Source organism: Pempheris klunzingeri, chromosome 16, assembly GCF_042242105.1.
Source record: "Pempheris klunzingeri isolate RE-2024b chromosome 16, fPemKlu1.hap1, whole genome shotgun sequence".
NCBI lineage: Eukaryota > Metazoa > Chordata > Actinopteri > Acropomatiformes > Pempheridae > Pempheris > Pempheris klunzingeri.
Window position 1 is genome coordinate 9,583,721 of NC_092027.1, and position 115,648 is coordinate 9,699,368.

The 115,648-nt window shown below is 40.6% G+C and overlaps 5 protein-coding genes across 6 annotated transcripts; 2 read left to right on the top strand and 3 right to left on the bottom strand.

Moving 5' to 3' along the window:
* Nucleotides 1-24,561: 24,561 nt before the first annotated feature.
* Nucleotides 24,562-37,485, bottom strand: LOC139215368 (TBC1 domain family member 20). Its single transcript, XM_070846316.1, has 10 exons — nucleotides 37,374-37,485; nucleotides 36,067-36,121; nucleotides 34,919-35,049; nucleotides 34,742-34,822; nucleotides 33,874-34,060; nucleotides 33,649-33,750; nucleotides 31,474-31,615; nucleotides 30,332-30,516; nucleotides 28,945-29,054; nucleotides 24,562-26,230 (listed from the first exon to the last, which is right to left on the bottom strand). Exons 1-10 carry the CDS (start codon nucleotides 37,423-37,425, stop codon nucleotides 26,049-26,051), a joined length of 1,227 nt encoding a protein of 408 aa, XP_070702417.1. The 5' UTR covers nucleotides 37,426-37,485; the 3' UTR covers nucleotides 24,562-26,048.
* Nucleotides 37,486-38,657: 1,172 nt separating this feature from the next.
* dgat1a (diacylglycerol O-acyltransferase 1a) lies at nucleotides 38,658-52,641 on the top strand. Its single transcript, XM_070846168.1, has 17 exons — nucleotides 38,658-38,971; nucleotides 41,126-41,213; nucleotides 45,997-46,037; nucleotides 47,067-47,152; nucleotides 47,765-47,817; nucleotides 48,382-48,487; nucleotides 48,652-48,780; nucleotides 49,236-49,310; nucleotides 49,408-49,511; nucleotides 49,634-49,672; nucleotides 49,827-49,868; nucleotides 50,510-50,554; nucleotides 50,762-50,874; nucleotides 51,052-51,117; nucleotides 51,343-51,430; nucleotides 51,813-51,875; nucleotides 51,963-52,641. The coding sequence occupies exons 1-17, from the start codon at nucleotides 38,688-38,690 to the stop codon at nucleotides 52,107-52,109; spliced, it is 1,569 nt and encodes a 522-aa protein (XP_070702269.1). The 5' UTR covers nucleotides 38,658-38,687; the 3' UTR covers nucleotides 52,110-52,641.
* A 2,583-nt stretch (nucleotides 52,642-55,224) lies between these two features.
* On the bottom strand, nucleotides 55,225-57,493 carry cfap20 (cilia and flagella associated protein 20). Of its 2 annotated transcripts, none has more exons than XM_070846724.1 (6): nucleotides 57,199-57,493; nucleotides 56,356-56,435; nucleotides 56,135-56,246; nucleotides 55,813-56,001; nucleotides 55,592-55,705; nucleotides 55,225-55,387 (listed from the first exon to the last, which is right to left on the bottom strand). In XM_070846724.1, the coding sequence occupies exons 1-6, from the start codon at nucleotides 57,280-57,282 to the stop codon at nucleotides 55,385-55,387; spliced, it is 582 nt and encodes a 193-aa protein (XP_070702825.1). In that variant the 5' UTR covers nucleotides 57,283-57,493; the 3' UTR covers nucleotides 55,225-55,384. The 2 variants fall into 2 exon arrangements, with proteins under 2 accessions (XP_070702825.1, XP_070702824.1); XM_070846723.1 differs by having other exon boundaries at nucleotides 55,225-55,390; nucleotides 57,199-57,489.
* Nucleotides 57,494-62,860: 5,367 nt separating this feature from the next.
* Nucleotides 62,861-65,317, top strand: LOC139215830 (G-protein coupled receptor 20). The gene is made up of 4 exons (XM_070846863.1): nucleotides 62,861-63,040; nucleotides 63,154-63,410; nucleotides 63,519-63,651; nucleotides 64,724-65,317. Exons 1-4 carry the CDS (start codon nucleotides 62,861-62,863, stop codon nucleotides 65,315-65,317), a joined length of 1,164 nt encoding a protein of 387 aa, XP_070702964.1.
* Nucleotides 65,318-72,227: 6,910 nt separating this feature from the next.
* On the bottom strand, nucleotides 72,228-101,210 carry LOC139215357 (solute carrier family 45 member 4). The gene is made up of 14 exons (XM_070846299.1): nucleotides 100,697-101,210; nucleotides 83,076-83,264; nucleotides 79,224-79,403; nucleotides 78,895-79,085; nucleotides 78,588-78,774; nucleotides 77,242-77,688; nucleotides 76,734-77,005; nucleotides 76,436-76,597; nucleotides 75,908-76,007; nucleotides 75,673-75,753; nucleotides 75,234-75,364; nucleotides 74,595-74,663; nucleotides 74,344-74,498; nucleotides 72,228-74,131 (listed from the first exon to the last, which is right to left on the bottom strand). The coding sequence occupies exons 1-14, from the start codon at nucleotides 101,016-101,018 to the stop codon at nucleotides 73,948-73,950; spliced, it is 2,670 nt and encodes an 889-aa protein (XP_070702400.1). The 5' UTR covers nucleotides 101,019-101,210; the 3' UTR covers nucleotides 72,228-73,947.
* Nucleotides 101,211-115,648: the final 14,438 nt, after the last annotated feature.

A 115,648-nucleotide genomic window follows, 5' to 3' on the forward strand; every position in this document is an offset into this window, starting at 1 on the left:
GCATGAGTTAGGTCTGAAGAGTAAAACCCCGCTAAAACCGATGATAATGAAATATTGTGATTCCCTATTTAGACGGAGAGAAAGTTTCCATTGAAAACAGCCCTGATGAAACTCTTTGAAACTCTTTGATGTTTTGTAACACAGACATTTAGTCAGTGTTATAAAACATCTATCCAGTGAATCCAGTACTAATGAAACTCCTCAGGCTTAGGCATTGGGGCCTGGTTATGGTTAAAAGTGAGGGTGCATGATCAGTGATGGACAAGGGGAGGTATAGCAGGAAAATTCTCATTTAATTAACACCTGAAAATGTAATCTACCATAGATTACCACAGATAACGTACATATATTACCATAGAATAATGTACCATAACATAGAATACCGTACCATGCCATAGTATACCACAGTTTACTATAGCATACCATAGAAATGGTAAATGGTCTGTATTTGTGTAGCGCCTTTCTAGTCATTTCAACTACTCACCTTTTACATCACATCCTCATTCACCCAAGGACACTTCGACATTCTGACTCATATCGAACCACCGACCTTCCGATTGAGGGACGACCCACTCTGCCTCTGAGCCACAGCCACCCCATAGGTTACCGTACCATACCATGGATTACCATAAAATAGTGTATCATACCTAAGAATAACGTACATTACCATAAAACAAAGTACATTACCATACGTGACTTTAGAATACCGCACATTACCATAGAATACCATTCCATAAAATAATGTACAATACCATACATTACTATAGTATACAGTACATTACCATATATTGCCATAGAATACCATAGATTACAGACACAGACAGTCTCCTGTTGTGTGCACAGTCCAGACGTCCGGTGCCTGAGTTTATATGAGAAAACAGAAGTAAGGACAGGAAATTTCAATTTCAATTCGAATTAAATTTAATTGAAATCCAAATTTGCAAAAAGTCGTATGATCACAAAGTGGGGGTGCAAAAACACACGTTTGCTCCCCCAAACCTTAAAGTTGGGATGCAGCTGCTCTGCCTGCTCCATTGTTTGGTGCCTATGGGCTAGAGGAAAACTGCTGCACACAGACACCACTGTATAGTGCATTTATTTATTATGGATGCTGTGTCAGAATTTTTAAAATGCAGGTTAATGCATGTTCACTTAAATAATGGACGGAGGGCTTTTTTGGTCACGCAGAAAAGGTTCCATCAAATAAAAAAGTTAACTAATGTAAAAAAAAATCACTTTTAAAACAAAATCCCACCTTTTTGTCTACTTCTAAAAAGGCTGATTTTTAAAATCGTTCTGCACTGAGGTGATATATTAAGAAACAATAAATATACTATGATTAACCTAACTACACTCAGATGTCAAATACAGTCTGTTAATGCAAAAATGCACTTCAGTCAGATACGCTTACATCAGGGAACTGACCATTTATAGCAAACAAGGAAAGCTGTGCACTTTGATTCAGGTCCCAAAGAGGATTCTGTAGGGAAAACTAAACCAAGCACACTGTCCTGTTCTTTAGTTTGTTGAATGAGTGACCACACAAACATTCAGCGGGGGGAAGAGTACTGCTAACATCAGTTTGCAGGATAGCTAATTGGGTGGCAACAGCAAATGAAGACGCCTATAAATGTCACCACTGTCTGGTCAGATACTGATGTGATTCATACTTTTCAGGACCACTAACAACAGACTGTCTGTCCATGACTTGTAAGATATGACACAAGACAGAAACGGAGAAAAAGTATTAAGTGTTATCAGTAAATCTAAAAAATGCTTTTTTTTCACTGCAAAAACAGATAACTTATGTTATTTTGAGTTGAACTTGACAAGGAATCAGACTAAGTTTAGAACTTTCAATCATACAAGCTCTCTGAATGGAGATGCAACAATCAACCTGTGTCAACTTAAAATCAGCTTGTATGTCACCTCCTTGCTGAGACCTGCTAGAAATGCTGCTGTTGGAAATAGAAATGAAAATGGAGTCTGGAGTCTGGAATCTGGAACATCTGGATCATGGTTTCTCACCCCTTAGAAGCTATTTGTTTTTATTCTGTGGTGGTGAGCAAAACCTAAATCTTGTGTTTTCCCAAAATCAGTCTAAATAAGTGTCCAGTAGGCGCTCCAGTTAAAAAGCACCAAGATACAAGCAGCTTGTTTGAGTCTGAGAGGGAAGGTTAACTTGACCAGTCTGCTGTTATAAATGACATTTCCACCTCTCTGGGCTCTTCCCTCCTTTCTCTTTCTCTTCATGTCTGCAGAAAAGCTGGCGTTGGCGCTGTGACGTGCTGTCCTGAGTCTGAGTACAGACAGACTGACATTCCCAATTAAAAACCTCCAGTCCACTTCTCTGTCTTCCTTTATTTTATTTTATCGCTTCCTCAGTCTCAATTTCTTTCTTCGTTCTTTCTCTTCTTCACATATTCTCCATGCCTCTTTGCTTCCATTCTTTTTATTTTCACGCTTTCTCAGATTTCTTAGTCTCTGTCGCGGCTCTTGGTTTACATTTTCCTGTGTTACGGGCCTGCCTGTCTGTCTCTTTCACCCCCATCACTACCAGTCTGTCATCTGATCAGTAGAATTAATGGCTTTATTTCCATCGTATCGCCATGGTGATGAATCATGTCGTTAATCATCATATCACCGAGGTGATGGATCATGTCATTAATCAGGGTTTTTTTTTTTTCTTTGCTAAAGCAGCATGTTAAAGAAAGCAAAGCACACGTTGGTGATTAGCAATTAACACAACTTCACACACACACACACAAACACGCGCACACACACACACACACACACACACACACACACATACACACACACACACTGGAGGCACCCCACAGAGTTGGAACATAGCCAGACATCAGACTGACTTCATCGCTGTTGGTTTAATCAAACTGTCACTGGTAAGATCGGAGCATACACCTTACACACATGCCCGGAAGTCCATGTCCACACACACTCATGCCAGAGAGAGAGAGACTATCACCGAAAAGTCCAAGCAGTGACTAAGAAATTAGTCTTTCTGGTTATTACTCTGATAACATCTGAACATGCAGTGACACTGACGGATAAATGTTTACAATAAAAAGTCCATTAAGGTGAAATGTAACTGCGTGTCACAAGAAGACTTTGCCTCATGTTGAAGAGTCAAAAGCAAAAAAGCACTATTGCACATTCTGAATGACATAAATAGATTTAAAAATGAACTGTAAATAAAACTGGGCCAACATTTTTACCTTTTGCATTTATTTCACTTCCTGTGTTTTATAAAACTGAGGTGGACCAACCAAAATCCAAGTTTTAGCTACCTGAGGTTAAACAGGAAGTATCTGACACACACTCTTCAATGGGGCCTGAAAACTGTTCCTCTCCGCTGGCCAACAAACATTTCATACGCCTATACGTCATATCAAACACGTCACACACAACTATCACGTAAATTATTCATCTCTAACTCATGAATTAACAATCAAAGGTAAGCAAACAATGTCATTGTATCTCAAGCTGATATATTTCATAAGTCAAAATGATTTACCTTAAAATATCGCTCATGGGTTTTCTTTCTAAATCACAAATGTATCATACAAAGGCTCCAACATACCAGTCTCTAATTGTTAACGTCACTGCAAACAATTAGAACAATGGAGCCACATGTACAAATACAAACATATGAACTGTACAAAACATACCAAATCACATGTCACTTAATCACACCACATTCTCACAGGAGCCCACTAAACAAAGGGATGCCTTATTTCTTCGACCCAGTCCAGTTTTATAAATTCACGTGTCAGCAGAGTCATTATGAAGAGTTTTTGCCCTCCTGCTGAGAGAAGGTCGACGCAATCCTCTGTAATTGCCCCTGACCTCATCTGGGGCCCAGTTGTTATAAGACATGTTTGATATTTTCATCTGTGGCCTTCTAACGTGAGCAGGCAAACGAGCTGAATTGTCACTCTGAACAACATCAACAAGGAAATTAGGCCGGACAATGAGAGACAAAATGATGTCTCTTGGGTGCTTGGTTTCACGAGGTTTTCTTCAGGTGAACTCACAATAGAGAAACGACCTGGGCTTTCTGTAAACATTCAAGGTGATGGGTGTTTTCTCCTCTAAAAAAAATTGATATGCCAGGTCGACTGTCTCCCCTTTTTTAATTCGTCTTTGTTTTCTGTTTCTCTCAACTTCGTCTTGATCTGTCATCCTTTGCTCGTGTCTCACTTTCTCTGAACCAGTCTGACTGTCTGTCTCTCATGCACGGCAAACAAAGTGCCATCACGTCTAAATGCTGGCTAGAATCAAAACAGCAATCTGTCTCACACACACGCATGTTTGACAAACACGCACACACACACACTCTCACATACACAGCCTTTCTTTCCATCAATGATCTCAGATGAATTTCATCTGAGATCATTGCTTCATTAGTGAAGCTCTAGTTGTTCAGATTGATTTAATTATCAAATCATCTGTGTGTGTGTGTGTGTGTGTGTAAATGTATGTGTGAGAGAGATTATGCAGTGATCTTGGCTGACATTGATCAGCCTAGTCTAATTGGGAGCATCTAGCCGTGTAATTGATTCTGCTACACTTCACAACTAGATGAGTTTAGCAACATCAACAACACTGATTCATGCTGATGAACAAAACCACACTGAACCAAACTGAACCGAGCCAAACCCAACTGAACCGAACTGAACCGAGCCAAACCAAGCTGAACTTCGCTGAAGCTGAGTGACAGAAATCAACAACTGTAAACAATCAATTAATGGCACTTTTTGTGCTTGTTTACGTCTGCGATGATGGCATGTTAATAAATGTTAGAAATGTGCACAGACTGGCTCATGTGATCTTACATAAGTGCTGATATATTAACAGCCACGTGTTCAAATGTCACAGTCAAGCATTTTGGATACACCTGGAGCTCCTGTCCCTCTTTTCAATGCACATGCACTATCAATATTAATGTCCATGTGGCCTTAGTGAACGCAGACTCTGATTGGCCAGTGAATTTTCATTACTTTTAGATAACAGTGTAGTTATCTCCTCTCCTCTCCTCTCTTAACTTTTTGGACAGCTCTCTTGACTTACTCATATTTCCACCATGCACCCAAACGTCAGTGTGAACAAACCCCCGGCCAGTCTGGTCTGGGTATCTGATGAGTTCTAATGAGGCTCTTGATTGGTTGCATCAGGTGTGCTTCAGACAACACCTGATTTGGAAATAAGTGCTCTCGTGAGGGGTTCTGTAATATGAGTAATAAGTATTTTGAGACTGAAGTTGTCATATTGTGTTGAATTTGGAGAAACCACTCGTTATATTAGTTACGTTGAGCTGTTTCAATTGTTCTTGTTTGAGTTGTTAACTGAACAGAAAATGTTGCCTCATTCACAATGGTGGTTGAATAATTGTGAATAATTTCCATCAGTTAGAACAACTCATCTCTGCTAACATTACCTTAGATGTCACAAGACTGAGCGAGCCTATTTGTGATAGCATTAGCTCAGCCTTGTTGGCAGATGATGCAGTTTAAACTGTAAACTGGACAGTTGGTTGTCCTGTTGGCCTCTGTAGATACTCTACCTCCACTGACAGGGTTAAACAATGTGTTTTCAGCATTTTAAAGGTTGACAGACACAGTGCCAACAAAGAAACTTTGATTTAAAAACCATATAGCTCCCACAGTAAAAAAAACAAACAATGCCAATCTCTATTTAGAGGCAGCATACTGTATAAGCAGGACCATCCACTGCCACCCCTGCAGGTATGGAACATTTACACAGACTGAGCAGATGCAAATACTGACTGTGAATGTTTTTTATTGTGGATTATTTAAGGATGTGGGGGAGTTTAAGTGCTCATACTCATTGTGTCTAAAGCCTTGTACTGTAGGTTGGAAGGTAGGTTGTGTGTATCTACATACGCATGGCTATACTGACTGCACCCACACTCCAGTATGGCTGAGATGATCACAGTTTTACTCACCCTACAGCTCAGAGGTTATTTCTGATACAGTATCTATTACGGTCTGTACATATGACCGATAATTCCCTTGAGATTTCATGTCACCTCGGCTAACCCAGAGAGACAGAATGAGTCAGCAAAGAAAATGACAGACTGCTAGTTAGGGAATTGCTAACTGCATTGATCTTTAGGATTTCATAAAAACTCTTCTAAAAACTGGAATTCGTCAAAGTGCCAGTGTTCACATCTGCTTCGCACATTTGGAAGAAAACGCTGGAACTGCATCGAGGGGATGGGCAGGTACGACTGAAACTGCCTTTTCAAGAGGCTGCCATCTTTATGCACCTGGTCAATTTGAATGAAAAATTACCTGGGCAGGAGGTAAGTACACTGGCAGGTCAGCACAACACTGGGAAAATGGTGTTTATGCAAGTGCCAACCTCAGTGTGTGTTTGTGTGTGTGTTAATCTGTGTGTGTGATTGTGTGTGTTAGTCTGTGTGTGTGTGTGTGTGTGTGTATGTGAGTGTGTCCTGAGGATTAGTCATGCTCCTCTGCCTCTGCAGCACTGCCTTCTTCCTGCCGCACACGCACACACACACACACACACACACACACACACAGACACAGACACACACACACACACACACACACACACACACACACACACACTAACACACACTAACACACACACCTGCATCCATCTGGCCAGTCCCCTCTGATAGCGGAGGTGTGAAACAGAGAAAATCCGTCGACTGAGGGAAACAGAGAGGGAAAGAAAGAGGAGCAGAGGGATGGAAGGGGAGAAGGAAGTGGGAAGAAAGAGGGGATATTAAAGAGAGATGGAGAGGAGGATAAATGGACGGGGAGGAGGAAGCAAGAGTGAGTGAGACAGCAAAGGTGGGGGAGAGAAAGAGTGGGAGAGTGATATTAAACACAAGGGAGCTAACTGAGCAAATTCACCTGCCCACTCTTTCTTTTTCTGTCTATCTCTTTCTGTTTTCCCCCATTTTACCCCCCTCATATGCCTTTCTTTCCTTTTCTCTTTCTCTCTCTCTCATCTGTTTCTTCTCTCGCCTCCTACTCTCCTAATTAGCTCCAAATCCTCTTACATCTCTCGCACCGCTCATCTCCCTCCTCTTCCTCACCGGCTCTCCCCGCTCACACCAAAAAATCAGGTTGACCTTAATGAACAGATGAAGAGAGGAGGGGAGCGATTGCATCGAGGGAGCCCAGGAAAGGCTGGATCAGCGCTTTCTGGATCAGCGTTTGTTTACTCAGGACTCCCCCATGTGAAGCTGTCAGAGTGTCTTTTTGCCATTTTTTTTTTCCTTCAGAGGCAAAATTATTAGGCATTAGGATCATTTGGATGTTTTCAATCTTTCTCTGCTTTTTTTTAGAGGAGTGGGAGGAAAGTTGTTATTGTTTGTGGTATTTCCTCAGTGTCTGACAGCGCACAGTGACAGGAGAGATGAGACTGGGCGGGGTGGAGAGAAGAAAGACTTACATGCACAACATATAAATAATGTGCATTAAATAGAACCAGCCTCATGTGCCACTGAGCCACCTAAATATAAAACATATTACTGCAGCAAAACACTTGAAAACTTGCATGTTTTTACCTTAACAGAAAATATTCACACACCTGTGCCCTAAATTGGAAGTACAAGAGAAGATTTACAAATGTGCAAATCAGTGGGAGAGAAAAATGTAAATTATATATTTTTCAAATTACAATATATATTTACTGAGGAGCTCATCAGGTATGGACACAGAGGAAATTCCACCACAGAGCACTTTACCACAGACAAAAGAACAGCTTCTAGTGAGCAAATGCATGTTGCATTTGTTAGTTTCCTAGAGCTGTTGTTCTTCTGCTTTCTGTGGACAGCAGCCTAAAAGTGATGATGTGACATCACATGGAGACATCTTCAGCACAGTAACAATAATTTTAATGGTCACAAGAGTTTTTACTTTTCTACTGAATCATCAGTAAACACCAGGTTTGTGTCAGTCCTTCTGAATAAAAAGAACAAAGACTTCTTTTCCTGGATTTTTACCAACGTTCACCAATTACAGGGAGAAATCTGTTGCAGGACCAGCACATACAACAATATTTTTCCACCAACATTTTGCCTAAATAGACAAGAATTCAGTGCAGCAACAGCTTGCAATGTTTGTGGATCTGACATCTCTGTAATATGTGAAAAACAACACTACGTGATGGCATTTTTGCACATGGCATCACTATCTCATAACTCTCACTTGTTCATTATTCTCTCCACTAGCACACACACACAGCTCTGTGGCTTTTGTTCAAAGTCTTTGGGGAAACACAGGAAATCATTGACTGAAGTAATTGAGGCTGGCTGACAGAGAGAGTGTGTGCATCAGAAGAGGAAATTACAAAATAACTACTTCGAATAACAAAAAAAGAAAAAGTTATTTCACAAAGATCCTCTTGGCTAAACCAGAAGTGGAAGTATAGAGGGGTGAAATCCCTCCTCTTCTGGCACACCACCATGGGACCTTGTTTCAGAAAACTATGTATAGCAGGTCTCTGAGAGAGACAAATAATAATTTGATTCCTTTTTAATTTTCGCCAAGAATTACACATATGATGCTTGTCAATTTAAAAGATAATTTTGCAAAACAAAAAAAAATCTCTAAATCTCTAAAAAAAATAAAAAAAAAGACACACCCAAAAGTTGCATAAGTGGCGTCATAACTTTCTCCCTCCAAAAGTTACCCAGAGTCGTTAAAACCTACGAGATGTGTGTCTTTTGTTCCAGGATGCAAATGTTTTTGCCTCTTTTAATACCTTTATGTGCAAAGGTGACAATAATCTTGCTGTTGGGGACGTATAATGTGTGAGATGGCAAACTTAGCTCATTGTGCAGTTTCACACAAAACTAAATGGCACTTTACATGCCTATTTTAACAACTAACCGCGACTTTCTTGACATGTAAAATTACTCTTTGATTTGACAAACATCATTTGTGTAATTTATGGCACAATTCAAACAGGATCCAAACATTATTTGTCTCTCACCATTAACTACTGCACCTATTTTTTAAGAAAAAAAAGGTCCTGTGGGGCACACCTGACTTTGGCTGGAGTTCTTTTTAAACATGATGTAAACATAAACATAAAGGGCCTAAACACTGAAGTAAATACCTCATCTTTACAAACCCCTCTACAAAAGTAAATTATTACAGGTTGGATGTCTGTATTCGTCAGTAACTGCTGCCTGGATTATGTTCTGTGTGGTTTTGTTTTCCAGTGAATCACCGTAAGTGCAGCATTGTTTGACTGCATGAAGGTCATATGATGGTGGTCGGGCTGGATGGTGGCCGTACAAAGAGCAGGATTCTGACACTAGAGAACAAGGTTTACATCCTGATCCTTTGTTTAGGTTTGCATGACACATTTTCCAGTTTTTCCGTATGATGCATCAGTGACTTGTTGTCTCATGTTGTTTCGAAAATGCGGTAACCAAAGCTTTAAATTAGCATTCAACCGTACATGTCAAACTTTTGTCGCAGAGTTTGCAATTCAGCCCTTTTTCATGGGATGTGAAAATTTTGTCCGACCCCCAAAGATACAAGTATTTGGATTTTTGGCATTTTTTTTTTTTAAACTCTTCACTCACTCCTTCCTCTGAGTCATTCTGTAGAGTGATTACACCTCCTTCCTCTGTACATCCTCCTCCCTCAGTCAGTCTGCAGAGTGACCTCGCTGAAGCCTGGCCAGTGAGATAAGCTTGCACCTTTCTCTCCTGTCCAGCTCTCCTGCTCTCCTCCTCCTTCCCTCCTCCTCCTCTTTCCTTCAGCGCACAAGATTTCTTGCTCTGTCCCTCTCTCTCCTCAGCATTTTGTGTTTCATTTTTCACTCTCTCTTCCCATCCGTGTCTTGCTTCCCTTTTCAGATATTTCACCTTCCCAGCTCCCTCATTGTCTATTTGTCTTTTTACGAGCCTCTCTAACAAAGTTAACATATAGCGGATCACGAAAGCGAAATACACCGCCAGGAGCTGTTTGTCTTGCCAGGTGTGTGTGTGTGCATGCATGTGTGTCTGTCAGGGAGAGGATTTGTGCTGACTGGTAAGGGTAAAAGATTCATGACCCAACAAAGCTTGTCAGGGCCACACACACGCATACACACACAAACACACAAACACATAAACACACACACACACACACAATTTTGAGACCAGGTGAGTCTGCAGATTTTTGCTCTTGGGGGGAGACAAATGGAGGTTTAAAGAAAATGTAAGAAGGGGAAAATGTAAGAGAGTTGTGAGGAAAAAGAGGGAGACAGAAAAAAAGAGACCTGGGTGAAGGAAAAGGTAAAGAGAAGAGACAGAGAGGAAAAGAAGACAGCTCATGAGGCAGAAAGTTCTTTCAACCGTTTAATACATGAGGGATTTCTTGGCTGTGATGACACATCAGAGGAAATATACAGAGAAGAAGAGGGACGGGAGCACAGCAGCAAAGAAAAGACCGACTCACCTTTCAAATCACGACTCTGTGGTGTGCTTTCAACTGGTCGAATGTGGGAAATCCCAGGTTAATTTGCCAGCAATTCCTGGTAGACTGATATATGCGCTGAACAGTCAGTCAAGGTCAGAGCTGGATTCTTTCAACAACCAACAGAAAGCATCAATAAGGAATTTTTTTTTCTACTGTTTGTTTTAGTTTATTTATTCACCAAAGACAAGGCCATATATTGACAAAAGTAAAAAGAATAAAATATGCAACATATATTATGCTGTTTTCAAAATCATGTCTGAAAACTCCTGTGACACATTGGTGGGGCTAACTCAGGATGTGCACCAGAATCCTGTCCAGCATTTTAAGTGAGAATATTCTCCAAAAAGTGCTTCAGCAGAAAGAGGGAATGTCAAAATGCAAATCCATTATCTACTAAATTAGTAAAATGAGGATGGCATCAACTTGCTTATACTGTGGCCACTTGTCAAAGAAAACTCGTCAAGAAAACTTTTACCTTGGAGTCACACTGAAAGCAAAGTAAAAATTATGCACTGCAAACCCAAACTAGTTCTTTACACAGATGCAGACAAATACAAGAGACACAGATTCACTCTTGGTGGCGCAAACTGAAGCAAAAACATGTCTACTTTAAGCGTTTCAACTTAATTTAATATTTTCACGCTGTATGAATTTTCTTCATGAATATATAAACAAAAAAAAGAAAAAAGGAACGAAGAGTTGGGCAGAATAAAATGGAACTCAGTGGGTGCGTCCATCACTTATCTACATAGTAACTATATTAAAGAGGATGAGACATCAGTAATTCCATCCATTTAATTTGTCCTCTCATATACAATTTTCCACTTCAGTCGCATGTAAAATAGTTTTTTTTCCCTTTTTATTCTAATTTCTGGCATTTGCACATTGTTTTTGGTGAATAAAAACAGGTGGAGGGAGTGTACCTTATGTCTGAAGTGTCAGTTTCACTTTCAACAGCAAGGTGCAGGCCAATCAGAAATGAAAACACAATAAAATAGTATCTTAATAGTGTTTTAAAGGGGTTTCATAGTATTTTGTGACTATGGCAGAACACATTTATACCTGCACATACCAGCACACCAGTTGCATTTTGTGTGTATCTTTGTTCCAAGGCAGATGTATGTCATTCTGTATTCTTACTAGCATGTATATGTAACGTGTGTGTGTATTTGAGATCCACATACAGCCCTCTGCCGGTTCACCCGACAGCAGCAGGGAATCTCAGCGTGGCGTGAGAGAGCAAAGCATTATTTTATCTAAATACATTCAACTCCCTCTCTGTCTCTCTGCTCCTACAGAATCAATAGTCATTACGCTCAGAGTGAATTGATCTCTCAGCGCTGTTTGCTGATTCCTTGGACTAAACTAACACCAAACGAATCATGGGCCCTCTGTACAGGTCGATGGTATCAGGTGAATGAATGTCGAATGTAAGGCGGCTGGCAGGGGAAGTCGGAGAGGAGCGGAGGTCACATGTAACAGGATCTGCTTCCTTTCGGGACACCGCATCAGTTTACTATGATCCTCATGTGCCTACCTGGTAAACCAGCGTGTTGGAATCAGCCAACAGTCAGGACTGCTGATTTACTCGGTGTTATGTGGTGGTGATAGAGGGATGAGTGGTGGGTCAGAGAGGAAAAGCTGAGATACAGATGAAAGGAAATGACGGAGAGGAGGTGTGAGTGAGTGGGAGAGTGAAGCTGTATAATTGAGAAAAGACATCAAAAGAAATCCTGCCGTGGCATTTGAAAATGATCATAATATTTTCAGACGTGAAAAAAGATAAAGTAGATTCTTGAAAATGCACAGAAACTTTGCTTGAATGTGTCTGTTTGCTTTGTTTATTCTGAATCAGGAAACTGGTCAGTCTCATGTGTGTGTGTGCTATGATCGAAGCTGTAGTCAAGGTGTGGTTAGCTTAGCTTTGCATAAAGACTGGAAATAGGAGAAAACAGCTAGCCTGGCTCTGTAAGATGTGAAAACGGAAAGAACACGTAACTTTTAAAGCTCCTTAACTGAAACCTATCTATATCTAACTATCAATCTATAGAAATCTGTATCTATATATGAGTAGTCAGATAGATCCATCCCTATCTGGAGTTGGAGGGCTGGGATGGATACTTACTCTGTGTGTGTGTGTGTTCTTGAGTTTCTGTCCTCCAACACGAGGATATTTTGTCAGTTTTATGTCGACCAAACCTCCATAAACAGAAACATTTAAATATATGGTGGAAGCCAACTTAAGCTGATAGTCAATTCCAACTCCGAGTGGATCTGCGGTGGAACGAGATTGAAACAGGATTTCAAGTAATGTCACGTCCAACGTTGTGACAGCGCAATCAAACATGGACTTGCACACGCTCAGACACACTTATTTATAATATAATCTGCAGTCATGGATATGGGCTTATGGCTTTGGATCGCACGCACACACACAATCCTGTTAGTACAATGATAACGGTGACTTCTTTGGTGACTTGATTTGCATTTTTCCTCTTGGTGTCCAGCCTGCTGCTAGCAAAAAGTCAAATTTTTATTGATCTTATCCTGGCCTCCTCCTGTCTCGAGGTAGTTTAATGTCATCTTATCCTCTGCCATCTCTTGTCTGTTTTGTTGACAGAGCTGACACCAGATCTGGAGCTTTAAATCAGTCCTTGCAGCAGTGTTTCTGCTCTGCCCTGGTAAAGAATAAAGAACGAGGCTCGAAGCATCACGGTGTCATGCTGCTACACAGCCGGTGTAGCTTAACGACTGAACCAAGAGATTGGATTTAGAGCCGGACATCCCTTCTCTCTCAAAAAACACATTACGTGTTTTGCAGTTCAGCTGAATGTGTTTAATAAAGTAGACTTTTCTGGACCATGTATAAAGGACTACAACCCTTTGCTTGTTCACCAGCAGCCTTGAATAACTTTGAGCTTCTAGCCTTGACACGTCTCCTCCTTACGCCTCTTTTGATAGATGAATTTGTAGCGATTATGAGTGCTATATCCTAAAGTGCTCCCTTGTGGTCAGCCATTTGATGTCTAATGGAGTGTGGACCTCATTTTTAAAAGTTTAGGAATTAAATCATAGCTCTCGTCTTCATGCTGGCAGTGAAGGTGTAATTTTTTTTCACCTTTTCTAGGACTATTTCCAGGCTAAGTGAGCAGGGCTGTCCTTAAAATGAGGCTACGATAGTCGCTGACAGCCGAGGGTGCTTCGGTCAACAGCCACCAAAGCAGAGCTGCCCCCAAGCAAATTTTAGTCTGCAGCACGAGCGTCACTGCACACCTGCTGCTTTTGTCTTTCCTTCATGGTTTCACCTCCAAAAATCTCACAATGAAGTTGAAAGCACACATTCTCCAGGCTGAGCTGTGATTTTAGTGTAAGGACAACACAGATTCTTTGGGACCACATTTATAGGGTCAGTCCACACTAATTATTTTCTCACTTACCCCTCGTCGTGTCTACCCATGCAGATAGATTGGGTTTTACTTGCAAAGCTTTTGAGATAGCCACCACAGAGATTTCTCACAGTACACAAAAGTAACTCTTTAAAAATCCAGCTCCTCAAGAAACAGGGTTTGTTGGATAATCCACAAAACAGATTGTCAGATTTCTATGCAGTGTTTCTTCTGTAGAGAGGAGCTCCACTGAAAATTGTTGTCTTGCAGAACCTTGGCTGAGAGGATATGGCTGTTCGCTGCTATTTAAGTAATTCAAGTTTACTTAAGCTTCTCTTCACCACTCACTAAGCTCTGATCTTCCTTTTTTTTAACACTACATGTAACATGTACCTCATACTAGCCACAGCATTCATACACTTTCATACACCACCGTAACTTTCATGCCCCATTGCGTTTATTGTTGCACCCTGGTTTAATAAATGTCAGTTATCACTAAAGCATGCACCTTTATTTTTGTTGCTGCTGTCCACTAGCCGGTCATAACAAATCGGTAGCTAGATTTTGGGTAAATTAATGTGCATTAAACAAGATAAATCTTGTTTAGTTGAGTTCTTTATTTGCACATGAGGTGTGAGTGATTCCATCTTATCAATGTTACACACTAAGTTTTATACACTAAGTTTGAGGCAAAATCACTAGATCGGTTTGGTCTGCACCAATATGAAGTGCATACAGGGCATGTTTGTTTAATATTGCAGTTATTTCCAAGGTCACTTTGTCTCTAAGTACACAAATTAATTCATGTAACCATTTTTGGAACCAAGGTGGGAAATGATCCATGTGATCCTCAGGCTGAACAGAAGTTAGAGTGAAGAGCTGAAAGAAGAAAGTAACAAAAAACATGCAACAAGCAAGTCCATTCTGGACGTAATTAAACTGCAACTACACTACTGCACTGCTTCACTCTGTACTCCATTTCAAACAAGTTTCAAACACACACACACACACACACACACACACTCCTACATTATGACAGTTGCATTAGAATGAATGAGATTCTCCAAACCAATCACTTCATAGCTTTATGGATCATCTGTCAGCTCCGCCATTAGACTGCCAACTTCTTGACATTTACCAACAAATTCATATTTCTCACACACACCCACACTTGAACACACACACTTGCAAGCACATAGAGAAAAAGACGCACACTCAGTCACCCTGTTGGTCCTCACTGTGGTAGAAGTACACTCACAAACACCCACACAGACACACACTGAACGCTTGTTGACATTTGCCAGCTCTACACATTTTTCTGCCAGGCATTTTCAAATGAAGGACATGAGATAGATCCCTGTGACTTAAGACAGATTGATCCGTTCCCGCCATAAAACTTGCTTCACAGCCTCCGAAGATGTGCTTCTCAGCAGCGTGCGCGCACTTGACACAGACAGATCCAATTCAAGCGTAAAATTTACTCGCCGTCTCTTGTTATCCTCTTCTCTGCAGTGTGTGTGTGTAAATTAGATTATGTGAGGTTGATATAATGGATGGAGGCTGTGCGGGCCCAAACCACTGAGAGCTAGTTTGAAAGATTACCAAGACATCACGCCTTAGTTATGACACATCTTAAATTAGTCAGTGGAGAAAAGGGAAGAAACTTTTAGCCAAATGCCAAACTGTGAATTCAGTCAGCAAAGATCAGCTGAAACAGCGTGAAACCAGTTGGGAAAATTACCTTTTCATAAAAAAAACACTCGAGTTGGGAAATACCCTGATAAGCGATGTGAACCTTGTGTTTCTTCAAAAAATTACGATCATGTGAATATTTTACAGAGGAATAAAACGCACCATACCATAAACCTTTGTTAGGATGCTCATAAATAAAAGCAGAGATGGATTTTCAGCTGTGGTCCACATTATAGTTCTCAGCCATTTCAGGAAACTACTTAGATTGAGCCTTGTTTTATAAGCGTACTGTTGAGGTAGGATCTAGTGGGCTTGGAGCTGAGTTCTACATACAGCGTAAGAAAGTGCTGAAAGACCCCTTATTTCATTGGATTTGTAAACCATATTTGTAGAATAAAAATATATGACACCGCCAATTTTCTCCTTTAATGTGTCCTTTAATAAGATCATGACAGTGTACACGATGTCAGTGCTGCTGCCATGTTAAGCTTATTTAATTGCACTGTAGCAAATATACGGCATTTAATCCTCAAACGAATCAAAATGAATCTTTTCAGCCAAAAGATACACTCTGTCAGAACAAGATTGGACAACACGTCGTTGACCTTGTAGTTGCTGTACTACTAAAACCATGTCTGTCCATAATGTTGGCTTGCCATTAAGGAACAGAAACAGAGACGGCGCTGTTTTCTAGGCTTCCTTTCAGGATGTTGTTTTCTGTTTTTTTTTTTTAGAGAATTTAATTGGTTCATTTATCTTAAGAAGTAGGAGAATTTTTCATCCTTCAAAATTAAAATTCATCAAGTTTTGACAAACACGGGAAGTGCTTATATTGAACAGCTTTTTAGACAAGCAGTTTTGAAATGTATCCAGTTAAAGGTTTCCAGTGGAGTTTATGACCTCTAGTAGTGCCATGGAGCCATTTTGTTGTCAGTAGCAGACATTCTGGTGAGTTAACTCAAAACTCCACAGGGCCGCTTCAATTGATCAATAGTATTTTTTTCCAACGACATCCTGTTTAAAATACATCTCCACACAGCCACGAAAAAAAAAAGTATTCGATAAATTATTAGATTAAAATGTTGAATCCTTTATCATTTGTAGTGTGATTGCTAGTATTTGCTGGACTAAGAGTAGTCAAATTTTAATGTATTGAGTCTGAAATTAAATTTTAAATACCCTCCATGCAACATAGCATCATCAATAGTAACTACGGCCCTGACTACTTTTAAAAGTGGGGCGAGAAGCTGGTGGCCATAGTGAGGGGTGGAATTATAAAGTGGAAGCATTCATTGGTGGAGGAGATCCATAAACAGGCTAGAAAAACAACAGCAGTGGAATAACAAATGTGAAGAATGTGGACTAAATTTAATAAGAATAGGAAATTAGACTTTCTCAAAGGACCTTTTCACCTTTTCCAACTGTTTGAACAACATGTCTAAAGGAGCATGTCAAGGCCCTCAAACCCAGAGAGCAAAACTATCTCAACCTGCTCAGAGAGACACAAGACTCAATTGGGCTCTTCCTAATTCCTCCGTGTCCATGGAAACAGAGGTGAGGTCAGCAGAGGTTTGGACCAATGGGGGCCAGGGACAGAGAGGAGGAGAGGTCATGTGTGAAAGGCACAGGAGGTCAGTCCCAAGCGTCCACACAGATGAACAGACAGACGCACACCAAACGCACATACAGAGTATTAGGTATTAATAGAGCTGTATGGCCCAGACCTGGCTTAGGCTAATGAGGCCCCAGGGTTATCAGAGATTCACAGTAATATGACACTTTCTGTGCTGTGTTTCAGGGTGAAAGCAATATGACACATTCAAGTATTAAAGTTTCACTTTGCAGAGTCACACCTGCTGCATCTCTTCACAAGTCAGCATCTAAATTAATAGGCACTGAGTCATTTATCTCATTTCAACCCAACCCCTTCTCATGACCAGGTTGTCAAACACTCACGTTTTGTCACAGCAACACAAAAGGCACCCTTTAACATCTGTATGAGATGCACAGGCCCCTGACTCTAGGGGCCCCTAATATTAGGAACTTAAGGCCATGATGTTAGAGGGACAGCTATGGCGCTGCGAGATAACGGGTTGCCATACTGAACCTTCGTCGTGGTGGTTTTGGAAAATATGATGGTTTGGGTTGAAATAAGTGCATTAGTGAACAGCTGTCTCCTGATCAAAAGGTCCTGTTTGGCCCATCCAACCACCCTGTGATCCTGCCTGTGCAGATTATGTCACTCTTCATATTTAATTACCTTTTAGCCTCTTATACAGATGGTAAAGGGTTATGGAAATCTTAGCAGTTCAAATACATGTGATTTTCAACACGCTGACAACACGTTAACCAGACGTAAACAATGTGTTGTTAACGTCTTGAACATGTTAAAACATGCTGATTTTTCACACATTGTCAACATGAAAAAAATCAGCTTGTTTGCATGTGGTCAGTGTGTTGAAACTAACTTGCATAGATTTGATCTGTTAAGCTTTCCATACAGGTGCCTTGTGTGTCGGTATCAGATGCCAAAGGGTTGATGACAAAGCATTGGTATTTGACAACCAGGGAATGAGTGTGTCCCACCAGCGTTCAAGGTAAAGTGAGAGGTTGCCCCATTTGAAATATTCGCACACAGTGTCAGAGCATGCACAGCCACACATCTACCGGTGGACCTTCACACTGTCTGTGTAGTCACTGTTGGAAGTTCACACACACACACACACACACACACACACACACACACACACACACACACACACACACACACACACACACACTTCTACTGTACAAGGTTGGAGCTGTAAAGTCACATCAGCATGCAGGGACAGGCTGCACGTGTGTTGCCTGTAAAGCACTTTGGGACATGTTCCCTGATCCATGACAGAGTGAAGAGCTGAGAGGGAGGGAGGGAGGGAGGGATAGAAAAAAGGCTGCAGACAAAGAGTTTGTGTGTGGTTTGTGTGTGTGTGTGTGTGTGTGACTGTGCCTCCACACGGGCAAATCCAGCCTCATAAGCTGTTGTGATTGATGCAGCTTCACTGTAAATTAAATGTGATGTGGTCAAAATGTTCAAGCGTATCAGTGTATTTTCACCCTTTGATTTGGTGATCTGACATATGAAGGCACAACACTCTCTCAAGTGGAGCGTTTAGGCAAAATAAAAAGCAGCCTTCATGAGATCTTTTATTTGTTAAAATATTTAAAGGTACCATAATCAAGCCCACTTGTAATGTAAAATAGGCAGCTCAGAGTAAAGCACCAATCTGCAGGTACTCCCAGTTCTACGCTGTGTTTTAGCATCTTTCAGCACATTATTTTGGTTTCACATCCTGAAATTTTGCTTCGCTTTTTCTGTTCTCATCAGCCTCATTTCAGGCTACAGCAGGTAGCTGTTTCCAACAATAAAAGCTGATGAACATAAAGAGACAGTTAGCAGCTAAAGAGAGATTTTTTTCGTACGAGTTGGTGGAGACCAAAAACAGAGCTACAGGGAGAGTGAATATTGGCCCTAAATTTATCAGTTGGCTAGAAACATGACTTAAAATAATCAGTTTATAATTAGATTAATGTATCTGCTGAACGTATAAATAAGAAATTGTTTGGTAACAAATTCATTATACTAACTTAAAAGGTGACAATATGTCAAATATGTCAGTGACATAAAATGGATAAAATATTCTGAAGTCAATGTTGATTTTATTCAAGCAAAAACCAACAGTCTTCATCAGCAACTACCTTGGAGAAGGCGAGACCTGGGCTGGTGTTGTTGTCGTAGCTTTAATGCTGGTTTACTGAAGAAGTCCATGGGACACATTCAGAAGCTCTGGAAAAAAAAATGCAAGTGAAACTTGTATGTATGTTGTGTTCATAAAGAGATGTCATCGAGACAAACTCAAGAGAGTTGGATGATTCTGATGTGTGACGTGTGAGGGTTATAAATACTATGAAATGTAGCTCTATATCTGAATATCCACATTAAATTTGTGTTTAATTATCTTGAGTGATGGAGCTTCACTGACATGATGCATTCATGTGTTTTCAGGCACTTCCACACTGTCGAGCAACAAGTCGGAGATATCAGCACTTTAAGAAAAATCTGAACATCCCAGTCAGTTATAATTTGGCTGCTAATATGAACGGTATTTTAAGTTGGAAACTGATAATTATAATAACACTGCTGAATGAAGGTAGTATTAGAACAGATATGAGTCCCTAAGGTCAAGACTGAATCCTCACACTAAAGCTCCCTTTCCGGTCCGTTTCTTTAGCAGCAAAATGTGATAAATTTCAGCTAATCAGAGTCTGACATTAATACATACTGTGATCATCGTAAATGTCACTTTTCACAAGATAATTACCATTGATTTTCATGCATTTTTGAAACATTAACGTGCAACCTATTAATTAAAGGTTTGGCACAGTTCCAGGGTTACAAACCACAGGTATAAAATCAACTCAATCAATTCAGAAAAAACACACGTGAACAGGCAACACGGAGCTTATTTAGCTTGCACAACTAAGTCCAATGAATGAATTTAAATAAAAGTAATTTCGTTGCGGCTCAGTGGTGAAAGTCGAGGTGCTGTTGCTCCTGTGCTTTGGTGGCACTGAGGCTGTGTGAGTGCACATGTGTGTGTGTCACCAGGGGAAAAAAAGAAAAGACATCAGACAGACCCCTGGAGCAGCTGTTGTCCCCAGTGTGCCCAATGTTTCACACACACACACACACAGATATGCAGTATTTTACACTGCTTGCACACACTCACACATACATACAGTAGCTACTTTCTTCACAAACCTCCACTCTTACTTTGTTTTTCTTTTGGCTCAAATTGTGTGCTCTAGGCTAAAGTACACACAAACGCACACAGTTCACGAATAGGCACACAGACTCACATACACAGATTGTTGTTGGGCTTATGCAACCACACAGAAAGCCAGAATCAAAGGGTTCATTTACCGAGAGGGGATCAGATGTAAAAATGCTGTTTAGGGTGAGCATGTACAAGCAGGTTTAGTGTGTTTCAGTATGTGTGTGCTGAAGGGCTGCGGTTATCATTTAGTGTTGAAATTAGGACCGAAACACCTCCAGACAGCGCTGTGCATAAACTCAAACCATCCCTCTCCGCATCTGCTCTCAACTCTGATCAGACCCACTCTCACCTCCACTACAGCTCATTAGAAATCCTCAAGGGACCGAGCTTAAACACGTGTTACTCGAGGACCTTGGCTACCTCTCAGTTGCCGCCAACACGTCCACCAGATGTCTTTTTCTACAGTATAAATCTTTCCCTCTCCGTATCCCTCGCTCCTCTTTAACCCTAGCCTTTCTGCCTCACCTCATGTCTCTGATTTGCTCTCGTTCTCTAGTTGTCTCCCTGGGGGTCGGACGGACAGATGCGCAGCCTTGTCCTCCCCCTACACACACACACACACAAAAAAAAACCACATTTCTGACCTCATTTCTCCAAGGAGGCCAGTTTAACCGGGCCTATGAAAAGACAACAGCCGTACAGTACAATCTGACACAAAGCAAGATGGGGAGATCCTCCTTTCTTTCCTTAAGAGCTGCATAGTGATAGTGATTCTTCAAATTACTATTCATGCATTAAGGTTGCAATGATTGAATCATTGTCGGTTATTCTACCAATTTATCCCTTTTTCCATAAAATGCCACAAAATTGCACAAAAATGGCCATTATAGTTATCTTGGTTGTCTGACCAACAGTCCAAAACCTAAAGATATTCAGTCTATTATGAAAATTAAGAAAAGAAAAAGAGAAATCACAGGTAATATCTGCCATTACTGCATACAAAAACGACTGGAATGATTATTATTACCATTATAGTAATTGATTTATCAAAATAATTTGCTCTAAAATGCATAACCTCCATGTCCTCACATGAAAAGCAAGAGTTTGGAAATTTCCTTCAACAAATGTGACCAGTAGCTCCTTGGAAAGCTATCAAGTGGACAGGCAGTTAGAAGAATAAACTTTCACACTGTAACGGGAAGTGTTTTCTTCATCATTTATTCAGTACAACCACAGTATAACAACAAGGTGCAAAGAACCTGATATGTTCAAGGATACAGTTTGTACCAAATGTTTAGTAACCATAATATGAGAAGCATGCACTGCAATGCCCACAGAAATGAGACACACACACACACACACACACACACACACACACACTAAGGGCTTACATTATTATCTGTACAAGCATTTGGTGTGATCAAATCTTTTGGGAAATTTTCAGACCTGAGAGGAGGACATGGGAGAAACTGGGCGTTCGAGTTCACGCTCTTCATCATACCACAGTGAATCCATAATGTGGCGTGGAATACATTTTATTTTGTTTTTTTGATTTGAGCTATTAAAAAATAGGTTATTTCATTTTTCTGCAGTTTTCATTCAACAGCAGAAAAATGTCTGTGTTTCAAAAGATGCATCATTCGTTTCATAATCAACATAATAATGGATTAGATCTAAAACTTTTTGGAATGAATCATCTATGGGATTCTGTTTGTTTATTTGGCAAATAGATTTAACAGAATGGATAGTAGGAGGAGTGCAAAATAGCCTAAAAATCTTTGCAGATGTGAGCAAATATGAAGTGAGACAAAAAGATAATAAAATGAAAGTAAAAGCATTGATTAAATGCAAAATATTTAATCTACTTAAATCATTTAAACCATCAACAGAGCTAATCAATAAAGGTAAATCATTGCACTACACTCGAATTAAATGATGTGTTTTCTATTGTCTATGTTTACTTCCTATAGAAGAGTTTACACTGTTTTCAGTTACTTTAATGGCCCTTAACCTGAAAAAAAAAGTTTTCTGGGTCAACTTTAGACATATGATCAACATCATCCATCTTCTTTCTACATCTTGGTCGGTTTATTTCAAACCAAGTACGACACTTCAATCATTTTTCATCTAAGGCCTCTGCAGGTGTCGGTGTAGGAGTTGAGTGTGAATGTGAGAAAAAAAAAAAGACAAGGAGAAAGTGTCTTAAGCATGCCAAGAGCCAGAGGCAGGAATTAAATCCTCATTATAATCTGGCACCACCACCACTCTCTTCCTGTGTGTGCGAGTGTGTGTGTACGTGGCACTAATAATACAACCGCACAGTAGCATCTTGACTCATGTTTGAAGATCACAGACCCTGGTCAAAGCATTTTTCCCTGCATATTTATGTCTTAGGCAGCCAGTGAAGTGTATGCAACAAAGATTACATGCAAAAACTTTTTAAATAATAAAACAATTTTACATCAACTAAGCATCACAGATGCAGAACTACGTACAATAGTTTTAAAGTACAGCCAGTAACAGAATTAACTTCAGTGCAGAGTAGCGCAGCGCTTTATGCAATAAGAGCAGGACGCACATCAATGCCCATCATGCACCCTACAGCACCAAATCTTCCCTTTCGCAATGTCATGTGTTCATCACTTTACAAAGTTAATTTAGTTTTTAGTGAGCTGGTACATGAGCTAAATATTTAAAGGAACAGTTTGACATTTTGGGAAATACACTTTTGCTTTCTTGCTGCCGAGAGTTTGATGGAAAGATTCATACCAAGCACACCAACTTCCTTAAGTCTCTCATGGTTGCCTGGCAGCCCCACAGTGACTACGCCCAGACAAGAACTAGTCCCCCTGTATATAACTTTCCTTTTTCACATTTCAGTTTTAATATGGATTGATTAAACAATATAATAGTAATTAAAATTAAAGATGTTGATTAGTTAACTTAAGAGGTGGTGGTAAGTGAATTTTGTCATATTTGGACAGAACTAAGCAAACTGCTTCCCCATGTGTCTAGTCTTTGTGCTCAGCTTAACTAACCAGCTGTTGGTGGTGGTGGTTTCTTTTTTACTGAACAGACATGAGAGTGGTATCAATCTTCTCACCTAACTCTTGTAGTGGAAAATAAAAATGTAAAGTACATTTCCTAAAAATCAAGCTATTCATTTACCTTTTAGTCTGATTAATAATAACTGAACAGATACAGTATTTAAATGTGAAATAACTGAATCACTTTTAAATATGTAAAGCTTCAGACTGGTGATATTTTCAAATCATAATAATCATTTTTACTGTCCCACATATTGATCTTAAATGCACAATCCTGAAACTGTCTAACCATTAAACAAAAGGCCAATCAGATTGTTGCTCTTAAAATGAATAATGAGACTGTTGACTGTTTATATTGAGGCACTACAGCGCCAAAACAAAAAATAAACAAAATACAGATGCCCAGAAAAGAAAAATGAAAAACTGACCTGTGAGTAAAGCTACGATTGTCCACCTCTCGCTCTCTCTCGTTCACACACACACAAAAGAACACACACATACAATGTTTTATATGAACATGCAGGAACGTGCAGATGCTTTTCAAACAACCACTACAGGTTACTAACTGAGTAGATGTCAGAATCCTACCTGGCTTGCAGGCCATTCATTGATTTATTACCTTTCTAATAAAATGAATAAAAATCACAGCAATTGGCATTTCCTGAAGAATGCCTAACTACTTAAAGAAGTGATAGATTGATTGATCGGTTCGTTAACGACTTAGCTCTGCAATCCTGTGATTTCATGCATAGCAAAGCATATACCAGTTGAATTCGTATGCTGCAAAGCATAGAAAATCAACAGGGTAAACTTCAAATCCAGCTGTGCAACAATGTGACAAATTCACTGTAAATCTGATGATGGAGGAAGAGGAGGAAGGAGAGTGTTGCTACGCCAGTGAAGCCGTGTTAACATATACAGCTTGGCTGCATGCTACTGTAGTAAAAGGTCATAAATGTTTCAGAGTATAAGTCAACAACCAGAGCATGCATTGCTGTTTGAAGAAACCTCTGTGTTCTGTACATGTGTATGTACCTCAGGAGGAAACAGTCTGTATTATTAATATTAACTTTTCAGGTTATGAAACTCTGATTACATTTATGGTCAAACAGTGTGTGTGGTACCTAAGAGGATGTATGTAGTTTACTTCTTACACCAATGAAAAGAATGATATATGATACAATTATCAGTCTAAGTGTTCCCAAATTTGAGCTCTAAAATCCTTTTTTACATGAATCTACTGTATAAAATGCTGACGAGAGATATGATGTTGAAGACGAACTGAGTACGTCTGCTATTCTGTTGACGGCTCTTCAGGGTGGATGTTGGCGCAAACCTACTAAATATTTTAAGAACGTAAAAGTACAAGTGTCCTCCCCATATTCATTCAGCACTGGTTGGCCAGATCTGCCAGAAAACTGCTCCAGAAAATATAAAAATAACATATTAAAGAAATATGGATTTCAATACCTCCTGCAAAATGCATCCTCAAAAGGCCCACTGCTTGCATTGAGTGCTGCATGCTAACCGAGTTAGCAACAGCTCATTTTGTGTGCCAAACTCTACTGTAAATGTAACTCACTGACAACAGGAGCAAAGCAATTAATACCAGTGGCTCACAGGCAAAATCTCTCCCTCCATCTTTCCCATTTTTCTTCCGCTCTCCTTCTTTGCTCATAACTGGAAGCTTTCAGCAGAAAACACAGCTCTTTAATAATTTGTATTCATGTGTCATCGTGCTGGCTACGGGCACTTTTGGCTCTTAGATATGGCTGCTGATCCAACAAGCGCATTAAAACACCATCAACAGAAATGCAACGAAACAAGCATGACAGGCTAAAAACCAGTAATCAGCAAAATAATCAGCTACCAGCAAATGCACAGAGACACATGTTAAATGTTACAGCAATTGTAACGTGTGAGCAATAGCATCAAAAAGCAAAATGTGTTAGTGTCTCACATGCATGGATGGATTATAAGACAATGGGCCCCTGGGCGATAGCACGTAAAAGCCCCCCACCCCTCACACAGTGGAGCAAAAGCCCTTTGTAGTCTGGTTGTAGTCATTTTGCTTCCCTTTGAGGTAATTTTGTGTTTGTCTTTAGTTGTTTTGAATCTCTTTGGAGTAGTTTTGGTACCTTTTGTCGTTGGCTGCATGTCTTTGAGTCATGACTGTTGATGTGTCTTTCTGAAAAGATGACGCAAAATGACCACAGAGGCTTTAGCTCAGGGGTTCAAGTAGCATTCAATCAAACGATGTTCAGGCATCCATCCATGCTCACATATAGTATGAGGTCGGGCATACTCACTCAGAAACAGACAAAACACATACACTCGCTAAAACACACATGCACACTCATCCTGAGGCTGGATTGTGTTTAACATATGTTCATTGTGGTTGAGTAGCAACAACCTGTTTGGCACCAAGATAACTGACTTCCTCGCTTTTCTCCCACATTTTGTCTCAGCAGGGGAGACGAGCTTCACATCTTCAACATCTTTGATTGTGTCTGTGTGTTTGTTCATTGTTAATCCATGTGAAGAGCAGATGTGTGTCTGATGTCACCACTTGTCAGTGTGTGTCTAACAGTCTAAATCCCCACCGCCACATCAGAACAGTTGTAGTAACACCTCGGGTCCCCAGTCCATAGCAGTCTGAGCAACAGCGAACACGGCCGCCCCGAGCGTAGCGGACAGCCCCCACACTGCCATCTTCACCATCCTGTTCCCCTTCCCCCACAGCTGGCCTCGGTCCTGAGGCAAAGCCGCTTCCAGGCCTAAGTGTCGGGAGGCTACGAGCACAGAACAAGGAGGAGGGGTCAGAGTGTGACGAGTGGAGACATGAGGGGTAAAGAGGATTCAAAATGCTGGCAGCTGAACCAAAGGAGGATCAAGGCAAGCTGCATTTTGTCACAGAGTTTGACAACAAAAAGTGAGTCGAGGAATGTCAGAACACCAGGAGTAGAGGTGAAAAGGGGAAAAAACAATATTACAGAACAGTAAATTAAGTATTAAACAACCAATCCTGCTGCATGATCTTTAACTAAGTAGATGCCCAAATAGTTATGAACTCCACTTACCACTTGGGGCAGCAAACACGTTGGGCTACTCAGTCAAAACAGTACCAGAAGAAGAGCTTGTGCATTTGTTTACAACCCAGCCCAAGACCCCAGGTGGTGCGCCAGGCTTTGAAGGCAATTTGACATACCGTGTAATTGCAACAATAACATCTGTCACGTGAAGCCATTAGACCCTGAAAAGTCAGCATATACATTTCTTTGAGCATCAAAACCTCTGCGAAATGACTCGTTTCTCTATCGAAATTTGATCCATCCGGCCAACTAACAAGCCTAGAAGAGCCAAAGCATTAAATAATTTTATCCCCATTCAAGTTAGCAGAGGGCTAACTGGATGTTAGCGGCCCAGAGACGTGTGCGTGCTCTATGGTGGAAGATCCGGGTAATTTCATACCTGAGAAGTCAAACTTCTTTTTCCTTTCTGCGCCACTGAGCAACTTTGATGGGAATGAATGGCGCCCTGCCTCCAACACTGTATCCAGTTCTCTTTATACATCCATGACTCAGCCAAACAAACAGTGGACTGTGAGGATTCATGATGTCATGTTGCTTTCAAAAGTAGTTTTACACCAGTCAGAAAAGCAGTTTTTCAGCCACTGCCCTCTGTGGTTGAGTACAGCATCAGTGATGGGTGTTATGTTGAGAATTTGTTGGATGAGTGACCACACCCAGCAGTGTGTCACTGTGTACTGACACACCGTGGAGAACATCCCTACATCACTGCAGCAGGGAGAGAGGTTGAGCTACTGGAGTTCAAAAACAAGTTTTTATGCTACTGTCAAGTTGCTCCTTAGGAAAGTTGAATAAAGAAGACGATAATGTGGCATCAGTGATGTCCGACACAATAACACTGGTGGAGAAAAGTATGCATGTATACATTGCTAGCGTTTTACAGAAATTTAAACTAAAACTTACATCCTTCCTCCTTGTTTGCTAAAATTGGGTTTATTCAGATTTTATACTCTCACACTCAATTAACTCTATTATGAATAGAGAGGAAGTCACAGAATGCAAATACAGTGAATGGAAATCGCTGAAAAATACTGCTCATAAATAATATTAAACTCATAATAGTAATAAGTAAGGGAATATGTACAGCCAGCCCCGACATGGTGATTCAAGACCCTGACGTGAAGTGGAGGGGCCTTGAATCATCATCATGATCATTGTTTTGCAATAATGTTCGCTAAACGCTGTTATTACACGACTTCCTACTTAAGTAATCAACAATTTGACACAAAATACGGACTTAAAAACTATATTGTCTAAATTGATTACGGATGCGTCCATAACAACAGTCTGTTATATAGAAATAACAGACTGTAGAATGCTGTAATGGACCAATCAGAATCAAGTGTTCAACAAAGCCGTGTGATGATTATAATGAATATAATAAAATTCTTCAGGATTATAACTTTTAGCCAATATTAATATAATATTGGCCAATATATAATATTGAGGCTCCTGAGGCTCAGGAGGTGGAGTGGGTCGTCCACTAATCAGAACTTTTAAGTCTGCAGTTAAATCCCTGGCAGCACTAGTTTGCATGTCCGAGTGTCCTTGGGCAAGAAGGCTGTGTGTGTGTGTGTGTGTGTGTGTGCGCGTGTGTGTGCGGATGTGGATGATTACCTTCTCCTGATGAGCAGGTTGGCACCTTACATGGTAGCTCCTGCCATCAGTGTATGAATGTGTGTGTGAATAGATGAATGAGTGTAATGTAAAAGCGCTTTGAGTGGTCGGAAGACCAGAAAGGCATACAAGTGCAGTCCATTTACCATTTGACATTTAGGCATTCAGGTTTACTGACTCCCATTCACTGTCTGCCACCATGAAATCAGGAGGTGCTATAGATCTTTCTTTCTGTCTTTTATGCACTTCATCTTGAATGCTGCTAATTGAATTTTGCTGAAACTACAGGGAATGATGTGCATCAGTTTTAATATTACACTGCTTGGCCTGAGGGGAATGTTACAGCATATTTTTGATTGCCTGTACATCTCGCGCAATATGTCAGACGCCACTGATCAGATTTTCACAAAACCAATGGGAATGAAGGATCTCTTTGTTCTGTTCTGGCATATTTAAATTTGCTTCTTGATTAGTCTGATGGGGGTACTACATTATTTGTTTACTTGTTATTGATTGGCCCACAGGGGGGCAGCGTTTGAGGGGGGTGACATATTTACAATTGCTTCGTTTTAAAGGCTTGTGTTCACGTATAAGGAACCAAAAAATGCAAGGATCCATCAAACGACTGCGATGGTCAGGTGGAAATGTTTGTTCTTACAATCTCACGGTCGATATTCATTTTTCCCCCCAACTTCAAAGACTATCCAACAAGAATTCACTTTTATTTCACTGATCTGCATTTGTGTCTGTACTGTCTGTGTGTGTGAAGTCGGCAATATGATTATAGTTACTATTTTTACCGTGTCTGGAGACGGTGGACCCCTGGGCCTTGGTGAGACGTTGGAGAACAGAGTCGGGCCTCTGGTGGAGGGTGGAGAGCTGAAACGCCTGGAAGGTGCTGATGGACAGACTGGAGCGAGAAAACAGAGGAGAAGAGGGATGGAAAGGAGGAGGGAGAGTTATTTGATGATGAAGAACAGAGTCTGGTCTGAGGTGAAGCATGGACGGCTGGAACGATGGATAAAGACAGGTGAGGGGGAAAAAAATGAGACACAATTTGAGAGATCTGCTAACTCGGTAGCTCCTGTATGTGGGAGGCTATGGGAGAAATGCATTATGGGATCAGTATCTTTCAGTGTCAGTCAGTCAAGGCCTTGTGTCAGTGATGTCACTTCCTCTCCTGAACAATGACTGTAAGTAACTCTGAATGACACTGACAAAGAGAGGGAGACTGATGGGGGGACCATGGATACAGAGAGACAAACTGTAGCTGTGTGTCTAATGTTTCCTACTCAATAATAAAAAAAAATGTGGAAAAATGGTCACACACACACACACACACACAATAAATGGCCTGTGTGTATAAGCAGCACTACTGAGTCTGAATATGTCTTCAGAGCACCACCTCTCCGTTACTGAGGGAATTACATCAGAATACCTACAGTCAATATACTTGCACCTCAAAATACACTCACCTGCCAGTTTATTAGGTACACCTATCTAAACTAATGCAGTCTAATACATAGTCTGCAATAAATCCTCCTTCATGAAGGTCATAGTGCTCAGTTTTTGTTTAAACTGTTCTTAAGAAAGTGTAGTTTCAATTGTATGACCATTTTGGAGGATTTAGTTGTAGAAAAAAAAAAAAGACAATCAGGATATCCAGCTTCTTTAACATTTTCTCCGATCATGTCATATTAGGATAATATGTGAGAAGTCATGATGGGCATTGTGTTTTCACAATTTTGTGCAAGTGCTTCCAGACTAATTGGCTGATAAAAATATTTACTGATTAATTTGCTAACTTAATTAGTCAATATTTACTGTTTGAGTAAATATCAAGACAAAAATGACACGCTAGACACTACTGATACTGTGTTTTATGTTTCGCCCACCTGTTTGGGCAGTGTTTATAAGGCACAGTGGGTTTTTAATTATAAACCACCTATTATGGTTATTATAGTTTAGTGTTTATAATCATGATCATGACTGAAGTATGACCCTGCATGGCAACTGATTCAGTTAATGTGGATACAGATCGCACTTAAATTCTTGATGATTCATTTAACATCACTAAACATACTTTCCTCATGTCTTCTCACGTGTCCAATGAGCACCAATCTTCTCTGTGTTTATTTGATATTACAAATTTAACAGTAGTTATTGTCCCAACGGTCGTCCCCTCACCTTTTGCGAGACTGCAGTGCTGCCCGTTTGGCCAGTAGAGGTGGAGGGTACTGGTCGAACAGGTCCTGGGCCTGGCCAATGAGAAGTTCGTATGGGAGGTCCTGGGGGATGCGGGAGAGAAGGTGGTGGACCATGGCCATGTCACACTCTGTCTGCTTCACCTCCTCCTCTCTGTGCAAGACAATCTGATGAGAAGAGGAGAGGTTAATACTTTTGACCCTGAGGCTGTGCACTCATAAGCATGAATTACACACTGTACATGGGACAGTTTCACTGATACTAGTGAGGTAGAACCAGTGCTCAGCAGAGAAACAGGCAGATGAAGAGTTAACCCCCCATGCTGTGAGCTGTACCCAGCCTTGGAGGAAACATGAACTACATTCTGCTTTGTTGTTTCACACACTTCAAACAGAACTCTCCCTCTGCCCAGCCCCTACAAACACACACACACACACACACACACACAAACAAACATCCTCAACTGCAAACAAGCAAAATATGCATTGCAATTGTACACACTAATCAGCATGCACAAAACCCTTCATTTAAAGGCTTTTCCACACTCAAATAAACACCTCAAAAACAAGTGCATGTAAATTGTGCATGTGTGTCCCAAGACTCACGTGCAAACACACATGTTCCAGCAGTATATTTCTGCCAAAACAGGTGGTGTGAGCACCGAAAGAAAAAAGTTTCAGGGAGAAAAAAGTGGAGAAAAGTCAAAAATACAAAAATGCTTCTCCTTTGCAATCTGTTTCTCTTTCCCTCTCAGTCAAACATCAGTCGGCTCTCCTTGTCATTCTGCTTCCTCATGCAGTCCTCATCCTTTTCCCTCTTTTATCTCTCCTTCTGTCCCTCCTTTCCTCTGTATCCCTCTTTTACACACTCCCTCTCTCATCTGTTCATTAGGAGGTATGTAATTAACTAGTCCAGTGACTTCACAGTACTCTGCCTCACTGTGTGGCTGAGAGTGTGGCTGAGAGTGTGTGTGTGTGTGTGTGTGTGTGTGTGTGTGTGTGTGTGTGTGTGTGTGTGTGTGTGTGTGTGTGTGTGTGGCAGCATGTATTCATGTGTAAGTGTCCTGAATTACTGATAAAACAAAGTCACTTGTTCATTTGCTGTTGGCGCCTATGCCCTCTTACCGTAGCGGCGAGGTAGATGGGCATCAGTGGGTGTGAGGCCAGGAAGAAGTCGTAGAGTCTCAGGGTGTGTTTGAACTCTGACAGCACATGGCCGAACCATGTGATGAGCCAGGACAGTGCAAAGATGGTTCCCACCTCCGCTCTAAAAGGCAAAAATATAAAGAGATATAAACGTTAAAAAAAACAAAAACAAAGAACAAACAGGCCACTGACAAGGACTCTCTGACGTGGTTGAAGCATTGAAGTGATTATGTCTTTCTCAAGAGTGTCCTGGCCAAGATAAGCAGCAGTAAGTTACAGACTAACAACAAAACAGATGACACAAAATATTATACAAGAGCAACCCTAAACTTCCTAGCAGGAATAATATGTGGGCAGATTGCACTGTTTTCCTATCTCTCAGGAGGATGGTGGTTTCTCTTCATTTCAGTTTGGTATGAAAATCATCTTGGAAAGGCCGTCACATCACAATCCATCACAAACAACAAGTCTGTCTAAGCTGATTTTCATACTGTATCGAAATGAATGAAACAAATGGCTGCATGGAAGGTGGGAAATCATTGGTTCACCAAGTGATGGTTCAAAAAAAAAATGTAAAAAAAAAAAACAACCACTCGTATGATCCAGTTAAGCATGGACAAAAAAAACACTTACATAAATGTGGGTGCTCACAAGAGACAGAATAAAAAATACCAGTCAAATCAGAGGCTGAGATGACCTCATTTTTAATTCCTAGATTGGTTTAGGCTTCCAATATGTTCAGATCCAGTGATTCCAAAAATGTATCTCAATAGTGTGTTTTGGTGAGACTCTTTCTGAGAAACAACATATTTAAACTTGTCTTTGAAGGCAGGAGCCATAAAAGACGTCATACAACTGTTTTTACAAGCCGAGTCCTACTTTCCCTGATTCGTAAGATGATCTTCAGTAGCTTGGCTTAATTCAAGGCTTATGAAACACTGGTTTGTGAAAGTTTCTCATGACCCCATCAATTTCTAAAGAACTAGTTTTATGAATAAAAATACATGTTCTTAACCTTCAAATGCTTTTTGTATTTGCTCCTCTGTCATTATTTGTTGTTGTGCCACCAAAAAATGCTGGGATTTTTTGACAGAGTCTGAAATAAATTGGATACTCTTAGAGGTAGTTGATAAATATTGGATAGGAACATTCATGAAGGAAGAAGGATGAGTACAAGGGGGAGCAGTCAGTGGGAGTGATGGACGGGGGGAGGGTAAAGAGAGGGAGCAAAGGGCAGAGAACACAAGTGTGATAAGAGGGACATAAAAGATATAAAATAAAAGGAACAAAAAAGGAGATAAAGGAAATAAGAAGCAAAGATAAGAAGGAAGGTTGGAGGAAGTGGAAGTGCTCACAAACAAGAGTGTTCCTAACTTTGAAGCGGTTTGTTGTTTGTCTTGACGTTTTTCTGCGAGTACAATGTCTGTTTTTTTACTTTTGGTGTTTGCGTGAGCTTGTATGCGAGTAGACAGGTAATTTACAAAAATGGAGGTTGCCACTATAGTACTATAAACTGTGCACACATTGGCATCAATTCATTGACTTGCACATATTATGAATCCCAGTCCTCACTACACACCCCTACAACTCCACCCCACACTACAACTTACCCTTGTCCGTTGTGTCTAAAAATGTGTTTTTGTTGTTGTTTCAATAAACTGCAAAAAATCATGAATCATTTTTGGCTAATTACACAAATAAAGGTAAATGTGGTGCAGGCCTTGGTGGGACAGAAAAGCCTCTGAAACAGCTGTTGGGCCATCTGACATGAGAAGTCCCCAATGAGAGCACAACTGATGCTTTTTCAACAGAAAAAAACAAAACACTGACTCTTTGTCTGCCTAAGAAGCTCACAGGTGAATATCAACACTTTGATGCCCTCTAGTGGCTCTTACTGACATTACATTGTGTCCAAAGCGACCCGCTTAAAGAACATTCAAATTCCATAAGAAGTTGAGTGTTTGGGGATTTTCTTTGTCTTATGTCTTCATGAGACATAAGTAATAATAAATAATAATAATAATTATTATTATTATTAATCATTATTATAAATAAGTGCAAAAATCCATCAGGCAGCAACAAAACTGTGTGTGTGTGTGTGTGTGTGTGTGTGTGTGTGTGTGTGTGTGTGTGTGTGTGTGTGTGTGTGTGTACCTGATCATGAAGTCGTGTAGTTCTGTATCAACCTGTTCCAATATAGGCATCAGGTAGTTTAAAATGTGTTTAGTGCTATCCATGGTAGGGTCCATGAAATCCCTACAGACAGAAGACAGACATAAGTTATTCAAATATGATAAATAATTTGGAATATGATTAGTTCATTGTATCCATTTAAAAAGATGCCCAGATAAATTGATTCATTAGAAAAAAAATAACAACCTGAGGTGGTAACTGGACAGTCTGTCCAGCATGGCGATGGCCATCCGCTCCCCAACAACCAGCAGCAGAGAGACGGCCACATCGTGGTAGCCTTGGTAGTAATGGAGCTGAGGGTTGCTTTTCAAAACCTCTAGTATGATGTCAATCAGCTGCTCCTGAAGCGCGGCTCTCTCTGTGGCTGGCATTCCTGAGGGACAGCCGGAGATCTGCTCACTCAAACACGTATGATGTTGTTAAACATGGAGAGAAGAATGCGTTCTCTTATAGAGACTTTGATTAAGGCCTAAGCAGCCATTGGGACATGACATGGTCAGGAACGTCACGGAAACTCCATTAAGGTGTCAGTAATGAGCTCCATAACAATATTATCCCATTCATGTTCTTTATTTATCCAAACTGTTTTGCACCTCTTAACACCAAAACAGCGTATCAAATTCTGTGTTTGTGGAGCAGCTTAGTATACCAACAGAGATCAACAAAACTAAGGATCTAATGTTGTAAGTACAGTGTCCCGTCAGTCCAAACTGTTTTTGTGTTACAGTTAGTAAAAGTAGTGTAGTTTAGGATACTTTTTTCTAAAAATGCCTCATTTGTTGCTCACAAAAAGTTTATATAGTCAGTGCCATAATTGAAAGGGATTGAATCACAGGCTCACAGTTACATAAGACACTTTTCTGTGTTGCTTTCCAAACTTTGAGATTTTGGTTGACAACTCAGGCATCTTGTGAGGTAGGAATCTTCCCTTGCAGCTTTTACGGAGTTCATTAATTATTAAGCCCTGTCAGATATCTGCATGCTGCTGTTGGTACATGGGTTAAGTTTGATGAATAGCTTTGCTGCTATCTTTAGAGATAACACACACACAGACCTTTAGGGAACCTCTTCATGGACCTCCTGACATCCAGGACTACTTGGTTGTAGTCCTTATGGTTCTCCCTCACATCTCGACCTACAGCAGAGGATATTTACTGTTCTTAGTATTAGTAATAGTGTTACGTAGTATACACCAAACCATATGTAATATTACTATAAATTAACCACTTACCAGGTTTATAAGGTAGATCGTACACATTGACGTTCAGTAGTTTGGGCCAGACTTTCCTCCGCAGTTCATCAGTGAGCAGTCCTCCCTTACTGGCTGCTGCTCTCCTCAGGGTCTCAATGTCCACTGGATCACTGCACATTCAAAAGTCAGAAATGGAGACTGTTCAATGTGATGCACTATGTTAAAGGCTGCCCGCTCAACACGAAAATCTTTAAGTTAACCAATCCTCAAAAACTATTTTCTCAAAACAAATTAAAAATGAATGGCTTTACATAATATCAAATCATCCATTACAAATTGAATTGTTATAGGAATAAAGTACAATTTTCTGGATTCTCTTGCAGTAATTTTACATATAGTAGTAAGTAATAAATTCAGATCCTGTTAAAATTGATGTTAATGCAGTGCCATCTTAAAACTTGCAGAATTTCAGTGTATTTATATTCACGATTTAAGAGTAAGTAAATGCAAAAAGACACACATAATAATCTGTCCTCTAAATCCTTTGCATGTCGCACCCCTTCAAGACACAGCTTTATGGTTTTATTAACCATCTCATGCTTTAGACAATCAAATTCCATTCATTTGTTTTATTCGCTCCGTGTCAGCCTGACACTGTGGCAGCGTGGCGTGCGTCCACATGTCTACGCTGAATGGACAAAGAAAACTGTTGTTTTGTTCTCGTGCAATTAAATGAGTATAAACAAAATCAGCCTGCTAATTTCTCCGTGAGCTTTCCTGTGCCATTTCCCATCACGTCCCACATGCCTCCTGACTCTAAAATCTTCATCAACCTCATCACACTATTCCTCTGGGCTTATGTGAGTAATCTTCATGTGTGAAATTAGCTTAGTGGGGAGTGATGAAGGTCACTGACTGTGGATAAATGCATACCATCTAATTGTGGAACAGCGAGCGGCAGGGGGGAGGGACATCCCTACTTGGGAAAACACATCCACTGCTAATGTAGGCATTTTTAAAACTTTTTAGATTTCTAGAGCTACAAGCGCATCATGATGCATCATTTATAGGAAAAGCTGTTGAAGGGGCAGAACCTTGTTGTTTTTCTTCACTACAGCGCAATAATTACACTTTATGTAAGAATCATCTTAAACAAGAAAAGTGCAGCCAGGAATTATCATTTTAACCTGATCAACGCCTGATGGATCACAGCCAACTTCTGTTTCTTCCCACAGTCTGGTTCTGTAAAAGATAACGGTGGGAAAAAAAGAGGAGGTATCAATCAATCAATCAATCAAAGTTTATTCATATAGCCCTTTACAACAGCCCAAAGGGTGACCAAAGTGCTTCACAGTGAAAAACATGACATAACTTAAAATAGAGACAGCAATAAAACAACACTAAAATATACATCTAAAAGAGTTTACATAAAAACCAAAATAAAGTGTCACCACGCAGCTAGGTGGAGGTATGACAAGGGAAAAGGAGTAATGGAAGTAAGACAGAGCCACAACAAAATGAAAGGTAAACACAAAAAGGTGGAGCAACGAGAGACATCGGGAAGGAGACACACAGAGAAGGAAAGAAAGGGCAAGAGGAGAGGATAAGGGTGGAGGATAAGGGTGGAGGAGAAAGGCAGAGAAAGTTAAAGGCAAGAGGACATGGAGGGAGGAGAGAGATCGGCATGAAACACACACACACAGACACACACATACAGAAGTACAGTTTTGCAATTCATTAACTGTGTCCCTGTTTATTAAACATTTTAAGTATGACTTTTACAAGAGACTTCACAATCTTGTAGAACTTTGTGAAAGTTTTGCTTGCATGAACGGAACAAAATAATCTGTCGAAAGAAGCACTCAATGGGGATCTAATGAGGTAAAAACAACAGTGAGTCACAAATATGACCACATTTATGTAAGTGTAGGGAGTGAAATTTAAAGTGTATGTTTTTGAATGGCGTGAAGGGTAAAATATAGCAAAATCCAAAATCTAGTGCGGAGTTAGGGCATGACTGAAGGCAGTTTGTGTGCTGTTTTCATTTATGTTGTCCACTGAATAAAATCATGTCCATCCTCCTCTGTCTAGTTGCCAGCTGCCACATTCCCACACTGTCTGAGCTGAGAGGCTGCCACGCAAGCACCACTGGCAGACAAGTGGCTAAAATGTACTTTCACTAAAGAAAAGAAAAGAAAAGAAAAGAAAACAGCCGGTGTCAGGTGCAGGTTGGGAAAAGTAATAGTTGGTGTCCTGTAGCTGTAGTTTCTGTCAGCTGACTGCAGTGATAGTATTAGCTTCACTGGCAGTTCGCCACACGGACTGTTCAGGTTTCTGTCCGCTCGTACAACAGGTCTATTTAAGTGAATGTACAGGCTGGTTTTAAAGGAAAAGGTGTGTGTGGGTGTGTGTGTGTGACTAGTCTGTCTAATAAAATAAATATGTTTATCAAATACTAACGTCACCTAGCTAAGTTATATGTCGGTTGACTTACCTCTTGATCCATTCACTCCAGCGTTTTGTTTCTTCCTCTTGAGCCTTTTCATCCCGTTTAAAAGCTGACCACCGAATGACAAAGTTTGCGCTGTGCCATAGACAAATTAACAGATAAAAAATATGTCCCTAAACAGGTAAAAACACTGGTAATATTTGGCTATACGTCAACGTTTCTCTCAACAGCTGTGCCTGAAAGAATCAACCTAACGAGATCATCGAGCTACGCTGCAATTGGACAAAACAGACATGTGACCCAGTGCACGAATGCCATTGGCTGTCCACCGCAAGCACACTTGACTGTAGTATTGTAGTTCTGATATTGGAGCGATAATGGTCAGTGTTTGTTTAGTCTTGTGTTAGAAAAGCATTCGTTGGATTGAAATGTGGTCACTGACACAATTACTTATTCTGAATATTGTCACCTTTCCCACAAGGTGACAGTAGACAGCTAGTTAGCAATATAATGTATTACCTTAAACATCATGATTCTGATTTAAATAATAATATATCCATATGATCAAAATAGTGTCTGTGGCTTCTATGTGCATATTTTGTCTCTCTCCTCTGAGTGTAAAAAGACTAAATCGTATATTCATTATAATGAGATAAGAAAACATCACTGATATGACAGAAAGCAAAACGAAACTATCTTATTGATATGAGTGCAACTGATTTGCTGTGGTAAAATAGTTTTCCTGAATGTCGCGCACAGGGTCATTTCAGGACTTAAGCACAAACACGCCCTCAGTTTTGCCTCTCAGGTCGAGCTTGGCTGCATACAAAAACATGCTCACTTTGGCAAATCCAAACAACCTTACCTCTAACAAACAAAGTTCACATTTACATGAAGGAATTCTTGTCCACGACTGGATTGGGTATGACCCTGGAGGGAAACACATATTGCAAGTCATATATAGCGTTAGGACTGATGGGTTTATCATGCAGCATGAGTTGTCTCCTTCATCACATTGTCCCCCCCAGTGTCTGTACGTGTATTCATATATTCAACAACAATATAATCAGATGCTCATTAATGCACATTAATAGAAACCTGGGGCAGTTTACCATGTTAAAGACTTCCCCTATCGGCTCATTAGGGGGATATCAGTTGAAAACACAGATCTGGCAACCCCGCTGACTATTGCACCTTGAGCAGCAGTCGTGATGAAACGCCTCATCTTGAGCGGCACCGACACGACTCCGCTCTTCATTTAGCTGTCGGTGTGGAGCTGAGCGGGTGGCGGCAGTATGACCAACAATGTCTGACAGGTAAACAAACAAACAAAAAAGCCGTGTGTTTGTACCCGCTGAAATGAGCGACAGAGCCGAGATGAGAGGGCCTGTAACCCGCCGGAGGAGGACGACCATCTCCGGCAGCGGAGCGGTCGGCATCAAACAAGCCAACGGGAGCAAGTGTCACGACGCCGCGGAGAGACCGCCACAGTATCCCGCTAAAGGCAAACCAGAGGAGGCGGCCAGGCAAGCGACTGATAACGGGAAGGCGGGCAGACAGACGGCGGTGTCGGCACAGCAGCAGCTTACAAACAGCCCGAGGAAACAGAGGAGTGCGGTGGAGGACATCAGCGACAAACTCAGGTGACGTTTACCTTTTGATTTTTATTTTTAAATCTTTAATTTTACGTTTTAACGTCACCAAAATGTACTAAAACAAGCTAGCAGCTGCAGTCATACTGACATCAAAGACTTTCTGCTGTACAGGCAGTATGTTGTTTATCCAGAGGTTGCTTATTTGTGTAAAATCTTGGTTTCCTTTTTGTTTTTTAAGCTAATTTTCTTCTTTTGTTTTACTGTGATCGCCTGTCATAGATATTGTTACATGAAATGAGGCTCAAAAGGACCAATACAAAGTCCTGTAGCACTCTACAGGTCCAACCATATACAGACACCAAACATGATATGACCTGTAGTTGTATACTTCAGTGGGATGTAACTTGGCCTGGAGGATTTGGAAATTCATATTTGAATGAAAGACATATCTGTGCTAGATGTTAGTGGTGAGTTATTATTATATATACACAGACTAAACTGGTGGTAAAGCAGCAGCCGCACATGGAAGCCCATACATGATATACTGGTAAAACCTGAAGAAGACATGCACATGCTTCACTTGGAAATAATAAAAAAAAGTAAAAGTGTCAAAGAAATATTAAACGTGTAAAATAGTAGAAGTAAAAAAAAAAAAAGATTAAATCAAGCATATACATATAAAGAAGGGCTTTCAGCAGGTTTTCTTTTACATGAAGCTTTGACTTTGTGAAGCAGAGAGAGGGATAGTTGTATGTTTTTGCACAAGGCGTGTGAGGTCTGAGACAGATCCATCGTCACGAGAGAGGACACAATAGCCTGACCCTTATACTCTAAACACAACCATTCACTTTATGGTTTCCCTCCCGCTTCTCTAGATACGTCTTCACCTTTGAAAACATGTTTTTTTTTTTAACAGGGGTAAAGCCATCTCTACTTTCACATCTTTTAGGTCCAAAGATCTAAAGATTGGTATCCTAAAGGGCTTGTGTCACTGCTGATTCAATACTGGAATACGCTGATTGCAGTACGCTTATCACCAGCCAGATCAGGAGTCTGGAGTATGTGTGTGATGTGTAGAGTCTTGTTCCTGTATTACAGCAACTGTTGCATGTGCTTTTGCAATGCTGTGCTCACTGACTACCACCCTGTCTGCACGTCTGTCCTGCTCGTCTGTCTGCAGGCTGATCTTGCCATGTGTGTGTCCTGACACTCACTGAGGACCCTCTCCACTGTTTCCTCTCCTTAAATACTCCTTAACTTCTCCCCAGTCAACCTTTCTCTCTTTAATACTTTAATAATATCGCCTTACTTTTCCATCCTGTTTCTCTTTGCTCCTCTGCTTCTTGCCCTTCCTTTTTTACTTAATTACTTAATACTCAATTTTTTAAAATTCTCCATCCTTCTTACTTTATGTCCTTTGCTCACTGCTGCTTGCTCTTTCAACTCCACCCTGTTGTCTCTCATTTACGCATGATTGTGTAAAGACTCTTGCCTGATAAATAGCCTCAGTTTTCTCAATGCTGCTTGGACAATGGGGTCAACACCTTTAACCTAAATTTTCACAACAGTTGTATGACCAAACATTAGACTACGAGATATGATTATTTTATTTAAAAGCCAGCTGGACTAGAAAATAATCTGCATCTCAGCTTGGGTCTTTTTAAATATTGTTAAGTGCTATACAGCTAAGAAAGTCTAGGAAAGTAAATGTGCGTGTAAACAAACCACATATTAATACAGTTAATAAATAAAAATGCTTAAATTTTTCACAGAAATCATGAATTTCTGCTGCATAGTGGTTCCCCAACACTGTCATGTCAAATTAGTAAAATGTGTAGCTTATTTTGTGGGTTGTTTTTTTGCCACGTTTCCCTGCACACCCCCACTCAAAATCATTTCTTCGCTAGCAGTGAGTCACTGTGAGCTGTCAGTTTGACTCATGCAGCCTCCTTCAAACTAAATACAAACATCATACAGTCATTGAAATGCAAAATCAATCCTCTTGATGACAGCGCCTCTAGTTGTGTTTAATTTCAAGACGACTAAATGTTGTCTTTCTTAACAGTGGTTTGAGAGCGTTAACAGGATTTAACCAGTGACTTCGTCCCTGAGCTTATGGAGATAAACAGGCAGGAAAGAATGTAAAGAGCTTGATATACCATAAAAATCATCGATCAAACTGTTGACTGTGTTTCCCTGCAGCTGTCACGTCCTCCAGGAGTCTCTCTTGAGCTCGGCGAGTGGCTACAGTAACTACAGAGGAATCCTCAATTGGTGTGTTGTCATGCTGGTGAGTAAAACTGAAAATGTACGGTGCTGTACAACTGTATACAAACTGTATTCCATCAGAAATGTAGACCCTGATATTGTTGGCTTGTGGAGCAAAAAAACAGCTCTAGATACTGAATAACATCACAACAGGAATGTAATCAATTAATACTTTTCTCTTTCATCTCTTGGTGTTGCCTCAAATTACTGTCTGTGGCCTTTTTGTACATCAGCTCATGTGTTGTTCCAAACAGTCAGAAAGTCTTAACAAGTCATTATTATTATTATCACTGTCTGTGTGAGTTGCCTGTGGGAAGTCTGATAAGTTGCTGTTTATGTTATCTCTAATCACACTTGTAGATTCGCTGCATATTTATGCACAGTTAGTCACTCATAGCCCAGTTTGCCATTTCCTATATTATATACTATGTACTGTAGTTTTGGACTTTTTGTGAGCTGTACTTGTATTCAGGGTGTTCTGGTATACCTGCAGTGAGAATCCGAAGCACTGAAGTATACATATAAAGAAGTGTTGCATTTTTACTGCGTTTTAATGATTCAACCCATAAAAGTAATTCTTTAATTCTTTCTTTTAATAGTCTCATGCTTCAATGAATTCTAACTTCACTCACATGTTTGATGGACGTTTTCTTACAGTGCCTTTTCAGCAGTCAGCATACTTTGCCAAATAAGTTGTTTCTCATTCCTAAATTCTGAAATAAAACATGAGACTAAAAGATTAGTTTTCTAGCGGGAACATTTTTATAAAAACTAATTAACAATTTGATTAAAAACCTTGTGAATACATAGTGAGCTCTACGAGGGATCACTTGAGAGCTGCATCAGAGGCCGAAACAGCTGAAAATGTTGCACTGCACACTTTATACACATGCAGCCACTGCTCTAGACAATGTTGCAGATGCAGTGGAGAATTTGCCAGTTTCAGGATGAACTATGGTTTGCAGTGATGAGTGCATGATGAGTGGGGTTTTCTAAGCCCTTGTAGCCTAGCCAAATACCTGCATGCGGGTTATGGTTAAATATTCAGTAAACATTTTAAAAAAGCAAATTACTGATTGTGTTAGATGCAGAATCTCACTGTGTCTGACCAGAGATATGCCCCCCAGGGCTGAGGGCTCTTCAGGACAAATGAACTCTGTGTGTGTGTGTGTGCGTGTGTGTGTGTGTGCGTGTGTGTGTGTGTGTGTGTGTGTGTGTGTGTGTGTGTGTGTGTGTGTGTGTGTGTGTGTGTGTGTGTGTGTGTGTGTGTGTGTGTGTGTGTGTGTGTGTGTGTGTGTGTGTCTGCTCTCACTCTGCAGTGCCTCTGAACATCCAGTCACTGTATTTTGATAGGCAAGGGGGATACAAATATCCAGTTATCCTAATGAAAGTGAAATGGACAGACTATTAATAGAGCTCTATGCATGTGAGCAAGTGTGTATGTGCATGTTTGTGTCTATGTGCACACACGTTTGTTTCAAAAAGTCGATACACTTAAACTGTACTTGCTTGGTTGCAATCAAGGATTATTATTTCTCTGCATTTGTGTACAGTATTTCAGTTTTTGTGTCATTGTGTGTTTTTGTGGGTTTTTCCAAATCGAGCCTAATTTTGCAGCACTGTGACAGGATTAATCCCATTTTTGAAAGTTTATATCGCCGTGACGACCACGTCCTCTACTTTGTGGTCACCAGGGACAGTTGACAGTTCTCGGTTCACACTGTTTTTAGGAAGCCTTCAGGATTAGGTTGTAAGAGTGTAAAGTGGAACCACAGAGTCTTGAGTGTGTGTGTGTGTCTGTGTGTGTGTCTGTGTGTACATTTAGAGGGTTAGTTGTGTAATTTGTCCTCGCTAACCAGGACCGTCGGCTAAATTCCTAAAATGTCAGCTGCAGGAGCACGTGTCTAGAGACGATTAGATGTGTTGTTATACTTACCTCCATTTTCACACTTTGAATGGTTAAGCCACGTGTTTACAAATATTACCAAGGTTTAGGTGGTTGGCAAAATAATAAAACAAATCCACTAGTTGGCTTCAGCTACATTTCATCTTCTAACTTAAGGTGCTTGTGAAGAAAGTGAGCATGTTTGCACAGCAAGCTGCGTGCTTCACTGATGTTTCCATGTGGTAACTGGGGAATCCATGAAGGGAGTTTGACGTAATTCAGGTGTTAATGAGAGCACTCTCGACTGTGGTCTTCCAAAATGGCCTCATGTTTCCTATGTATTGTAAGAGCCATTATCATCATGTCAGTACTGATTCCACTGCTACCACTGCTCAGGTTGTCCCTCATCTGCAGGCATTAACCTGTCCGTTTATAGCTCTCACTAACAAGACACGCACACACACGCACACACGCACACACACACACACACGCATGATGTTACGCAGATTTAGATTGGTGCTACTACATCAGTGCCAGTGAACCAACAAAAAGATTAGAGTTTCACGATGCTGTTTCTTCTTCAGTGGGCCTCGATGACAGAATGATGTGGACAGATATTTGAGATAAGACACAATGTTGATCCCTGACAAGTAATAATCATCCCAGGATGTGGTAAATGCTACAGCTAGCTCATATGTGTTCCCTCTGATCTGCAGCCAAACAGACCATCTGAATAACTTTATACTGACAATAAAGACAGTGTAGAGCAAAGCCAAACTTTACAGTGCCAGCTGCAAATTTCTTATCACACTCAATTTATTTCAGAGCTCACACCAAGACGGTTAAAGCAGATGGATAAGTGCCAGCAAAGTTTGTTTTGCTGGCACTTTCGACATATTTTTTTCTAGATTATGAATTCAAACTGCTTACTGGTCAAGTAAGTGCATAACAGCCTTTTAACAGAAGACGTGGGGCAATGCAAAATGTTTGATCATTCAGTCTTTGTTGGCACCAGTTCTCTAAGGTCAGTTTTGTATTTCACGGTCTCAATGTTCAGCCAACACCAGTGGCTCGCTGTATTTTTAAACCTACCATTCACCTGCATCCCTCCTATCCACAGCTGAGGACACTGAGGTACACTTTGATTAGAGTTCATCATTAAAACCTAATTTACAGTTGTCCCAGAAACATACTACAGACAATTCAGTTTTGTATTACTTTGATATTATTAGATTAATACAGACATTTCTTGTTTAAAGTGGAAAAATAATACATATTGACATCTTATCATTAGTGTTTTATTACTGAGGAAATTGTCAATTATTATAAAGATAAGAAAGTAGGTTCAACTCACAGTTTAAAAAAAGATATCAGTCTTTTTGGTGCTAGAAGATGTGACTCAACAATGCATAGAGTAGGAAGAGATTTACTGAAGGTCACAGTTACTGCCAAGTTTGTAATAATGTCTCACATAACCGAATGTACATCATAACAACAAATGTCTGCAGGCAAATATACCACAAGCTTATACAACAAATATGTCAATAAATACCAACTGAAAAGAATGAAGCTGTAAATGACAAAATAAGATAAGTTCAGATTTTAAGGACTGCTAGGATTATGGATGAGATAAGATAAGTTATTCCTTTATTAGTCCCACGACAGGGACATTTACAATGTTACAGAGCAGTGGGTAACAAAAATAAAATGTTCAGTACACTACAAGCAATAAATAATTACTAGTAAAGAAACAAAACTAATGGTCAGTGATTAAAACAGAAGGAGATATAAAAAAAGATGTACAGTTTAGACAAAAACATCCTGACTATAAGACAGATTGAAGAAAAAAATCCCTAACTACTATTAATAGTGTACCGAAATGGTTCCTCAACCAGGCAGCATGGACTCAGTCAGCGACCCCCCAATGAAGTGCCTTTGAGCAAGACACTGAATTCCTGCCAACTCCCAGGGCTTTTCACAGTGAGGGTTCAGTGTGAAAAGTTAGATTTTAGTTTTGCAAAATCAGATTTTGTAATGTTCTCTGTAAGTTATCTGCAGAGGCCACTGTCCCAGTAGTGGAGGTCTGCGTGATGGTCCTCTCTTGTCCATGTTCAAGGTTACTAAGGCAAAGGTTACTGGTCACAATGTGGCAGTGGCCTGCCAAGACCAGTGGGCTGAGGTCTAACATGCCACATTATTATCACTACAGCATGACCTTATCATGTGTCATACCTTCAGTGTCCACCTTATCTTAACTGTTTCACTAACTCGTGTACTAATCAAGCCATAAAAATTATCTAAAAAAATGTACGCATGCTATACATTTGCAGTGATGGCTCTCTGTTGAGTCGCTGGTTAGTTGTTGTTTTTTTTATCTCAGAGAGGCTCAGATAACTGATGGCTGAGATAAAGCTGGGCTCGGACCTTGAACTTAAATACATAATGCAGTGATAAACTTATTTTACTTGACACTTTTTAACAGAGTGAGCCGCAGCAGGGTGTGACAGTACTCAAGGTGTGATGATGGCAGCAGGAACATGTTGCTACACATACATCTCTCGCTCAAACAAATCATGTAGATATCGCCGTGTGGCTTTACTTTACTCCTGTTGCCCTGTGTGTAAGCTGCTCTGAATAAGAACAGCTCTCAGGACAGGTGTGCATACCTGTGTGCTTTGTCGGCAGTGACCTTTTAATCCTCTAAAGTGAGCGGAAGAAGCCCGTTCGCGCACAAAGAAGCGCATTGAAATCTGCAGACTAATCATGAGCAGAGCTGTGGGCAAAGAAAATGATAAGCCAGATTTATAGAAGTCGGCTGAAATATGTTTATCTGGTAAACAGAGGCCAGTTTCAGTGAATGGCCAAATGCAAAACAACTGTGCTCATTATCTCCCTTTGGATGTTTTGTTCGCTCTTTCAGGTGCTGAGTAATGCTCGCCTTTTCTTGGAGAACATTATAAAGTGAGTATGAACCCACACACACAAACTTACATTTATGTAATGTCTATACACAAGCAGGTGTAGTTAGTAGTTGGTAATGCAACTTGCCGTCTCCCCTCACCTTCCACCTCAGCACACTCCCAATCTGATTATATTACATTATATTTGTCAGTTTTGTTCAGACTCCGTACCAACAGGAGCTTGATGTCATGAAAAATTCAAAGTGCATCCAGCCAAACAAACAACTACAAGCGTGTTCAGTGCTACAGTGCAAGAACGTAGATTGTTTTGTGTCAGTTTTGTTAGTTTTTTTTTTTTTAAAGCATCGAGACACAATAAGTAGCAGCATTGTGGTTCCTGATGTCTGAAAAATTGTACATTAATATTGAATTGGTTAGAAAACAATATACATACAGTTTCCTTGGTAGCAGACTGTGGTTCTCCTTTTTTTTAATGATCCCATTGTTATAGATCACACTGTAGTTATGAGCAGAGAAAGGTCCAGTCGATATTCCTGCCATATTAAAGGTAAAAAAAAAAAATTAACAATGTGTAGATTCAGACCAAATCGATCCCTTTCAGTCATCATTAATGACCTGCTAGAAGTGTGTGGTGGGGTCTGTATCTGCACAGACTCCTCCCTCTGCCTGTATTTTCTTATTTTGCTGTTTGCGACGTTTCTGGACATCAACCTTTTGGCAGAGGGTGTGTAACCCCCAGTCAGTAACAGCATGCAGGACAGATCGTAAGCACGCATCCAAAAAAGAAGCGACGAAAATGGCGGATACAGGGCCGGAAAAAACACAACTATAGCGAGGTGAAACGCCAAGTGAACAAGGCTTGTTCCAAAATGAGAGTGAATCTGGGGTTGGCTTTCACCCACTGAAGGGCACCCCGAACCATAACCTCAGTTAGTTGAGCCGAGGAGGAGGGACGGACTTTAAATATTTAGTTTAAAAACCGCAAACAACAAATTTTCAGGTTCCTATCTTAAAACATTTTAAATGATGTCTGGTGGTAATTTAACTTCTCCTCTCCTCTCTTATAAAGGTATGGTATCTTGGTGGACCCTATCCAAGTAGTGTCTCTCTTCCTGAAGGACCCCTATAGCTGGCCAGCAGCTTGCCTCATCATTGGTATGGAGCTTTTATTTTAACGCCTCAGTGCTGCTGTCTAAACAGATAGTGAACGACATTTAGCCATTTGTCCCGCTGTGCCCTTAACACCGATGTTCAAGTGGAACTTAGCAAACAAGTGTTGTACCTGTGTTTCCCAACACAAAGTCTTACTGTTGGTTGTAATAAAACATGTGTTTTACAGCCTCTCCATGTCCCATATGGCTGATCTGATGCAGCATGGCACAGATTTAGGTGGCATATAGAAGCAGTGTTAGTGTCCGTTCCTGTGTTGCATATTCTAGCATAGCTGTTATTAATTAGTCACTCTTTATTTACCCAAAGAAGATAGACTCCTGACATTGTCTCCTCAATTCAGTTCATCAATTTAGTAAAACAAGTCAACACTAAGGTGAATGAACGTAGTTGCTCTCAGCAGGGACAGACAATCAATGTGAGTTTAGAGAAAATACTATCACTGTGCCTATAACTCCACTTACCAATTTTTCCATCTCTCTGTCTGTGTTTAATGGCGTTACAACTAGTAATAGAACAAAGTTGTCCCACTATAGTTCAGACCTCTGTTTTTTGCTGCAGCTGAAGAATCTGCTGTTTGTCTGTTCTGTGTTTCAGTGTCTAACGTGTTCATCTTAGCAGCCTTGTACACTGAGAGGCGTCTGGCTGTGGTGAGTACCTCCAATGATATGCACACATTTTCCTCAGCACAACAAATGTTCTTTTACATATTGTGACCCAAATGTTTGGACGCTGCAAGCTTGGAACACAGGTGTCTTACTTCAGAAGCTTTGCTGATACTTTGCTAAAACCTTTGACTATTTGTTTGTTCAGACCCCAAAGACCAAAGGGTGATTTTGTAGCACTGTTTGATGAACAGTTCAGAGAGTGTGGGTTTGTTTTTAATTTATCATTCAGGGATTTCCAGTCAAGGATGCTCGCCTGAAAGCAGGTGCTTTACACATCCGGGAGTCTACCCAGTAAATTCAACGTGGCGGCACCTCCCCTTTTATACCCGCTCTTAACTCTGATAAGAACACCACTCCTGGTTCAGATTAGATTACATATTACATTCATGAAATGTCATTTAGATTATATTTTATTTGTAAAAAGCTCGTTGGATGTGTTGTACAGTGAAAATGCTGTGTTTCTCTGGTTAAAGAAACAAATAATGAAAGCATACACATAGCCTTGTCACTGCAAAACACTTTGTGACTCTTCTGGTTTTCTTTCAGGGTACCATTTCAGAAACAACAGGACTGATTCTTCACGTTTTTAACCTGGTATCCATGCTGATCTTTCCTTCAGCAACTGTACTCTCTCTGACCTCGATGACCCCAGGTTCATACTAAACACATACATGTTTGCAGGCCATAGTCATGAGATGTAAACAAAGCATTTTGAATAAGAATTAATGCATGTGTGCATGTATTGATATTAGCACAAAAATGGTCTTTTGCCTCAGAAATTACACTCAGAAAATCGTGTGTGTGTGTGTGTGTCAGTGGGTGGTGTGTTCTCCCTGGGAATCTACACAGTGCTGTTTCTCAAGCTGTACTCCTACCAAGACACCAACAGGTGGTGTAGAGAAATCAGACAAGCGAAAGCCAAGAGACTAACGCGATCATATTCATGTAAGTATATAAACGACACACACACACAAACTGCTGAATAAATGTAATCTAGAAGTCATATATATTAGTGCACAATTATTTTATTTTTTTAATTTACTGTACTACTACTGCCATCTAGTGTAGACAAGACGGACAAAAGCTTTTGGCTGCACACTCTGTCTGGTATACACAGAGATCAGAGCTGTGTGTGCTGAACAGCTGTTATCACTTTATGCGTTTTTAAGCTATTTTAGTCCTAAATGTAACTCAATGACTTAATCTCATCTTTATAGAAGCTGAAATAAACAGACAAAAACGCAGAAAAATATTTCAATATTCAGAATGGAATTTGGTGGGTTTAGGGTTAAAACATACCGTACACTACTTTAAAGGCTTAACTTAGCTTAACTTTAAAGCTTGTGAGACTGAAAGTACCACTTAATTATTATTTCCATTTTTGTGTGTGTGTTTTTCAGGTCCGTCTGTGGCACAATCCAATGGCTCAGCAGTTCATACTCATGTCTCCTACCCAGGAAACCTCACCCACAGAGGTGCCCATGCATAGAGATAAATAGCACCGTTTTGAAATGAAATATCTAAATGATAAATAATCATAAATTAATATAATGTTTCTTTGTGTGTCTTTAGACATGTACTACTTTGTTTTTGCCCCAACTCTCTGCTACCAGCTCAACTTCCCACGGTCACCTCGGATACGCAAAAGGTTCCTGATGAGAAGACTTTTTGAAATGGTGAGAAGGAGCACGCACACACATTGTGCGAATGTTCCTGATGTAAACTAAGACGATGGAAAATGAAACAGGAACAGACATGCATGTCGACAAATTTCATTTTAACTTTCTGTTTCTTGTAGCTTTTCTTCATGCAGCTGTTGGTGGGATTGATACAGCAGGTACGTTGTACAGGAGTTACACACACACAATCAAGTAAGCACTCAGAATGTGCTCTGTACACACAGACACAAAGTCATTTGTCATGGAAATATTTGCCTATTTAAATCTGTTGTCACCACTCAAACAATGCAAATTTTCATCTGTTTCTTCCAGTGGATGGTTCCCACCATACAGAACTCAATGAAACCATTCCAGGTGAGCACACGCACACAGACACAAGCTCAAAAAGAGAAAACCCTTGCATTTAAGGTTCACCAGAAACCTAAAATCGAATTAATAATTCTAAGCCAATGATGTCTCAGTGAGCAGGAAGCAAGGGCAAAACATTGATAACAAGAAAAGTGCACTCAGCAGAGTGTAGCTCGCTCCCAGATAATCTCTGGTAAACCTAACCTAAATCTATAACCACTTGGAGCTTTACAAGATGTTTATTTAACTCATAACATAACATACATGCGGTATGTTAATCTGCAGATGGTCCAGTTCAAACGAGACCAAACCTTTCCATGGGTTTCACTTTTTGAGCCACGACAAAGACCAAAATTTGGCCAGCAACTGACTTGGTGAGGCTGCTTTTGCTGTGTGATGTCAAACTGAAGTTGCTGTTGATCACTCTGACCGCCTGGTTAAGAGGAAAGAGGAGTCAGAACTTGTAAATCAGGGAGCGGTCGTTCAGCATACTGGCTTAAATGTGCATAAGAAATATTACAGGCTAATCCGTGCAGAAGTTTTCAAGATAAGCTGCGGTTAAACCGACACACACACTGGATTGAACGCATGATCTCCTCCAGTCCTGGAGGTAACAAAAACACACCATTTGTTTGTCCCTCTCACAGGAAATGGACTTTTCTAGGATGGTGGAGCGCCTCCTAAAGTTAGCTGTGAGTACTGCAGTTACACTGGACACTCATTATGTTCCTTCATAACCTTATAATAAAAGAACAGCACTTTTATCACTAAATCTTGCATGTTGAACCCCGTGTTTCCAGTGGTGATACCAACCCAGTTCGCCCTTGATCCTCTCCTCTCCTCTCCTCTCCTCTCCTCTCCTCTCCTCTCCTCTCCTCTCCTCTCCTCTCCCCTCCCAGGTCCCTAACCATTTGATATGGTTAATATTCTTCTATTGGTTTTTCCACTCCTCTATGAATTTTGTGGCAGAGCTGCTGCAGTTTGGAGATAGGGAGTTTTACAAAGACTGGTGGTGAGTAGAAGGAACATTAACACATACACAATTAACATGTACATTTGCATACATGGAAATACAGACACCTAAAGATTTTGATCAAAGCTAATAAAAACGCATGTAACAGGCATCATTCAGAAAACCTGATGGCCTTGAAGTCAAATTCTGAAGTTGTGGTATTATTGTTGATTTCAGGAATTCAGAGACTGTCACATATTTCTGGGCCAACTGGAATATCCCAGTTCACAAGTGGTGCCTGAGGTGAGCACCACATTTTCTATCATGAGTTCTTTGTAGTATTTTTCCAACACTGACACCCTTTTTGATGTTTGACTTTTCTCATTGGAGTTTGCATGAAATCAAATCTGACGTACAGCAGAAATAAGCTGTGACTGCCATTTATTTGAGTTTATTTCAGTCCGATTCATGTGTTTGTGGAGTTTGTCAGGTGTCTGTATTTGTACTAAATCGTGTGTCTTGTTACAGACACTTCTATAAGCCCATGTTGAGGAAGGGAATCAATAAGTTTCTGGCTCAAACCGCCGTCTTCCTAGTGTCTGCTTTCTTCCATGAGGTAAATCAACAGCATTCAATCTTCCGAAGCACCACCAGTCTACTTTTTTACTTACTTTTACTTAATGTTACTTGTACATGAAATGTTTTTTTTTTCTTTTTTTTACTGACACAACAACAGTAATTCAGAAAATAATGTAAGTACTGTTAGAATAATAGGACCATGTTACATTATCATATGTAATGTTTTTATTTGAAACACTGGTGCTGACTTGCAGGTAGACCCCTGATTAAGTCAAATGGTCCTAAAAATAAAAAGCTGGAGCTAAAAGTAAAAAGATTGTATCGGAGTTATGAGTGTGTAGCCTTTTCCTCACTACATTTACACATTTTGAATATGTTCTGTGCCTGATTTATTGTATTTCTCTCTCTGTCTTCCTCAGTACCTGGTGAGTGTTCCTCTGAAGATGTTCAGACTGTGGGCCTTTATGGGAATGATGGCTCAGGTAAGACGCACTCATGAGGGGAAATTTCTCTCTCCATACACAGACGGCATACACAGACACTTCACCTCTGAACTTTACTCTGCTCAGGTTCCTCTGGCTTGGTTTGTGGGGCGTTTCCTGAATGGTAACTATGGCAACGCTGCTGTGTGGATCTCGCTCATCATTGGCCAGCCTGTCGCTGTGTTGATGTATGTCCATGACTACTATGTCATTCATTATGGGAGCACAACATAGAACTGGACACATAAACATGTAAGAGCCATGTTGTACACGCACATGCACACACACACACACACACACACACACACACACACACACACACACACACACCTGCAGGATACCTCAGTGAGTGAATGCAGAGCAATTAAGTCCTGCTAAGATGAAGTCAGTAAACTCAGCAGAAGCGGATTGTTTCTGATTTTTGCACTAAAGAGAAATGAACCACAGTACGTCAGGAAATTATTCTAATATCATGACAATTGTTTGGTTTAAAGAGGTATTCCACTTAAGTAGGACAAACATACCTTTGTAGTCAGCCTCCAGTATTAGAAAACCTCTTGATCTGCTCTTAATATGTGTGTCTAGCATAGGACGTTACAGCTTTAAACAAATGATCCTGGACCCAGATGAAACAGCTCTTGGATTGCTGTTGTTGGACTTGATCCGTCACTGTCAGATCTGTTAGAAGTGTGATTTTATCTGAAGCAGATTTTGCTCAAACAAAAGTAAATGTGGTGTGTTAAGGTGTCCATCATTGGTGGCTGATGATTCAAAGGTTAGGTGTACTTAGTTTAAGCTAGTCTCTTTGATTTTAAGAGTGCTCTCTTGAACTTTAAAAGCACTTCAATGCAATCCAAAGTGGAAACACTCCTCGAGTTTGGAGAATGCAGCTTCCTGTGCAACAAACGTGAACCACTGCCGGGCGAGCGCAAGCCAGGACAGGATCCTGCCTTCGCACAGCCAATATGAAAATGTTGTTTCTGTATCTGTGGTTGAGAAGTCACTTTTTTTGTTTTTCTTGTATCCGAAGGCAACACAGAAATTATGAAGCCAGAGAAACAGTTTGCTTCTACAAGCTAAGGCTTAGAAATCCCAATTGCCAATTAAGGATGTCACCAGGTCCTCAAGTTAGTCTCCTCAGTTAGTGTTTTACATGTGTTCTGTACATATATATTTATCCTATAACCCTCTATCTTGGTGCAATGAAGTTGAGAAGTAGTAGAAGAAATTTATAATAAAAGGATTTGTTAAAAATGGTGAAAGACTGAAGTGAAAGAGTGAGGAAGCTGTTGGAGAAACTGTGTACGGATGCTTTTGTAACCTTATTTGTGCAGTGGTGGATCTCCAGGCTGCCTCTCCTCTTCTGTTTCTCAACTACAAACTGCATCAATGCGAGCTCGTAGTGTAACGGTACAGGTGTGTTGTTTGCTTTGGCTTTGTTGTATTCTTTGTGTTGCATCTGACTTTTCAGATGGTTTATTTATACTTTGTATAATTTTCTGTGTTGGTCTGAATTACGTTGTGCCATCTTGAAATTATGATTTATACGTTGTATTTTATGTTAAATCAATAATTTAATGCAGTAGTCGATTTACTGATTTGAACCAATGAATGTTTTTGCACTTTAAAGAGATGCATGCTGTTGACTAAAGCAATAGATTTCTATGAATGTATTCTCTAAGTTCAGTCAGTCATGTAAGAAAATGGATGTTTTGTTTGTTGCTTGTCGACATTTAGTTTCAGCAGCTGCAGTCGTAATAATAAGAGTTTCAAACAGCCTTTTCACACCAGAGGTTTTTTCAGTGTTTAAATCAGTATCTAAGTCTTTTTCTGGGTTTGGCCTGATTTGAAAGTTATTAGAGCCTGACACTGTTGCCAATATTTAATATAGGAAGATTATTTTACTTTAGTAATTTATTTTTATGTTTTAATCTGCTTTTCAAATACATAATGACCGTTGACTGAACATGTTAAGTCAGAGCCTTTTCCTCGTGTTTCCTTATTGATCACATTTCAGGGAAACCACTGTTGTTAAATGATAACACCAGTCGTTAAATAAAAAAAAGACGACGCTTCCTTATTGATTCCTAATTGAAATTCATAAGTGCCTGCTGCAAAAATTTGTGTAAAAATGTATATATACACCAATAGTTTTACATAGAAAAGACGCAGAGGCCAAACACAAAGGAAAGAAATGTCTTTAACCTCATTCTATGTAGCCAATAGACTTTCAATGTGTTTATATTAATGGTATCTTTAAATATTTGGGAACAGAAGACTTACTGCCCTTACTTCAAATTCTTGAAACCCATTTAGGGGTATATTTTATGTTGATTTTCTTTTTTTTTTTAAGCAGTAATTTTTGTTTCCTTTTGGAGGAGAGCCTTATTCAAGAGTAATGCGTAAATCTTATCACTTTATTGATATTCCAGCACACAAATGGCAGCTGTAATATGTTAGTCCGACCCACTTTTATCAACAAATGTGATCCAGTATAAAGTCTGTGTGAATTTTATGAGCTCTTAAGTAGCAGATGTAGCCACTATGTCTTCAGTATCACATTGACAACTCCTGTATCCCGAACCCAAGAGCTGTTGTCTGACAAAATACAAAATGCACATAATGTCAGTGCAGCCTTTTTAGTTGGGTGCAAAGACTAAAACACACTAAAAACAGTCACTTAATCACTCAAGGTTGACAGTGTCAGAAAATGCTTCAGTGGTAAATACAATTCAAATAATCAAACCATGCAGATAACAGCAAATTATTCTTTTTCTCATTTGCATGACTCTCCTGTGATCATTTTACTCAGTTGAGTTGTTTACTTTGTTCAGTTTTGTTTGAGATTTCTGTGTGCACACTTCCTGTTTCCACAGTATTACTGCAATAAGTCTGCTATCATATGAGTTGAAGATGCAGCTTTAAGTTGAACCGTCTTTTAATTTAGTTTGTGGATGATTGTGTGATGCAACATGTAGTGAAATGAATGTATTACTGATCTGTTTATGCTGTATACAAAAATCCAAAGTGAAACCAAGATTATATGTTTTTGGAATGCAAATCATGTTCATGGCCTTTCACTTGAAATTATTTGTGTTTGATTAAAAAAATATTTATATTTGATGAATGGACATGTTGTTTTTTTTTTTAATATATATTTTCAAAAACAAGCACTGAGCCTTCATTCTAGTAGCTGTTAACAGTATCCTGAATTTCCTGCTAATCTGCCAGCATCTATAAGATGGCCGCTGTACAATGTGTGTGTTTCTAGACAAACTATTGTGTATATTAATTACACTGTCAACGTTAACTACAGCGAGCACTGAAGACTGAGGACAGATGAGTCCATAAAAAACTTTATTGTGCAGCGTGCAACACAATACCACTCAAAGCTCATCATTCCAAAATTACAATATTACAAAGATTTAACGTTCATCATATGTGGACACGGAAAATCTTACAGCTAAACTCCACATCAGGTCTCGGGGAACAGTGCAGGATGAGAACCTCTACTGCTGCAAGAGACAAACAGACGAGTGTTAGAAAAAAAAATCAAACTGTCCACTTTCTAATTTGACTCACAGTTGTCCTCAGAGAAAAAAATATCCCCATAAGTAACATTACTGTAACAAATGTGCACATAACAATGTGGTTATATGTAGTGTACAGCATGCAAGTAAATGCAGATTGTTCATGAGTGGAGGATTGCTTTTCACCTTGGCTTTCTGGTTTTGGACAGGCAGGTAAAGTTTAAACTCTGCTGGGAGCTCATCCTCAGAGTACAGTCTGTCTGAGAAATACACTCTCCTTATTCGACAGTTTGCATGGATCTGAGAGGAAAACAGCAAAGGTCAGACACTAGCAACAAAAAGAGAATACAGTCTTAGACATTAAAGTGGCATCTGGAAACAGCTGGTTTCTGTCTGTGTGCACTAACCTGTACGCGCAGCGTCTCGATGTAATTGGTTCCATAGGCTCTCCTGGTGAAGTCCGACAGGTTAAACTGAATCTGGTTCCAGCCGTCGTCCAGCCTCATCGGCATGGTGCAGATGAACGGCTTCACTCGTGTCGTGCTTTGATAGTTACTCGCTCGGAACCGCCGGCGGACATTTTTATCATCTAACACCTGAAAGCATGAGTGACCATGACTCCTGACACTGAGAGGGACAAACCCAAAATGTACTGCATGTAGTGTGTATATACACATGAGTAGACATTTGTTTGTTGGGGGTCTGTATCTGTCGGAGTGGCCATCCTACCTGGACTTCAAAGGTGAAATACTTCTTGAGGTTCTTGATGATCATAACAAGAAATGGAAGCTTGATGCCCAATGTCTTCTTGGGGTCTGCAGGACATGTTATATACGTGGTACTGCAGGAAGTAGAAGAAGTAAAAAAAAAAAAGATGGATGGATGAGGATGACTTGTGTCTGACTGAGTTGACCTGTGCTGAAGAATCAGTTAAACAGACACAAACTCACCTGACGTTCGTCCCTTCAACCTCCAACACCAGTGAGTGGATGTCATTGTCTGTTATTCTCTTGATGTGACCATTCCTCACCTATGAATAGACAAAAATATTATTTTTCCTGAGGCTTATATGAATTATATGGAGAAATCCAGCTGAGTCTCATCAGTAAAGGAACACTGTTACCTCAAATATCACTACTGATATCGGCCTCCAACATCTTGGTATCAATCAGGCTATCATTCAAATCATGGCGTGGGGGTCCATCACTATTTAAGGCCTGTCTTAAACAAATGATAATCTCCACTGTTGCCATTATCACCTGTTGGTTAGCAACAGCGTCTTTCGGCCCACCTCGTATCCTGCTATAAGCTAATTTCAAGTAAGAATCAGTGAGTGAGTGACTGGGGCTTTCTACAAAGAATATGTTGGTTACATTAGATTCAATTAAAGTCAGTCAGTAATATAACTGTCCATATTTCTTCAGCACTACGAGTCTCTTAAATTGCATCCAGATGAGTGCTTAAAATCACTTCTGGAAACTGTGTTTAGTTTCAAAATGTCAACAATGGAATAAAATCGCGAAATATGAAACTGAAAGACGGTGTAGTAACATTAACTAAATCAGGGAGTTCATCTTTAGTTTTGTTCTGTTGTGGAGCAGATTAGCTCCTCTCACTAAAGTTAGCGCCACAGCTAACTGTCTCAGCTAATACAAACCCAATTATCTGTTTGTCCAAAACAGTTTTGATATGAACTCGCGTTAAACCTGAGACATATGACGCCAGTTAGCATTAGCACGACTAGCTACGGAAGCTAGCGTTGGATTATAGCATTGAGTCTGACTCGCTCTTACCTTTTTATCCCATATCTGAAGAGGTTTGCTGCCGATGCTGTATAAAATAGACAGGAATCCGCTTTGGAATGTGTTTTTAAACATCTTCTTTGAGCTCAACTCTCCTTACTCCACAGTGGGTTTGCACATGAGTTTCAGTCTAATGAAACTGTTGCTAACAAGCGTTGCGTTTGTTTACAGGTTTGGTTTCCGTTCCCAACGCTACCAGTTCCGTGTGGTACAATATTACGCGTTCCGCTGCCAGAAATTAAAACCTCTCCGTTTAATAAAACATTGCATTTGTCTTGTTTTGGTGAGATTCTCACACGTTTCTCACGGAGACGCGTAGAAATAAAAGAGGACAGTGGTCACCTTTTCTCAGGTTTGGTGTTGCTAGGGAACAGAACGTTCGGTGTTTTCACGTCGGTTCTTAAATGTCGACGCAACTCGGTTGCCGTGGCAACGAAAAGCCTGACCCTCATTCAACATAGTTTTAGACTATATTTACATTTAGTCTATATTAGTTTGTTGTTAATTCATATAACATATTAGAAATATTCAACCAGGGCCTCGTGTTATGGACTTATTTATTCACAATAATATTAATAAGCCTTTTCACATTATCATTATCATGAGAAGCTAATAACTAATAATCAAGATGATGTGCATTTATTTTCCAAAACATTCCACAGGTGCACTGTTAATTTAATTTTTAAAGACATACTTAAATCCATATTGAATTATTGTCCAGCACGATCTGGCAGCTCTGTAAATGCACCCCTGGTCATTGTTGCTGAAATATGGTCATATTTCTGTAATACTTAAAGGGTTACTGCGGTGATATAGTGGTCTATTGCATTTCCATAAAGCACAGAGACACAGCTTTGAAAAAAATTGTGTAAACTGATTTAGCAGAGGCAGAAATATCTGAACTTTTATTTCACACAATGTACATTTGATAGTTTAATTCCATTAGGCCCTTTCTGGATGGCAAACACCCACAACTATCAAACTCAATGCTACCAGTTTGCTTGTTAAACGTACAAGACAAGATAATCAAAGGATGTTACTTTAGTGATTTCTTTAGACTCTGTAACTCCTCCGAACCCCAAAACACATCATACCACTGATTATACAGGCTGTGTTGGACTTCCTACACACAACTATATTTCATAGTTCTTTTCACCTACTAAATCCCACTAAAATGTCAAGTGCGACATCCTTCCTCTCTGTCTCCAGCACTTTAAACAAGTCGGACCAGGAAAGATCTGACAAAGGGCTCAAATATTTGAACAAGCCAAGAAACATTTGATCAAACATTAGCCAGACACTTTGCAAAATGACATCACCAGCAAAGCCACATTAATCAAAAGTCCCTTATTGGTTTTATACGAAGTGAAGATGAATTAATTCACTTGTATTCAGGCCAGTTACACACACACACCTGGACATGCACTAAGCACACACACACACACACACACACACTTGAGTTGTGGCCGTCTCTCTACCTGTTTATGTCACTGTGGTTTATGAGGTGCTGTTTCATTCCAAGTAGTAAATGTCTGTTAAAATAAATGTAAAAGATGTCTCTATTTTCCTCCTCTCCATCTCCCTCTCCTCTCTCTCTCTCTCTCTCTCTCCCTCTCCACTCTCTCTCTCTCTCTCTGTGTGTTCCTAGAAGTGTGTGTGTAAATTTGATGAAAGTGGTTCACAGGCTGGCCACATTGTAAAAACATCTACAGAAACAGTTTATATTTCTTTGTCTGTTTCTCTCTATTATTCCCCCCCTTCTCTAATTGACTCCATTATTTACACAGAGACAAACAGAGGAGGGGAAGGACATATATTTTCCTCCTTCAGACCCTTTCAGTGTGGGACCACCTTGGAGACAGCTTTAAATAAACTGCACTGAAAACATCCTTGAATGAAATACTGCGTTTCGGGTTCTGCTTCCTTGTGTCAAGACAAGATAGTGTTCCTGTGAACTGTTATTCCCACTCCATCCAACAGCTTCCTTCAGTTTATTTATCTACCTACCATACTCCATGAGTTCTGCTACTTCTTCTCTGCATTGTTGGACACTACACTTATGCTCCTTTGTTGCTTACATGTTCCCATCCTTGCATGCATCCAGAACAAAATAAACTTTGCATTTAACTTGTCTGCAAGTCATTTATTTGGGCCATGTTTTGCTGCGCCTCTACATACTGTTTCCCTCTGTTTCCTTCCACCATTTCCAAAGCGCCCTCTCAAAAATTCAAAAAGAGACTGAGACAGAAACATCGACTGGGATAAAGAAGATGAAGAGAAAATTAAAGTTTTCAAACTAAGGGGAAGAGAGCAGGAGAGGTAGAAGAAAACTAGAGGAGAGGAAGACTCTTTTCTACTGTGCTCTAATCTAATTCTTGTTTATTGTACTGAGTCTCTGTGAGACAGGATGCTGACGAGTAGCTCCATCTCCCTGATCGTACCCTCGGCTCTGCTGGAGGAATATTGTCCCGCCCAGACGGGTTCACATCCCAGCTCTGTGCTCTCTCTCTTCCTTCTGTCTCCTAACCAGTGACGGAAAGAAAAGAAGACACAGGGAGAAAGAGGAAGCAGAAGTGGGAGACTTACAGGATATAAACATCAAACCTTTAAGAAGCTGCAGGTGTTTCTCCTCTAAACGAGGACGTTTTCACTGACTTTATCTTCACAAGGTATGTTTCAGATACATGTTTTTAAACCTGTTTGGTGATCATTGTTTGTTCTTCTTGTTATTTCAGACAAGACGAGCAAAATTTAAATGCTGCATCTGAATGCTTCTTTAATACCATTGAAAACAAACATATATTTATTTCATCCAACAACACATTAGCTCTCTCATGTATAGGTTACAGGTAGCTCACTGATTATGATTATGATGGGGCATTCTGTGAAAACAGGAGCTTTCATCCACTAAAGGTTATATAAAGTGAAGTTATTTTATGTCTAAAACTGTTTGGTTTTAAGGTGTAGGTTAAAAGATGGTAGAGATTCGATAGTTACTTTTTTACAATCCACTTAATGTAAATCCAGGCCTAAAACAGTCATTAGGAGGAACACGCACATCCATACAGTTTTTTCAGTAACAATAATCTCCATAAATCTTTTATTGTATGTGCAGATGGTAATGTGCACAAGAAAAGCAGAATCAGGAACCAGATACCTGAGTGCAGGTATTTTCCTTTAGTCTTTTAGTCCAGGCCCTCAGCCATGTTTTATTGAACTGTCTGTATGATGAAGAAGAGTGGAAAAACCTTCCTTGGCAAGATGTGTTAACAGATAGGAGCTCATCTGTCTCTGGTATTTATAAGGAAAGAAAATACATTTTTGGCTAAATCTAGTGGATCTGTCAAGTGAAACTTTGACCAACTTTGGCTTAAAAAAACCCATTTGGTGTTCTGCCTTGTTTTTGGTTAAAAAAAGAACAGTCACTTACACTTAGAATATGAAAAAAAGGGTTTGTTCAGATGTCAAGATGGTGACATTTCATTCAAATCGTCCAAATGCATTTCATCAAATTTAACAGAGCACTTATTTTACAATGGAAGTCAAATATGTTTTATTATCATTTCCATGAGGAGATGGATCATCACCATTATTTAATTAAATATCCAAAAGTTGTCAACACGTCTGGACTGAGGCAGAAAAACGTTGTGTTTTAAGTGAAATAGAAACAATGAACCTGATATTTCAAGTATTGTGTACTGTGTGTTTGGTGACACTGTTTGAAGATGCCATCTTCACTTCTGTCAGCTAGAAATCTTTTCCTGCCACAGCAAGGATAGAAAGCCAAGATGATTTGGAAACAGTCATGTGACAAAACCAATCAAAACCCCTATTTCTAAAATCAAGACTCACCTTGGATGTTTAAAGCAGCTGAAAACTTCAAATTCAGTTAATAAAGTATTTATCCATAACATTAAATAGTCATGACTAAAGAAGAAACATTAGATTTAGAAAAAGAAACACATCTTTAGTTGATGTTTTTGACTGTTAAAGTGGGACCCTGTCACTCATAAGAAGATGATGATTAGGAAAGTGTGTTTTGGGGGCCTTTAACTTTTAAGGTAACATGGATAAGAGCTGTGGATAAAATCATAACAGCTGCATGGCTACCTATATATGTATGCACCTATATATGTTGAACTTTACACGTAAATTTACAGACAAGACATAACATGTTATTAGTAGCTCCCCACTTCACATGCAGGTCTTTTTTCCCACCATTTTATGTCTCCTAACATCCTCTAAGCCAAACCAGAGCTCCTTCAAGAGCTCTTGGTCTATTCTTATCTTATTGTGCTGTTAAATTCACCTTAAACATCTTGAAAGTGAACAGCATCGGCACGTTGAGGATTTTGAGGCCTCCCCTCCTTTAAACAGGATGTGTCACATTCATCAAATTTATGTGACTGGTTCAAGACAGACGTATATTTTGTGTGTCAGTGTGTGTGTTAAATAGCAGGACACACTGACATTGTTCATATTAATACTGTACTCTGTGTTTAAAGTAACACATGAGGTCACGTACTTAGTGTGGTTGAAAGTGTCACATCTTTTCAGAGAGCGCATGAAAATGGATTCAGTCGTCTCTACAGTACAAGAGGACGTTGTTTATAAAACGAGGATTTCAAAAGTCTCTCTCTCTGGATTAACTTCTGCTGATGTTGACCACTTTTCATCCACGGGGGTCATTACTCTTTCTTTTACTTTTTAGTATGTGTGTGTCTGTTCACCGAGCATGAATGTGTTGCGGTGTTTTAAACCAACTGGAGCACACTCCATCACTTAAGATTTGAGCTGTTAAGTCTATTTGTAATACACTATCTGCAGCTGACTCCAGGGTATAAAGTCGAGGCATCTGTCTCCTACAAACATTATGGGAGTTCTTCTCATGAGTTTAAATTCTTGTCGGGACTGTGTAACACAGAAGGCTTAATAATACTGTATAGTTTGAGCAAAAATGGTTAAAAGTAGGCAGCAGCAGCACAATTCTGGAAACAATTCTAACATGCTTTTAGCCTTTAAACTATAAACGAATGAGCCCTGGAGAATTATCAGGTTTATCTCCTCACTATAACAAAGTCACAAAAGCCATTTCATTACTATAATGACTTGTATAACTGCCAGTTGAGAAAAGCTGATACTGACATCAAAGCTATTTGGCCCAGTAAACACAACACAAAACCACACTGTATGCAGATAATGTATTAGTGTTCTTACAGAACCCTCCCTTTATTTTTTCTCATTTGGAAGCAACAGAAAGCACACATTGTTCTCTATACAGTACATACATCATTTGATAGAACTATTCATGAGCTTGTAGCTGAATTACACTGTTTTCATCAGTGAATAGTTTGCTCAGATGTCATGGAGATGAATCTGTCAACAGCTCAGTATCCCCAAAGTGCTTTTAGGACTTTTCATTTACATTGAATGTTAAAGCATTAAAGGTTAGTCTTGAGTTTGGAGATAGTAGTTCAACCATGTTTTTTAGCATATGACTTAGCAGTATTTCAGTCGTATAATAATATAATAATTATACGATTGAAAGAAAAAGCTCCAGAAATCTCAAGACAAGACTTATATTCTCTTGTTACCTCTTTGCTTCCTCTGTCACTCAGACACCATCTTGTCATTCATTCATCCCCTTCAACCAATGGAGAGCCTTCTTATTAACATCACCTCCACCACCAAGCCCCTCCTGCCCCTCTTGACCCCTAACCCAACGAACTGTACCACCTGGGACCAACAGTGGGGGACACCATACCTGCGTAGGTTAGCCCACCTGGATGTGCAGCTGTACCAAGACTTCTACGCTGTGTGGGTCTCTCTCATGGTAAGACGAGCTACTGCAGCAGTTAGTAGGAGAGAGGATCACGTTAGTCCACTTTTACACCCAAATAAAAGTAAGTATTTAAAGCCCTGATGCTCCATTTCTCCCTGCTGCAGGTGTGCAACTGTCTGATGCTGGTGGTTGGTGTAGTCCTCAACAGTCTGGCACTCTATGTCTTCTGCGGGGCCTCCACTCACTCCTCAGCCTCTGTGGTTTACACCATAAACCTTGCTGTAGCCGACCTGCTGGTGGCGCTGTCGCTGCCTGCTCGCATCGCTCTGTACCACAGTGGGGGGAGCTGTGTGGCCTGCTCCTACGTTCACACCTTCAGCTACTTCGTCAACATGTACTGCAGTATACTGTTCCTGACCAGGTGGGTGGGTCACTCTTCCATTCAGTATTTCAAGTTAATATCAACATGTAGCAAAAGCTTTTCTACCTCCTGTTGTCTCTGTGACTCCCCTTCTGCCCCCCCCCTCAGTATCTGTATAGATCGGTACCTTGCTGTCGTCCATGCCTCCAGTACTCTGCATCGATGCAGGACCACAGGAACAGCCAGGTGTGTCAGCGCCACAGTTTGGTTCATTGCAGTTGTGGTCACCTACTCTTTCCAGGTGAAGACACACACACTATTAACACAGCACAAACAGATAAATACATAGATGAACCTCCATAGTGTGGATTAAGCAGAATATAGGAAAAATCAGACTCAAAGTCTCCTTAAAAGTGGGGAGAAATCTAAGGTCTAATAAAAGAATGGATTGACTTCTTCCATTGTCTCCTCCTCCATCTCCCCCTTTTTTCTCCCTGACAAAATTAGAGAAAATTAAAATCATAACAATTAAAGCTCTTGTGCTCATATGCTTCTCTCCTTGTCTTTTGTGTCATCTCCTCTTGCCAGGCAGACATTACAGTCCATTATTTTCTCTGATGAAGACATTCATTATGGCAATTTTTGAAATTACACTGACACAAAGGACATGTATTAACTGTGGTTTTTTGATGTGTGTGTGTACCTCTCAAATCTTTGAATTTTCTGTTGATAAAGTTTGAGCTTCTTTGGCACTTACTCTGTTACCTGAGCAGATATGGTATCACTGCTTTTGCCAACTTCACATTTATTCAGTCTGATAATCCAAACAAAACAGGTGTTTCCGTTCAGGGGAATTCGGTACGACTGGCAGATACTTAACTTCCAACCACGGCTCCAACAGTACAAACCTAAGCCTAAGACCTATTTATGATGTAAAAACCTTTGGTAAAGCTGGTTAAAGTGTTACAGTAACTGGGAGGACGTGCAGCCTGGTAGGCCCACTTCAGGCCCAGACATTCCCAACTCAGTGGGTCACCATCTGTTTAGAACAGGGGCCACAAAATCCAAGGAAAAAGAAAAAAGAAATATGCCTGATACTGGATACTTTTACCTCTTCAGGCTTTTGAATGAAACAGAGAAAAGAAATCACTCCGGTTGAACTGACTCATAACAGTGAGGCTACAACCTGTGATGCGGTTTTTCTAATTTTTTGAAGCCAAAAAGGTTGTTCACCACTGGGTAAGGGACTAAATCCCTGCTGTGTTACATTAGGCTGCAGTGCATAGAAGAAGACCACACTTGTGTTATAACTTTAAGGTAAAACTAGCTCTCTAAGACCTGAAGTGTTGAGATCTCTCTGCTGCTCCCTACAGACCACAGCGCTGGAGTTCAGCTCCTCCTGTGTACTCCTCCCCGCCCTCTTCTACCTCACCATCCTGGAGTTCCTCCTGCCCCTGCTGGCCGTGGTGGGCTTCACTCTGCGCGTCGCCTGTTTTCTCTCCTCCAGTAAGGGTCTGATGCCCCAGCAGAGCAGAGCGAGGAGGGCACGAGCCGTCAGACTTCTGGCCACAGTCCTGGTGGTCTTCACTATCTGCTTCACACCATTCCACATCCGGCAGGTGCTGGTTTACTTCCGGGTCAACGTTGGAGGGGAGGACCTAGGGCGCAGGGCGGGGGCGGGGCACGTACTTGCCTATCACATCACAGTGACCCTGAGCAGCCTGAACAGCTGTCTGGATCCAGTGGTTTACTGCTTTGTGACGGACAGCTTCAAGAGAGTGTGGAGGACGAGGAGGAGGGGAGCGAGGGAGGGGGACGGGGAGGCTGGGCACACAAGTGGGGGAGATGGGGAGAGGAATTCAGTGAATAAGTGTCCGGGTACGGCCCTGGCGATAGCTCACAGCGTGGCCACACTCACTCTCACCAGCAGTCCCCTCTCTGCAGCCACCACGGAGCAGTCCATTTAAAGACAGGTGACCCCTCAACGCCTGTGCATGGAACAGTCCAGAGAGACGCCTGGAGGCACAGACTCACCGAGAGTGATGGATAAACATGCATGTAGAAACATTTAGAGGCTGGAAAAGAACAAAATGAATAATCACAGACAGACTGCAAATTTACAAAACACTTTTAAGGATAAACAACACCTCAGAGGCTGCCTCCTTCTATCCATCCTCATCCCACTGGACCACAAAGGGATACTGATGAGCTTGTACTGTTGGAGAGACCACATGCATCATAACATTGGGATGTTGAAAACAGAAAAATGTCCTCAAAAATATGTAAAGATCTTGAGTAGTTCTATCTTGCAACTTATTGTGAAAAGACAGAGAACGTACAGAGTTGATATTTGATATTTCACTTAGAGGAACTGACAGCTTCAGTACACCGACATCATGAACAGGCTGTGGCCACTTTCTTCAAAATTAAATGCAACCTAAACAGCTCAGCCATTATTTTTACAGTCACCAAGTTTTGATTCAGTCAGTTTTGATTGACATTGTCAGAGTCATTCATTTAACCATTATGTTTATTACTGAGGTTGTAGTTTGCAGTGGCTTTGAACACGTCTGCGTCACACTGTGAGGTGTTTCCAATTTTCCTCCAACTCCATTTACATTTACAAACATGTGAAGGGGAAGAATAATAGAGACACATTTCAACGTGGTGTAGTCCAGTTCAACACAACTGCAAACTGCAGCCGCAAGAATAAACACGTAGCTCAATTAAAACCTCTCATTGTAAACATTGTAAAGATAGAATATGTGGCAGAGCTGTTGTGCTGGATTGCATTAGATTGTATAAATGAACCTTAAAAAGTGAGCAGCGTCTTTTTGTTTATCATGTTTATAATTTAGGATATTTTCACTGTAATTAAAACTGCATCATGTCACCATAAAACTGCAACGTCACCTGTTCAATCAGCACAGTGACCTTTGTTACATGTCCTGCATGAACCTCACTCCGTCTCTCTCCCTCCCTACATTACCTCCCCCCTTTCTGTCTCTCCCTGTGGTTTCTGTCTGTATCTTCACCGTAATCTGTCCAATAAAGGTAAAAATGCCAAAATGTAGAAGTGGTATTTAGTTACAGCAGAGTATTGTGATCTAATAATGACCTTTAAAATGGAAAACACTCCATTTCGTGACCAGTTCTCTCACATTTTTGACCAGTTTTTCTGCGTAAAATCAAAGTGGAGGTTAGAAACACGCAGGAAAAATTTCATCAACAACATTTGAAAGCAGAATGACAGAAAGAAAGTTAGGGAGAGAGAGTCTTAAGTCAACAAACTAAATCAGCAAGAAGCAAAGCGCTATTCAGAAGTATAAACACTGTTAACAGTTCGTCCTCTGAGTACATAGTGCAGCTCTCTTTTACGCCTTTGTTTATCATTTTACAAGTGTCTAAATGGAGGGGTGCCGTCAGCATCATACAGAAAACTAACAACTCTAAAACACGGATGTTAAAGGAAACTATGAAAAACAAAAACAAATACCTGAGCTTCAACAAATGCTCTAGTTTGTTTTTCTGATGTTTCAGGGCGACATGATCTCAGGTGGGATTTCTAGGAAGATACTGTATACGATACTTAAAGTGTTTCATGTAGATAAGATAAGATAGTTGTGTGCAGTTTTAGAGTTAGATGACGTTTAAATACTTTTGGGAAAGAACTGAACTGAGTCAAAGGACCAAAAAAATAACACAACATACGTGTTATTAAAGAGACACAATGACGTTTTTGAACTTCCCCACCATTACTTCTTCTTGGCTTAGCATTTCTTACTAATTTATTCTTTTTTTCCTTTACATTTATGTTTTAACCGTTTTCCCAGACTTGTACCTATTCTATGATTTGTTAAACATAAAGTTTATTTTTGTCTTAAAGCCTGTTATCAAATTAAAACTTATTTTTTGCAGTAGTACAGGTACAGGTGTTTCTGCAGCTGCTGTCAATGAGCTTTAATATCTCTTTTATTAGCATTTACAGAGACGCACCCGTGCTGCTGGTGAATTCAGTCACACGTTACATCATATATGACTCCGTACAAAAACAGCCAAAAATCACACTAAGAAAATAATTTTGTGTTACAGCAAGCCAGAAAAAGATCAGATGTGCAGAGAGGCTGTTTGATTTGCTCCACCAGAGGACAGTGTCTCACCACAGCAGCAGGTCGGGTGGTCTGATTCACAATGAACTGTGACAGTCAGTGTAATGACATCAGACCGTGAAAGCAAATCGAACATACGCCTGATAATATAGTTTTACTGTTGAGGCACACAGCTGATGCAGCTCACTATGAGAAAGCTGGCCTGTGCAGCCTGTGTGTTTTCTGATCTGTAACACTTTATTATCTTTGAATGATGCCACACACTACTAGTGTGTAATGGGCCTTTTAGGATTATCTGATAAAAGTATATTCATTTTGTCTATGTGAATCAGTGTATATCATAGAATTCTATTATTAATTAATAGTTCTACTACATTTCTGTAGGATTACTACAGTTTTTTCATAACTGTTGTTTCTAGTCCATAAAACTACAAAAGATGATATTTACAACCACATTCCATCCAAATTATTACCCTACCTGGACTAAACTAATCTGTGTGGAAAGGGTTCATTCTCAAAATGTTTTAGTTTTTATCGACATATTAGAAAGGAGCTGTTCAGTGTTAAAGATTATTGCTGCAGACGAAGTGTCAGTCACAGAAGGAATATAAGTCATTAAATTGAGCAGTATTTCCCTTTAACCCCTCCAAAGGAGCAGAGGTCATTACAGTTCACTTAACGTGATGTTCTGGCCCTGTAAGTCTAAACCTCTGCATAAGCACATCACACACAGACGGCACACACACACAGTTTCAGGTTCCTTCTCTGGTTTCTCTGTATGGAAAGAGAGAGATGAACTGTGACGCTGTGTGTGTGTGTGTGTGTGTGTGTGTGTGTGTGTGTGTGCGTGCGACATCTGACTCTGCAGGAACAAAGTTTTCTGATCTTCCTCTCCTCTCTCAGCAGTCTGACCATCGTGGCATCATGGGAAACCAGACGCCTGCTTTAAAAATGCTGAGTGCAGTAAAAAATGTTGAAGCAGACCTGAAACTGCAGACCAGCAGGTTACTTCACCAGCAGTCACACTTTAACACTTTAACTACCCACAGATCTGAGAGTAAAGAGTTTCTACAACATGTACTGACCCATTTGCATGCAATACACCGAGTGAAATTACTTTTCATTATGAAAGATGTGCATTTTTGAAGACATTACCTGCTACTGTCGTTGCTGTTGTTCAGACCTGTGGGTAAAATGTCTGTAATGGAGCAAAACTGACCAATTATCAACACTGACTAATAATAAGCTCAGAACATTTCTGCTAACAACATTTCTGTCCTTCTGAACATCAGCATCCTCTCATACTATATGTATATTTAACCTAAACCCTCTTTAATCTATTTAAATAAAATCTTGTAGAGTGCCAACAGTCAAATCTTTGGCCTTCTGGAGACACTGTAAATCTGGAATAGCATCCGCTATTCACAGTTTTTCTGGTAACATCTTTCATCTGTCCAAGGTTAAAAAAAAGAGATAAACCCAAAGTGCACATTTATCAACTTTTCTGTGAGGTCAACTTTAGATAAATATATATTTTTGGGACAAAAGTTTTTATTTAAATGTAATTTTCTATCATTTTGTTCTGTTAAATAATGTGTATTTGATCTAATTTTGACATTTCTGGGTGTAGATTGTATGAAATGTTATTATAATGTGGTTTTACTTCACAATATGGATTTTTTTTAATCACATGATCTCCGTTCTCTATAACATTCCTGGGATTAGTTCTCCTATGAAGCAGAAACAACCTTCTCACTCTTCTGAAAATGTTGAAATAAATACAAAGAATTCTTCAGTTGGTGTAGAGCAGAGCTGTTTTTTTCTTCTCAAATGTTAAATAATGAAAGGAGTCATAGTTGGTTTACTTCTGAACAGATTTTAAAGGTGCGTTCCATACAGTGTTCATCCAGAGTCCTACATATGATGGCTCAAGCATATGTACAGACATAGAGATATATACAGTCTTTATATAGAAAACAAAACTACTAACAAAAATAATCATCTTTTTTATAGCAGCAAAAAAGAAGAAACTAAAAGAGAAATATGTATATTTACATCTTTTTTCTTTCAAACAAGGCATATTATATATAGTACACTGCGCATACTTGCTTTCCCATTCTTTAAGTATTCTTCTTGATTCAATCTCTGTGAAGATCCAAGTGTGTACAGGCATTTCTCTTCTCCGTCATTAACACACAGTTTACTTAGAGGCAGAGCCACACACACACAGAGCCTGGCCAGGTTAGACTTACTGCATGGCCGCCTCGCTGCTGCCGCTGCCGCTGCTGACAGCTGCTGGCTGGAGACATGAAACAGCATCACCACGTCAACACATTCACTCACTGATCAGGACAGTGGAGCCAAGATGGCTGCCACTGAAAAAGTGCAAAGGCCAGGCTCTCGTGTGTGTGTCTGCCTAAAATTCAAACGGATACAAAAAAGAAAGACATTTTTCTAGAAGAGTTGAAACACCAGAACAATAAAAAGACTCGTAAATAACCTGCGGTATTGCAGCCATCGATTCCAGAGTGAAGTGTAAACCAGGTGATTGCAAAGAACGGAGAACAAGAACCAAAATCAAACACTGAGATGACCTTTTTAACACACTCTTGCCTTTTCCTTTACATGCGAGCAGCTGTGAGACAACTGCTCTCTCTCTCTCCCTCTCCCTCTCTCTCACACACACACACACACACACACACACACACACACACACACACACACTCACTCACTCACTCACTCACACACACTTCACCCCACCCCACTTCTGTAACATCTCCTGTAACAGCATATAGAATAGCTTTAATTTATTCTTTAGGAAACTAAGTGAAAAGTGTCCTTTATAGACAAGAAAGCTACAAAAAAATAAATATCCACAGTTATTTTTTTTCTTCCGTTTGCAACACACTTCTACTGTTGTTTGTTTTTTTTCTTAACTTATGTGCAAGTTCTGTGCAATGTCAGACCCCCCTCCCCTCCCCTGGCTTGTCGAACATCAAAACAAAAATGATTTCAGCTGAAATCACTTCACATTCATTGACTTGTTTTTTTCAAACATTTAAGTCACAAGATGGAATCAAAGGTAAGAACTCAATCTCCCAGCAGGCCGAGCTGCTGTCTGAACATTCCAGAGTCTGCGGTAAAAAGGCTGGGGACATTAAGAACAAAAAAAAAAAAAAAAAGAAACCTAAAAATCAAAGACTTCCCACTGCATTGGAACAGAAACACTCAAGTTGCACTTCAAGTATTCACGGCCTGAAGTGTCTCGCCTACACTTTTAACAAGGAGCGTCGTTTGGGACGACACACGTTTTGTCTTTTAGCATTTCAATGCTCTCCATCGTCAAATGTGTGCCGCCTGAAACTGTGCTAACTTTATAAGAAAAGCCATACGCTTGTTAAGAGTGTGCTGACCCAGACCGAGCACAATGCTTCAGCTTAAAGAGTACATGTTGGTTGTTTTTTTTTTTTTTTTTTTTTTTTCACATTTAAGTTCAAACAAAAAGACACAAACATCCAGCCATGCATTAGAAAATACATCCCTGACCTATTAGGACAATAAAGAAAAGAGCTTGAGTGATTTGTACAGAGTCATACTTTGGTGTTGCAGACATGCATATTGCTGTTGTGGCATGCAAACCTCCCAAACCCAAAGTTATTTTTTTAAGCTTCATTTTTGTCCTTAAACTGAAGTTGCGTGTCCATTTTTTAAATTCTATTTTATTGCCCTGGTGGTTACAGAGGCCGTTCAAAACTCTAGCGTCTGTACCTCCTCGTCTTTGTTATCATCCCCATCCCTGCTTTTCTTTTGTCCCAGCACCACAGTCAGAGCAGGGTCGACCCAGGAAGTAACATACGCTCTCTACTCTGCTCTGGGACTGACTGAATGTACCTGAAATTATGGAAGGAATCTATTTTGTTAAATAAAAATTTTAAAAAAAGGGTTAAACACCACCAACACCCACCCGAGTGAAAAACAGCAAGCACATCATCAGTGAGTGAATTCTCCTCTAAAACAAATTTAAAATAAACTTCTCTGCCAAATACTTGAATGCACACTAAAATAAAAATAAATGCGCTCACGGCAATGTACATTTCGATTCCTTTCAATTTGCATGTTTCAGCTGATTGAGCTGAAAGGAAAGCTGACCCAAATCCACAGACTTTCACGTCGGGGAAAAAAAAAAAACGCCTGGAACGGTTTTCAGAAAGGATTTCATCAGCACAAACAACCCTGCTCTGCCTTCCCTCAAAGTCCTCTCCCCCCTGCTGATGAACAGAGGCCGTTATTGCAACTAAAGATCTGATTTGTCCAAAAATAAACGAGACAATTAAGTGTTTTGTCTTACTGACTACATGTTTGTTTAAATGTCCAGAACACATCGATGGTCATTATTACTAAGAGTTTAGTTTTAACTTGTTGAACTTGCATGTATCCCCTCTGTGTGTTTTGTTTTTTTTGACCAGCCTATTATCTCATCAGTGTGTATGAATATTAATGGGTTCAAAGTAAACTTCCTCATCCACCATCACAGTGCTGCCCAATGCCCTCATTAAACTGCAGATGCTGCCGTTTTGAAAAAGCCACTTTGTTAAACTGGAGTTAGGGACGCTAAGTGGAGCGTCAGAAGCATGTGATGCAACGCTGAAGCTGTTAGGTTCAAGAAATTATATTTTTTGGTCATGGACAAGCTTGCTTTTGGATGTTTGTTTTTTTTTTGTAAATTAACAAATTATTCTTTTTTTCAAATCTTCTCATCTAACTCAGCACCAAAATGAATAACAACATTTCTCCACTCCTCCTCATCCCTCTCTTCATTCTTAAGCACCCATTTAGTGTACGATACACAGATGTATGAGCATCTACAATACTCTTATCTGCTTTTCTCCTTCTGTCTATATTTGGCCCAATATAGTGGAAGCAAGACAGCTAAACCAGGGGCTCAGGTGACAAGGCTAAACCTGTTATAGGTTACTACTTCTCAACACTGGAGGCTTTTATTTTTGCCTCTCTTATATTACATAGGCCCTGGAAACATGAGGTTTACTATACATTTTACTTTAAATATATCCAGGATCCTTTCTAATATTCCTGTGTCTCTAATATTCTGAGTGTCAGGAAGCTCCATCCTGCTGGTGTCCTAAGACGAACGAATCAATCACGCCAAAAGATTCAATGAGGATTACAAGCAATACTTGTCTAACTAAATGCTATATAACACTCTTTTAACAATGGCTCAGCTAATGTGCAGTTACTGACATTGTGCTAACAGATTTTCTAAAAAATAAAAAAAAAAAATGAGCAAGAAAGAGAGCAAACTCCACATTTCTCTGCTCTTCTCCTCTGTGCTGTGGTTTGTCTCCTCTCTGCTCCTCTAACATGCAGCATGTAGGTTAGTCTGATTATTCAAAACGAACACAAGCATCATTCTGGGCCCTACATAAATCATGAAAATAATATTTGGGATTTTAATGCCCTGTATGCTGCTCATATTGCATCTGTGCTCTTGCTTTGCTGGAATTTCACTCAATGCACATCTGTATTTTTGACTCTCATATACAGGCAACTTTATGCTAATGCTCTTACATATAGTCGACTTTGCCCTGGAGTGACGGCTAACTTAAAGACTTAAAGAAGAAAAAAAAAAAACAAACAATCAATTTGTGGAATCGAGATCAATATTTTTTTCCCCAGGAACCAGGCTTCAGGCTCTTAGTTTCAGAAATGCCACTTCCAAACGTCTCTAGAGTCTTAAAGCTACTGTCGCAGAGTGCTGTAAAAGTCCCACAAAGCCGAGTGTGTTGTTTATTTGGGTGAACACGGTGCCTCCTCCGGAGACGCCAAAGTCAGCAGACACACACACACACACACACACACACACACACACACACACACTCTCTCTCTCGTCCATTAGCTTTCGTATCACGAAGCAGAGATTCGATCGAGCCGATTCCACAGCGAGGAAGAACAATTTTCAGCATTTTTGAATGATTGCAGCTTCGAGGACTAATGTTCATCATCAACGTTCATTATTCAGGTGTGCATTCGATTGTTTTGACCCCGAATGGAGGGGTGTGTGCGTGTACATATGCGTGTGTGTGTGCGTGCAAATCCCCTGAAGTTTCCTGTCCAGGCGGCTGCTCAGTAGCACCTCCTAGAGGCCCTGAGAGACTGAGACGATCTCTCCTGAAAACCACGTGGACGACCATGATGGATTTCAGGACCAGAATGCTTTTCCGTGGGTTAAGTTGGTTGGTGTAACGCTGGTCCCACAGCAAACTGAGTTGTTTTCTTCAGCAAATCAAGACATACCAGATCGGAAAAAGCCAGTCAAAGCAAGAACAGACACAGAGAGTGGAGCAAACGCACGCCAACCGCTCTCCTCTCTCTTCTTTGTGTCTATAAACTCCAGCACTGCGAGGCTGGCGGCACCTCTGTGATTAAAGTGAATTTAGTCGTTTCTTTAGCAACGCATCTTCCGAACTCAATCACAGGACAGACTCGTTCTCCGTGTGACAGGAGGAAGTGGTGGTGGTGGTGGCTTTGCCCTCCTTGTTGAGTTTCAGGAAGCTGGGTTTCTCTATCGTCACTGCAACAGCCTCTTCGTTGCTGCTGGGATTTTCCACCTTTGTCAAGGCCCGTTTCTCTGAAGCTTTGGCTGAGTCCCCGTCCCTGCCAATCGTAATTAAAATCACCACTGTTAGGACTGTATTTAGGCTTTAAAAGGAATAGTTTGTCTGTCTTACTTAAGAGTCAGAGGTTCATACCGACCACAAAGACATGAGGATGGTATCAATCTTCTCATCTAAGTCTTGGCTTGAAATACTGTGTAACTGTATTTCTTAAAATGACGGCGAGTGACTGAGACCAGGTGGTTTTCTTACCGGCTGTTTGGAGTCGGGTAAATGACCAGGAAGCAGGCGGTGAAGAATCCAAGAAGTGAGCCCCCAGAGGCCACCATGGGAATGACACGGACACTGCCAACAGCTTCGACGACAGCACCCAGAGCTGAGGCCACCAAGATCTGACTGATGTACACCTGAAGAATCATACATGAGTATGTAACAGCAGTCTTTTGAGAGCACTATAGCAGCCACATACAGACTGGTTTCATTGAGACAATATGAAAACTCACCTGGCAGGATAAGATAGCACAGTCGATGCCAAATCCTCTCCGGGAGTTACCAGGGCTGTGTTTGATGTACTGCAGGGGACAGAGAAAGTTACAATTAATGAATGCCACTGAAAGCTACATTTTGGAAGAATAGTTTTTGAGTTAGAAATTTCTTTTTAAGTGTAGCTGCCAGAACAATGTAGGTTAAACACTTCATCTTAACTTGGTAGTGATTTTAAAAAAAAAAAGAAACAATAAGACCAGAAACAAAAGGTAAAAGTTTGTTTGCTTTGAGATCAACTTTTAAAAGGACAAGTCTGGCGTTATCACAGATTTTTCATACTGTCAACAAATCCCAAGAAAAATACAAAACCAACAATCACCTGATAAGCACAGATCGGTTCCAACTGGAAATGTAAGATGAGTCATTTGTTGACGGTAATAAAATTACAGAATATCACCAGACTTATCCTGTTTAATTTGCGAAGACCGCTTTAAACTAAACAGTACTTTACGTAATCTATCTATCTCGGACAACACACATTAATTGACATCATCGTGAAGTAAAATGTGCCAGATCTGACCTGCTGTCCTTGAGCAGGTTCGTGTTACATATTAAAAAGGAACAAACAGGGATTTTCAGGTTGAATGTGTCGGTACCTCTTTGATTTCGTGGTACTGTCCGAGCAGGGCATAAGGACAGTAGGAGATACTCATGGAGATGATGCCCATGCTGCTGATCATCACCATAGCAACATACACGTTAGGGAAGATCGCCATGACGGCAGTTCCTATGGTGGGAAAAAGATTTTAAAAATCCAGAGTTACTTATTAGAAGGTTTCGACATCTTTTCTTCAATCTTAGGGCTGTAGTGAATTAAATATACTCAAATCAATTAGGCACTTTTCTTTAGCTGGAAAGTGAACTAATACAGATAGTGATTTATTATGTCAATGCAATAAAGAATAGTCTCAAGCCCTTCATTCAAAATCCAGGCACTTTTCAAACCTTGAAAACACTACATAAAGTTAGATTTCCAGCACCCAAACAAACCATTTATTTCATTCTATTCTATTACTGTGGTCCTGTGGTTCATACCTATGGAAAATCCAAGCGTCCCCAGGATGTAGATGACCTTAATGCTCAGGTCAAAGTTGTCGAGGTACTTCTGGAGGATAGCTGGAAACGTAGATCAGTCGATTAGTAAGTCCAGGGTTTAATGTCGAGACGTGTTGTTTTCTTGACGTCAGTTAGAAATCGAGTGTGGAGGCGAGTATGCATGTGACGCTGCGTGTGCATTCCTGTCATGTGAACAAGTGTGCTTGTGTTTTACCTGAGCACGTAGCAGCAGTCATGGCATATATAACCAGTCCCCAACATCCCATCTGAACTCCTCTGTGATAATTATCCAACAAGGTAGAGTTAACAGGCGCCTGAGAGAGAGAAAAATAAGCTTAGATTTGAAGTGAGCTGTGGAAGACAGGATCAAAGACAAAGTCAAAACGAAAAAGCAGAGAGAATTTAGTGATAATTTTTAACACTCAAATCAAGACAGACATGCGAACACATTTACAAATGCTTAATTGCTGAATAGTCCTGGGTTTTTAATTATTCATTTATGTCCTTGTTTTCAATATTGGAGCTGCTTTCTATTACTTTAGATAATAAAGATTATATAATACAGCAAAATACATGTTTTTAGGTCAAATAATGATTAATCCCACTATGTTTTGTATTGTTCTTTGTCTTGAAATTTCAGATTTCCACATTGGTTCGGACAAGCTAACATGCTAACATTAAAGGGACTGTAAGGGTATCTATATATCCTGTCTGAATGTGTTTCAACCACTGATTTTCGTACGGTAGGATCTCCATGGTAGATGACTTGTCCCATGAAGTCGGTGAAGAAGACAGCCTCAGCGATGATGGAGAACCAGGTGAGCAGGTGACAGACACACAGGCGCAGCAGCTCCGGAGGCATCTTGAGCATGGAGAGCCACAGCAGCCGCACGGTGGTCTCAACCTTTAAGAGAGGAGACAAGATCGGACAACATCCTACTGTAAAGAGGCACTTAGCATATTGGAAACACACGACAGGGCTAGATCGTTGTCATGGTTATAGGTCACTGGCACAATAAAGGAAAAAAAATGTTAGGTACCTCTCCCTCTTCGCTTTCTGTGTCTCCGCTGGAGGAGTTGGTGTTTCCGCTGCGGTGTCTGTTTCTCTGTCTGCTCCTCCTCCTCTGTCTGGCCTCCACTTCGTACAGGTCATTCATGCTGTGAGACGGCTTGATGAGAAAAGCGGCGTTGGCCCGGCGGTAGCGGTAGCGGCGGCTCCCCACTCGGCCGTAGTAGGAGAAGGTGCAGGACGGCTGGCGGTAGAAGGTGTGACGGTAACGTGACTGCCGCATGGGTGCTCCAGTACTGGCAGCTGGAATACAAAACAGATTTTGGATTTAACATTAAGTGACTATTTATTCTTCTTTACAGGTTCAGAAACCACGAGGATAGGAAGGATAGGACATGTCCCCTTTCTTATTGTACATCTTGTCTACCTGGTACACTTAGCTTAGCATAAATACTGGAAACGGGACAAAAGATTGAAGAAAACAAATAAAATGCATTATAATATCGTTATATATATTGTTGGTATATAACAATACCAACCTTTGACCATCCCAGCACGATGTGCCTGGCCTTTAGAGCTCAGCCTGTTAGAGTTAACTCTGTCAGTGTTAGTCACACTGGCTAACAGCCGCCCGTTCAGTGTCCGCTGCTCATTTAGCTGATTGTTCAACAACGCCTCCTGACCATCATCATTTTCCATTTCCTGTAAGAAAGCCGAGAGGCGGGAAATCTTGGGGCCAGGAGCGTGTGTTTGGTGGTTGTTGGCATGGAGGCGAAGCAGGTCCTGACTTCCTGCACTGCTGCTCCGTCTGATGTTGCCGATGCTGCGACTGGGGTTGAAGAAGGAACCAGTTGTAGGAGGCGAGCCGTGGTAAGGCGAGAGGCGGTCAGCGAAAATGGACGGCTCTATGTGGCACAGGAACAACGCATCGTGGTCCAGGTGGTCAAGAGCGCCGTCGGCCATGGCAAGAACACTGTCACTTTTACCTGAATACAGACGAGGAGAGATTTAAAGTCAGGCAGTTGACAGTTTAACTGATATCATTACATCCAACATTTAGTCTGATGCGTGACCAAGAAAATATTGACAGCCATCTTTTCCTGCTTCTCAAACAGCTTGGTTGGAGCATTATCTGTTCTGTACTATTTTCTTATTCATTATTTTGATTTTTGAATGTAGTTTTTCTTCGATCAGTTTGCTGCTGACCACACTAGCATCACATTAGCTGTCTGAGGCTAATGCAATGCATATATTTTAAGTAACACTTTAAGCTAACTGCTAATCAGTGTTGGGATAACTGGTGATGTTACAATGTAACTAATATGACAGCTTGTCTATAATTTGTGAATCCAGTTTCCTTGTTACTGTGGTGTGTGTGTGTGCCTTTGGTCTATCTGGTGTTTATTGTATCTGATTTGTAATCACTGTGACTGCATTTGTTGTCCAATATGGTCTCAGTTTTACAGCTGCTTCCAGTACAAACCTCAGAGGCGAACTACTATCTTTAACCTCTATTGGTGGTGTGTTTTGTTTTTACCTGATGGGTGGAAATAAAAACTTGTGGACAGTCTCTGTATAGCACCACTGAGATCTAGATAGTCTATAATACCATAAATATTGTATCTTTTCAGGAATGGAGAGACAAGGACACAAGATAAGACTCCTATGTTTTGGTTTGATGAGGAAAACATTTATCAAAATGGCCCTAAGCTATCTGATGAAAGTGGCAGCTGAGATAAAAGCTAACTGAAATCTAAATAACAAGGAAATTAGCTTAACTGCTTTCTTTCCTGTGTTTTTAAACTGTGGAGACACAGGACCACCAGATATCACCATCCTACAACAGATTTTCTTTACCAGGTTTCTTTAAGTTTTGTGCACTTACTTCTCACTAGCTCCACCTCGAGGAAGTCCATGTCCACATCCCCACGCTCTGACTGGTCGTCTGCGTACGGGTCATAGATGTCGTAGCTGTCCATCGTTTCATCCTCTCCAATCAATTCCAACCTGGGGGCAAGAAGTCCTGTCCTGCCATTGGCCGATGGCTGTGGGTTGGTGCGATCTGGACTCTCCTGGAGAGACGACAGTGAGAGGAGCACCTTTTGTTACGTCATGGAAAACCGAAGTGTTGGGGGATTCCTTTAACTGTGCAAACACACACACACACACACACACACACACACACACTGTACCTGGTCCAGCCGGTCATGTTGGGGCGAGTACTGCTGCTCCTCAATACTGAAGAGATGTAACACCACAGAGACAGAGAAAAGGATGGCAGCGAAGAAGAACAGGATCTGCTCCTGGGACTTGAAGGCAACACCAAGGAAGGTGTGTGTCCAGTCTAAACCTCCAAGAGCATAGCCGACCGCACCACCAAGACCTGCACACGTGGACAAACAGACAAGTTTAAACTTACAAGAAGACATAATCATTTTGTGATTCGTGGCGAGTTCATTTCTGTTAATCAAACCAACCACTGCCAAATTAAATATGTGTGTGTATCAGATGTCAGCCGTACCTGCTGAGGCAGCATGGATGTTGAGCGCCATGTCTTGTTCCTCTGTGTCTGCTACGTCTAGCAGGTACGCTCTGATTGGTCCCTCTGTTGCGTCCGCACAAAAGTCCAACACCACCACCCCCAGCACAGTAAGGACAATTCCTATTGGTTGTTTCCCCTGCACGTCACCCATTGACAAACCTGACGGGGAAAAACATGAATGGACGAAGAGTTTTAATGATAAAATGTGTGCTAATTTTTTCGTTTTAAAAGAGTAAGTTCACCTCTAGACCAATGTCTAATGGAATCAAGCCATGTAGATAGTTTCAGATTTATTTGTCAGGGTTTTAGGATTTTTGGCACCATTACGATGGATAACTGACACAGTTATGTTATATTTTTATATGGGTGAATCAGTGCTTCGATTGTACGTGCATCTTGATGCGTGTTGCGCGCAGTGATGGTTAAAAAAGGAAGAGAGGTTGTAACAACAGCACATGTGCAAAAAGAATGAATAAATATAAATCTTAATCTTACAAATGAATATCAAAACAGGAAATATAAATAGTCTCTACATCCAAACACAAACATCTGGAGTTGTTACGCTGATGTGACCCTGGTCAGAGCAACATATGTGATCAATAGCTGATTAGAGAGTTACAACAGCTGCACAACACAAACGCAAAGACACACAAATGGGTCACTGCACATTTCCCATACTGCTTTGCGTGATGTGTGTATGACCTTGTGTGTCTCATTACATTTGTGACCCAGTCCTCCCCTTGAGCTGTTCTGTAGGCCCAAGTGAGAAATTGTATGAATGTATGAAAATAACACAGTTTGTTTGTTTGTGTGTGTGTGTGTGTGTGTGTGTGTGTGTGTGTGTGTGTGTGTGTGTGTGTGTGTGTGTGTGTGTGTGTGTGTGTGTGTATGTATGTGTGTGAGAGAGAGAAAGATATTACGGGCAATGTGACGCAGCATGACTTTACAAACTCAAATCTATTAACCTAGGGGAAAACAGGTTCATAGAAGGAACAGCAGAGTGTTTATATGTGTGTGTTTGTGTGTGTGTGTGTGTGTGACAATGGAGTGGCGCGACTCACTAGCCAGGCAGACAGGAAGTGAATTGTGATTGGGTGAAAGGGGGAAGCAAACAGGAAGCATTTCCCTGTGAACTGCCTGGTCCTGTGTTCCCATGTCAACACACACACACACACACACACACACACACACACACACACACACACACACACACACACACACACACACACACACACACACACACACACACACACACACACACACACACACACACACACACACACACACACACACACACACACACAGACATACATACATGCTCATATACTGATTACTACAGTTTTCCCATGTCACCCTGTTTTGTTCACACACATTCATACATATATATATACACAACCATGGAAACGCACACTTTCTCTTATTCTCTCATTTGTCTCGCACAGACACAGGTCACCGGCCTTTTCCCATGTCAATCCTGCTGGCAAGGTGCTCTCACACACAAACACACACACACACACGCACACACTCCCTGGTGCCCTAAAACGACCTGAGTGCCAACCTCTGTGCGGAAGAATGGAGGTACAGAAGAAAAGAATTGAATAGAGCTGAATAGAAGCTGCTGACAGAGATCGGTTCACACAGCTCTCGTTCTTGTTATTTATAACTCCTTTGACAATTCATTTCACTTTGTTCTATTTAGAGACATTTAAAAGTCCGGTCGGCTATTGTTGCGCTGTTCATTTTTCACCCGTTTGGCTCACATTTTAATACATTTACACTCTATATCACATCAACCGCTTAATGTGGCCAATACTTGCAAAAATACGAGGAGGAAAAAACACGTTTTAGATTTCCCACAGTCAATATCATTTTTCTAAAACAAATTAGTAGTTAACATTAACAAGGGCCGTGTGTTTGGTTGTGTGTGCCTGTGTGTCCACAGCTAATATCTCAAACTACTGCACTATTTATCCATCCATCTATTGACTATACCACTTATCCTTAAGGGTCACGGGGGGGGCAGCCAGTCCCAGTTGGACACTGGACGAGAGACGGGGGAACACCCTGGACTGGTCGCCAATCAATCACAGACTACCTCAGTAATCAGTCTAATATCTTTTGTGCATGCTGAATGACCTCTCGCAGTTGCAGTGATTCATAAGTTTTAAAAAAAACACTTTGACACTGCAGAGCAACAGGTATTTGGCTGGGCTAAAAACAAGCCTTAGCGAGTCGGCTGCAGGACACATTTTGGTCTTTGTTGTGGCTCAAAAACTAACATCCAAAGAAAAGTTTGGTTGCACCTGATATATTATGACACTTGATAAGACTTGAATAAATCCCTGTTTCTGTTATCTTCACCGCCATCTTGACTGTAGGGGGACCAGCTTCAACAGGCGTTGGGCTGAAGTTTGTTCCCCCATCTGTGTATCTATAGAGATTCCCTCTACAGTTGCGGTCAGGAATAGGTTAGGTTATAGTTAGATGAGGCGGAGATCTACACTCTTCTGAGCGCACTTTTCTAATTGATTCTATTTTGAGAAACAGGCCTCATTACGAGACATAATTACCATCTAAAATTCAAAGAGAATAATTCAAGATGCTATATCGCACACTGATATACAGGATCGTGCATCCCTGCAATTCAAACCATGTGGGCTCAGATTGAGCACAAGAGTGCTGTGAACTAATCAATAATGTAAACTGCATTAAAGTTAGATGTGGTCGACTTCCTTCTGCCTGATTTGATACACAGAGGAAGAAAATAAGCTGATAAATTGTTTGCCAACAACACTTCAAAAGAGATTTGTACCAGAAAAAATGACATTCAAATTACATAAAAATGGGCTTGACTTGAATTTGAAAACACATATTGACCCCAGAGATCAATATCTGTTTGGCATGATTGACAGCTGATCAATTTGTTCGATTGGATTGGATGAAAATGTCCTTGAAGTGACATCTGGATGATGTGATAAGCTGACGGTCAGACTGAGAGTAGCATCGGACACAAATGTAAAGCTTTCAGAAATTGATGCTCTACTAAAGCTGTCCTGTTTTTTCCTCTGTAGCACAAGTGCATGCTGGGTAAAACAACAGTGCTCACAATGTCAGAGTTTGGGGTTAAATTCCCTCCTGGGCCGCGGTAGTCTCAGGTGGTTTAGATAACAGCGTTCAGCAGATGGCACAAAGTGAACCTCTGTATTTTTAGGCCGACATGTAACAACAACATGGGAGGAAACACAGAACTGGAATGTTTCACAGGGTTTTGCACTTTAAGCTGCAAATTCTGGACTTCTACATGATTGTTTTGCTGTTGTTGTTTTTTGTTTGTATGTAAATAAAATGTTTCTTCTGTGACAATGAGCTGTATGCAAGTCCTGAAATATGATGATCCGTGTTCTGTAGCATCGCTTAACAATTATTTAAAAATAAATAGATAAAACTAGCAATACCGCCTCATGGTTATGTGCCTCTGCCAACAAACCAGTCAAGTTGCAGTTTACATCCAGTTTACATGTCTGTGCAGAATCAAGATTAACGTCATCATTTTGGTATCCAGCCAGATGAGAAATATGGCACATGGTCACAATTCTTGAGTTTTTTCCTGTTTTTGTAGAACATTGTGGCGTCACAGTGTTGTTGAAATTTTTGCCAAATTTGAAGAAATTCCTTTAAGATGATCTTGAGATATCATGTTCATGACAATGGGTTGGAGGTACAGACAGACAAACCCGAAAATACCTCCGGCTGCTACTGTCGCCAGCATGAAGGCATGAAGAACTCAAAGAACGCAGCCACCTGGTTGTTGAGTGAACAACACCTACTCACCTATCAGCGACCCATTCAGAAACAGCGCCACTCCAATCAGTGTTCCTATACAGAGAGCCAGGATGAACGGCCTCCTCCTGCCCCATCGCAGAGTGCAGCGGTCGCTGGCCGAGCCAATCAGAGGGGTGAACATGAGGCCGAGGACCGGACTGAGGAACCACGTCAGACTGTAGTACTGCTCTGGAAGACCTGCACACACACAGACAGAAAGATAAGATATTAGCCACAGACGTTGACAGGCACAGAGAAGTCTGAACTCTACAGTAAACAACTGAGATTTGAGCATGACGTTTTTCTGTCGTCCACCAGGGGGTGCAGGTAACATCCTAATGGTAGGAGTGAGAGACATAATTTCTAATTTTTTCAGTTTAATTCTGCATTATGCATCAGAAAAACTGCAATAAAGTGACTAAGACGATAACATAACTGCATTTTGAAAACAAAGAAATAAAACAAGCAATTATGTGACATTATACTACATGTATGACCAATGTTTTTATCTTCTTGGTGTTAAAGGCAGACATTTGTTAAAATACACACACAAAGGTAAATCCACAGCAACCATGAGCGACAGGAGGATTTATCTCACCCTGGATTATTACACAAAGGACTGAGGGAATGAAGAGGAGTGTGGAGGCTCTGGGGTCAAGTTTCAACAGACACAACAGAAACATTCCCAGCAAATTTGTCCAACAGGAATATTATGAGCTGACAAATCAGTGAAGCAAACATCTTTATCATGCTTCTTTTGAAAACGTACAGAAGCTTTAAAGTTTTGTTGTCATTGTCCTGCCATTTGTGACAATAACTGAAGCGATGCTGGTGAGGACACAAGTTGTTTTTGTTGAGAGTATTTCAGATTTCAAAGAATATCCATTTCCTGAATCAAATAGATTGGACTTGAACTTAACCTTGGCTTTGTTACTGTGCACATATTTAATTTTGTATATTAATTTTCCACTGCCGGAAACCAGGTGAGGATCGCAAACACACACGTTGCGTGACAGGATTTGAATTAGCGTGGATGAGTAGAAATAGCTTTAGCCAAACAGACACACACAGGATGCAGCAACATAATGGAAACACATACTGTTCAGTATACACGCTTTCAATAGCTTTGAATATTATCAGACAACACCTTCCCAAACGATCACACATCTGTCACCAACATAGCCAGTTCTTAATTAAATCAATGTGTTAACAGTTCTTGTCTGTTCTTGTAACTCGTAATTAAAACATTCCTCACACTGAAAATAATGGTTTTTTGGTGTGTCCATTGTTTGTTGAACTAAAGCCTGGTCTCACAGTGTGCTTACACATCAATTAAATCAATCATCACATAATGAAATCAATTATAGCCATCACATGCCTATGCATTATCAATGCCAAAATGACTAAATGACATCAGATGACGCCCTTGGACACAGAACCATGATTTCATTGAGCTGCAAGAGGAAGAAGAGGCGGTTTCTGAGGAGGAAGACGGTCTTTAAGCTAAGTGAAGTCAGCTGAAGCTCAAATAATCAAATCAGGACTTAATCTTTGTCTCACTGTCAAACTGTTGCTTAATGCGGCTCACAGAGAAAGAAGACATTAAGTGCCATTTGGCCGCCACACTATCCTTTGAGTAAAGAGACAAGAGGGACAGACAATGGATATATCTACTCTTGGAGTCTGTCCCAATCCGGATAACGTCTCTGCCTGCACTCTGAAGGTACGCCTGCCTAAGTTGGCTCAAATAATGATCAACAGCTCTGCTTCAAGTTTGAGAAATACGCATTTTAACTTAGCAAACTTAAGAGGCTACTATCCTTCAAACAAAGTGTTTTTCAGATCAAACAGAGTCTGAAACGCCTTTCCAACATCAGAATAAACAGGGTCTGCACCTGATGATTGACCTAAAACAAAAAGAAATTAACAATCTGACAAAGCATTGATGTGAAAAAAGTTTAAAAGGGAAGTGTATCCACCTTCTCTATTATATGTGTCATTTACAAATTAATATATTCACTAATTTCACTTTTAACAGAAATTTGATTATGTGATTCTAACAGGCACAATGCACAACACATTTAGTGCACCAGATATAACTAAAGGCCAATTTGGGGCAGGCATCACAAGGCTAGGGCAGTAAACAATCTATTAACTGTCAAAATAACTAAAAACTATATGCTGAGATGACAAGAATTCATATGTATTTTATATCTAAAAATATGTGCTTTATTAATCTTTAAGCGTCGGTGAAGGTGTATTTCTCACTGCTCAAGTATTTGAGTGTTTCACTCTGTCTGGTGCATTTTCCCAAAATTATCCCTTAAAGTGATTTCAGTGGTGACAGCAGAGGTGTGGAATTGCTGCAATTCAATATGAGGAAGACGACACTGGCATTTCATTCTTCAGTGAACACATTAATGGAAATATGGAGGAAATCTGCCGAGTGAGAGTGAATTGATGGTAGCCAATTAGATTGAGAAGACATTAGGCTCTTACAAATTTAAAATGCACTTTCATATTTCTCAAACAGGCTTCTTAAATGAGACAAACATCAATAATGGAGTGCCGTGGTATCTAATTAGCAAGAGCTTATCTAAAACCTCCCCATCTCCTGCACGGATCCATTAACGGACCTTGATTAAGTTTCTGAATGCAGTCTGAGGTGTGACTCAGTCCGTCTGGACAGTTTACCTGCTGACTCAAGCAGGACATCCAGTAGAAGAATTTAAGTGGTTCTTGGCTGCAGCACAGGAGACATAAAGCTAATTTGGTTGGTAAATTTAGGAAAATCTTGCATGACTCAGCACAGTCAGTGTCCTTGAGTGTGATGTTGATGGAGCTGATTTTCTGGAAGTTTTGGAAGGAGTTGTTTGTTTGCAAAATGCTGCAGTCATGTGAAAAAACATTTTCTGCTGCAATCGCGGTAATTTTCATGTTTTCACTGCTGTGAATGAATCACATGTTTCTCTGTTGCTGTTATGGTCTGTAGACCAGTGGCTGTCTGAGAAGGAGACGCAGAAAGTCAACAACATGGTTTCCAGTGATAAAATTGTGCTGCATCGTTTAAAGCGCTGTAACTTCCCGATTATGCCAGGTATTTTCCCGTCTGTCTAAATGACGTGTGATAGTCCAACTTCAAAATGTGACAAGTTAAATACATATGTGGACCGACTGGCCTGAATATAACATTGAAAAGGAGCAACACTTTACACCTTCTGCTACAAATTTCAATTTAAATGTTTGGCTAAAATCTGCCATGAATACCGGTGTTAGAAGTGTATTATAAAAGAAAAGTGCAAGCCAGAAAATGAATCACAGGAAAACATGGTTTTGCAGGCATTGTGAAATTATTTCTTTAACATTTTTGTCTTTATTCATTGGTTGGCAGTAGTGAAAAGACAGAGAACATGGGGAGAGAGTGTGCAAAGTGTCAAAAGGAGCACTTGCAAATTGCAAAAATTGCAAATACATAGCATGCATCATAGACCACTAAGCCCCAGCACTGTGCTTTGCAGGGATGGACCACTGCAGAGGGGTGAGAGTGAGAGAATTGTTTTTGGCTTGTTTGTGAATGCAAAGTAAAGACCTTCACGCAAAACGAAAGGATTATAATGCCTTTCATTGTGATGTAGCTGCAGGCAGAGGCAAGTTAGTTCAAGTCTACATTTGGCCATTTTTTAAAAAAATGTTTCTGTAAGCAGAACAAGTGAACTGCAGGTGGGTTTGGGGCCAAACAAAATCCTCCAAATCACATCATCATAATGGTCACTGAACACCCACCAGCAAGTCAGGTTATGACGAGTCAGTGGAAAGCCTTGTTAGCTTTGTTCAAATGGAAACTGATTTGATTGCGACACGTCTCATCACTGTAGCAGCTGCTGTCATGAATCATTTGAGTCAGGTGCACTGAACACTGCTGAGCTCTGATGCATTAAGGGAAAATAATCCATAAAAATATCAGTCCATGGCCTCAAACTGGACTGCAACTAATGATACTTCTCATTATTATCGCTCGCTAATAGTTGTTTTGTCTAAAATGTGAGAAGTGAGTAAAGGGCAAGATCATGTCTTCAAATTCCTTGTTTTGTCCGAAACCCCAAAATATCCAGTTTTCTATCACATGAGAAAAAGAAAAGAAGAAGCTAGAATCAAAACGTAAAGTTTTCAAAATTATTAAAACTGTTAATCAAATATCAAAAAGTTGCACATTACTTTTCTGTTGGTCAACTTATCAAGTCATTTACTATTATTTATTCTTTGGTATGAGTATTTGATACAGTATCTGATAGTTGTGACAAACTTTCTATAACTTGTTATTGTGATATTTCTGTTATTCTCTTTTTCTCTAGAAACTGCACACACACAGAGCTGTACAGCTTTCTGGTTGCTTATATAAACTTTCCTTGAAGCATCCTATAGTGTATTCTAACTGATACACGACAGTGATTATAAACACACAACCAGTGATATTCATTAAAAGAAATCCCAAATACCATCTCACTGACTTTGCACTGTATTTAATCTTTTGAGTGGCAGTAAAGTACAGAGTCATACCGGAGCGGCACATTAGTGCTTTGCCCTCACTTGAAACTTTACAAGAATTGTTCCTGCTGTCCTGTACGACTGTCGACCTCTTGTGTTTCTCATGAGCGAGCTTGTAAACAGGGCTTGACCCCTGTCGCCGTGGTGACCAGGTCTTGGGAACCTTGTCACCACGGAGACTCCATCACCTTCACTTCCTTGCTCCTAATATGGCATTGACACCGGGCTTCCTGTTGTGGGATTTTGTTCAAACTACGGAAAACTGTGTTTCTCTGAGTTTCACTTTTATTTTTCTCCCCTTTTCTGTCTTTCGCTCTGTCACACACAGCTATACATAAACACATCCGGAAAAATAAGACACTAGTGTGCACGTCTACTGCCTACAGACACACAAACCCATACAACAGGCACATACACAATACCTGTTAAAGCTCAAACAGTGGGTCTGTCATAAAGCAGGAGACAAAGCAGCTGATAGGAATCTGTCTGTCTGTAGGTTTGTCAACATCAAAACAGGAAAACAGTTTCTAGTAAACAGTTCCCACACACACACACTCATAATACAGAAGTCAACACCTAATAAATAAAAACATGTCTCTGTTCCCACACACACAGATGTCCAGACTCACCTACAAAAATAACACACACACACACACACACACACACACACACACACACACAGCTGAGTTCCCACACACTCCTGTAGGTACAAAAACACACACACACACATACAGGGAACAATACTGAGAGAACAGAAACGCAGGAAGTATTTCAGAAAGAGAGAAAAAGAAATGAGTGGAGTAAGAGACAGGGAGGGAGGAAACAGAGAGAGAGAGAAGGAGTGTGAGAAAGGATTAAGATCAAAGACAGTCAAAAGGGGAGGACAGCAAGAGGGAGGATAAGGTGAGAGGAGGACGACAGAGAGGGAGACGGCCGGAAGGATGGAGACTGAAAGAAAAAGTTCATATTCGAGCTGGCAGACGGCTTTGAGTGTTGTTGATTGATCGTGGGAAAGAAAAATCTGCAATCTGCTCCATCTATCATCAAAGTGCTCGTTTTACTATGCACATTTCCTCCACACACACACACGACCACACACACACACACACACACACACACACAAACTAAATATGGAGCTCAATGTGTGACTGCTGGCGTACAGACTGCCCATTCATCACATCACTTCTGCGTACACTGTTTTTCTCCACGTCATGCCTGCACTCAGAAACACAACAACATTAAAGCTTTGTGGTTCCTATTATTTTTTAACCGTGAAATTTTAGATTCGACATAGCTTGACAGAACTGGGGAGCACTCTTACCGAAATCTCGGTGTGTGACATTGTAAAAGCGTGAAAACCGAGATTTTGTGTTTCTAAAACACTTCAGCAGGGGAAATCAATGCATCCCTTAAAACACACTGCAGCCTTTAATTTTTAAAAAAATGATGCCCACTGTTTCCATCTTCAAAGCGGAGTTTAAGATCAGTTGACATGAATACTATCAGTCTTCCTACCTAAGCTGCAACATTTCTGAACAAGGATTACTTTGTGTCCATTTTTGCACATGTATGATTTGTTTTAAAATTGTTTCCTAGAGCTATTTGTTGAACTTCGTCATAGGAACTGATGAGACAATTGTGTTTAACTGGTGAGACGTATTTTTAAATCTACATACAAATCCAGCCCATTCGGGAGGCTTTTTTGGATGAAGACTATGGGCTTTAAACACTAAAGCTAGCTAATATTCAGTTTCTTTACTGTGAAAAAGAAACCAGCAACAAACTGATCCTATGAACAATTACTGCCTGTATATCTAAAGCCTTTCCCTGTGGGCCACAGAGCTCCATTGTTGTTTAAAAACATATCTGTGAGTCACACTGCTGCACTGAGTGACACTTTCATTTAATACCTCTAGCACTTTGTTTTCAGCCAATCCCACATCATCCTGTTGGCATTAATACTGACAAATTAACCTTTTCTTTAAAAATAAAAAACATATTTGTGAGCTGTTTGCAAGACTTGCACCATCAGTAGAAATAAATGGGCCACAGACAGGTTGACAGATGGCCGTATACATTGTTGGTTTTAGTCTTGTCATGGGTTTTGTTGCCAATATATGTATATAAAAAATAGAATATTGTTGATCTTATCTTTTAATCAATTTCCTTCTTGATATTTTTTGCTTACTGTGCAACTCCTTTCAAAAACATCTCAACCGACAAACTGGCAAAATGTCTGTTAGTGTGGAGACGCCCCTTTGGAAAACAGGTTAAGTTTTGTTTTAGGTATTTCTAATTACATAGTGAGAAAAGAAATCACATTTAAAAGCCGTCATGTTCCATTAGGATACATCTTTTTTATTCTCTGAGGTTTTCCCTTCACATCTCATGATAATGCTGTGTTTCTATCCAGCAACAAAACAGGCCATCACTCCTCACATCTACATTTCTCATCCCTCCTCTTCTCCTATCACTCCTACTCTCACACACACAATGAACTGAAAGTGACCAAACAAAAGTCCAATATCTCCTTCCAGCTGCTATAAACTCCAAACTGCAATCAAACACTGTGACTGTTTCTTAAAAGAAAAGACAAACATCAACCCCATTCTCTCGTTCTTTCCCTTCACCTCTCCTCTCTTTCTCTCTCTCTGCACAAAACAATCCTTTCATATCCTGCGCTGGCGTGAGAAAACCACAAGAAAAATGACAAGCGTCCCGAAAAGAGCCAGGGAAATGGTGTGAAAGTGAGAGTAGGGCAGAGGTCGTGAAGGGAGAAAGTGGGCAGGAAGGAAGGAGGGTGAGAGCGAGAGAGTGAGAGACAGAGAGCCAGAGGAATGGAGAGGAGGAAGCAGGTGTTTTTGAATAAACAAAACAAGTGGACTGAGTCAGGTGTAGCATTCAGAGAGGAGGAAAGAGAGGAAAGAAATGTGACATATGGAGTTTGCAAGCAGATTTTAAATATTTACATCCACATTTTATTATTGATAAGTTACTGGTTGGAGATTTTATGCCAAAACTAGCTGAAGACTGCAGGCCCATTTCTGTCTCTGCAGCCAACTAGATTCCTTCTTGTTCCTCTGCTAAAAAAAAAAGGGTCAATCGATGTAGGTTTCCTCATGATGACATTGCTACATATAAACCCTCTAGCCCCCTGAGCCAAGCCAGTATCCTATCAATCTTCCAAATGAGCTTTTTCACCATTAGACATTATGTTATTTTGCTCCCCTTCCATCTCATTACTGGTTACTTTTTGCTCTTCCCTCTCCCATAACCTTTTTTTTTTTTTTTTTTTTTTTTTTTAAGTGCTATCGTTCATTTGCCTTCCACTGGGGATTCACAGGAGGAGGCGGGAGCACCATGAAGCCTCGTGTGCATCACCAGCATCGGCTTCCTATGTCTCCCAACTATCTGTGGTGTGTTACTGTGTGGGGGGTTGAGTGAGCAGAGGGCATTAGCGCTAACGGTTGCTAGAGGTTAAGTGGGCATTCCCATTGGAGAAACAAAAAAGGAAAGGAACACGAATGGAGCCCCCTTAAACAATAATCTAGAAATAATAACACTAAGAATTAACCCAGAGGGTTATTTTTGTTCATTTAAATCAATTTGTACATTCATTTATGACGATCTGTGTAAAAACAAGCTCCATTAATTGATTCAAAGTTGTAAAATAATAAAACATTAGTTGGAAGATAACATTTTATAGGCACTGTAAATGCTGGACTAACAGCCTTCTACCCAACACAAAACATCCTGCAGATATTTGTGACACCTAGTGACCCAAACACTGCTGACATTATAGCAGGTAAAAAGCTACCAGCTTGAGCTACCTGAGCTACCTGCTGGTTTCATCTTCAGCCAGGAGTTATGCTTTCAAATGGTGTAGAGACAGAGAGAGAGGGAGAGATGGTGGGAGAGACGGGAGTGAGTCACTTCCCAGCAGCAAGAGATGGTGAAAACATCAATCACACAGCAGGCGCACACAGTCTTCAGTAAATACAGACACAAGGCACATGAGCTGCACTGCCAAGGTCATCATTAACAAAGTGCCTCATGGGGTGAAATACTGCGTGACGTGTGGCTGTGTGACTCAGCTGATGATGCATCAAATAAATGCAGAAAAGGAAGAGTAGTGGTAAAAGAATCTCAAGAAAAATGTAACTGAAATGCTGCAGGACAATAAATGTAGCTTCAAGCAGCTTTTGTTTTTGAAAAAAAAAAAATAACATACTATTTCATTAATTATCATCAGTTAATTTCTGGGCAATCATTTCCACATATTTCTTATTCTTAATTGTTAGGAATAAAATTGTCAATGAGATTGTCAATGCCATCCTTTAGAGGGCTTCACTTTGCGTACACACACACACACACACACAAACACACACACAGCTTTATATTGAACGGAAACTGGTTTTTAAATTGTCCATTCAGCTCATTTAACACAAAACAGGGTGGTTGTTATGCACTAAATGTGTGTGCATGAAGCAAAATTGCATGAAGTCTGCATGTATGCATGCGCGCACACACACACACACAGCTGCTTCTACTCAGCAGAGTTATGTAACAGCACTGCAGTAAACTGGCTACCTCCTACTGAGAGACACACAGAGGGAAAGACTGATGCTGAGACAGAAATTTAAAGTACGAAATCTGGTGAATTCATAGATGTTCAAATTTATTCATTAAGTTCTATTTCAGGGACTCTACCATCAACCAGCTACAAAAATACATGACCGCATGTGAGTGATGGGGGGCTGAGACTGACCTATCACACACAGGAAGCTCCAACCAGCAGCACTGAATGCCCTTTCACTACCAAAGAAGCGATCAATGACGCCAATCAGCAGCGATCAATCTTATGTAACCACAAATAGAGTCGGTCAGCTAAAATACTCCTGATAATGTTGAATTCAGGTGTCAATTAGAAATGACTTAAGGATGTTTCCCTTCAACTCATAAAGGACAACTGAAGAAAACGTATCAGGTTAATGGTCAAAATATCCATAAAACTTCCATTTCTACATCAAAAAACACCAGAATATGATGTGTTCACATCATACTCTTCAAATGTTTGGAGTTGAAGAAGAGCGACTACATGCAGTATGAAGCACAGGAGGACCAGAGGGTGCTGATGTGTTTCTTATATTTTCTGTGTTTGGATTCATGGGATTCTCTTGTGGTTTGTTTGAATCATTAGCTTTGCAACATCTGTGCTACCTATTTTTACATTAATTCAGTGCCTTTTTTCTCTATTAGGACATTAGGAGACGCACTTGACATTGGTTACTTTGTTTTCTACCCCGAGACAAACCTCATGTTGACAGAAAGTGACATTGATCTGAAAACAGCCCACTACTTTTCTCTAAGCAAACAGACCTAAATTACTCCCACCTTCATAATTTTTAGCTGAATATATGACAAGATTAGTCTGTCAGTATCCATCCATCCTTTCAGTCAAACCCACTGAGTGAGAGAGAGCAGATGTTTTTCTGTTTCCCTTCTTAAATACACACACACACGCGCACACACGCGCACACACACACACACACAAAATAACCCTGAGGCCAGCCATTACTGCTTCTCTCACCGACTGCTATTAGGCCTGTTTGTGTGTGTGTGTGTGTGTTTGAAGGTTTTATAGATTTTCTAGTCTGTTTGACAGACTAGTGTACTACAGTCCAGCTTGTTCTATATTTTATGAAAATAAGCAGATCCATCCATCCATTTTCTATACTGCTTATCCGTCAGGGTCGCGGGGGGAGCTGGAGCCTATCCCAGCTGACTTCGGGCGAGAGGCGGGGTACACCCTGGACTGGTCGCATACGGAGACAGAGGCAGAGACAGACAGACAACTTTTCACTCTCACACTCACACCTACGGGCAATTTAGAGTTACCAATTAACCTAATGTGCATGTCTTTGGATTGTGGGAGGAAGCCGGAGTACCTGGAGAGAACCCACGCTAGCATGGGGAGAACATGCAAACTCCACACAGAAACACCTTCTTGCTGTGAGGCAACAGTGCTAACCACAGCACCACCATGCTGCCCGAAAATAAGCAGATGTCAAGTGGAAAAATTAGACAGTATTCATATACAGAGTCTATATCCTATTTATTCTTCATGCTCACACATTTCTGCACAGTAGCAGTGACATTTGGTAGTTGCAGGATGTCAATATAAGATTGTTATATCTAGTGGGAATTTAAGTGCAGTTATGAGTTATCATTATGAATGTCAGAGGGAGATTCAAACATACACATGAGAATTATTTGATTGAGCAGAAGCTTTATGTCCCATTAACCTCATGCTGAGATCACTGCGGAGCTCAGAGTTACCGGCTGTGATGTTCAAGCTGTAGGTGAAGTGTTAATGCAGTGCGGCTGTAGCGTTTACTCTGATTGGTTTTCTTATTGGGCCTTCTGAAGGCCACGTGAATCTTATTAAACCAAACATCAGTGATGGGAGCTCCATAACCAACCTGCACACTTGCAGGTGTTCACAAAGATTAACATCTGACTTGTTACATATGGAAACTCCATCTGGATGTTTATGGCGTGAAACAGTTTCTATCATTTCATGTGTATTTGAATATGGTACATATTTATGTGCAAACTAAAAAAATACATAAAAACCAAATAATTTCATAGAACATTTAAATATAAAAGTGAGTGTCTGAGTGCTGAACAGCCCCCGCTGTAGTGTAGAAGATGTACAGTTGAGTCATAAAGTAATGTCAGGTGCACAGTATCCATCTTAAGTCTGCTAACATTAGCCACCATAGGCTACTGCTCATACCACACCAAGTCGAGTTGTAGCATAAAAACACCTCAGAGTTAAGCTAGATGTGTGCAAGGATGATGAAATTTTAAATATTTTATGATATTCTATGATTTTACGATTAAATGGTTAAAAGATGAACTGATTAAAATGGTTTTAACTCATGTACACTGTGTTTTACCCTCATTTTACCTTGTATTTATATGATATGTTTTACGCTGTGCTGTTTCAAACTTCCCTTTGAGGACTAATACAGCGAATGACTGATTATCAATAACAATAAGAATAATTGTTGGTTACAGCGCTTGTTTAAAGAATTTGCTTCCCCTGATGTTTCTTTGTCCCTCATCATCACCTGAGAGCTCGGTGGTGGTTTGTTTTTGATGACTTCACCTCCCTGGAGGGGGAGGGGTGGGAACAATGTGCTGACAAACAAACACACACACACACACACACACACACACACACACATAATCAGTTCTGCATTCCTAACATATCCTACTAGCACACACACACCTAGCTTATGGCCTGATGCGTGGGGAAAAACACACACACCCACATGAACTTAAAGCTGACGCTGCACGCATTTAACACCACACACATGAACAAACACACATGAATGTCACCTGTACCACAGATCTGTTTATGGCAGAACCCTCTGAACGACCCCCTCATGGTCCACGGACAACAGTTTGGGAACCACTGGCATCAATCATCACATTCTAGTGTTGCTGTTTGTCTTGTCTTTCACTGCGTCTGTATTTCACCGATGACTCCCATCCTGCAAAGCTGGTGATGTTGGCAAATAAGGCTCCTGAAAACCCTTTTGTGTCTCCATGTGTGTACAGTGATAACATTAATAAATGAACACGTTACTGCAGCGACTATATAAAGACCTATAAATAGGAAGACTTGAAATACCTGACTAGACTGGTGTTGGACTGGTTTGCTTCTCTCTCTCTCTATCTGCGGGCAGAAGTGTCAAAAGATAACTGAGGAATGAAGATCATGGTTAAAAAGGCCTCAGAGGGTGGAAAGAAGACATTTCACACCGTCTGTGGCTTCTATTTCTAACCTTTTCTCACGTATCTGTGTATCAAGGTTTTTCTCTTTCCACACACTGTATTTCATCTGTCCCTTGATAAATACTTGTGTGTTGTTGCTACCCCACTCATGCAAAATTTTATCCATTTATCCACCCACTCTGTCCTCCATCCACTCTGTCTCATGAATGACTGGGTCAGATTATGGTGATTAGTCACTGTGCGACATCAAGCCAGTCTTTTATATAACCCTGTATTACTCGGTCTGCAAGGTCATCTGCTAGATTAGACCAGCTAACATGATAGGATCGCTCCGTGGATTAGTTTACCTGGCATGCTAGCATAAACAATGCAAGATCAAGCTGATTTGCTGGACAATAAACAGCATGCAACATGTAGCATGATATCCATTGCATGAATGCTGCATGCAGCTAAAAACTGAGATGTGAGAAAGTCGATGGGGTCATTGATGTCAGGCTACAGTGTAGCATTTAAAAACCCCGGATTTGGTAAGTAATATTGATAGGAAAAGTAGCTACAGAACTGCAGAAATTACAAAAGTAATACACTTTTATATGATAAAATATCCAAGAATAGGGGGAAAAGAGCTGACATGCCATTTCACACAAATTCAAATGTCATGAATTTAATTAGTGGAACTAGCTAAACTGAACGCGAGACAAGATCCGGGCATGTAAATATTACTGAACAGTGAAAGGTTTAGCCAAGGAAATCAAATAAATTAAAAGGTAAAGACACTAATACAGTGAGCCGAGGCTTTCAGTCACATAACCTGAATGAATAGAAGGACATTTCCTGTTGGATTGCAGTAATCTCCTTTAGTAAAGCCAAGAAGGCCTCCAAAGAAGGATAACAGTGTTGAGAGCTGCCAGCCCTGGACTTTTTTGGGTACCACATTGGTGGCACTGCATCTGCTGCGTGCACAGCTAGTTGGTCAAAGGAGCAAACAAACAGATTAAGAATAAAGACTAATGGTGAAAAAGCGTCCTCTGGTTCACCTTCAGACTCTGCTTCCTTGATACACAACCATACTTATGTTGTTGGAAGTGAAGAAAAACGACATTTAGGATCCAATAACTACTGAAACGAGTTGATTTTTATGAAGGACAGGTTCAAATTATCTCATCACATTAGCTGTTTCTTCAGCTGTTTTAAGAAAATAAAACTTTTACGATATGATAGTGACCAAAATGAGTTGACAGGATGAAGATTTTCGCAAAGTTTCAACATTACGTGGATGCAATTTAACAAATGCTTCACTCTACATTCATGATATTTTACTCTCTGGGATAATCTCTTACCTCACTTACCTCACTCTTTGTCACCTAACCCCAAATTCTGCTATTGTAAAGTCAATTTTATTCTAAAATACTGCCTGGTGTCTGCGGGCATTTGACTTCCACAAAGGGCTTTCGTGTCTAATAACATCCCTCATCTGAATGTCCTGAACTTTGACGTTTTTATAGATAATCCAACTGTTCCTGCTGTTAATATGAAGCTTCTGCAAATGAACATAAATGTATTAGATGTCAGTTCGACAGCTTTTTCCCTGATTTGTCTTCAATGATCCTCCGTGATGCTTTAGCAGCTTTCACTGTGTCATTCTGAGCTCAGTTCTGAGAAACCTTCTTATGTAATCAACCACGCAACCAAAAAGGATGACACAGCACGCCGTCTGCACACATCACCTCCTCCATTTGTTCCACTCACTCACTCCTTTTCCTCCTCTCTCTCTCTTTTCGCTCCTTATCATCTCTCCTAATCCCGTTCCCATCATGGACTCAGTCTCTCTCTCACTCTTATCTCACTTTCAGCTGCATTAAGTCATTAGGTGATGCTCTTACTCAGGACAACTTTCAAACTAGAATTACCGCCTCGTGGTTGTACGTCTCTGCCAACAAGTCAAGTTGCAGTTTACATCCATGTATACCCAAGATTAGTGTCACCAATTTAGTATCCAACCAAATGAGAAATATGGTCACAATTCCTGAGTTCTGGTGTTGAATAATGGCCCTAAAATGTTTTGCAGAACATTATGAAGTCACAGATAAGTTGACCTTGGAAGTTTTGAATATGAAATCTTAGGCTTCATCATTTTATCCTTTTAGACAACATCAGACGTTTTGAGGTGTCATGGTGACCTCTGACCTTTGACTACTGTCTATTCAGTTCATCCTTGAATCCAAGTGGACGCTTGTGCCAAATTTGAAGAAATTCTTGAGATACCGCATTCACCAGAATGGAACAAATGTACAGACAACCCTGAAAACATAATGTATCTAATATATGTCCCAGCCTTCAGTGGAAAAAGCCTAGTTTGTCCTAGTATGAGTGACTGCTGCCAGCAGCTCAGAGACACAACACAAAGGAGCTCTGCGTGCCCTCCACACAAGACCTTGTAAGGTAGAAGTTTGTTATCCTTTTTCTGTGTTATGTAAATATGGGCTCCTTGACCAAACGGTGTCTGCTGCACACACACACACAAAGTACACGCTCTCTTACTCTGACCCCAGTGTTGTGGGGGTTACACACACAATGGTTTCACTCAGGGCGAGCCAACCAGCAAGCTTACCAGCTATCCAGCTAATTCCAGTAGCTACAGTCAGTCTCCAGCTTGCATGGAGCATTAACCACATGAGGGGGGGGGGGTCGATATTTGTTATCCCAAAACTTGGACCTCTGCCCGCAGAGTTAGTGGGGGGTTTGTTTTCATCTCACAGTGCCTGTTTGTTTATCTGTTAGCAGGCTGAAACCATAAATGAATCCGCACAAAAACAGCCCTTGTGGAACAGTTGGTCATGATTGGGTGAAGAGGTGGGGGTGGGGGAAGTGCTGTGTCTGGTGCTTCACATCTGAAGGACTGAAGTGGTTTCTGAAGAATTGGATTTGTGTGATAAATTCCAACCTAGTGAACTGATCATGGATGCATAAACCAGATCTGGAAAGTGGCGTCAAGTTATTCTAAAGAAAGCTGCTTGGGGAAGGAAGTAAAATCTTTGCATAATGCCACCAGGAACAGACCTTAAACCTGCTCTGATCAATATGTTTACATTAAAAATGGATCAAATGGCTAGCTGAGTCGCTCATAGTGATGAACACACAAAGAATTATCACCAAACTCTGAAGAGCTCCCCTGTATCTTGTAACATTTTAACCACTGTGACGTATCTGTGTGCATCTCCTAATATACAACGAATTAGAATGAATTTCAAACTTGTTGCACTTGCAAGTCTTGACAGCTACATTGTGTGTGGAGGTCTGCGCTCTATTGAGTGTAATCTACTTCATAATTCATTTATTGGAAGGCAATCCTCTCTACCTAAAAGGTCAGATTGAACAGCACTCAATTAGCCTGACTTGACTGGATTAACTCTCCATATCACTGATGAATCTCAGCTAGGCAGCAGAGTCACTGCTCCGGCTGCTTTTGATTTATTTATTTCAGTGGACTAATCTCCAGCAGTTTTACCTCCCAGTGGCTCCAAAATCTTCTAAGAGGGGCTCAGACACAGACAAAAAAAAAAAAAATAGGGCAGCGAAATCAGGGCTAAAAATAGAACGAAAAACAGGCAGCAACTCCCCTGGTCTGATACTACCACAGGAGACAAGCCTGGTACAGGGTTATAATAATTATGGTTTAAAGGTACAGACTGTTTGCATGAATGCCACCATTATTTATTACACATTAGACAATGCATTTATAGCATAGCACTCTCTATGCGTAGAGCTGAAATCTTGTTAACTATCAAACAGATCTCAGTCCCATCCTTTCGAAATAACAGAAAGTTGGATGTGTGTGTTTCAAAGCTCGGTTCCCTGTAGCGGCTCATCTTGTGCGAGGCAGCCAGGAGTCACGGTGGACACAGAACGACCTGCCACTCACGTCGCCTTGGTTATGTAAGCTAGGAGATCACGCTACGCCACTGACGGGGGAGGAGGGATTTGGAGAGAAAAGGAAGCAAGAGAGTGAAGGGGAGTTACATGGGAAGTGACTTTGAATTACAAACAAGGTTACGGCTGTTTCAGCCTTTTATCTCCCTCCCTCCCCCTCTTTCTCTCTCTCTCTCACTCACTCATGTTCTTCCCTCCCTCCTCTCCTCCTCTTCACTCTTCACACCCTCTGCATCTCCCTTAAGGGCTCCAGTGTGCTCCAGACAGAATTGGACTTGGCGAAATCTCAAAGGCTGTCAAAGGAGACGCCGGGTGCAAATGACAGTACACTCACAGCGTCTGTGTGTGTGTGTGTGTGTGTGTGTGTGTGTGTGTGAGTCAGAGAACAAGCTCGCTAATCTCCTAGCAGATCCACTTGAAGTCCATCTGAACAAGGTGAACAGAAGGTGGTATACTTGTCTTCTTCAATGCCACAACAACAGGACAAATAACAAGACTCCATGTTCCCGACCACAAACTATCAAACTGCACTGTGTTTACAGTCATATTGGACTTCTTATCCTACTCCTTCCTATTAGGAGGGATGCAATGCTCAAGGCACAATGAGAACTACTATTTATTCTTCCTCAGTTAGATGGTTGCAGCTTCTCCACTGTGAGGATTTTCTTTTTTTTTACTTAACAATAACAAGATATTTATGAGACGACAATGCCCAATATATGCTTCATTCTTGACACACTACAGACTAAACAATTCATCAATTAACCAAAAATGAAAGTAATCACGAGTTATAGTCCCATTAGCCATATTTAAGTCTTCAAAACATTTTGAATAACTGAAATATTTTATTCTTGAAAAGACTCTGATCAAGGCTGTTGCTATGCCGTGCATATTTGCAGCAAGAGAAATGTGTTAACCTGCTCATTTTATTATTAAGTAAAACTGCCCAAGGTCATTTTTAGCAGGCATCCAACCTGTTTGCAGAGGTTTGGACAAGAGCTGAAACAATTCATTGATTACCATTTTAATTTACTTCTAGGAAAAATGCTAATGTTTAATTGGTTGTAGCTTTTGGACTGTGGGGACACTTTTATAGATCAAATGATTCATTGATTAAACAGAGAATAGTTGGCAAATTAATGAATAATGAAATTCATCATTAGTTACAGCAATAGTTTTGACACTGTTGCTTTATGTGGAGTCAGTGTATCGTAACAGACGGCCAATTAGCAGGTGTTCAGACTGTGACTTTATCTATAATAGAAGTATTTGTTTAATACATGCACCTGTGTTTTTATATAAATTCAGTATATATGCTGTGGATCTGTGTGCGTGGACTCTTAACTCACCTATCTGCAGCAGGACAGGTGTCACCAGCGCCGTCTCCATGGCGTAGCAGAACTCCCGGCCGAACATCACGGCCCCATGCATCACCCATCTCTTCACGGGGATGCCTTCGACCGATCCCTCGCTCGCTGACTCCTCCCCTCCTCGACCTCCTCGACCTCCTCGACCTCCTCCTTTACCCGATCCATCCGTTTCGCCTCCTGCCCCTCCTTTCTCCTCGTCCGAGCCTGAAGCCGTGGAGTTTTTGGCGTTAACCCCACCCACCACAGATCCGACCTGCATAGCGTCAGCCTCTGTGTTCTGGGGAGGCATGGTGGATGGCATGCACGCAATGAGAAAACAAGCGCACCCCTTCTCACACGCCGACAAATCTGAGAAAAATTACCTGTAGCTACCACAGAAAAATCAATACTACTTCCCTGCTTCCAAAAAATACTTGTATCAAATCACATGTAGTTACTTTAAAAACTAGTAGTGACTTCCTAGAAGTAACTTAATTACAAGCTACAAATTGCAACATGTCCTAGTAACTTGCTGGTTATTACTTCTTTCAAAGAATAATCACCTGTTAAAGGTGTTCAATAATTGATAGAGTGCTGACAACAGTAGGCCCTTCTAAAATTAAAAAGGCTATGGATTCTATGTAAATGAAGAAAACTGATCTATCATCTATTGATCTAGCACTGACTTGACTTTCCAGATCTGTTAACGTACAGAAAACAAAAAAAAAAAAGCAAGTCAGCAATCAGATGTCCTCTAAACAAGTTGCTTCAAACACTGCAGCTTCAAATTCAACACGTTTTAATCCTCCTCTCTCTTTTTGTTTCCCCCCAGAGTCGGAAAAAAATAAAATCAGCTTTCCAGAAGCTTGTAGAAAATCCCGAAAAATAACGGAAGCTGTTGAATTTTCACAGGAAGAGTGTGAGGTACATTCCAAGAGTGAGTTTGTGCATTTGCTTCTTTCTGTGCGTGTCTGGTGTGTGAGAAAACTCTGTCAGCGTTATTTGGTATGTTGGTATGTCAGTGTTTGCACGCCTGTGTGTGTGTGTGTATATGTGTATGTGTGTGTGTGTGTGTGTGTGTGTGTATGTGTTTGTTTATGGCTTTTTTGTCATTGAGGTTTCTCCCTCTGTTTCTTACTGTCTATTACAAGCAGTAAAAATCCATATAGAAGACCATTCGGTGAGTTCCAGAGTCATTTTGTGTATAGAGGGCTGGATGGAGGGCTGGGTGACGGAGTGGGTAGGAGTGAGGAAAAAGCCACAGGGGGTGGGGGGTGGAGGGCAGGCGGCGAAGGTGGGCGGAGCTCCTCTGAAAATCCCCATCGATTGGCTGATCAATCTGTAGGAAAACGCCAACAGGAAGCCCGGCAGGTGGAGAAGCACAGTGCCCCAACACAGTCGTCCCATTGGTGGTTAAGAAGAGAGGGGGAGAAAAAGAGGGGAAGGGAAAAAAGTTAATCACAGCACTTTGACTTTCACAACATGGGAACTTCCGGTCCTTCCAGTATCTCAGGTGTGTCATGTCACATGTCAGGTGTGCCAACATGAATATTCTGGGTGTGGGCAGTGAGTCAGAAATCTCGATCCTGGGGGCAAAAATTGCTGCTTTTCCAAAGACAACACATAAATTCTAGAAACTGACAATCAGTCTATAGAAAAAATGCCTGTGGGTGTTATGTCAGCTGTGTTTTCTACGCTTAATCGCTTTATCAATGCCATCTGAGCGAGAGTGCCAAGCTCAGAACATTTAGTTGATTGAGTTGAAATACTTTTTACCTGACAAAAAGGAAAACTTCTCACATTAAGGTGATTATAAGATTATATTGATCTCTGATAGGATGTTTTACAAACTATCGATATCAGCGGAGCTTGGCTTCAGTAGTGGTCGATAGCTACGCAGCCTCCACTGATCACACAGGGATATGCATCAGCATTTTACATGGAGAGAGGAAGAGGTGCAGTCGATGACAGCCTAGCTTCCTAACTACTGTCGTTTGTAGTTTTACCCTCCAACAACTTCAGCTGCCCAGCTCCCAGGCCGTCCATCCCCAGGAGCCGACTGCAGCACACACAGCACGACTGCAGAGCTTTGCTAAGCTTGTTTATTAGTAACAACAGCCATCTTTTTGTTTTGATTTTGTAGTCCAAGTTTAGGTATTAAATCTCAAAGTGAGACGTTTTTGATCTCTACTATAAAAATCTATAGAAATGGGGTAAGGTTGTGAGCATTATAAACAAAAATCACAGTCACCATTATTGTATTGGGCTGGAGGCCAAATTATCACAGGCTGAGAACTCAAACCCTGGTTGAATCGCACCAAAACTATCTGCATGGCCAGACACCGTGAGGGTAAGAGACACAATGGGTATTTGTGTAATTTGGGTGAACCAACCCACATGTGTTTGCATCTGTGAGTGTGTCGTTTGACACACACACACACGCATGAGTGTTCTCTCCTATGAAAAGAGTCCATTTTTTAACAGCGTAACTGGTTTGAGCACATGATTCATCCTCGGACAGTCTTTGAAAATGGACGGCAAGAATGAAAGCACGCAATATGTTTTATGAACTGAAACATTCTCAAACTGAGCTTCTGTTTCAAACAGAGGGCTTATGTGTGTGCAGTGAGAAAAAAATTAGATATGTGGACAGAAAAAAGTGAAAGAGAGAGAAGAAAGAGGCATGAAGGCTTTCAGCTAAAAACGTGCCTCATGGAGGGAGAGAAAAACAGACTGCATGGATGTTCAATATGATTTCCCACAGAGTTACATTCCAAAGTATGTGTTTTTGTATGCAGCAGGCCACTGGATTATAACCCATGGAGAAAGCACGTTTCGTCACACCCAACACACACTAATGCTTGCCACGTGAACAACACACACACACACACACACACACACACATCATAACAGTGCTAAGACCCTCATCAAGCCTCTTAGGGAGAGATTGTGTAAAAAAAATAAAATGAGAGAGGGAGGGAGGAGGGAAAGGGGTGAGGAAAGAAAGGAAGGAAGGTTTGAACAGGTGGAAGGTGGGAGGAAAAAGAGATGGAGGGAGAGGATGAAGCACAGTGAGGCAGAGGAAGAGAAGTAAAGACACAGAGAAAGAAGAGACGGACACACAGATGGAAGAGGGCGGAGATCGGAAATATTTGTCTCTCTGCCCATTTCTTACTTTCTCTGGTTGCTCTCTTCATCTCTCCTCTCCATTTGCAGTGCTCTCCCATGTCCCCATTAACATTCATGATGCACTCAAGATGATCATGAATATTTTACCCACACACACACACACACACACACACACACACACACAGAGGCCCCCTCCCCACCTGACCTCACACACTGCAGCACATTACATAACAGGCCCTCTCATTTACAAGCACACATAGAGTACATACATAACAAATATACACTGATCATCTTCTAACTTTTAAAATTAAAGAAGGAACACAGACAGAAGGTCACAACCTCTGCTGTCAGGTAGAAAACACGTTGTGCGTCGACAGCAAGACGTCACAATATACTAACAACAACAACTAAAACTAAAACAACAAAATGATTGTATCTGTTCAACCAGTGGTCTAAATATGTCAGTTTACAGTTTACATATGTTATAATTAAGTCGGGAATGATGGGAATGTCCAGCCAGGGTGAAGATGCTGAAATTATGGTCTTGGCTTGCAGCACCTTCTCGAATGGTAAACATCAATGTGATGTTTAACGAACAGCATGAAAAATTAACACTTCTATATGGTTGGTAGGTTCAAGAGTTTTTATATGCAAAAACAAATTTCCTACATAAAATAGTTTTTCAGTTTTAGTTTTAGTCTCAGTTTTGCAACTACACATTATTTTCATTATCAATTGATCGATTGGAGAAAACAAAAAGCTAAGTAATTGTTTGGTCCATAAAATGTTCAAAATTAGTGGAAAATGCAAATCACCTTATATTGAAATAGCTGGTTTTTCTGAGCAAAAGCAGGAGCTGTTTTTCAAATGTTCTTTCTTGCTGGTGTGAAGCTTCTACATCAGAGCATCGGTTATTGAATTGCAGTATAATTAACATTTACAAGTAACGCTGTCTTTATATCAATAAACAGATAAGACAGTCGCAACCAAAACATATTCCACTGAGGTTTCTGGCTCCAGTCACTGCCAAGACTTTTGGCGTGTTTAGCGTAACTCTAAGTTATAAAACTTTCTGGTGACGATACTGACGCTACGCCCATGTGGTGATATAATCTGTTCCCTCAACTGCATCAACACACAACTGGTTGTGGACTTGTAACATATTTCTCTCCATTACATAAAGCATTATAAGCATCAGTCATCAAGTATGCTGCGTTCTGAATGTGGCTCATTTTCCTGAAACTGAAAATACTGTAAGTGACTGAAGAGTGGACACCTGTTGGGCACAATGAGGCAGAGGGAGCGACAGAAATGGTAAACAGCATGAGCTGTCATGGTGCACGCACAGATGAAACAGCAGCTGAATGCATTTGAATACTTGTGTAAGCATGAGGAGCGATTCATTCATCTGATTTGACAGTTATACTGTATTTCAGTCTGAGGCTATTTTGGAAATTTAAAGGAGAGTTTGGGTTCAAATCTAAAAAGTGTGTCAATGTGTGACATAAATATGTGGATCGGTGCTCACGCCATAACTGTAGTGGTGTGATTGTTGAAGAAGAAAATAACAGGTGAAATTACACAAACAAGACTAAAACACAAGTGAAGGGGCCGCTATACATACATGTGCCATTCTCTCAGCTGACAGCACTATCTGACCTGCATCTGTGATTCTCAGTCCTACAAAACACACACACACACACACACACAAAGCAGTGAATGCTATCTGATCATAGGTCTGTACACACGTATCTGTTGTCCTGCTGCTTCTGTGTGTTTGTGCATGTGTGTGTCCGTAACATGAGCTCAGCTTATATTAAATATCACCAGCTTTTCTGGGAGCCAACATAAACACACAGTCTCACGTGAGGGCGTAGAGGGAGAGAGGGTAGGTGAGGTGAGAGCAGAGGAGAGATGGATAGGATGGGTTGAAGCAGAGGGACAAAGCAGGACGGAGGTAGGCTTGGAGAAGATGGGAAACAGACTGGAAAGAGCTGGAAAACAATCAAATTAAGCAAAAAAATTTTTTGCCAAAAAGACCCTCAGATGGACAGAGAATTAAAAAAAAAAGAGATAAACAGAACCTGAGAGGAAAACAAGTAGGACGGAGGGAAAAGTGATGCCCGTAACGTCGAAGGTCGCATATAAATTAGGAGTCAGTCTTTTCCTGTGTCTCACAAATCAACACACACACACACAAGGCTTCTGAACCTGCAAACACACACACGAAATACACGTACCTCAGGTCTATTTTAGTGAGTGTTTATTCCTGCGCCAGAGCCCAGATTACCTGTGACACCGGCATGAAATCAGGCCGAGCTCGGTCCTTCTCACTTCATCTACCCTCTCCATTTCCCTGTGCCCTCTTCTTCTTCTTCAGCCTTCTCTCTTACATGTGACGGGTAACACGACAAAACACACAGTCTCATGTCTGCTGCAAGCCTGATCATGAACACAGTGTCAATGAGCAAATAAGCAGTGGTATGCACTGTAAAATGCTTCACATATTCTCTGAGGTCTTGTGCAACTCTTTTCGCTACCCTATACTTTAGGTGGCAAGAAATATTTCTGCAGACCACATTGACAGAACAGACTACAGAAAACTATGGATGTAGCTGCTAGACTGAAATTTTCTGCTGGCTGCCATCTTGTTGGTTATCTAAAGCCGAGAAAAATAGTTATTTGGTTAGTGGGGTGAAGCTGGTATGAGATGTGTGAGGAGCAACCAGAAGACTTGAAGCCTGCCTGATATTTTTGTCAATCAAGGATCCAAAAATAAACCCCAGAGATAAAGGCAGGGGTTTCGCAGGAGTTTGACAACCACACAACACATTTACCGTCACTGGCCAACACCATAGCCTACAAGTTACATTAGTTTCCTTTAACAAACCATTAATTTTTTTTATTTTATTGACTGTTTAGACTGACAGTTGTCTTATTTCATGTTTTACTCCTACTTCTTAATGGTTTTAACTCGCATGTATTATTAGTGTGTCTAATCTAATTGTATTTACACAGAGTTTGTGGCTGCAATTTCAGCAGTAGCTCACACATTGCGCAGCACATTGTGTTTCCACCTGGAATGACCTTCGCTACACAAATAAAGTTTTGCATCCTCGCTAGCTTGCTTAACCACGTCCCAGATCTTTGTGAGAGCTTAACAATTCATTCTTGCTCTGAACCCTGTCACCTATGTACAGTTTATGGCAACTTAAACTGAATCTGCTGCAGAGGACTGCGAGATACAGTCGAAAGATACAGAACAAGCCGGTAATTAGACCTTTGGTTGTGACTGTTCTGTTAAAGCAGTTTTAGTTCCCTAAACATAAAACAACAGACACACACAGCATTTTTGGTTAATCAATCAACCTGCTCCTGCTTTTCACTGTTCAATATTATTGTAAATTTGGGGTTTGCACTGTTGGTTGGACATAATTAGCAATGTGTATAAACTCTCTGCAGGCTCTGGAGAAATTTGATGGGCACTTTATAAACCAAATAATGAATCCAAAAAATATCAAATAATGAAAATAATCTTTAGGTGTAGCCTTAAATGTGTGCATGCCAATCTCTGTGAATGAAGTCCCATTAAGCCCCAACACTATTCCACCAGCTTTTATCTGGACATGAGCTCTGGTGTCATACACCACTGAGGTACGTGAACACTCCGCCAACATGACGCACAACATAGCACTGACCCATACAGAGCTGGATATAGATTACAAGGCTGAATGCATCAGGGTCAAGTTCACATGCTGCTGCCTATGGATGTTTATGTGCATCTGTGTGTGTGGGAGAGAAAAGGAAAGGCAGTGAATGAAACTGAAGAGAGGAGTATTTTGTTACCGCGAGAGACACTGGACCACAATTATTCAGGAAAAGACAGTTCCAATGACCTGATCTGATGCTTTATTTGGTTCAATTTGGGAGTATTTGTAGCCTTGAGATGCCTGTGAAACCCAAGAAATTACATGAGGAGACACAAAAGAGGGGAAAATAATGAAATGTGGTTTTACACACTGCCTGCGGGAGCTAAGAGATGTCAGCCCTCTATTAATGATCGTTTCTGTTCAGTCTGGTGTTACAAGAAGCTGTTTTTCTTTCACTCATGATGGAGTGTCAAAATGTGTCATTATTATCATTTCTGTGTCTGTATCATTACATCAACTGATATGGTGTGTATACACACACACACACACACACACACACGTGTATATGAGCATATACTGCAGTATATCAGTTTATTTTGTATGTTTGTTTCCATCATGTGCAGTTGCTGCTGACTTTTCCACACATTTTTTAAAAACATATTGAAAAATATTTATGCATGTATGCTACCATATATGGATGTCAACGTATATCCTTTTGTACAGTTAATTCATTTATACAGTTAATTTTCCTTGTATGTTGCTTTATCATCTTATACATAATAGTTTTGTTTTCCCTTTTTGTCTCTCTCAATTCTATTTCTGTTATCGGGTTTTATATTATATCGATTATTATTATTATATCTAATTTAAATGTATATAGTATTACATATAGCATAAAGTAGAGAGGGCATCTGATGTCTGTCAAAATGACTGACAGACAGGATGTGGTCTGAAAATGTAATGTTTCCCCCCTCCGTGTGTGTGTGTGTGTGTGTGTGTGTGTGTGTGTGTGTGTGTGTGTGTCTGTGCGTGTGTGGGTGTGTGTGTGCTCGTGTGCGTGTGCATGTGTATGCGTGCGTGCAAGAGAGAGACAGACAGAGAAAGAGATGATAATGAAATTCACTTAAATGTCACTGACAGATGTTTAGTCTTCTGTGTTTCTGGCTCTTCTGTCTTTTACTGAGATACTGTGGTTGAAGTACAGGAACCACCCAGTCTCTAGTTGCAGACTCTCTCCTCGTCTATTACAAACCCACACGCACACCCATTCATATAACTGGCAGCGCAGAAGACAGTTTTGGGGCATTTACCCCCACAGAGAAACATGTAAACACACAGGCTGCCCTGCAACACAACACATGAAAACACACATTTCCACATTTCCAAGCTGTCGGTGATATTGCCATGAAAAATAACCATATTCCCAGCTTTGGGAAGCAGATGGCAGAGATAAGTACTAGAGAGAGAGGGGGGAGGTAAACAGTGACTGGATGTGTGCATTATGGTGCAGTGCTGCTGCAGTGCAGAGAGTATGGGGGGGCACATGTGAATCAACGTGCACTAGTGTCAATGATAAATCCCTTACTCATAACACAGGGTTTATATCACCATATTGGCTGGTATGAATATGACGTAATATACCTGCTGTTCGCATGTGTGCTCTCTCTCACAAACACACATCCACGTGTGTACATATTAAAACATTTATGAGAACCTCCCACTGACTCCGTTTTATCCCTCTGACATCCTAAGAGCTCTAAATTAATCTCCAATCTCAACATCACCTGAACCTCACAGTTACATCCTCTCAAAATAGAAGATAAATGTCTTGGCTCACGTTAACCTTTAGCCAGCATGGCTGATGACATGACATGAAGTCACAAACACCATCGCTGTTTCAAGGTCAATGAGTCACTCTATTGCCACGCTACATCAAGTAAGTCAATTTACCATAAAACAAGCTGGACTGACTCAAACTGGTGAGGCTTTGAGGCCTGTATAGCACCGTTATGACAATTTAAACACCTATTTTTTAAATTACAGTCTGGACATCAAATAACATTTGCACAGGAGCAGAAATGTTTTTCTCCAAGTATGTTATCGTGTAGATTTAAGCCCTTTTAAGTACCTGCCTGAGTGCACTGCGATCACCCTCTTATTCATGGACAGAACTGTCAATTATGGTTTTTCCACTAGCACCTACTCAGCTATACTCGACTCGACTCTACTCTGTTTTTAGGGTTTTCCATTAGGTGATAGTACCTGGTACCAGGTACTTTTTTAGTACCTCCTCGGCCGGGGTTCCAAGCGAGCTGAGTCAAGCCAAAAATATGACGTCAACAGACTGCAGGCCACTGATTGGCCAGGGAGTGACATCACTGGATGAGTCATGAGAGCAACAGTGCGTTTTTATTATTTCTGTGAGCGAGGTAAATGGCTACACGCAAACCATACACTCCATGTCCTTAGTTGTGTTTGTGTTTGTGTCGCATACAAATTACGCCACTGGAGTTTCGGGCCGCCTTGCTATGACGACCCCACCCACGTTGAGGTGGTACTCAATTGTAATGGAAAACGACCAAAACCGAGCAGAGTCGAGTCAAGTAGAGACGAGTAGTGCTAAAACTGTGTAATGGAAAAGTGCCATTAGAAATGTAACTGAAATTTGTATGCAAATAGACATAAATATGCAAAATCTGTTTTTTCCATAAATATAAACATGTCTTCCTTTAAAACTTACTTTAAAACTAACAATGGACAAAAATCTATGATCAGTGCTCTCAAGTCAAAATATCAAGCTCCTGTTTTTCCTGTGTATCATCATATACAGTATGTGCAAATTACATTTGAGTGTCTTGAGACGGTAGAGAAGCAAATATATTTAAGGGTGATTCTGGTGAATTGAAATGAAACCACTCCACTCAATTAAACAAGCCAACAGGAAGGGTTGTTTGTGACTGTTGTCTGAACAATATGAAATTAATGTGACTTAATGTGAGCGTATTACAAGCCATGTGAGGGGGAAAAAACTAAATAAAAACACCTTTTATTCCACTGCTACCATGTTTTGCTCTCAGCAAAAAGGACTACAACGAACCAGTGGCCAATGCAGGCAGCTACATCTAAATAAAAAATAACCAATACTAACTATAACTTCACTATAACTTACTTAAATAATAATAATAATAACTTACTGTTTGTTCCTGGATGAACTTGTTAACGAACAGCAACAAACATGTACAATCATGTCCGGTTCCTTCATTTTGGAATGACAACTACAGCTTAAGTCCCAAAACAAGAAACAGTTATTATCTGGGGGGAAAAAAACACACATAGCATAGCAAGTGGTGCGAGCAGCTCTGTTATGTCACCTGAAGCCTTCTGCGGGTCAAGAGGCCCGGGGCTCAGGTCTATTTTTGAAATGCCACAAAACAGGTTCCAGAAATATGTTAGCTAAGCTAGCATAACATTAGCAAAGGTTACTGGACAGGAGAGGAGAGGACTCTGCTGTGTGTTGTGTCAGCTAGCTTTGCAGCCAGTAATAGCCCAATCACCCTGGTGTTTATTTTTAGCCCGGCTGGCTAATAGGCTAGCTAGCTAGCACTCAGACTGGGCCATGTAAGCACTGCAGACAGCTCACACCCAGAGCACTTAGCATACAGCTAACATAACATAACATAACAGCTAGCTAGCTAACCCATATTGCCTTCAAGAGAAAAATTGCTGACTTTTAGCTTTCCTCAGTTAATTTTGCTCCTTCAGCTTGTTGGCTAATTTTCTTGCTGTATTATATTTCCATAAGCTGCTGTAAGCATCTGGTTGAAGCAAAAATAGCACCTCTGGGCTAAAGTAGAGCAAAGCTCCTGTCCAGACAGGTCAAAGGTGACCTGAGTTTCATCAAAAATTAGAATAGTATTCACAATTTGAAATACATTATCATGAGTTTGTAAGCAACTGTGGACACCTAGGCCACACACACACACACACACACACACACACACACACACACACACACACACACAAAGATGCACACTATTATTTTAATCCACTGCCTGCTGATCTGAGCCTGTCTAGACAGTTGTTGGCGATGCAGTGTCTGGTGTCTCATACATTTAGTTTCATTTTCATGTAATCTGCTGACCCAGCGTGCGGAACAAATAATGGCAGTCTCCTAATGTCAAAAAGCTGCGTTAACTCCTGCAGGTCTCAATGTTTGAGGCTGTATACAGTGAGGTTTTGACAAGCTGCTGACAGCGGCCTTGGCCTACTTCTACCCTGGAGTCACGTTACTGGCTGTGTGTCACCCTCGCCAACATAGCCACACACACGCATACACACACACACAGGGGACTGTAACTCACCACCTCAAACCTCATCGGGCCCCTCAGTACCCCCTACCCAACATCACATTACTGCACCCCCCACCTGCATCCTGTCTCGAGGGGGGCTGCCCCCTTTTTGAAGGACTGTGTGTGTGTGTGTGTGTGTGTGTGTATTCATTCGGGTATTTTCTGCCTTCACAGCCCCCTGAGGCCTTTAGCCACAAGGGAATAGCAAGCCAAACAGGTTATAGAAAAAAACTAAAAGGAGCATGCAAAGACGTGATGGATCTACTTTAAGTATTTCACTACTGAGGGGTCACTTTGTTTGTTTTGTTTTTCTTCCCAGCCATCACCTCTCCGATTAACACAAAAACATAACCTTGAACCTGCCTCTAATTCAGTCCAAAACCTCAAAACACACATATAACCCCCTCAGCTCACCACATGACTCGACTAAGCAGCTAAACGCTGATGTACCAATAAAAACTGGTGCTTTCATCGTGTAACAAACATTATTGTTTCATAACAGCAGGTTTGACAACGAGCCAAAAGAATTAGAAGTGCCTGCACAGACCTGTTGAGGATCACACAAGACCTCAAGATGGCAAGTTTTAACCCCGCCCACGCGTCTACTGGAATATTCCACTGTAAAACCCACACAGACACACACACACACACACACACACTTGCACTCACTCTCCTCATCCATGCACACATGCTTGATGCTGATAAAGATCAACTGAAATCAACCGCATCAAACTGCTTGACCTGCATCTCTCAATCTCAGGCTAATTATTAAGCAGAACTTGGCCTGCAGATATTGCACAGTAACAACTATTAAACCATATTGTTATCTCAGTAGCATTTTAATTAAGTTTTCGGTGGAGAATTGCTCACGCTTGGCATTGACACTAACCACAGAAGAACGTCTTTTCTATGACTTCCTGTCATAAGCTGGTGAAAACAAAACCCTCCAGTTAGTTGTTATATGGGGAGGTTGTTATGACGGGAAAAGAGTGAAGTTTTTTTTCCTTGTTTTGTTCCTCACATGTTGTCTCTCTGTCAGCGCACGACAGGAATGAGGATTGGCACATGGAACAAATTTAGCTTCGGTTATGATACAAACTAAACAAACACCCCAGCAAACGTTGTCTTTAAGCTGTGCACAAAACTGTATCTGAAAATTAGCTACATGTCGGTAAAAGTGTGCCAGCAAGATGTTGGTTTTTTCTGCAAGGCGTCAATAGTCTGATAAAACGTTGATGAGATCAAACAAAAATAGCTTCTGTATCAGTGATTTTCAGTAAATAACATCAACACAAATTCTGTGCAAAAATGCAATCTGACTTCTTTAGCCTTGACATATGAAATTAATCAGTTTAGGCATGCCACCCTGAAGAGGTTGTGTGTTTTAATGGGTTGTAACGTCAACTATTTTGTTGTGCTGTCCAAATTCTGAATCATTACAGTTAAAAATCTTGTGTTTTGTAAAGTGTTTTATATACAGTAAATCCCCTGTACGGTAAAATGTAAATCATTTTGGATGTTGTCATGTTAGTTAAATCAGACATCATTTAAGTAACACGTGCGCTGTCAATAAAAAGTGCACCTTAAACAGAAACAGCAGGTTAAGCAGAGTATTATTCCAACCTTGTTTTTCATCTTCAGCAACGACAGCATGATGTTATGATCAAATCTGGCACTGGCTGGCTGTGGTGACTCATAACCATGCCTGACTTAAACAAATACTTCACCAAGAGCCAGAGAAAATAACTTTTTCTGATTAAAATTTCATTAAAAGAAAAAAGACAAACACAGAGTACAAAAACAAATATCGAACTACAAATCAATAACTTGACCACACAAACACGCATAGCCGGCTAAACCATTTGGTTTAACCAAAGAGCTTTAAAACCAAAAAGGGCTTTAAAGTAGAATCTGTGTTGATATTTTGATATATTTGGGGAGTCCTTGACAAAAGCATCATTCTGACTGCACGCCGTACCACTGAGTGATGGAAAAATAAAACGACCACAGAGCAAGACAAAACGAGACGGAGAATATGAAAGAGGGACGAGCACCTCTTTGGATAAAAGACACCAACACAGCTGCTGCGGTGTGATGCTGTGAATCGGGCAGTAAACATTCAGCGTGCTGATGGCTGAGGGGGAGCAGACAGTCGGCCTATCCCTGATATGTGACACTGAGTTGTACAAGAAAGCATCAGTTTGTGTGTGTTTGACTGTGTGTCCATTACTCTGAGTGCAGTATTACTAACAGAGTTAATGACATTACTGGCACACGGCCAGATATGGTCTCTCCTCTTTCACCCTAGATACCTACTACCTGTCTGTCTGTCTGTCTGTCTGTCTGTCTGTCTGTCTGGCCCCTTTCACACGATACAGTCTGTAAATACTCAGATCACATGTTCACATCTACAGAAATTAGAGAGCTGCTCTCCTTTCACACCAAAGGCGAGATACAGGTTTAGTGGTAAAATATTTCCTTGCACATTAACTACTCCCTCTTTCAGACAACCAGAACATCAACACAGCAATAAAACTCTAAACACGCCATGAAGGACTTGGACTGCACGCCACACACCAGCAGCTAGAGGAAAACTTGAACTGTGACAAAGCAAATAGCACGTAGCAGATAAATGTGTGGGAAATGGGTGTGGTGTGGGTTGGCCACAAAGACCTGAAGGCAACCAAGATGCACCACGCCAAGCAAATCTGCCAGCCACCTCTGGCATGCCATCAGCTCAGCGGTAATTTAATTGGAAGGCGGTTTGTGATCAGTTTGTCCCGAGACATTTTCTGCTCGGAGTAAGTCGTTTAAAATTTGGAAAAACTCCAAAAAGATGTCTTAAGAGTGAAATTTCATTATTTGATTTAAGATATGGAAGACATCTCTACCGCAAGAATACAATGACTTTGGGAAAAAATAAACTTCAATGACGGGCTGCAGTCCGCTGAAAAACTGGCTACAAGTGCAGATGTTTCACAACAAAATGCAACTCACTGGTGGAGAATTAAAATTAACCACAGGCAGCCAAACAGCTCCAGAGTGTGGTGAGGCCAAATTTGTTCAAGCTCTTCACGCTATCTGTTTTCAGACTTAGTCTTCCCTGAAGGACAAAAATCTTGACCTTGACTATACATTTTGGTGCATTTTTTGGAGTTTAAAACTGCAGTGGGAGCCACAGGGGGAAACAAAATGGTCCTTGAGCAAGAATGTCAGATTTACGGCTCCTTCAACAGGTATTCACACTTTGTATTGTGGTTTAAAATGTCCCAATTCAGTTCTTGCTGGTGGTGGATTTGCCAGTTTAGCTGCATTTCTACTTTGGAGGTGAATAGCATTGTTACTTCACACGTGATCAGGATTTCACACCTCCAAAAACACAGGGTCAAATACCAGCTCATTGTTTTGTTCTGACAGCCATAACTAGAAGTACAAGAGTATAAAAACCTCTATTGTGGGCCAGTCATTTTCTACATAAAGTACTCCGTGACCACAGGGGAACTTTAGCAGGATATTAAACAGTGGATAACTTTGAAAGTGGTCAAATAGAGAAGACATGTTGAAAACCTCTTAATCTAACAATACCAGCCTGTTCTTTCTCATTTCATCTGTTTATTTTAATGTCCCTATGTGAGCTTTTCAAGTCTTTGACCAAAGTTTTTCGAATATTCCTCTAAACTGGACAAAACAATCTCACCAGAGTCCATTAAGAAGCTCTTCTGGGGCCTTCAATCATGCCCCATGATCTTCAGCAGCTGTAGTTTACCCTGTTTCGTGGAATTCAATTTCCATTTTTCTGAGCTTTAAGGACTTCTCATCCATTG

Excerpts from the sequence above, each read along its gene's own strand:
- LOC139215368 (XM_070846316.1), bottom strand. The coding sequence starts at position 37,425 with ATGAAAAGGCTCAAGAGGAAGAAACAAAACGCTGGAGTGAATGGATCA. Across the intron at positions 29,055-30,331 it reads GCACTGCAGTCTCGCAAAAG|TCTGTCCATCAGCACCTTCC; the intron begins GTGAGGGGACGA and ends TTCTCGCTCCAG. Across the intron at positions 26,231-28,944 it reads GTCCACCGTCTCCAGACACG|CCTCCCGACACTTAGGCCTG; the intron begins GTAAAAATAGTA and ends CTGTGCTCGTAG.
- dgat1a (XM_070846168.1), top strand. The coding sequence starts at position 38,688 with ATGAGCGACAGAGCCGAGATGAGAGGGCCTGTAACCCGCCGGAGGAGG. Across the intron at positions 47,153-47,764 it reads AGCAGCTTGCCTCATCATTG|TGTCTAACGTGTTCATCTTA; the intron begins GTATGGAGCTTT and ends TCTGTGTTTCAG. Across the intron at positions 51,118-51,342 it reads GTTCACAAGTGGTGCCTGAG|ACACTTCTATAAGCCCATGT; the intron begins GTGAGCACCACA and ends GTCTTGTTACAG.
- cfap20 (XM_070846723.1), bottom strand. The coding sequence starts at position 57,282 with ATGTTTAAAAACACATTCCAAAGCGGATTCCTGTCTATTTTATACAGC. Across the intron at positions 56,436-57,198 it reads TTCAGATATGGGATAAAAAG|GTGAGGAATGGTCACATCAA; the intron begins GTAAGAGCGAGT and ends GTCTATTCATAG. Across the intron at positions 55,706-55,812 it reads TCGAGACGCTGCGCGTACAG|ATCCATGCAAACTGTCGAAT; the intron begins GTTAGTGCACAC and ends TTTTCCTCTCAG.
- LOC139215830 (XM_070846863.1), top strand. The coding sequence starts at position 62,861 with ATGGAGAGCCTTCTTATTAACATCACCTCCACCACCAAGCCCCTCCTG. Across the intron at positions 63,411-63,518 it reads AGTATACTGTTCCTGACCAG|TATCTGTATAGATCGGTACC; the intron begins GTGGGTGGGTCA and ends CCCCCCCCTCAG. Across the intron at positions 63,652-64,723 it reads TGGTCACCTACTCTTTCCAG|ACCACAGCGCTGGAGTTCAG; the intron begins GTGAAGACACAC and ends TGCTCCCTACAG.
- LOC139215357 (XM_070846299.1), bottom strand. The coding sequence starts at position 101,018 with ATGCCATCCACCATGCCTCCCCAGAACACAGAGGCTGACGCTATGCAG. Across the intron at positions 74,664-75,233 it reads AGTACCACGAAATCAAAGAG|TACATCAAACACAGCCCTGG; the intron begins GTACCGACACAT and ends TGTCCCCTGCAG. Across the intron at positions 74,132-74,343 it reads TACCCGACTCCAAACAGCCG|GGACGGGGACTCAGCCAAAG; the intron begins GTAAGAAAACCA and ends TACGATTGGCAG.